Below are 144,179 nucleotides of genomic sequence, written 5' to 3'. Positions count from 1 at the left end.
GCGAATATATAAGAAATGAGGCCAGAATGACAAGTCAAGGGCAGATCAAGAAGAATGTGACAAACTCTGCTAAAAACCCTTCAAAGGGGGAATTTTCAATGCATTGGGTAAGGGATTTGGCTAGATTATAGCTGAGAGGTCGGAATGAATCAAATCTTCAAAGACGTGCCAAGTTAAATGCAGTTTCCCCATTCTGACACTCAAGACTGTACAACACGGCTGTCTACCCCCTAGTCTTTTCTCACTTGCTAGTCTTTCTCTCTCTCTCTCTCTCTCTCTCTCTCTTTCTCTCTCTCTCTCTTTTGAGTCAGGGTCTCACTGTGTTGCCCAGGCTGGAGTGCAGTCGTGTGATCATGGCTCACTGCAGCCTCGACACCATCCTCCAGCCTCAGCCTCCTGAGTAGCTGGAACTACAGGCACACAACACCACACCTGGCTAATTCATTTTGCATTTTTTATAGAGACGGGTTTTCACCATGTTGCCTAGACTGATCTCAAACTCCTGCTCAAGCCTCCCACCCACCTTGGCCTCTCAAAGTGCTGGGATTACAGGCATGAGCCACCGCACCCAGCCTCACTTGCTAGTCTTTTACAACAACACTGGCTGTTCTATGATGTTGCTTATGCTTTGTCCTCACTCTAGGACCACTCCAAACTTGGTTTCGGTTCTTAACATTCCAACATGGCATGAGAAAAATCAACATGTGAAATCCAGGAGTGGTAAGTAGATCTATAATAGGTTGAGGAAACAGACAGAATAAACTATTCTTCAACATACAAAAAGTTAATCATGGTGAGTTCAAATAGTTGTTCCTTTAGTATACTCGAGTGTCGGTTTATAAAATTATCTTTGGTAGATGATATTATACATGCATGACTCTGGTATCCTGTAGTATCCTAAAAAAAACATGTCTAACGCCAAACTAATTTTCCCCTACCATTAACCACCCCAAACCATGTAAAGCACTATGAACTGCTTTACAAAGTTCCTGAACTAGGGGAAGAAACATAAAGCATAAAATGCAAGGAACTGCTGCCAATCAAAGGCAAATCTAAAATAAAGATAGTCATCTTTTCTGAATGGGAAAAAAAAAAAAGAAGAAAGTCATATTCTATTTACTAACATTCATTTTACACATCACTCTTTAGAAATGGATTTCTTGCAAAAGAAAGATGCATTTAAATTATTCACCAATAATGCCATCATTCAATCAACATTTACTGGGTGCACCCAGGTGCCAGGCAATACAGTATACAGCAGGGACAGGGCCATAAGCAGGTGGACTTTCAGAGCTTAGTCTTTGCTGGGGAAATAGTACCACAGCAGAGAATACAATAGGCTCTAACATCAGCCTTGGCAGCCTGTAAGGGTCAAAGAAAGCCATTCCAGATTGGATGGAACGAAATAATGAAATTATAGCTGGGGGTGAGGGGAGCATCAGCAGTCCAGGCTTTAGTCCTGATTTTGCCAACAAGTTACTATATTGTATTCAGGCATGACACTCCCAACTGTAGCTCATTGCAGCCTCAACCTGCAGCCTGGGTGGTCTAGGCTGCAGTGAGCTACGATCGGATATGTCATGCCCAAATATGATTATCGTAACTTATTGGCCTCTATATTTTTGGCCTTGATTTCTCCATCTGTAATGTGAGGTCGTGGATTAGGTGATTCTAAAGTCCCTTTAATTCAATATGAATCAAAACTGAGAATAATTATTAGAGGCTTGGTTTCGAACAATTGGAAGACTAGAGAATTATGCAAGTAACTAACTGTGATCACTGGAGTGTGGGAGGGGGTAATATTGTTCTTGAAGTGATTCTGTACTTCTGCATTAGGGAACATGAGCATGAGGATTCTCTTCAAGAAGCAGCACTGCTTATAGCCAGGATGTGGTGCAGCTTCCCAGTGGCTGAGGTGATGGTTTGGCGGACAGTAACAAGATAGACAATTTAGAAATGAAGAAACTGAAGCATCGCAAAGTTAAGCACTTGAGATGATACCACAGATCCACTGTAAAGTGCACAAATAATTTGCATGAGGTTGTTAATTACATTATTCTCTAATTAGTCTCCACCTATTCTCCAAACAGTGATTTCTAAAGATAAGAACGCACATGTATTCAAGACTGTGCTCATCACTTCCCACTCTGGTATTAGATCATCTATTTGTTTGGTCTGTTTATTGTCTGCCTCTCTCTCTAGAGTATAATTCCACGTGGGCAAGAGCTTCGTCTCATCTTGTTGTATCTCTCCAGTGCCTTGGAACTGTGCTGATGCAAAATAGGCACTTAATAAATATTGTTGATTTGATGGAAGGGATGCTTAAAAACTACTCTAAGAGAAACAATATATTTCTCAACTCTGAAGGAAAATTTCATGGAACACTTGAAGCTAGAGAAAAATACAGAATAATTTATAAGCAAGAATCAAATTATTTAACATAGATTTGTGCTCTAAAGTTGAAGAAATCAAGTAAATTGATCAGTAAATGCTATAGCAATTGAGAAACTTCAAAAATATGGAACTTGAATTAGACTCTGAAAGGTAGAAGTTTTGGGTTTGGAATAAGAGAGATGGGAAAGCAGTGAATGAAGCCAATGAAAATGGCACATGAGACCAGACAGATTTAAGAAGAGTTCCTTTTGGGGAATAAAATGGCAAGTAAAGTTGTAAGAGCAGGTGAATCACAGCTTTTGGAAGATCCTCCAAGAAAAAGGAAAGATTCAGACTTGATGTGATAGAGACAGGAAGCCCAGAAATAGCAAGATTAAAATCTTGCCTCCAACATTAGACTGCAGCAACCCTCCTTTTCCCTGGGTCCTCAACCAACAATGCCCAAAGCGGGTCATGCAGTAGCTGTTTAATTAGTACTTGCTGATTAATAGAATTCCAATTAAAGACCTGGCTCTTCCATCAACGCTTTATTACTTACAGACAGACCCCACTGGAAAGGGGCAATGGCACAATTTTATTTCCCATCCATCTTTTGTTCTCTTTTTCCTGTCTGCTACTGTTTAGAGTCCAGGAAAAAAAAAAAATGTATTACCAACTAAGTCACTGCCTCATTAGGAAGCAGGGTCTGATCTGAAACCAATTTTTCAGAACAATGACTTGTTAAGTGCTGAGAAATGCAGTGTTTAGTCATGGAGAAAATAAAGACAGCTTTACCGTGCAATTTGGTTTTTTTCTATACTAAAAGATGAGAATTTTAACAAGTGGAGAGAACCAGTCCATTATCAAGTCCCTCCTCCTTCAAAGAGGGAAACAGAACATGCTTTTTAGTGCACAAACAGAAAAGGCTTCTTCTCCCTCACTCCCCATATTTTCTTGCTTAAAATTCAGAATGAATGTCAGCCTTGCAAGAAGGTGAGGAAGCTCAGAAAAGAGGATGTGTAGAACCCAGAACAAATCTCCTTGTGAAGGATAGATTGGGTGAGCATTGTCAGGTGACAGTGTATGGTGAACAGTCTTCCGTGGTTATCAGTGATGACTGAAGGGCAATGAGGTCTGGATACTGAGAGAAGAAGTTATGAAATTTCCAGAGTAGGAAGTCACCTGCAAATATCAAAGTGACATGGACCAAAGGTGATGCTAGTTTTATTTTAAAAGTATCTCAGAATAAGTCAGTGGGAATAATGTCCAACCTATCATTTATATGGTCTCTGAAAGATAAATGGATAGAAAATGAAAACTATTTGACTCTATCCATTAAGAAGCCCACTGAAGGAAGAAGAGAGGCAGAATACTAATGCAACAATGTCATTTTGGCATAAAATAGAAGATACTCCAAGATATTCTTCCTATAGCCTAGAACGCACAGTTCAGTGTTCATTTCCTCTATAGATTAATTGCTTTCTCTCTGCTCCTGGTCACATATTTTAACTGTAACTTCAACAAATTAGTCAGTAAATTTGCACCATCTATCACAAGGACATAAGTTCAGAGAATAGAAGTAGCTCTATTCATGTTTATCTTCACTTTTGGAAGAAACATCTAAAACATAGTTTCTACTGATGGTTAGTCTACCATATCAGATTCTTATTTAAAAATACCATGTAAAACAAAGCAGGCAGAGAACATCCCCTCCCTGCCACTGGGCAGGTTTTCCAGAGTCTCAAGCAGTTGCTCTTCCCTTGTCCTGAGAAGTTCCATCCTGGTCTTGTTGAAGAAGATCGTGGAAATGGAGGTTTTGAGGGGTACATGCCTAACAACTGCACATTTGTCATTCCCTCCTCTTCTCTTCCCTTCTAGCTCCCAGAGTATATGAGTGTAGATCTACTTTTAATATGGAGATACACAGATTAGCCCTTCATTATTAGATGTACTACGCTTATACTTTAAATGTATATATGTTAATTTCATCTCCCATCTACTCTAACTTGCATACTCTTTGGGGTGAGGGATTAGCTTCACTTTTGTGTCTCCCAAAATGCCTATAAAAAATGTTCGGCTATGGGCAGAGCAAGATGGCCGAATAGGAACAGCTCCAGTCTCCAGCTCCCAGCACCAGCGACACAGAAGACGGGTGATTTCTGCATTTTCAACTGAGGTACCAGGTTCATCTCACTGGGGAGTGCCGGACAATCGGTGCTGGTCAGCTGCTGCAGCCCAACCAGCGAGAGCTGAAGCAGGGCGAGGCATCGCCTCACCTGGGAAGTGCAAGGGGGAAGGGAATCCCTTTTCCTAGCCAGGGGAACTGAGACACACAACACCTGGAAAATCGGGTAACTCCCACCCCAATACTGCGCTTTACCAAGGGTATTAGCAAATGGCACACCAGGAGATTATATCCCACACCTGGCCGGGAGGGTCCCACGCCCGCGGAGCCTCCCTCATTGCTAGCACAGCAGTCTGCGATCTAACAGCAAGGCAGCAGCGAGGCTGGGGGAGGGGGAGGGGCACCCGCCATTGCCGAGGCTTAAGTAGGTAAACAAAGCCGCTGGGAAGCTCGAACTGGGTGGAGCCCACAGCAGCTCAAGGAGGCCTGCCTGTCCTTGTAGACTCCACCTCTGGAGTCCGGGGTGGCACAGCTAAACAAAAATAAAAAAACAGCAGCAGAAACCTCTGCAGACGCAAACGACCCAGTCTGACAGCTTTGAAGAGAGCAGTGGATCTCCCAGCACGGAGGTTGAGATCTGAGAACGGACAGACTGACTGCTCAAGTGGGTCCCTGACCCCTGAGGAGCCTAACTGGGAGACATCCCCCACTAGGGGCAGACCGACACCCCACACCTTACACAGCGGGGTACACCCCTGAGACAAAGCTTCCAAAGCAAGAATCAGACAGGAACACTCGCTGTTCAGCAATATTCTATCTTCTGCAGCCTCTGCTGCTTATACCCAAGCAAACAGGGTCTGGAGTGGACCTCAAGCAATCTCCAACAGACCTACAGCTGAGGGTCCTGACTGTTAGAAGGAAAACAGGAAGGACACCCACACCAAAACCCCATCAGTACGTCACCATCATCAAAGACCAAAGGCAGATACAACCACAAAGATGGGGAAAAAGCAGGGCAGAAAAGCTGGAAATTCAAAAAATAAGAGCGCATCTCCCCCTCCAAAGGAACGCGGCTCATCGCCAGCAATGCATCAAAGCTGGACGGAGAATGACTTTGACAAGTTGAGAGAAGAAGGCTTCAGTCCATCAAACTTCTCAGAGCTAAAGGAGGAATTACATACCCAGCACAAAGAAACTAAAAATTTTGAAAAAAGAATGGAAGAATGGATAACTAGAATAATCAATGCAGAGAAGGCCATAAACGAACTGACAGAGATAAAAACCATGACACGAGAAATATGTGACAAATGCACGAGCTTCAGTAACTGACTCGATCAACTGGAAGAAAGAGTATCAGCGATTGAGGATCAAATGAATGAAATGAAGTGAGAAGAGAAGTCTAAAGAAAAAAGAGGAAAAAGAAATAAACAAAGCCTTCAAGAAGTATGGGATTATGTGAAAAGACCAAATGTACGTCTGATTGGGGTGCCTGAAAGTGAGGGGGAAAATGGAACCAAGTTGGAAAACACTCTTCAGGATATCATCCAGGAGAACTTCCCCAACCTAGTAAGGCAGGCCAATATTCAAATTCAGGAAATACAGAGAACGCCACAAAGATACTCCTCGAGAAGAGCAACTCCAAGACACATAATTGTCAGATTCACCAAAGTTGAAATGAAGGAAAACTGTTAAGGGCAGCCAGAGAGAAGGTCGGGTTACCCACAAAGGGACGCCCATCAGACTAACAGCAGATCTCTCAGCAGAAACTCTACAAGCCAGAAGAGAGTAGGGGCCAATATTCAACATTCTTAAAGAAAAGAATTTTCAACCCAGAGTTTCATATCCAGCCAAACTAAGTTTCATAAGTGAAGGAGAAATAAAATCTTTTACAGATAAGCAAATGCTTAGAGATTTTGTCACCACCAGGCCTGCCTTACAAGTGACTCTGAAGGAAGCCCTAAACATGGAAAGGAACAACCGGTACCAGCCATTGCAAAAACATGCCAAAATGTAAAGACCATCGATGCTAGGAAGAAACTGCATCAACTAACGAGCAAAATAACCAGTTAATTTCATAATGACAGGATCAAGTTCACACATAACAATATTAACCTTAAATGTAAATGTACTAAACAGTCCAATTAAAAGACACAGACTAGCAAACTGGATAAAGAGTCAAGACGCATCAGTCTGCTGTATTCAGGAGACCCATCTCACATGCAGAGACACACATAGGCTCAAAATAAAGGGATGGAGGAAGATCTACCAAGCAAATGGAAAACAAAAAAAAAGCAGGGGTTGCAATCCTAGTCTCTGATAAAACAGACTTTAAACCATCAAAGATCAAAAGAGACAAAGAAGGCCATTACATAATGGTAAAGGGATCAATTCAACAGGAAGAGCTAACTATCCTAAATATATATGCACCCAATACAGGAGCACACAGATTCATAAAGCAAGTCCTTAGAGACTTACAAAGAGACTTAGACTCCCATACAATAATAATGGGAGACTTCAACAATCCACTGTCAACATTAGACAGATGAATGAGACAGAAAGTTAACAAGGATATCCAGGACTTGAACTCATCTCTGCACAAAGCGGACCTAATAGACATCTACAGAACTCTCCACCCCAAATCAACAGAATATACATTCTTCTCAGCACCACGTCGCACTTATTCCAAAATTGACCACATAATTGGAAGTAAAGCACTCCTCAGCAAATGTACAAGAACAGAAATTATAACAAACTGTCTCCCAGACCACAGTGCAATCAAACTAGAACTCAGGACTAAGAAACTCAATCAAAATCGCTCAACTACATGGAAACTGAACAACCTGCTCCTGAATGACTACTGGGTATGTAACTAAATGAAGGCAGAAATAAAGATGTTCTTTGAAACCAATGAGAACAAAGATACAACATACCAGAATCTCTGGGACACATTTAAAGCAGTGTGTAGAGGGAAATTTATAGCACTAAATGCCCACAAGAGAAAGCAGGAAAGATCTAAAATTCACACTCTAACATCACAATTAAAAGAACTAGAGAAGCAAGAGCAAACACATTCAAAAGCTAGCAGAAGGCAAGAAATAACTAAGATCAGAGCAGAACTGAAGGAGATAGAGACACAAAAAATCCTCCAAAAAATCAATGAATCCAGGAGTTGGTTTTATGAAAAGATCAACAAAATTGATAGACCACTAGCAAGACTAGTAAAGAAGAAAAGAGAGAAGAATCAAATAGACGCAATAAAAAATGATAAAGGGGATATCACCACCGACCCCACAGAAATACAAACTACCATCAGAGAATACTATAAACACCTCTACGCAAATCAACTAGAAAATCTAGAAGAAATGGATAATTTCCTGGACACTTACACTCTTCCAAGACTAAACCAGGAAGAAGTTGAATCCCTGAATAGACCAATAACAGGCTCTGAAATTGAGGCAATAATTAATAGCCTACCAACCAAAAAAAGTCCAGGACCAGACGGATTCACAGCTGAATTCTACGAGAGGTACAAGGAGGAGCTGGTACCATTCCTTCTGAAACTATTCCAATCAATAGAAAAAGAGGGAATTCTCCCTAACTCATTTTATGAGGCCAACATCATCCTGATACCAAAGCCTGGCAGAGACACAACAAAAAAAGAGAATTTTAGACCAATATCCCTGATGAACATCGATGCAAAAATCCTCAATAAAATACTGGCAAACTGAATCCAGCAGCACATCAAAAAGCTTATCCACCATGATCAAGTGGGCTTCATCCCTGGGATGCAAGGCTGGTTCAACATACGCAAATCAATAAACGTAATCCAGCATATAAACGGGACCAAAGACAAAAACCACATGATTATCTCAATAGATGCAGAAAAGGCCTTTGACAAAATTCAACAGCCCTTCATGCTAAAAACTGTCAATAAATTCGGTATTGATGGAACGTATCTCAAAATAATAAGAGCTATTTATGACAAACCCACAGCCAATATCATACTCAATGGGCAAAAACTGGAAGCATTCCCTTTGAAAATCGGCACAAGACAAGGATGCCCTCTCTCACCACTCCTATTCAACATAGTGTTGGAAGTTCTGGCTAGGGCAATCGGGCAAGAGAAAGAAATAAAGGGTATTCAGTCAGGAAAAGAAGAAGTCAAATTGTCCCTGTTTGCAGAAGGCATGATTGTATATTTAGAAAACCCCATCATCTCAGCCCAAAATCTCCTTAAGCTGATAAGCAACTTCAGCAAAGTCTCAGGATACAAAATTAATGTGCAAAAATCACAAGCATTCTTATACACCAGTAATAGACAGAGAGCCAAATCATGAATGAACTTCCATTCACAATTGCTTCAAAGAGAGTAAAATACCTAGGAATCCAACTTACAAGGGATGTAAAGGACCTCAAGGAGAACTACAAACCACTGCTCAGTGAAATCAAAGAGGACACTAACAAATGGAAGAACATACCATGCTCATGGATAGGAAGAATCAATATCATGAAAATGGCCATACTGCCCAAGGTAATTTATAGATTCAATGTCATCCCTATCAAGCTACCAATGAGTTTCTTCATAGAATTGGAAAAAACTGCTTTAAAGTTCATATGGAACCAAAAAAGAGCCCGCATTGCCAAGACAATCCTAAGTCAAAAGAACAAAGCTGGAGGCATCACGCTACCTGACTTCAAACTATACTACAAGGCTACAGTAACCAAAACAGCATGGTACTGGTACCAAAACAGAGATATAGACCAATGGAACAGAACAGAGTCCTCAGAAATAATACCACACATCTACAGCCATCTGATCTTTGACAAACCTGAGAAAAACAAGAAATGGGGAAAGAATTCCCTATTTAATAAATGGTACTGGAAAAATTGGCTAGCCATAAGTAGAAAGCTGAAACTGGATCCCTTCCTTACTCCTTATATGAAAATTAATTCAAGATGGATTAGAGACTTAAATGTTAGACCTAATACCATAAAAACCCTAGAAGAAAACCTAGGCAATACCATTCAGGACACAGGCATGGACAAGGACTTCATGTCTAAAACACCAAAAGCAATGGCAACAAAAGCCAAAATTGACAAATGGGATCTAATTAAACTAAAGAGCTTCTGCATAGCAAAAGAAACTACCATCAGAGTGAACAGGCAACCTACAGAATGGGAGAAAATTTTTGCAATCTACTCGTCTGACAAAGGGCTAATATCCAGAACCTACAAAGAACTCAAACAAATTTACAAGAAAAAAACAAACAACCCCATCAAAAAGTGGGCAAGGGATATGAACAGACATTTCTCAAAAGAAGACATGCATACAGCCAACAGACACATGAAAAAATGCTCGTCATCACTGGCTATCAGAAAAATGCAAATCAAAACAACAATGAGATACCATCTCACACCAGTTAGAATAGCAATCATTAAACAGTCAGGAAACAATAGGTGCTGGAGAGGATGTGGAGAAATAGGAACACTTTTACACTGTTGGTGGGATTGTAAACTAGTTCAACCATTATGGAAAACAGTATGGCGATTCCTCAAGGATCTAGAACTAGAAGTACCATATGACCCAGCCATCCCATTACTGGGTATATACCCAAAGGATTATAAATCATGCTGCTATAAAGACACATGCACCCGTATGTTAATTGCAGCACTATTCACAATAGCAAAGACTTGGAATCAACCCAAATGTCCATCTGTGACAGACTGGATTAAGAAAATGTGGCACATATACACCATGGAATATTAAGCAGCCATAAAAAAGGATGAGTTTGTGTCCTTTGCAGGGACATGGATGCAGCTGGAAACCATCATTCTCAGCAAACTATCAAAAGGACAGAAAACCAAACATCGCATGTTCTCACTCATAGGTGGGAACTGAACAATGAGATCACTTGGACTCGGGAAGAGGAACATCACACACTGGGGCCTATTATGGGGAGGGGAGAGGCGGGAGGGATTGCATTGGGAGTTATACCTGATGTAAAGGACGAGTTGATGGGTGCTGACGAATTGATGGGTGCAGCATACCAACATGGCACAAGTATACATATGTAACAAACCTGCACGTTATGCACATGTACCCTAGAACTTAAAGTATAATAACAATAAAAAAAAAATGTTGGGGCAACACAGGAGGATTACTTGAGCCCAGAAGTTTGAGATCAGCCTGGACAATATAGTAAGACCCCATCTCTAAAAAATTAATAAGTAAAAAGGAATGTTGGGAACACACTGTGGCAAACAGTTTGGCAGTTCCACAAACAATTAAACATACAGTGACCATATGACCCAGTGATCTAATCTTATACCCAAGAGAACTGAAAACATACATAAACATACGAAAAACTTATACACAAATGTTCAGAAAAGCATTATTTATAATAGCCAAGAAGTGGAAACAGCCCAAATGTCTGTCAACTGATGAATGGATAAACCAAATATGGTATATTCACACAATGGAATATTATTCAACCCCAAAAAGAATGAAGTACTGATACATGCTACCATGGATGAACCTTGAAAACATTATGCTCAATGAGAGAAGCCAGACAGTCGTGCGCAGTGGCTCCCACGTGTAATCCCAACACTTTGGGAGACTGAGGTGGGCGGATCACCTGAGGTCAGAAGTTCAAGACCAGCCTGGCCAACATGGTGAAACCCCATCTCTACTAAAAATACAAAAAATTAGCCAGGTGTGGTGGTGGGCACCTGTAATCCCAGCTATTCAGGAGGCAGAGGCAGGAAAATTGCTTGAACCTGGGAGGCAGAGGTTGCAGTCAGCTGAGATCTTGCCACTGCACTCCAGCCTAGGTGACAGAGGGACAATCTGTCTCAAAAAAAAGAAAAAAGAAGAAAGAAAGAAGCCAGACATAAAAGGCCATATATTGTATGATTCCATGTACATAAAATGTCCATAATGGGCAAATCCATAGAGACTGAAAGTCAATTACTGGTCACCAGAAATGGGGGTGGAGGAACAGAGGGTCGCCACTAATGGGTACAGGATTTCTTTCGGGGGTATGAAAATGTTCCGAAATTAGATAGCGGTGATGTTTGCACAACTTTGTGACTATACTAAAAACCACTGAGTCATACACTTAAAATATGAAAATTTTATGGTTTGTGAATTGTATCTCAATTTTTTTAACTTTGGGCACATAGAAAAATAAGTGAAAGTGAAGATTCCAAAGATAATTTAGGGGAAAAAAACCCAGAAACTATGCCTACCTGTCTTTGGTACAATCATTCCTTCCTGTCACCACATTGTGAGCTAGAGGCCTTATCTACTCCTGGACTCTTACCTGAGAGAGGATGTGTAGCAGCCATGAAAACACACTGCTCAAGTCCCCTGCTGCAGGGGAATCACTGACTGATGGCCCCAGCTGCTACTCCTTTGGATTTGCCACCACATTTGTGCCAGGCTTCCATGGGCTGCTCTCAACCAATGGCTGGCCACAGCAGGGGTACTAATGCCAGCTTATTCTAGCAAGATACAGAGTCCTCCAACAGGCAACTTTAGCTTGAGGACTCCCCATCCATCTGGCAACACCAAGAAGTTTAGTGATGATTCTTCTCTGCAGGCCAGAGCTCATGATCGGAAAGGCAATCAGAGCTGGGCTCCTTAATATTCATGTATATCATGGGGCCCAAAAATATAGAGGCTTGTGGCAGGGAAAGGGCCTTAACACGCAGAGTTTAGAGACGGTGAATAGAGCATGTAACATTCCTAGGGCAAAACAGATGAACAGCCATCAGGGTGCTATGTAACATCTACAAGCAACACACAGACACACACACACACACACATACACATAAAATGGAAGAATGGAGGTTGAGGGTGATCACAAAAAACAAAACAAAACAAAACAAAAAAACTTGCTTTAACTCACTCTGTTTCCAGCCCAAGGCAACTTTTAGATCTGGAACCCACTGCCTAAAGGAGGTGAGGTGGCCAAGTCCCTTAACAGCACAGCAAGTTATACTATAATGATTCTCCCAGTTCTTCTTCCAAGGATCTAGAACCATTTACTCATGTGATTATATAGAAAAAACAGAGAAATTTCCAGACTTTTTGAGAACGATTGGACACAGAATCTGAGCTAACATGGATACCTAGAAACCCAAAGCCTCATCACGGGTCTCCCATTATTACCTTATGTGGAGGCCATAAATAGAGTCTGGGTTATGGTCCAGTTCACAGGGATCCTCAGTCCACGGGCCCACCTGGTGGTCATTTCCCCACTGCATGTATAATTGGTATGGATGTCCTTGGTAAATGATGTAAGCCCCACATTGGGTCCTTGGCTTGTGGAGTAAGAGCTATCATAGTGGCGATAGCCAAGTAGGAACTCTGAAACTGAACCCCTACAAGCCAAGATAGTAAATCAAAAATGATATCACTGCCTTCTGATCAATGGTGAAAAAAAAAACCTAGCAACAACCTGATATCACTTGGAGGTGGGGGGTGGAGATTAGTGCCATTATTAAAGACCTAAAGGATGCAAGGCCTATCATATTTCCACCCATTTCACCAATCTGTCCCTTGTAGCAATTGGATGGAACCACAAGCTCAATCAAGTAGCAGTCCCAACTGTAGCTGCCATGCTGGACACAGAATTAATACTGCAGCAGACTAATAAGGCCTCATGTATAGGATATGCGGCCAATGATTTGGCTAATGCATTCTTTTCCATTCTGCATTCACATGGGAGCAACGACAATAGTCATTTACACAAAAGGTGGCTAACAAGCTGGAGCCATGGTAAAATACATGTGCTGCAGGGATGGAAGATAATCCTTATCAAACTTCAGAGACCTGCCACTTCAGTGAAGCTTTTAAAGGTCCAATGGTCAGGGACATGCCAGAATATCCCTTCCAAAGTAAAAGACAAATTGCTGTATCTTGCATTCCCTACCACAAAGAAGGAAACACAGTTCCTGATAGACCTCCTTGGGTTCTAGAGGCAACACATTCCACACCTAGGAATACTCCTCCTGCCCATACCAGGTGACATGGAAGGCCAGCAACTTTGAATGGTGCCCAGAGCAGGAAAAGGCTACCAGGTCCAGCGGACCTGTTGTGCCACTTGGGCCATAAAATCCAGCAGATCCTATGGCTTAGGGAATGTTAGTGGTGGGAAAAAAAGACGTACCATGGAGGCTGTGGCAAGCCCCAGTGTGAGAATCTCAATGCGGGCCCCTGGGATTCTGGAGCAAGGCCATGCCATCTGCAATGGAGAATTTTATGCCTTTAGAAAAACAGTCCCTGGTATGTTACTGGGTCCTGATAGAGACAGAATGCTTGACCCTCGGGTAATCAAGTGACCATACATCTGCAACTATTCATTCAGAGTTGAATTCTGTTGATTCTGCCAAGTTATAAAGTGGGACAGGCCCAGCAGTAGATCATTATGAAAGGGAAATGGTACATCTGCAATTGAGCCAGCATGAGCAGGTAGCCCAGCCTCCACATCACCGACCACAGCTGCACCGGTACCTCTCTCCCAGCTTACACCTATGGCCATATGGGGGGTGCTACACAACCAACTGTAGGAGCAGGAAAAGGGCCAAGTTTGGCCTACAAACCTGTGTGGTACATGAATTATATACCAGCTTTTTACATGTTGGGCACAAGCTGTATGTGGATACCAGCTGAATTACACAAGTGGACAGTGGTTGCATTACAGCCACATTCAGAATTGGCCTTGAAAGACAGTGAAGAGGGAATCTTTTCCCAACGGGTAGAGTTATGGGCATCACACTGGTCATCCACTTTGCACAGATGGAGATGTAGCATGAAGTGAGACTATTTAAAGATTCCTGAGCTGCAGCCAATGGCCTGGCCACCTACACAGGGGCCTGGAGGGAGACATGTGGTAGTGCTTCCCGGGACTTCCTTGCTTCATTATAACTGTAAACAGATGTGGATAGCAACACTAGCTGGGGGAGGGGATGATTGCCAAGGGCTCAGATCCCTGGAGATGAAGGTTTGGGTCAAAATACCAGTAAGTTAGCACAACCTGCCAAGGTGGTGGCTGAAGATGAAGGAAATTTAGAATGGATGGTGGAGGAGGGAGAGGATGAATACCAGTTGTGACCCTGACTGGTTACCCTAACTGTAACAATGAGTCCTGTAGTTCATCCCACTAACCTCTTCTAAGTTTCCCTCAGGAAGAGAGGCTGATGGGAATTGTGGACAAGCTGTTCCCTGAACCTGTGTAGAGAAGTGCAAGGGGTGAACAGTGGACGGTGGTAGCCATGAAAATGGACAGCTCAGATCTCCTGCAGGGCATGCAATAGACTGACAGTCCAGCCAATGATTAGGCACAGTGGAGTATTAAGGTAGGCTCATTCCAGCAAGACACAGGACTCCTCCAATGTGGAACTGGTTTAAGGACACTCCATTGGCCTGGCTAAACCTCTTTTGGAGTTGTGCTGCAGTCCAAGACTCTTCTTACCCAATCCTGCTTCCTTCCCTTCCTCCCTGTACAGATGTCGGACCTGCATCCTGGTCTTTGCCTTCTCCAGCTCCCTCCCCCAAGAAATCCCTTCATGTTTTATCTTATCTAGAAGTCTGTTTCTTGGTGAACTTGTTACAGCAGAGGCTGCATTTTAGTTGGGCTCTGTGGGTGGAGAATAGTTCTGTGAACAAGGTGCTTTTGGGTGCATAGAATTTTTGTCATTACCCACTCTGCCCCAAATAGGTGTCTTTATTACCTCTTGCCAGGAGTTGAGGAGTGATTGAGTGGAATGTACTCACTATCATCTAAAACACTAAAAATGATGCATGAGGTAAATTTTGAAACTGCATTTTATCAATTTGCTTTATCTACTCAATTTCTACTGAATAGATATGAGAAGCGCCAAAACCTGCACATTTCCTTACACACACTGTCAGGAGTGCTGGGATTTGGAGACCACTGAGGGGTTCCTGGTTTTGTGGGATTCAGTAGACTTGAATGCCACATTGGTGATTTGGTACCTAACTAGAAAAATAGACAGGCCCCCTTATTGCTGCAGGAGAATGCCAAGTTTCCCACCAGAGCCAACAAGTGAGCAACACCCTCTCATCCTTGCTAAACCAGCCAATGAAGCAAGCGTTGATGGGAAAGCCAGGGCTAGGCAGCATATTTTTAACACTCTCACATATCTCCTTCCTGGGACTGCTCTGTTCACATCTAGAGGGGTCTCCATATATGTGAATGAGTGATAGCAACTTAATTTGGTGTCTCCCTCAAGGGTTTAACACTTTGAGATTTCCAGTGAAATGAAATTTTTAAGAACAGGGGTTCTCCCACCAACTATGACGCGAACAGGCATCTACTGTGTACCGGAAACAGTATTAGGTAGGCTGAAGATTTAAAATCAGAGATCTCTGAGTATGCCCCTAGTTGAAAAAAATATAAAAATAAATAAAAAATAAAATCAGGCCTCTCAGCCGGAACCGCCATCTTCCAGTGATTCGCCAAAATGACGAACACAAAGGGAAAGAGGAGAGGCACCCGATATATGTTCTCTAGGCCTTTTAGAAAACATGGAGTTGTTCCTTTGGCCACGTATATGCGAATCTATAAGAAAGGTGATATTGTAGATATCAAGGGAATGGGTACTGTTCAAAAAGGAATGCCCCACAAGAGTTACCACGGCAAAACTGGGAGAGTCTACAACGTTACCCAGCATGCTGTTGGCATTGTAAACAAACAAGTTAAGGGCAAGATTCTTGCCAAGAGAATTAATGTGCGTATTGAGCACATTAAGCACTCTAAGAGCCGAAATAGCTTCCTGAAACGCGTGAAGGAAAATGATCAGAAAAAGAAAGAAGCCAAAGAGAAAGGTACCTGGGTTCAACTGAAGCGCCAGCCTGCTCCACCCAGAGAAGCACACTTTGTGAGAACCAATGGGAAGGAGCCTGAGCTGCTGGAACCTATTCCCTATGAATTCATGGCATAATAGGTGTTAAAAAATAAATAAATAAAAGACCTCTGGGCTGAAAAAATAAAATAAAATAAAATAAAATCAGAGATTACTTTCAAATATGTTGTCTAATGGCTAATGAGGTCATCCAAAACAACAGAAGGCAGCAGGGCAGAGATTGCCATTTCATTGTACAGAGAGGGAAAAAAGGCTCAAAGGTAAAGTGATTTGCTCAAAATCAAAGTTCAAGTCTTGCTTTCCTCACTTCCTTACTAGCTTGCCTAAGCTTAAAGAGCATATAGTCTTTTGGTTAACTAGTACTCTTGACTACCAAGACAATCACATCTATTTCATCAACCAAGGAAGATGAGGTCACATCAGGAGATGTCACATTCAAGATTTTTAAAAATCATGACTAGTGATTGTATTGGACGCTGTGATGCACCACCCTGACCTTCCTTCAGAAATGGAAGAGTCACTCCCAGCTACTAGAAGTGCTACTAACAGAAGGCCCTTAGCTGTCAGCCTTTACAGGAATCACCCTGGGAAGACAACAACATTGCCAAGGTCATGATCCTTTACCAGGGCAGCCTGCATCCAATGACTCATTGCCATGGGGGTTTAAAGGCTAGGTCCTCTTACCCCAACTAGGGACAAGCACCAAGGATCACCTTATCCCAAATTCTGAACTCCCCATAAGGTCAGCTGAGGCCTCCACTGAGACTGCATTACAGCTCAACTTCTTCCCTTCTCCTCCAGTTTTTGATCCCAAGAGCAATTCCTAATAAATCTCCTGCATGCTGATCTTCCATTGACTCTTAGATAATTCCAGTAGTCTAAAAAGCAGATACTACATTAGAATATTGGAAGGGGATCACCCAGCTGGTAATGAGGATCCCATCACAGGTGGTAGGTGGCCCAAGATAGCAGGGCAATAGTTTAAACTTTTACCTGTGGTGGGACACATTGGGATGGTACCATTGGGACTGTTACCATTGGTATGGTATACTGATGGGAAGGAAGGCACTGGCTGGCATGACATATCATGCATTGGAGAAATACAGGCAAAAAAGTAACAATAAGGACAATGAAAATGGGTAGCTATTGCTAATACACAATCAACACTGTGGCAAAAGATAATGGAAAGCTAATAGTGATTAATCATCAATTAAAAGCTAAATGTGAAAGCCAGATGCCCCCTTTCATAGCATTTGAAGAGGCTCTGATCACCTGTGATGAGAGGACAGGAAGAGCCAAGGGTTAGACTGAGGACTTAAGAGCAGTTGAGTTCCAAAGATTAAACTGTCAACCAAGGTAGGTTTGCTATGCCAAGGACAGGGCCCTGCTTAGGAAAGAATGGGACCATTACCCATGGGATGAAGACCTCTGGGTTGATCCACTTTAAAATGTTGAGTCTCTACACTTCCCTGAACTTTCTGATCATGAAGAAGCAGGCCACTCCTGCTGATTAGGGGCTGGCACTCCCCTCTTGCTCAAAGATGATGCAAAAGCTTCTTCCCAGGAAAATAACATATGCCCCCATGGCTGGCCCTCATCTTCCTCCTGGTCACTAGTCCAATAATGAGCCACAACATAATCAAGCGATGCAATAGCAAACAATAAAGACTAAATGCTCCTTCAGTCCAGGCAACCTGGTAGGGAATTGAGAAAAGCAGGACCTGACTTGCAGCCTGCGAGGGAGGAAGGAGACTACAACCCAGGGCCTGGCCAGCACACAGCAGTGGGAGTGAGGAGAGGACACATGGGACTGGATCCTCAGGGTGAGCAAAGAGGGCAAACATAAGGTTGAATAACGAAGAGTTTATAGTTTTGGGAATGCTCTCCTGGGATCCATAATATAATCTGGCAAAGATCCCAGGAGACGGTGTGAACACGTTACTAGGATGGCTCCTAGAAACACAGAAAAGGCAGTGGGCCATGCTACGTGAAGTAGAAATACAAGAAGTGTTCCTGGCAAATGATGGAGGAAAGGATCAAAAGGATAGAAGGTAGGGTGCTAGATGGATACTATAAAAGGCTGGAAAACCCATCAGAGGATACACCACTTACCAAAGTAATAACATACACCAGCTTTATGAGGAGGTTTAATGGTGGCTGTCTTCTATGGGCCAGGGCTGATGGTAGAGATGCCATTATAGGACTGGACTCATTGATAGCAACTAGGATGAGGATGACAGTACCCTCCCTCCTGCATCTTGTGGTAATGCTTAATTGTCAGAGGGCAGATGGATGTCATTATCACAGTGAGAGGCAAGGTTGGAGGGGTAGCCAGGGGGGCTGAGACACAGAGTTATGGAGACGATTAATAGAACACAGCCCAGCACTTTGGGAGGATCATTTGAGCCCAGGAATTTAAGATCACAGTGAGCTAAGATTGTACCACTGCACTCTTGTCTGGGCAACAGAGTGAGACCTTATCTCAGGAAAAAAAAAAAAAAAAGAAGAAGAAGAAAAAGAAGAAGAAAGAAAAAAGAATACAGGATCTCTAAAAACAAAATAAGTGGGATGCCAACAAGGATATTACTCAAATTGTAAAACCAAAATAAATCAAGGATGGATACTGAGGAGGCTGAGGTCCCTAAGAAAATGTCAAGGTCATGGCCTCTTTCCAGGGCAGCCTTTATCCAATGACTCATTGACACGGGGTTTAAAGCCTAAGCCCTCTTGTTAGCTCAGCTGTGAGACATTTGGGTTGACCCACTTGAAAATGTTGACCATATTTCCCTGAACCTTCTGATTGTGCAGGAGTGGCCCACTCCTGCCAACTGGGGGCTAGTATTGCATGCTTGCTTGAAGATAATGCAGCACCTTCTGAACCTGGACCAGTTTTTAGACCCAAGTAATTGCCTAAAGGAGATGCCAGACTCCCAAATGGAAGAATCCTGGAATGCCATGGCAAATGTACATGGTAGTGTTTCCCTATGTTTCCTCCACAAATGGGCCTACCATCATTTACTTGGGTAACCATACACTAAGGAAAGGGGACCGCATAAAAGGACCCTAGTGGACACAGGGTCCAAGTCCAGCTTAATGTCCAGAGTCCTAAAACAGCACCATCCCCCAGTGGATCATATGGAGTTTAGGTAAAAACTGGAGTCCTAGCCCAAGTCCTGGTCACAGAAATGTCAAGTAGGTCTGCAACCCATACAGTGATCATCTCTCTCATTTTCTGATGTGTAACTGGAAGGACACACTTAGTATTTGGTAAAACCACCACACTGGTACCTTGGCCCATAAGGTAAAAGCTTTCATAGTGGAAAGGGCAACTGAAAACCTGTGAAACTGCCCCCCACTCCTTGGCTTACAAGCAAGCCAAGATAGGAAATGCAAAGCAATATTGTATTCAGGGGAAATGGAAAAATTAGTGCATCCTGAATGAAAGGATGCAGAGATAGTGGTTTCCATCATGTCTTCATTTAATTCATCAGTCTGGCGCCTGGAGAAAATGAGACAAATTCTGGGCAATGAAAGTAGACTACTGCAAATTTAACCAAGTAGTAACCACAGTTGCAGCTGCTGTGTCAGATATGCTATCTTGGGTAGAACAGACCTAGATGGCCTCAGGTATGTGGTATGATCTGATCACTGTATTCTCTCTCTTTCAGAAAAGATTATCAGGAACAGTTTACATTCACTTAGAAGAAACAACAGTGTACATTTATAGTCTTGTCCCATAGCTATATTAACTCTCCTACTCTTCGGAGAGATCTGGTCTGGCTGAAAATCCCACAGAATATCATACTGATTTTCTACATAGATGATGATTATGCCATCTACATGGACAGCAAGTAGCTAGCACATTAAGGGACTTGTTAAGGTAAGTATACTTTCCAGAGAGTGGGAGATAAACCCTGCAAACAGTTGGGATCTCCCACATCAATAAAATCAGTGATCTGGTGCATGCCAGGAAATCCCCTCCAAAGTTAAGGACAAATTATTGCATTCCACTAAAAAGAAGGAAACACAGTGCCCGTTAGGCCTCTTCAGATTCCAAAGGCAGCATATTTCACACCAGGAAACACTACTCTAACCCATGTACTGAGTTACATGAAAAGCTGCCTGCTTAGAGTGGGATTCAGAGCAGGAAAGGTGAGTCCTGGTGGCAATAGGAGTGGCCCTTCCACCTAGTCCATACATCACAGCAGGCCCCGGGGTATTCGCGGTATCAATAGTGAGAAAAGACATGAGGATTTTCTTGAAAGCCCCAGTGGGAAAATTACACTAGAAAACTCTAAAGTTCACCAGGCATGGTAGTTCACACCTGTAATCCCAACATTTTGAGAGGTTGAGACGGGCGGATCACTTAAGCCCAGAAGTTCCAGACTAGCTTGGGCAACATGGCAAAACTCTGTCTCTACAAAAAATACAAAAATAAATTAGCCAGGCAAGGTGGTGCACTCCTGTAGTCCCAGCTACTTGGGAGGCTGAAGTGGGAGGATGAGGCTGCCATGAGCCATAATTGAGCCACAGCACTCCAGCCTGGGTGAGAGAGCAAGACCTTGTCTCAAAAACCAACAACAACAACAATAACAAAAACCCCAGAGTTCTGAAGCAAGGCCATACGATCTGCAGCAGAGAAGCATACACCTTTCAAAAATCAGCACCGGGTGTGGTAGAAATGGAGTGCCCAATAATGGGACACCACATGACCATGCATCTAGAACAACCCGTTATGAACTGGGTCCTATAAGGCCCATCAAATTATAAGGTTGGCAGGCCCAAAGCAATGTGCTGAAAGATGGAAGTGGTACATCCAAGAATGAGCACAAGCAGGACCAGACGTTACAAGCAAGCTGCATGAGCAGGTATCACAGACCCCCATGTCATACAACACCATTGCATCAGTACCTGTCCCTGTGCTCTATGATTTCATATGGGGGACAGGGGAAGTATGTTATGGTGAATTGATGAATGGGCCAAGCTTGGTTTTCAGATGGGTCAATTTAAGATATGAGTGCAAATCAGAAAGGGAGTATATTTCCATCTGTCTCAGAGGTGGATTTGAAATAGTGATATGGAAAGAGAAATGACCTGAGGTTAGAATATATATCAATTTGTGGCAGTGTAAAATGGCTTGGCCAGATTGTCAGGGAACAAGAAGGAGAAAGAATGGTATATCAGGGACAAGAAATCTAAGTCTATAACTTATGCGAGTGGACACAAAGTATATAGACAGTTGTGTTGCATGTTCATGCCTACCACAGAGCATCCACCAGGAAGAGGAACTAAGTCTCAGGGTATATAGTTCAGCTGACAGCCAGTTGACATCAGTCACCCCAGTGCTGGCACATGGGTACACATGAACAGAGAACTATAATGACAGCAATGTTCGTTACACCTGGGTCCAACAACACAGGGTCCCATTTACTGAGGCTGATCTAGCTGCTGCCACTGCCAGTGACAAAGATCATCCTTGAGTGCAGAATATAGCTTTATCCCTTAAGTAGACCCACTGGCCACTTGGTGGCACAAGCATGGTGACAGTACTTGGTGGCAAGTCACATTGGCTACCTTCCACCTAACATAGGTAACAATTCATTTAGACAAAAATGACCCTGCTTACCACCACTTCCACCGACCCACTAGGAGAATTTGTACTTCCCATTCCCACAATTCTGGGCTCTGTCAGTTAGAGGTACTGATTCCAAAAGCAGGATGCTCACTCTAGGGGATGCAGTGAGAGTCCCACTGAACTGTAAGCTACAGTGGCAGGGGAGGTGGTGAGGTGGGGAACTTTGGACACCCAGGAGATTCACTTGGGCACCTCTTGGTATTGCCTTGTTCTATTTTGGTGGTGAATGCAGAGGTGTGGCAGCCATAGCCGGAGAAGGGCATGGTTGACAGAAGCTCAGACCCCTCAAAGATTGTGGTCATGGCTAGGTCATCCCCCTGGCAAAGATGTTGGCTGAAGGTAAGGGGAGTCTGGATGGGGAAGAGTAGGCGAAGACAATGAGTGTCACTTAAAACCCCAGAACTAGCTGCAGCAGCAAAGGCTGTGGTTCATCCCACTAACCTTCGTCTTTCTTGTTGTTTTTTGTTTGTTTGTTTGTTTGTTTGTTTTTTGAGACGGAGTCTCACTCTGTCGTCCAGGCTGGAGTGCAGTGACGCAATCTTCACTCACTGTAACCTCTGCCTCCTGGGTTCAAGCGATTCTCCTGCCTTAGCCTCCTGAGTAGCTTGGGACTACAGGTGCGCGCCTCTACGCCCAGCTAATTTTTTTTATTTTTAATAGAGACAGGATTTCACCATATTGACCAAGCTGGTCTTGAACTCCTGACCTCAGGTTTTCCGCCCACCTCTTCCTCCCAAAGTGCTGGGATTACAGGCATGAGCCACCGAGCCAGGGCTTTTGAATGAAGATACTCCTGAAAGATATCAGAATAACTTATCACACATCAGTTTCTTGTGGCATGATCAGTTGATATTCAATCTTGGATGGTGCTGTTACTTAGAAATGAGGGAGAATCATCACTGGGGCACTGGATACTAGATGGAACTCAGCACTTAACAGATTGGGGATAGATGAATAAAAGTGAACTTGCTGGAAATGCATTTAAATGTTACCAGCTTCCACTATTTTGCATTGGAAGACCAGCTCTGTGCCCAAAACAATGCTGTGCCAAATAAAAGTTCCCAGCAAATGATAGTAACCCCAAATTTTGCCTGATAGAAGTACACAATTTGTGATATTATTTTTAAGGAAAAACAACAAGCCCATTATAACAGAGCCACCATATTAACATAACTGATTCTATATTAAATTTAATTTCCTAAGAAGTGTGCAAGATCTTTTTGAGGCCATGTGATTGTTATCTGCTGCTCTTATTTTATTTGCTCCCAATGATCTCCTCTTCAGGGCCCCTAGCTGAATGGGCCTGGATGCTAAAAGCATTACTCAGTGTCTCTGGTCAGGGGGCCTCTCCTAATTCCTGGCATGCTCTGCCTAAGAAAGAAGACACATGCATCACACACACCTCAGTTCCAGGACTCCTGCTTTCCTTCAGCACCTATTCCCATATATGGAGAGAAAAGGGGATGCAATGTAAAGAATTCTGAACCAGAAGTAGATCGGCTTTGAAGTCTCAGCCTAACATTTACAAACTGGATTCTCAGGCAAACCACTTTACCTATACTTCCCCTAAAATACGACTACTACCTGTCTTACCCAGTCATATTCTCTGAGGACCAAGTGAGATAATATATGTGAAAGTACTTTGTAAACTGGGATGCATTCATACTCAGGTAAATTTTATTTTAATCACCTCTGAGTGTACCTCTCCTTCCCCTCTTCATCTCACCTTTCAAGGCTTACCATCCTCTTTGAGATTTCTCTAATTACTTTATCCCTTAAAGTCCTTTTTCTCCAGCTTCCCTGTGGGTTTCTCCTACATATCCAATAAATTCCACACATTTCTGCACTTTACAAAACATCTTATTCTATTCCCTGTTTCACATATATTAGTCTTCTCTGCAATTTGAATACAGGCGCATTATAAACAAAGACCACGTTATATTCTAAAACTTCTCTTCTTTCACTGGATACATGATAGGTTCCCAATAAATAGGAACTTGACAAGCTGATTCTAAAATATATAAGAAAGGGGCCAGGCACGGTGGCTCACACCTGTAATCCCAGCACTTTAGGGGGCCGAGGCAAGCAGATCACTTGAGGTCAGGAGTTCAAGGCCAGCCTGGCCAACATGGTGAGACACGTCTCTATTAAAAATACAAAAATTAGCCGGGTATGGTGGCGTGCTCCTGTAATCCCAGCTACTTGGAAGGTTGTGGCAGGAGAATCACACGCACTCCAGCCTGGGTGACTGAGCAAGATTCTGTCTCAAAAAATAAATTAATAAAATAAAATAAAATATATATGGAAGAGCAAAGGCCAAAGGCTAGCCAAGATACTCCTGAAAGATAATAATAATAAGGTGAGGAGACTTGCTCACCAGATACCAAGACTTAGAAAGTTGTAGTAATTAAGGTAATGTTTATTGACACACAGACAAAGTGACCACTGGAAGAGAATAAAGACAATCTGAAGCAGTAGCATGCATATATAGAAATATAAGGTATCTCTGCCTGGCGTGGTGGCTCAGGCCTGTAATCCCAGCACTTTGGGAGGCCAAGACGGGCAGATCACTTGAGTCTGGGAGTTTGAGACCGGCCTGGGCAACCTGGTGAAATCCTGTACCTAGAAAAAATATAAAAATTAGCCAGGTGTGGTGGTGTGTGCCTGTAATCCCAGATACTCGGGAGGCTGAGGTGGGAGGATTGCTTGAGCTCAGGAAGTCAAGGCTGAAGTGAGTGATGATCATGCCAGTGCACTTCAGCCTGGGTAACAGAGTCAGACCCTGCCAGAAAAGAAAAGAAGAGAAAGAGAGGGAAAAAAAAGAAAAGAAAAAGAAAAAGAAATGTAAAGTATCTCAAAAATAACATTATATAGGGGAAAGATGAACTAGAAATGGCACTGAGACAACTGGTTACCTATATGGAAAAAATTAAACTGGATTTCTGTCCCAAACCATGTATAAAAATCAATTCCAGATGGACTAAAAATTTAACTGGGAAAGGCACACTTAAATATTTAGAAGAGATTATCTTTATGACTTTAGAGTACAGAAAAGTTTCCTAAAAAAGATGGAATAAACACTAACATTAAAAAAAGAAAGAAAGAAGGCTGAACGCAGTGGCACATGCTGGTAGTCCCAAAGCTTTGGGAGGCCAAGGCAGGAGAATTATTTGATCCCAGAAATTCAAGATCAGCCTGGGCAACACAGTGAGGCCCCCAGCTCTACCAAAAAAAAAAAAAAATTTAAATTAGCTAGGCACAGTGAGGCATACCTGTAGACACAGTTACTTGGGAGGCTGAGGTGGGAGGATCACTTGAGCCCAGAAGGTCAAGGCTGCAGTGAACCATGATTGCACCACTGCACTCCAGTCTGGGTTACAAAGCAAGATCCTGTCTAAAAAAAAATTTAAAAGCCTGAAAATTTTTACTACGTTAAAATAAATAACCTCTGTTCATCAAGATATCATAAAGAAAGTGAAAAGGCAAGCCATAAACCGGAAGTATTTTCAACGCATCTAAGTAACAAAGATTTTATATCCAGGACATATAAACAATAATAAGAAAAAGACTGCTCAACGGCCTTGACAAGATCTTCAGAGGAGAGAGAGTTTTGGAATTTTGAGTCCTGCCAATTTACAGGGGTTGTCAGGAGGGGCTTGCCACAAATACGGGCCTTCCCCAGATCTAGCCTAACAAAGCCTAAAAGTAATTCTACACAAATTAAAAGCGATCAGTCAGTAATTGAACTGCCTGCTAGAACAAAAATCATCACTCTTTGGAGGAAGAAAATAAAACTCAAGGTCTCCACAATGTATTAAATATCAACACCAATTTCCAGCATGCAATTTAAGACTATTATACATGGAAAAAAAAAAAAAAAAACTGAAAAATGTGACCTTGAGATGGCACAGGTATATATGATTTAGCAAACAACTTTAAGCAGCTATAAGTATGATCAGGACTTAAAGAAGCATATGGCATTAATAAGCAAAAAGATAGGGATGATAAGCAGTACAAAGAACATTTATCTTATTTTATTTTTTATTTTTTGAGACAGGGTCTGTCTCTGTCACCCAGGCTGGAGGTAGTGCTATGATCATAGCCCACTGCAACCTCAAACTCCTAGGCTCAAGCAATCCTTCCACATCAGTCTCCCTAATAGCTGGGACTACATGCTCATGTCATCATGCCTAGCTAGTTCTTTTTTTTTTTTTTTGAGACGGAGTCTCGCTCTGTCGCCCAGGCTGGAGTGCAGTGGCCGGAGCTCAGCTCACTGCAAGCTCCGCCTCCTGGGTTTACGCCATTTTCCTGCCTCAGCCTCCCAAGTAGCTGGGACTACAGGCGCCCGCCACCTCACCCGGCTAGTTTTTTTGTATTTTTTTAGTAGAGACGGGGTTTCACCGGGTTAGCCAGGATGGTCTCGATCTCCTGACCTGGTGATCCACCCATCTCAGCCTCCCAAAGTGCTGGGATTATAGGCTTGAGCCACTGCACCCGGCCTAGCTAGTTCTTTTTAATTTTTTGTAGACATGTGTCTTGCTATGTTTCCCAGGCTGCTCCCAAACTCCTAGCCTCTAGTGATCCTCCTGCCTCAGCCTCCCAAAGTGCTGGAATTACAAGCATAAGCCACCATGCTTAGCAACCCCCCAAAAAATTTTTAAACATCCAAGTGGAAATTGTAGAATTGAAAAGAACAATAACTGAAATGAAAAATTTACAGTATGGGCTTGACAGAAGAAAGGGTTAGCAAATTTGAGACAGGGCAATAAAAAGTATCCAATCTTAAAAAGAGAAAGAACAAAGTTCAAGAAAAATTTGAGACCTCCTGGGCAACAGAATGAGACGGCATCTCAAAAAAAGAAAGAGAGAGGGAAGGAAGGAGGACGGAAGGAAGGAAGGAGGGAAGGAAGGAAGGAGGGAAGGAAGGAAGGAAGGAAGGAAGGAAGGAAGGAAGGAAGGAAGGAGAAAGTGAACTGGACCTCAGAAATTTATAAAAATTACCAGTCTCACATACATTAAAAGGAGTCCCAGAAGGAGGATGAAAGTGGAACAGATAGTTATACGAGGAAGGAATGGCCAAAAGTTTTCCAAATTTAAATGTGAAACTTGACTTACAGATAAATAAAGATAGGCCAAATTAAAAAAAAAAACTCACACACACTTGGGCGCACCATTGGTACATCTTTACCTGAAGACAAAGAGAAAAATTTGAAAGCCCACAGTGAAAAAACAAAGAGAGAGAGAGAGAGATTACATACAGGAAACAATGAAATGAATAACAGCTGACTTCTCCTTACAAACAATGAGGGCTATAAGACATTGGAATGATATATTTAGAGTGCTGAAAGAAAAAAACAAGCTGACATCCCATAATTCTGTATCTAACAAAACAGGGATGAATAAAGACATTTTCAGATAAACAAAAGCCAAGAGAATCTGGCACCAGCAGACCTGCTTTACAAGAAATGCTAAAGGATATTCTTCAGGATAAAGAAAAATAATACCAGATGGAAATCTGGAACTACAGAAAAAAAAAAAAATGAAGAGTGCCAGAATTGGTAAATAAGAGGGTAAATTTTAAAAACTTTTTTATCTTCTAATTCCTTTCAATGACAACTGACTGCTTAAAGAAAAAAATAATATTGTAAGGTGGCGTTTATCAAGTATATAGAAATAAAAGATGTTACTATAATAGCACAACAAATGGGGTGGCAGGTTAATGGAATTGTACCATTTTAAGGTTATTGGATGTGGAGAGTATCAGGTGGCACACCTGAAGTGTGAAGTGGTACAATATTCACTATAAATACTTTGATAGGCTAAGAATGTATAGTATTAGTCCTGGAACAACCATTAAAATAAATAATAGAAAGAATTATAACTGAAAGGGGAGAAAGAAGACAACCAAATGAACAAAGAATGGAATAGATGGGGTTGATACTCATCCAGTAGCACAACTTTGAAATACTGAGTGTGAAAAATCTGCCATATTGTTTAACATGTTTTAAAAATATTTTGAGCTTTATCTCTGGGAACAGAGATTTCACAGAAAAAGAAACATGAACAGTGAATAAATATAGCAAGTGAGTGAATGATTTTTTTTTGAGACAGGGTCTGACTCTGTTGCTCAGGATGTAGTGCAGTGATAAGAACACGGTTCAGTGCAGCCTTGATCTCCCCAGCTCAAGCAAGCCTCCCACCTCAGCCTCCTAGGAGTAGCTGAGACCACAGGAACATGCCACCATGCCCAGCTAATTTTTTAATTTTCTGTAGAGATGGGATCTCACTATGATGTTGCCTAGGCTGGTCTCAAGAAATCCTCTTGCCTCGGCCTCCCAAAGTGCTGAGATTACAGGCTTGAGCCACCACACCCAGCCAGTAAATGAAATTTAATACCATGATAATATGCCAGTGGTTTGATATACCGTTTTAAACCCACCGGGTTAGCCAAAATTAAGAGGTCTGATAACACCAAGTGTTAGCAAAGATATGAACCAAAGAGAACTCTTTCATATATCTGGAAGAACTGGAAATTGGTACAACGAATTTTAGAAAATAATTAGACATTATCTTGTTAGGGCTGAAAATGTACATAACTTACAATCCAGCCAGAGTCCTACCAGAAAATCTGCAAACACCTAAGTATTGTGACATAGGGTAATGAGTGAAGGAAACTGATATGATGAAACACCTGAAAAACCAAGCAGGTTAATGAAGCAATGGAAACATTAGCAGCAGCAGGCAGCTACTACAACCCTTAGGCTAGGCAGGAGGCAGCCAACACTAGCCTGCTCCCAAATCCAGCTCACTGCTAGTTTTTGGAAATAAAGTTTTATTGGAACACAGATACACCCACTTACAGAGTTGAGTGCGACAGAGGCTGTATGACCTGTAAAGACTAAAGTATTTTGCTCTCTGCTCCTTTACAGGAAAAGCTTGATGACCCCTAGGCTAGCAAGACAAAGGAAGCAATGTTATAGAAATGCATGGACAATAATCACCTGGCAGAAGCTAGAACCACAGTGGACCTGTCCAGAACCGAGAGCCAGGAAGACACTCAGCCACTGCTACTTCCAAAAAGACTGTTCAAGACACAGAGGGGAACAAATACCTGGCTTCTTTCACTCCAATCTCCCTTTCTGGTGCCTCCCACACACCAGCCCGACTGACATAAAACTCTGAAACACATAGCCTATGGGGATCCACCTCCTGTAATACAAAGCAGAGCAACAGAAGGGCAAGAACTGGATCTGAGAGTAAATCAAACCAAGAACTGCCAAATACCTTAGAAAAACCCTCACATGTCTGGACTAGGAGACATAGAAAGAATCTTCTAGCAGCATTGTTACTAACAGAAAAAAAAAAAACAGAAGCAACCAGCAAGGTGTGGTGGCTTACGCCTATAATCCCAGCACTGTGGGAGGCCAAGGGGGGAGGAATGCCCAAGTCCAGGAGTTCAAGACCAGCCTGGGCAAAATAATGAGACCCTGTCTCTATAAAAAAAATTAAAAAGTAGCCAGGCATGATGGCATGTACCTGTAGTCCCAGCTACCAGGGAGGCTAAGATGAGAGGATCACCTGAGCCCAGGAGGTTGAGGCTGCAGTGAACCAAGATCGTGCTACTGTACTCCAGCCTGAGTGACACAATGAGACCCTGTCTCATAAAACACACACACACACACACACACACACACACACACAGAAACAACCGAAGTTTCCAGCAACTGGAGAATGATTAAAAATACTGTGGAATGGCAGGGCATGGCGGCTCACACCTGTAATCCCAGCACTTTGGGAGGCCCAGGCAGGTGGATCACCTGAGGTCAGGAGTTCAAGACCAGCCTGACCAATACAGAGGAAAAAACCCCGTCTCTACTAAAAATACAAAATTAGCCAGACATGGTGGCACATGCCTGTAATCCCAGCTACCTGGGAGGCTGAGGCAGGAGAATCACATGAACCTGGGAGGTGAAGGTTGCAGTGAGCCAAGATCACGCCATTGTACTCCAGCCAGGGCAACAAGAGCAAAACTCCCTCTCAAAAAAAAAAAAATATATATATATATGTATATATATATATATATATATATATATATATAGTGGAATATTCACTTAATGGAGTACTGCATAACAGTGAGAATAAATGGACTATAACTCTACATAAAATAACATTTGACTGTAATATAATGCTAAGCTTAAAAAATCAAACTACCAAAAATGTACTATATTATATTTATCTGAAGTTCAAAAATGCAAAACTAAATAATACATTGTTTTGTGATCCACACTTATGTAATACATCTATAAAGAAAATTTATCTCTGAGAGGTCTGAGAAAAAAAAAGAAAAAAACAAATCTATTTAAAAAGTAAGGAAATGACAAATACAAAATTCACGATAGTGTCTCAATGGAGTGGGTAGAGAGAACGCAGAGAGATGAAATTAAGGAGAAACGTAAAGGTAGCTTTGACAGTATTGGTGATGTGGCTGGGCGTGGTGGCTCAAGCCTGTAATCCCAGCACTTTGGGAGGCCGAGACGGGCGGATCACGAGGTCAGGAGATCGAGACCATCCTGGCTAACATAGTGAAACCCCGTCTCTACTAAAAAATACAAAAAACTAGCCGGGCGAGGTGGCGGGCGCCTGTAGTCCCAGCTACTCGGGAGGCTGAGGCAGGAGAATGTTGTGAACCTGGGAGGCGGAGCTTGCAGTGAGCCACTGCACTCCAGCCTGGGCGACACAGCGAGACTCCGTCTCAAAAAAAAAAAAAAAACAAGACAGTATTGGTGATGTTTTGTTTTTAAGTTGGATATTTACTTCTCTGGTATTCATTTTATTATTAACCTTTATAACTTACATATGTTTATATATTTATTCATAAATATATATGTGTTCTAAGGGTTAATTATATATATGTGTGTATCAAATATTTTATAATAATTATTTTATTTATTTTTCTCTTTTTTAAAAATTGAGACAGGGTCTTGCTCTGTCACTCAGGCTGGAGTGTGCAGTAGCTTGAACACGGCTCACTGCAGCCTCGAACTCCTGGACTCAAGCAATCCTCTCACCTCAGCTCCTGAGTAGCTGGGACTATAGGCACATACCACCATGCCCAGCTAATTTTTTAAATTTTTTTGGTAGAGCTGGGGTCTCACCATGTTGCCCAGGCTGGTCCCAAACTCCTGGGCTCAAGCCATCCTCCTGCCTTGGCCTCCCAAAGTGTTAGGATTACAGGTATGAGCCACTCCATCTGACCAATAATTATTTTAAAAGAAAAGAAAACCATGTTTCCTAACTAGACCTTATTTCTGTCTTTCCCTTAGGTATTTCAAGGTCCCTGAAAAGGAGAATTGCTCTTTTAGATTGGAAAACACAAACAGAAAACTCTATCCCAAGAAGACCCTCATTACCACACCACCTCAGGCTGGTCCCAATCATAATTATAATTATAGACAAAATCTGTTTTGAGAAAATCACTCTCCCTTAGGAGATGATACATAGAAAGGCACAGATACACTATGGAAGCAGAAGAGAGGACAGAAAGACACAAAAGATAGAAAGATACAGAAGTATTGCTAGGGAAGGCCACCACGTACTATCCTCTGCTAGAGAGACTCGAAGAGCCTGCAATCTAGCTGTGGAAATGACAAGGTACAAAACTATGTGCCATGAGAGCTTAGAGAGTGAGTTCTGTAAGACAGAGGTGATGGGAGAGATCAGGACTGACTGGGAAGGTGAAGGAAGGTGTCATAAAAGGAGAGGAGGCCGGGCGCGGTGGCTCAAGCCTGTAATCCCAGCACTTTGGGAGGCCGAGACGGGTGGATCACGAGGTCAGGAGATCGAGACCATCCTGGTCTACACGGTGAAACCCCGTCTCTACTAAAAAATACAAAAAACTAGCCGGGCGAGGTGGCGGGCGCCTGTAGTCCCAGCTACTCGGGAGGCTGAGGCAGGAGAATGGCGTAAACCCAGGAGGCGGAGCTTGCAGTGAGCCGAGATCGCGCCACTGCACTCCAGCCTGGGCGACAGAGCTAGACTCCGTCTCAAAAAAAAAAAAAAAAAAAAAGGAGAGGAAATTCCTTTCTTGACTGGCGCTTCATATCCCTGAATCCGTCAGTAACTCACTAGATGATCCTGAGCAGACCAATATGTATCTATACTTCAGGTTCCACTCGGTAGAGAGAGACAAGAGTCCACCCACTTTCAAGTGATGTTTGGAGGAAATGATTGGTGACATGGAAAATTAAGAAAACCCTTTATTGATATGTTTTTTTAAAGAGATACACCAAACACCAACACCTTGTGACCTTGTTCTCTAAATTCATGGGAATCAGCAAAGCAACCCTAGGCTTTGCTAGAGCACAGCAGCTTTTGTGCGATGTGAGGCATCCTGCCAAGGCTCCCAGGTTGGTCCCTGCCCCTGGCATATTGATGGCAGTAAGGATGACAGGGAGAGTGTGCTTTTAGATCAGGATTCAAGGTATAACAGAGTACCTTGCACATACTGACTGATTAAATGCTTAACGAATGAATGAATGATCTCCAGCCAGCAACACAGTGTTCCGTGCATCCTTTAATACAAATTGCATGGGAGTGCAACACACCCAGATATATTAAAACCATAAGTAATATCTAATAACTTAATTGATATATTTAATAGCTCAACATAAACATATGCAAAATGTACAGCAAATGTTCATATAAAGTATCTTGGGTCAGGCACAGTGGCTCACACCTGTAATCCCAACACTTTGGGAGGCCGACGTGAGTGGATCACTTGAGGTCAAGAGTTCGAGACCAGCATGGCCAATATGGTGAAACCCCGTCTCTACTAAAAATACAAAAAATTAGCCGAACGTGGTGGCACACACCTGTAATCCCAGCTACTTGGGAGGCTGAGGCAGGAGAATCACTTGAGCTCAGGAAGCAGAGGTTGCAGTGAGCCAAGACTGCGCCACTGCACTCCAGCCTGGGTGTCAGAGTGAGACTCGATCTCAAAAAAAGAAAAAAAAAAGTGTCTTCTTGAAAACAGTGTATTTAATGTCTCATGAGTAATATTAATGTTCTCTTTCTGTTTTTTTTTTTAATTAGGTGAAGGTCTAATTAATCTTTCAATGCCAAATTTCAGGGATAACTCAGCAAAAAGTTCACCAAAACAGCCTTCTTTGTGTGATTTAAGGGACCTTGGAAACCTGGGTCATAGTGAAGGAATGCACTTCATGCACTGGGCCACTTCTCTGATGTTACCAGTTGCTTAGGATGTGACACTCTGACCCCATTGTGAAGTCAAACCCGAGCATTTCACTTTCCTGAGATGGCAGATGGCTCAAGGACTTAGATTTAACAAATGCAAGAGCACAAGGGATTGGAGTCTGATATAACATCACATGAGGATTTCCAGTAACCCTGGGGAAACATTGAGCTCTTTCTTCTCCAGATCAGCACATCTACTTTGTCACTCCACAGCTGACAATACAATTTGTATCTGAAAAACACGGGAGGGAAAATAAGTGATGCAAATTTCTCCTCATTCATCTGTTACATAAAGTTCAGATTTCATGGCTGAGAACTGAGGTTCTATTTAAAGATCCTCAAATCTGACAGTTGAGAAAGTAGCTCTCCTTTACATGACTTGTCTTAATCGCTAAGGTACCGCAAACACAGGCTGCTCAAGAGACCTGCCTGATGCACACATCCTTTACCACTAGTAGAGACCTGAAGAAGACTGTAGTCGATTATGTTTCTTCCCCCTTACCAGTCCCCACCAGTGGGCTATAGGGGCTGCACATTTCAAATACATTGTTTTCATTGTGGTAAAATATATATAACATAAAATTTACCATTTTATCGTGTTAAATCACTTAGTGGCATCAATTGCAGTCACAATGTTGTATAATCATCACCACCATTTCCAAAATCTTTCATCATCTCAAACTGAAACTCTGTAACCATTAAGCAGTAACAGCCCATACTCCCTTCTCTGTGTTCGAACCACTGCTCCACTGTCTGTGGATTTGACTACTTTAGGGACTCATAAAAGTGGAACCAAGGCCGGGCACAGTGGCTCATGCCTGTAATCCCAGCACTTTGGGAGGCCAAGGTGGGCAGATCACCTGAGCTCAGGAGTTCAAGATCAGCCTAGGCAACATGGTGAGACACCATCTCTACTTTTAGAGGTGTGTATGGTGGCACACATCTGTAGTCCCAGCTACTCAGGAGGCTGAAGTGGGGGAATCACTTGAGCCCGGGAGGTCAAAGCTGCAGTGAGCCATGATTGCACCACTGCACTCCAGCCTGGATGACAGAGTGAGACCCTGCCTCAAAAAACAAACAAACAAACAAAAAGCGGAATCACAATATATGTCCTTTTGTGTATCACTTATTTCACTTAGCATATCTTCAAGGTTCATCCACGTTGTAGCATATGTCAGCATTTCCCTCCTTTTTAAGGCTCATTGATATTCTATGGTATGTACGTAACAGATTTTATTTATCCATTCATCCATTACTAGTGACAGGTTTTCTACCTTTTGGCTATTATGAATAATGCTGTGAACATTAGTGTAAAAATATCTATTCAAGTCCCTAGTCTTAATTCTTTTGGATATATAACCAGAAGTGGAATTGCTGGATCATTTGGTAATTCTATGTTTAATTTATTGAGAAATTGCCATACTATTTTCCCTCATTAGGTTTTGATTTGCATTTCCCAAATGACTATGATGTTGAGCATGTTTTCATGAGTTTATTGGGCATTTGTATAACTTCTTTGGAGAAATGTCTATTCAAGTACTTTGCCTGTTTTTAACTGGGCTTTTTAATGTGTTGTAGGAGTTCCTAATATTCTGGATACTAACCCCTTATCAATCAGAGATATGATTTGCAAACATTTTATTCCATTTTGTAGGTCATGTCACTCTCTTGATGGTATCCTTCATCCTTTGTCATTTTTTAGTTTGTTTGTTTGTTTGTTTTAGATATGGGCACTATATTTCTCAGGTTGGACTTGAAGTCCTGGGTTCAAGCAATCCTCCTGCCTCAGCCTCCTGACTAGTTGGGACTACAAGTGCACACCACCATGCCCAGGTTGTCCTTGGTCCTTTGAAGGACAAAAGTTTTTAAATTTAATAAAGTCCAAGTTATCTTTTTCTTTTGTCACCTGTGCTTTTGATGTCATATTTAAGAAACTGTTGCCTGGCCAGGCGCGGTGGCTCAAGCCTGTAATCCCAGCACTTTGGGAGGCCGAGATGGGCGGATCACGAGGTCAGGAGATCGAGACCATCCTGGCTAACACGGTGAAACCCCGTCTCTACTAAAAAATACAAAAAACTAGCCGGGCGAGGTGGCAGGCGCCTGTAGTCCCAGCTACTCGGGAGGCTGAGGCAGGAGAATGGTGTAAACCCGGGAGGCGGAGCTTGCAGTGAGCTGAGATCCGGCCACTGCACTCCAGCCTGGGCCGCAGAGCAAGACTCTGTCTCAAAAAAAAAAAAAAAAAAAAGAACTGTTGCCTAATCTAAGGTCATGAAGATTTATCCCTATGTTTTCTTCTAAGAGCTTTATAATTTATTTCTGAAATTTAGGTCTTTGATCCATTTCGAGTTATTTTTGGTGTATGGTGTTTAGTAAGGGTCCAACTTCACTTTCTTGCATTTGGCCCATTTGGCCTAGTAAAGTAAAACTATCAAGTTTTACTTTATGTGTTTTGAAGCTAAGTTGTTTGTTTCATGCACATTTAGAATTGCTATGTATAGTTGGGGATAGAGGCTTTTATCATTATGTAATGTCCCTCTTTGTCCCTAGTAACTTTCTTTGCTCTGAAGGTTATGTTGTCTAATACTGATATAGCCATTCTTACTTTTTGTTGTAGTTGTTATTAATCCTCTTACTTTCAACCTACGTTGTTGTGTTTGAAGTTAGTTTCTTGTACACAGAATATAGTTAGATCATTTAGAAACTATACTCTGTCAATCTCTGCCTTTTAATTGTTGTACTTGGACCACTTACATTTAAAATAATTATTGATACTTTGAGGCTTAAGTCTGTCATTTTATTACTTGTTTTCTGTTTGTTCCCTCTCTTTGTTTTCTTTCCTTCTTTCTTTCTTTCCTTTCTTTCCTTCTTGTTTTTTGAGACAGGGTTTCATTCTGTCATCCAGGTTGGAGTGCAATGGTGCAATCATAGCTCACCACAGTCTTTACCTCCTGGGCTCAAGCAATCCTCCCTCCTCCCACCTCAGCTTTTTCCTGAGTAGCTGGGATTACAGGTGTGTGCCACTGTGCCCAGCTAACTTCCAAATTATTTGTAGAGACAGGGTCTCACTATGTTGCCCAGGCCGGTCTCAAACTTCTGGACTCAAGTAGTCCCCCTGCCTTGGCCTCCCAAAGTACAGGCATGAGCCACTGTGCCTAGCTTCCTCTGTTTCCTGTTACTCTGTTTCTTTACTCTTGCTTCTTGTGGGTCACATGAACAATTTTTAGAGTTTCATCTTTATTTATTTATAATGTTTTTAGTACATTGCTTTGTAAACCTTCTTATTGGTGGCTGTGTCATTTATCACAGTCTTCTGGTGTTGACATTTTCGAATCAAGTGAAATACAGAAAACTTACTTTCATTTAGGTCTCCTTCCCCTCACTGTTTTAAAATTTAAATATTTCCTCTAGATATACTGAGTGCCATATCATATGGTGTTAAACTTGCTTTATTATGTTGACATCTATTTTCACTCATTTTGTTGTTCTTCTATCCTTTCTGATGTCTGAGCCTTCTGTTATTAATTTTATTGTAGAGCTCCCTTTAGCCACTCTTTAAGGGTAGATCCGCTAGCAACAAATTATCTTAGTTTTCCCTTGTTTGAGAATGTCTTTATTCCTGAAGGATAATATCTTCAAATATGGAATTTGGGGTTCATGATTCTTTTCTTTCAGCACTCGAAAACCGTTGTGCCACTTCCCCGTAATCCCCATGGTTTCAGGTGAGAAAACTGCTGTCATTTAAATCAGTGTTCTCACACACACTGGGGCCTGTCAGGGGCTGGAGGGCAAGGAGAGGGAGAGCATTAGGACAAATACCCAATGCATGAGGGGCTTAAAACCTAGATTGTGCAGGTTGATAGGTGCAGCAAACCACCATAGCACATGTATACCTATTAACAAACCTGCACGTTCTGCACATGTATCCTAGAACTTAAAGTAAAATTTAAAAAATTACATAAATAAATCTGTGTTCTCTGTTGGAAATGTGTCATTTCTTTTTGGCTGTTAATTTAATGTGTTTTTTATTTTTTAGTTTTTAGAAGTTTAATTATGTGTCTTGGTGTAGGTTTCTTTGTGCTTATCTTATTGGGGTTTATTCATCAAATTTTGGACATTTGTAGCCATTATTCCTCCCAAATACTCTTTCAGCACTATTCTCTTTCTCCTCTCCTTATGGAACTCTGGTGATACACATGTTTCTTCTTTTGTTATTGTCCCACAGATCTCTAAGGCTCTGTTTTTGTTTGTTTGCTTGTTTGTTTTGGAGATGGAGTCTTGCTCTGTCGCCCAGTCTGAAGTACAGTGGCACCATCTCAACTTATTACAACCTCCACCTCCCGGGTTCAAACAATTCTCCTGCCTCAGCCTCCCAAGTAGCTAGGATTACAGGCGTCCGCCACCACACCCAGCTAAATTTTGTACTTTAGTAGAGATGGGGTTTCACCATGTTGGCCAGACTGGTCTCGAACTCCTGACTTTAGGTGATCTTCCCACTTCGGCCTCCCAAAGTGCTGGGATTACAGGTGTGAGCCATTGCACCTGGTCCATTTTTTTTTTTTTCAGCTATTTTCTTTCTGTTGCTCAGACAGAGTAAATTCTATTGATCCATCTTCAAATTTACTGATTCTGTCCTCAGTTTCCAGCAAGTTTTTTATTTCAATTATTGGATTTTCAATTTCATAATTTCCATTTGTCTCTTTTTATAACTTTTATTTCTTTACTGTTATTTTCTATTTTGCACTTGTTTCAAGAGAATTTGTAATTGATTGTTGAAGCATTTTTTTGATGGCTACTTTAAAATCCTTGTCAAATAATTCCAACATCTGATTCATCTTGTCATCGGCATCAGTTGTCTTTCCTCATTCAAACTGTGGTTTTCCTGGTTCCTGGTAGAATTAATTATTTGTTTTTATCACTGGACATTATGATTATTATGCTAGAAGACTCTAGATTATATTTAAATATTCTATTTTAGCAGACTGTCACTCTGCTTAGATTTAGGCTATAAGTTCTGGCCTACTTTGTGGGCTTTGTTGTTCCAATGACAGTTGATTTTTGAGAGCCCTTGCAATGTTATTCTGGTCTGTTTTGTTCTTCTGGTGCTGATAGGGTTCCTGCTCTTTCCTGCTGATGCCATCTGCAGGGGCTGAAGGTGCTTCTTTTAGCCACCTGCTAGTGCTTGGTGGTTTTCTGGCAGTAGGAGTTGTAGCAAAAGCCACTAGGCTTGGGTCTCCTTATGCCAGTGGGTAGAGAGCAGGGTGACACAAGGATTCACCGTCTCTGCCACTGTGGACAGATCAGACTGCCTGCCAATGCCCTGGTTGTGGAGCAATGTCTTGGATGGCTTGGGATTTTGCTGCCACCACCATTGCCAACAGATTGTACTGTCTACTGGCCTGTGGTGTGAAACAGGGGTTTTAGTTCCCCACTAGGTCTCTGTTGAGCTTCCCCTCTCCTGGTTCTTTGGCCAGAGAGAGCAGGCTTTCCTTAGGTTCTTATGTCTATGCCTGTGGGTAGTTCCAGACTACAGGCCTCTGGCATCCAGGCCAGGGGCATATGCAAGACAAAAAGAAAACCCAGAAAACTCAGCATGTTGTCGTTTCCTCATATCCTGGGGTTTCCTACTACTCTGTCATCTTTCTAGCTTTCAGAGACCTTTTATAATTGTCTGTCCCAATATTTCCAAGAGGTTTTGTTGTATTTAGAGGGGAAAAGTAGTGAAAAGTAAAAGTAAGTCTATTCCATCTTGTTTCAGAACCAGCAGCGCAAATCAATTTTAATAAATTAGTATTATCAAGACATCATCTCTCAATTATGTAAAGAACTTATAGGGCCAAGTGTGGTGACCCACACCTGTAATCCCAGCACTTTGGGAGACCCAAACAGGAAGATCGCTTGAGCCCAGGAGTTCAAGACCAGCCTGGGCAACATGCCTGGCTTAAAATTTTAATGTAACCATATATAGAAGAGTCTAGTAAATCTTTGAAATTTTCACATGATTTTGACAGGGTTTTATCACATATGTAGACAATATATAAAATGTAAAATAAAACTTAAAATTCAGTCTTATTCATTAATAAGACAATAGATATTGACAGATTTTATGTGTTTTTTAACTTTAAAGGTAGGTTCTCTTATCTGAGAGAAAGGAGACATTATGGAGAGCCTCGAAAGACAGAAAACAGGAACAAGTTAGTTTAACATATTAAAAAATTCATCTTTATGAAATAAAGTATCTGCTGTACCTTCTGCCAGTGAACCCCAGAGGTCTGACTACATAGGAGTAAAGATACACAAGGTAAAAATCAAACTGAATTCCAAATGACTGCCCTAAATTCCAAAGCTGCAAGGCTATTTCAAAGAAATGGTAGAAGTCTTCCTGCTTTCTCACAGAGAAAGTGTATATCCAGCCCCTAAGAAGTCCTGGATGGCCTGGAGCTGTCATAATGACTGCTGACCATGTTATACGAAAGATATGGCTGGGAAATGGTGGTGGAGATTGGGGGGAGATCCTTGGAGAAGATGACAAGGAGGAAGAAATAAGGAGACCAGTAATTGATCTTCTGCAGGCTGACCCCATCTGCTAAAGTTAGTATGCCTGAGTGATGAAAAGGACTGACTCACCAGGAGAATGATAAATAGCAACAATCACAGGCATTTGCAGAGTATTGATTTCCTTGAGACTTCCACAGGTTCTTGTATGAATAATTTCATTTATAACCAAATAGTTCCTATCATGAGTATGAAGAATCTCCTGTATGAGTCTGTGGTATCCCTTACATTTCATAGAAGAAGAAACTGAAGAGAGAAGGGATATGGCTTCCTGATGACCACATGGGACTTACACCAAACATGTGGGCTCTGGAAGATGCTAGAACCATGGTTCCAGACTACATGGATGATCCATAGTTAAGTCACTGGGTACTTCCAATCGACATGCAAATCTAATTAAGTCTAAATAATTATGGTTAATATAATTTTTGCTAATACAATTTTATATCTGAAGGCAAATGTCAAAATAGTTTTGAAAGAAATAATATGTAATATAAAATGTTAATTTAATAATGATAAAAAATTGAGCATTTCTATATTGTTCACTAAATGCCAGACACTATTCTAAGGGCTTTACATATATTTCCTCACTTAATCCTCACAACCACCCTTCAATGAAGGTATTATTATTAACTCCATCCTTCAAAGGACAAAACTGAGGCAGAGAAGTTAATTACCAAGGTCACACCATTGATAAGGGAAGGAGCTGAGATTCAAACCTGGGCAGTCTGCTGCCAGAATCTTAACCACCATTCTACGCTGCCTCTCAGTACTATTACTAATGATAATCCAAAGTGAGATTCCTGGAGTATATCTACAAAATTGAGAATGCCAGGGCTCAGGTGTGGTGGCTCACACCTGTAATCCCAGCACTTTGGGAGGCTGAAGCAGGAGGATCACTTGAGGCCAAGAGTGTGAGACCAGCCTGGGCAACATAGCGAGACCTCATCTCTACAAAAAATATAAAAAATTAGCTGGTGTTGTGGCACATGCCTGTAGTCCTAGCTGTTTGGGAGGCTGCAGCAGAAGGATTGTTTGAGCCCAAGAGTTCGAGGTTGCAGTGAGCTGTGATCAGGCCATATTGCACGAGCTAGACTCTGTCAAGAAAGAAAGAGAGTAAGAGAGAGAGGGAGAGAGAGAAAGAAAGAAAGAGAGAGAGGAACAAGAGAAGTAAAACATGCAATTTTTTAAATTTTATTCGAAAGAAAATTGATTTCACATTTGAATTTGAAGAAAAATACATTCAGATTTTAGAGACTTAAAAAAATGAGGGAAGGTCAGGTGCAGTGGCTCACACCTGTAATCCCAGCACTTTGGGAGGCCAAGACAGGTAGATCACGAGGTCAAGAGATCAAGACCATCCTGGCCAACATGGTGAAACCCCGTTTCTACTAAAAATACAAAAATTAGCTGGGCGTGGTGGCGCATGCCTGTAGTCCCAGCTTACTCAGAAGGCTGAGGCAGGAGAATAGTTTGAACCCAGGAGGCGGAGGTTGCAGTGAACTGAGATCCCGCCACTACACTCCAGCCTGGCGACAGAGCAAGATTCCATCTCAAAAAAAAAAAAGAGGAAATTTTGGGGGCGATCAATGGTAATGTATATCTTAATAGAAGTTTGAGTTATGTGGGTGTATGCGTTGTCAAAACTCAGTGAGTATACATTTCAAATAAGTTTATTTCATTTTATGTAAGTTTTATATCAAAAGAAAACAACAGGCCAGACAGGGTGGCTCATACCTGTAATCCCAGCACTTTGGGAGGCCAAGGCAGGAGGATCGCTTGAGCTCAGGAGCTTGAGACTAGCCTGGGCAACATAGCAAAACTGCATCTCTACAAAATATACAAAAATTAGCCAGGTGTGGTGGTGCACACCTGTGGTCCCAGCTACTTGGGAGGCTGAGGTGGGTAGATCACTTGAGCCCAGGAGGTAGATGCTGCAGTTAGCCATGATAGCTCTACTGCACTTCAGCCTAGGCAAAAGCAAAACCCTGTCTCAAAAAAAGAAAAGAAAAGAAAAGAAAAACTCAATATTGAACTCTAGTTAATGGTATTAGAGTACAGAAGTAATGAGGGGGAGGTATACAAATATCTGTCATTTACTTTTAAATGCATCCAAAAATAAGATGGATTAATAGGTGGATGGAGGGATGGATAGATGGCCACATATGGGATATGGAGAAAAGCAAATACAGTAATATATTAATGATAAAAGTCTTGGTAAACATTTTTGTAATCACTACCCAGGTCAAGAAATAGAGTTTAGCCAGCCACCCGAGAAACTCTACCATGTACACCATACTAACCACAGCCTTTCCCAGCCCTCCAACAGCACATTGATCACTTTTTTTATGCTACTTTGTTGTTTTATCACGCAAGTGTGCATTTCATTTGCTCCCTTTTTTTAACTTGGTATATCCCCATCAGTCTCTTTCTTTCCCTCACAATGTATGTATTGAAGGACAGAGGCTGTATTATATGCAGAGTTTCCTGCAATCTGGGCTTCGATGACTGCATACACATGGCGCAGTTCAGCATGTTCCTCTATCCTCTGTATTTCCTGAAAATTGGCAGCTAAATCCAAAGGATTGATGAGTCTTAGATTCCATTCCTTTGGCAAAATTAAATGGTGGTGTTTCTTTCATTAAGAGGTATATCATGCCTGCTTTTCACTTTTTTTTTTTTTTTGGTGTCAGCTCACTGCTGGGACTACAGGCATGCGCCACCACGCCCAGCTAATTTTTGTATTTTTAGTAGAAACGGGGTTTCACCATGTTGGCCAGGATGGTCTTGATCTCTTGACCTCGTGATCTACCTGTCTTGGCCTCCCAAAGTGCTGGGATTGCCTAGCTTCACTGATCCATTTGGGACAGTTAGGATGGTGTCATTCTAATTCTATCCTACTGTTTTTATTTTTTAGCTGGAATAATTTTACAAAGAGATGCTTCCCCTCATCTACTATTTGAATACCCAGTTGTACAGTTCATAAAGAAAAGGCAAGGTAAATTGTTGGTGCTTTGTTTTTATTTACACCATTTCCACAATAATGAATTGTTTATCTGTCATCTTCAGAATGCAATCAATTCATTTTCTTTTTAAAGATTATTACGGGCCAGACAAGGTGGCTCATGTCTGCAATCCCAGCACTTTGGGAGGACAAGACGGGCAGATCACTTGAGGCCAGGAGTTCAAGACTAGCCTGGCCAATATGGTGAAACTCAGTCTCTACTAATAATACAAAAATTAGCCGAGCATTGTGGCATACGCCTGTAATTCCAGCTACTCGGGAGGCTGAGGCAGGAGAAGTGCTTCAACCCGGGAGGCAGAGGTTGCAATGAGCCAAGGTCGTGCCATTGCACTCCAGTCGGGGAAACAAGAGCAAAACTCCATCTCAAAAATGAATAAATAAGAAAAATTTAAAAAATAAAATAAAGATTATTATGAACTCATGGATTTTAAAATATTTAAACATTATCCTTATTAAGGCAGAAATTGTTTCCTTTTTAACCTGTGAGAGGTTCTTCAAAATGGCCCCTGATATGCCAGGTGCAGAGCTCACACCAGTAGGCCCAGCACTTTGGGAGGCCAAAGAGTTTGAGCCCAGAGTTTGAGACCAGCCTGGGCAACATAGCGAGACCCTCTCTCTTCAAAAAAATTTTAAGAATCTTCTGCGCACAACAGTAGTAGTCTTTGATAACTTCTCTACTGTGTGGTAGGTCAAGATATTCCCATTCATCTTGTACATTTCCTATTCCAGATTTGGAATCAGCCATTTCTCCAAGCAGCCCAGGTTTGCTTTAGCGGAACATGGTATTTCAAGACCATAATCTAGGCATTATGGCTGCTTGCCCATTGTTACTAGGCACTTCCATACCAAGAATCCTGGTTCTCAAGGACCCAGAGGATGACAGGATTGAAATATCCCATCCTTTGTGCTAACCTATAAGGATCATGAGGGAATTTCAGAATAACAATAACAATAATACCACCACATATTTTGACTAAATGGTTTAAAATATTTTTCTCAGGCTAACTTCATTCTCTCCCCCTTTTTAATGGTCATGCTAGATCTATGTGGACAGGCTATAAAACCTTTATATACGGCCGGGCGCGGTGGCTCAAGCCTGTAATCCCAGCACTTTGGGAGGCCGAGATGGGCGGATCACAAGGTCAGGAGATCGAGACCATCCTGGCTAACACGGTGAAACCCCGTCTCTACTAAAAAATACAAAAAACTAGCCGGGCGAGGTGGCGGGCGCCTGTAGTCCCAGCTACTCAGGAGGCTGAGGCAGGAGAATGGCGTAAACCCGGGAGGCGGAGCTTGCAGTGAGCTGAGATCCGGCCACTGCACTCCAGCCTGGGCGACAGAGCGAGACTCCGTCTCAAAAAAAAAAAAAAAAAAAAAACCTTTATATACAATAATTTCCTCTTTAAACTCTCATTTAGTCCTAGTTCTATAAGCAACCATGTATTTCATGCTCACCACTTCTTGTGTCGATGTTTCTCCAATTGTTTTGGTGGCCTTGATCTCGAGTAGATGCTTTAATAGAAGCCCGTGAGAACAAGAGGTCCAGAGTTCTTGCATGTTGATCACAGTTTGTGTCAATCTTACTGGATAGAAGGTCTTTCCCTCACACTTGATATCCTTGGGTATCTTAAGTATGTTATCCCATTTTATTTTGGCATAAATCTATTCTGTCAAAAAGTCTGATAATAATTTAATTTTCTTTTCTTCATAAGTCACATGCCATTTGTGCCTAAATGCTTACACAAATTTTTTGAAAGCCAAACAGATTGCTAAAAAAGAGAAATGTTTATTTTCCTTTAAAGTCCAACAATTTTTCTAGAATATGTCCTAAAATACTTTCTAGAATAGCCCTGGGTCAATATGTTTACGTACATGGTGTGCTTTTTCAATCTGTATTTCAAAATACTTCAGGAAATATTTCAGGAAAGTATTTTTTCTTTTTCTTTCTTTTTTTTTTTCTTTTTGAGACAGGGTCTGGCTCTGTTACTCAGGCTGGAATGCAATGGTGCAATCTCAGCTCACTGCAGCCTCGACCTCCCAGGCTCAAGCCATCCTCCCACCTCAGCCTCCTGAGTAGCTGGGACTACAGGCACACACCACAACACCCAGGTAATTTTTTTTTAATGTTTAAATTTTTTGTAGAGACAGGGTCTCACTATGTTGCCCAAGCTGGTCTCAAACTCCTGGGCTCAAGTGATGCACTCGCCTCGTGCCTCAGCCTCCCAGAGTGCCGGGATTACAGGTGTGAGCTATTGCCCCGGCCAGGCAAATTTTCTTGACTTTCAGTTCTAGTACACATTCTGTTCCCTTTCTTTGGTCTTCTTTCGCTTCCGGGACTCTATCCATATTCCAGATCTTTCTGATCTGTATCTGTCACTTTTCTTCAATGTTTTTTGTCATTTCTTTGAACTTATACTTCTTTTTGCCTTCTCTTGTGTCTATTTGCTCTAGAGTTTCTTCTGGTTTGGTTGTCATTTTTAAAATGATTTTTTTTTCTTTTCATTTCTACTTATTTCTTGAATTCTGTCACCCTATTTGTAAGTTTTTTCTAATTCTGATGAATAATGCTGTTTCATGTCTTTTACCATTTTCTTAACGTCTTTTAGTTCTTTTCAGATAGTATGTCACTGTATTTAACTGTTCTTTTTCAATATGTCTTTCTGGGTTGCTTTCATTGTCTATACTCCCTTAATTTTTGCATAAAAATACTGAGACCCAGTGTTACTCATCCAAGTTCACTTTTCAAAGTATGAAAAACAATGTAATTTTAAACATAAATTTGCATTCTAATGTTTCCTTTGTTGAAAGGTGGCAGAAGCAATTCCCAAAACCAACCAGTCAACATTAGACTACGAACTTCCAAAGATAGGCCACCTTGCTCCAGAGACTGGAAGTTTCTTTCAGGTAACTGCTTTTCCTTTTATATCTCAAAAGCAAATAAACTATCAATTTAGTCAGAAGACACTGCACCAAACAACACTCTCTCAAAAAGTCGTAATGAGTCTTATTTCGTTTCTTCTGTAGTGTCAGTTCAGCTTCTGCTTTTGAGATTCTCCCTACAGAAAAGAAACATCTCTGACTCCTTTGTGTAAATCAAAGACAGAGATCAATGACATATTGAATTAATATGAAAGAGCATTTTAAATGCAGACACCATCCAACACTATCACTGAGCATAAAACTTTGTCTTCATTGAAATATTTGATCAATTGTTTGATGTCAAGCAGTATTTTTTTAATTAGATACTTGTCCCTCCTCACATAAAAGGACTGATTACTCTCTTTTACAGAAGAATGAATTTAATAGTTTCCTACCAATAAAACAGAACTTTGCCCTCAAAATGTTTTAACCATTTGAACTTTAAAAAGCAAGTTCACAGTTCTTTAAGAGACTAACACAGAAAGCTAAAGTAATTATCCATAAAATCTGGAGATGAGATTGTAAAACTCCTCTGTAGATCCTGTCTGGAGTCACAGCTTAACCAGAAAAAAAATTTATCACAATTTAAGCACTTTTGTGATAATTGTATATAGTTCATAGAACAAGTGAGACGTTTAAGTTTTCTCTGCTTAAAAGGTCATTTAAGCTGAGCATAATGGTGCACACCTGTAGTCTGAGCTACTTGGGAGGCTAGGGTGGAAGAATCTCTTGAGCCTCAGGAGTTCAAGACTTCAGTGAGCTATGATTGCACCACTGCACTCCAGACTGGGTGACAGAGCAAGACCCTGTCTCTAAAATAATTAATTAATTAATTAAATCAAAGTCTTAATGTACCATGAAGACCACTATCCTGCCTGAAACCCTTCCATGGCCCCCTTTGTCTTACAGAATGAAAGTCAAGTTGCTTGAATGTCCCATCCCTTGGTGACCTGACACTTAGCCTCATCTCTGTCAAACATTCATTTAACAAAGATGACTTGCCCTCAGCCCAAAAAGATGAGATCAGAGGGCTGGAGATCCCTCACATGTGCCACAATCTCTCACACGTCCATGCCTTGGTACACGGTTCCCTCCATGGACCTGCCCTTCCACCACTCCTAATTGTAAATGCCCAGGCCAAAGGCAGTTCATCTGGTGGCCTCTGAGGAGGTGGCTGGGGGTGGGATACTGGCTGGAAAGAAGTACAAAGGAACTTTCTGTGTTGACGAAAATGACTATGATTTATATCTCTATTGAGATGGTGTCAGTATGGATGTATACATTTGTCAAAATTGAGCTATATCACAATCTGTGCGTTTTATTTAAATTTTTTAAAATGTTAGGCAACAAGATAAAAGTCAATTCAAAAGCATCATTTTCGCTGGGTGCAGTGACTCACAACTGTAATCCCAGCAATTTGGGAGGCCAAGGTGGCGGATCACCTGAGGTCAGGAGTTCAAGACCAACCTGGCCAACATGGCAAAACCCCATGTCTAGTAAAAATACAAAAATCAGATGGGCATAGTGGCAGGTGCCTATAATCCCAGTCACTCAGGAGGTTGAGGCAGGAGAAGTGCTTGAATCCAGGAAGCAGAGGTTGCAGTGAGCCAAGATCACACCACTGTCCTCCAGTCTGGGCAACAGAGCGAGACTCCATCTCAAAAAAAAAAAAAATTATTTTTCATTAGAAGCTCTCCCCACCTCTAACTCGGGCTGATTTGGATATCCCCTCTGTGCTCCCATAACACTTTATGAATACTTCTATACCAAGACTTAGAAATGTATCTTACTGTACATACATAACTATTGAATTTATTTGTCTACCTCACCAGACTATAAACTTTAGAGAGGAAATGGTTTGGATGAGTGTCCCTGCCCAAATCTCATGTCAATTTTAATTCCCAGTGTTGGAGGTGATTGGATCAGGTGGATTTTCCTCTTGGTGCTGTTCTCGTGATAGTGAGTTCTCATGAGATCTGGTCATTTAAAAGTGTGCAGCACCTCCCCTTCCTGCTTTCTCTTTCTCCTGTTCTAGCCATGTGAAGTGTTGACTTCCCCTTTGCCTTCTACCATGATTGTAAGTTTCCTGAGAGCTCCCCAAAAGCCAAGCATCATGCTTCCTATACAGCCTGCAGAACCATGAGCCAAGTAAACCTCTTTTCTTTACAAATTACCCAGTCTCAGGTATTTCCTTATAGTAGTGCAAAAACGGACTGATACAAAGAGCAAAGACCAGGTCTTCGTTTCATTTCTCCAACACCTACCATTTTTGTGACATCTTCAGTACCATGAAAATCATGCAGTAAACATCTATTAAACTAACCAAAATGAAATTTAATGATAGGAAAAAGACGGTGGTGGTGACAAGGGGAAGGCAGGAAGGTTTCTGAGGTTGTCACAACCCATAAAAATGATAACACAGGCTGGGCGCGGTGGCTCATGCCCGTAATCCCAGCACTTTGGGAGGCTGAGGCAGGCAGATCACTTGAGGTCAGGAATTCAAGACTAGCCTGGCCAACATGGTGAAACTCCATCCCTACTAAAAATACAAAAATTAGCCAGGTGTGGTGGCGGGTGCCTGTACTCCCAGCTACTCGGCAGGCTGAAGCAGAAGAATAGCTTGAACCCGGGAGGCAGAAGTTGCAGTGAGCTGAAATCGTGCCACTACACTCCAGCCTGGGCGACAGATCGAGACTCTGTCTCAAAAACCAAAAAAAAAAAAAAAAATGACAACACAGTAAAATGTAATTATCATCTACAACTGGAATCGGCTTACAAACTACTCCCTCCCTTTGGCTACCATCTTTCATCCCTAGACACACATATATGAGCTCTTACCATCACCTTCTTTACTGCTCCTTTTAAAGAGTTTATACCAAGATTTACGTTTGGGACTGCAGGAGAACACTCTCCCAGTGTGAAGTGAGAACTGTCTCTTTATTCTCCTCTCACTCCAATAGAGGGTTCTGAACAGAGGCATTTAGAAGCCATTCCCACAGTGAACGTATGTCCCATAAATGATCAGCACGAACGATGGCAAATCGATTTTCTAGGAAAGGTTTTCCTTGCTTCTTGTTTAGGAAATTCAACTCTAATCTCTTCAAAACACATGTCTAAGTGAGCTTTATCATCCCTATAATTAACTTAATTTAGATAAATATTAGTCTCCAGAAATTTTACATTATAAACTTGGCTATGGTTGAACACTCCAGGAAGGCCCTAATGTGCTACAGAAATCAATGAAATGTTAACAAGCATTGACAGCTTAGCAGGTGCTACAGAGGAGAGTAGAATCCAAAAAAGGATTGCGCTACCCAGGCATCTCTGTCCCTTCAAGGTTATCATCTTGCCACTCATCCACCTACATTAACCGACCTAGAGGCACAGCTGGAGCCTGAGTTAATTGTGAAATTCCTCCCCATAGTAAACCTTTCCCCAGAGGTGCCACTCAGCACCTCTGCCCATGAACCTCTGTCGAGAAAGAACTAAAACTCATTTATTTAGTGGTGAAACTGACTGAGACAGACTCATGTTCTCCCTCATGAGCAATTCCAAAATCCCCAAACTGAATACCAAAAAAGTGGGTTTTTTTGTTTTGTTTTGTTTTGAGCACGTTTTCGCCCTGTCACTCAGGCTGGTGTGCAGTGGTACAATCACAGCTCACTGCAGACTTTACCTCCTGGGCTCAGGTGATCCTCCCACCTCAGCCTACCGAGTAGCTAGGACTATGAGAACATGCCAACACATCTGGTTGATTTTTTTTTTTTTTTTTTTTTTAGAGATGAGGTTTCACCATGTTGCCCAGGCTGGTCTTGAACTCCTGGACTCAAGTGATCCTCCCACCTCCACCTTCCAAAGTGCTGGGATTACAGGCATGACCCACTGTGCCCAGTCTAGAAAACATTTTGAAGTTTGACACAGACTCATTTGGTAGCACACCTTGGACTGAATTGACATGAGACTATTTGTAGTCTTTATTCCATTTAGTGGAAAAATTCATCACTGTCTGATTACAGAAAGCTACCCCAGACCATGTTGGCAGTATGGTATAAGATATACTAAATGCTATGTATCACCTTTCTAAAATTCAAAAACATCTTAATGCTAAAATACATTTAGCATGGAATATTTTAGATCTAGTATTGTGAGCCTGAGCCCACTAGAATGCCAGTTGGGTCAGTTTGTCATGAGTACCCACCACGGCATCTCTGGGTCCAGGTGGAAAGGGCAAGCACCGTGGTAGTTTCTGGGGGTCTGGCACCAGTGGCAGAGCAGGGAGTGGGGTACGCCTGCCTGGTAGTGCTACTCCTGACTCAGAGCATCACCTCTTCCAGGGGGTTTATATTCCAGCAGCCCCAAAACATAGGAGGCACAGGTGAGACACGGCCTTGCTGTTGAAATCCATTGTTAGGAGACGGTGAGGATAACTGGGCCCTGATGCAGAGCTCTGACCTATGCAGCTGTCCCTGGAAACAAAACCTTTTTGAATCCATGGCCATGGCTTGGTGTCATCTCAAAAGCAGCAGGCCAAGTCAGTGAACTCTGGTACCCAGTTAATTACACCAATTTGTTGATATCATACATACCTATCTGGAGGTTGAACTGAATTATGAACTTGGTATTGAAGTATAACAAACATGCAGAACAGTGCACATTGTGTAAGTGTACCACAAGACGAATTTTCACAAATCAAATCAAACACACCCCTATAACCAGCATCCAGATCCAAAAATAGAATATCCTTAGCACTGCAGAAACCTTCCTCACGTTTCCTTACAAATTATTGTTATCTGCATCCCCTGACCAAGGGCAACCATAATCTTGACTTCTAAGAGTCTAGTTTTTGCAGCTTGATTTTTTAAATGAAATTCATTTCATTTAAATGAATTTTTTTGCCATTCGGTAGATACGATTTTAGTGAAGGCCAGATTTCCTTACTACCTTCTGAAAGTGAGACTATGAACTAGCTGGGCAGGAGGTGAGGTATAACAACCACATAAAATTCAACAAGCGTATGCCCAAACCCCAACCTGGAGATGCCTCAAAATCAAACCCTGACAGAATATAAAAAAGAAACAAAGCTTGCTTGCAATAAAGAACTCAGAAGGCTGTGTGTGGTGGCTTGCACCTGTAATCCAAACACTTTGGGAGGCCAAGGCAGGAGGATGACTTGAGCCCAGGATTTCGAGACAAGCCTAGGGAACATAGTGAGACTCCATCACTACAAAAAAATTTTCAAAATTAGTCAGGTGTGGTGGCACATGCCTGTAGTCTCAGCTACTTGGGAGGCTGAGGCAGGAAGATCACTTAAGTCCAGGCGTTTGAGGCTGAAGTAAGCTAAGATTGTGCTACTGCACTGCAGCCTGGGCAAGAGAGCAAGACCCCATCTCTTAAAAAAAAAACAGAACACAGAAACTTAATTTAAATTAGATGATTCAAATATATGTATCACTTAAAGCTGGTAAAATACCATTTTTTATTGAGATAAAATTTTCACCATTCTAACCATTTTGAAATGTATAATTCAGTGGTAAATTCATGGAGTTATGCAACCATCACCACTGTCTAACTGCAGAACATTTCCATTACACCAAGAATAAACCCTATACCTGTTAGCACTCACTCCCAATTCCTCCCTCCTTCCATCTCCCAGCAATCACTAATCTACTTTGTGTCTCTGGATTTCCCTATTCTGGATATTTCCTACAAATGTAATCATACAGTATGTGGCCCTTTCTGTCTGACTTCTCTAGCTTAGCATAATGTTTTCAGGGTTCATTCATGCTCTAGTATGCATCAGTACTTCGTTTCTTTTTATGGCTAAATAATATTCCACTGTGTGCCACATTTTGTTTGTCCATTCATCAGCTGGTGGCCATTTGGGCTGTTTCCTTCTTTTTTTTTTTTTTTTTTTGAGACGGAGTCTCGCTCTGTCGCCCAGGCTGGAGTGCAGGGGCCAGATCTCAGCTCACTGCAAGCTCCGCCTCCCGGGTTCACGCCATTCTCCTGCCTCAGCCTCCCGAGTAGCTGGGACTACAGGCGCCCGCCACCTCGCCCGGCTAGTTTTTTTTGTACTTTTTAGTAGAGACAGGGTTTCACCGTGTTAGCCAGGATGGTCTCGATCTCCCGACCTTGTGATCCGCCCGCCTCGGCCTCCCAAAGTGCTGGGATTACAGGCTTGAGCCACCGCGCCCGGCTGTTTCCTTCTTTTGACTATTGTGAGTAATGCTGCTATGAGCATTCATGAGTAATGCTGTTATGAGTAATGCTGCTATGAGCATTCATGCACAAGTTCTTGTGTGAATGTATGTTTTCGGTTGTCTTGAGTAGATACTTAGGAATGGAATTTCTGGGTTATAAGGTAACTTTAACCTTTTAAGGAACTGCCAGACTGTTTCCTAAAGTGGCTGAGGATTTTGTCTTCCCACCAGCAATGTTATGAGTGTTCTAATTTCTCGACATCCTTGTTAACACTTATTTTCTGGTGTTTCTTTTTTTTTTTAATTATAGCCATCCCAGTGGGTGTGAAGTGGTATCTCACTGTGGTTTTATTTCCCTAATGACTAATGATGTTGAGCATCCTTTTATGTTCTTATTGGTCATTTGTATATCTGCTTTGGAGAAATGTCTGTTCAGATTCCTTGCCCATTTTTAAATGCAATTGTCTTTTTATTCTTTTATGAGTTGTTTAAATATATTTTTGATACCAGATCCTGATCAGAGATAAGATTTATAAATATTTTATTTACAAATGGTTTCTCCCATTCTGTGAGTTATCTTCTCTATTTTCTTTTCTTTTCTTTTTTTTTTTTTTGAGACAGAGTCCCCAGGCTGCAGTGCAGTGGTGGTATGATCACGACTCACTGCAGCCTCGACCTCCCGGGCTCAAGTGATCCTCCCACCTCAGCCTTCTGAGTAGCTGGGATTATAGGCACACCACCATGCCCAGCTAATTTTTAAATTTAAAAAAAATTTTTTGCAGAGATGAGGTCTCACTAAGTTACCCACATTGGTTTCAAACTCCTGGCCTCACGTGATCCTCCCACCTCAGGATCCCAAAGTGTTGGGATTACAGGGATGAGCCACCATGCCCAGCTTTCCTGCTTTCTTGATAGTCCTTTAATGCACAGAAGTTTTTTATTTTGATAAAGTTTAATTGACCTGTTTTTTCTTTTGTTGCTTATGCCTTTGGTGTCATATTTAAGGAACTGTTGCCTATTCCAATGTCATGAAGATACATACCTATGTTTCCTGCGAAGAGTTTTATAGTTTTGTAAAATGGCATTTTTATTAAATCATGTTTTGATTTATTTAAGATGACTATCATGCCAAAGCTCCCTTGTTACAAAGGTCACAAAACTATAAAGAAAATACAAAAAATATATTTTAGTCTTATCTTCTATCGTATGATGGTGTAGAATGTAGTCACTGGAGTTAAATCATGGATTTGACTTCCAGGACTTCCAGGCACCATGTCTAAGTAGCTTCTTTGGAGAATCTGTGTATCCTGAGAATGAGTATTCCAAATTTTATGTGCATTCTATATATATATCTATTACAAAGATACATATAAATATAGATATATTGTTATACCATTAAAAACTTTTTTTTTTTTTTGAGACAGGGTCTGGCTCTGTCGCCCAGGCTGGAATGCAGTGGCGCGATCTCAGCTTACTGTAACCTCTGCCTCCCAGGCTCAAGTCATCCTTCCAACTCAGCCTCCCAAGTAGCTGGGACTACAAGCATATGCCACCACACCTGGCTAATTTTTGTAATTTTTGTAGATAATTTTTGTATTTTTTGTAGAGACAGGATTTCACCATGTTGCCCAAGCTGGTCTTGAGCTCCTGAACTCAAGCGATCCACCCACCTCAGCCTCCCAAAGTGCTGGGATTACAGGTATGAGCCACTGCGCCCAGCTGGAAATGTCCATTTTTCCGTCTCTTGGGTGACACTCTGGCTAGTTGTTCACCAGCACTGAGCTTTTTGAGAACTAAGCAATTAACTTCTCCAGTATATTTAATTGAAATTTTTTCTTACTATTCCCTTGCTTACTGGGAAGGCACCACAATAGTATATTGTAAAGAGTAAGAATTAGGAAACCTGAGTTTTGGCTCTGACTCTGCCACTAACTGTGTGGCCCTGGAGATTTGTCTCATTTCACTGGCCCTTCGTGTCCTCTTTGAGGGAGGAAGAAAGGAAGGAAGGGAGGGGAAAAGGAGGGAGGGAAAGGAATGCCCTTCCAATTCTGGCAGTATGGTTGTTTGGGACTACATTTAGAAATGTCTTTTCATCTCTATTTGTAGCAAGCAGAATTGTTCCAGCCAGTTTTCGGGCTATTTGTGTGTGCTAACCTTTGTGGTAGCACTTCTCTCACATTTGGCTTTTGGAAGTAATTCCTAGCCCCAATAACAATCTTCTTTTCCTTGTTTGGCATCTCTACCCAAAAGCCAAACATTGATACATCTGAAGGGAAGGCAGGCTGTGGGCCAGGCTCACAGATAGACATAAATGTTGGCTCCCCAAGTATGCTGTGGGAGATCAAAGGGGAAGATGTGCTGACTAAATGTCCCATGAGAATCCCTGTGAGCCCATAACTTGGAGGAACTATGTGGTCCCTGACCAGCCTAAGTTTTGGAAAGGAATCAGAAGGCTCCTCCCATTTCACAGGGTAACCAGCTGGCCAGCTCACATCAAGCAGAAGGCAACCAAAATAATGCTTTAAAATTTCTGCTCCTGCCACTTGCCTTGGGGGTGGGGAAAATTTAGACAGTTCATTCACTCATTCAGTGAATATATATTGACAGCCTATAATGTGCCACTATTCTAGGCACCAGCAATACAGCAGGGAACAAAATAAAGCTCCCATGAAGCTGATACTCTCATGGGAAAGACAGACAACAGACAAGCAAGTAGCTATACATACATGTGTGTATACATGTGTGCATACATGTATGCACATGTGCATGTATATATCTATGTATGTATGTGTTAGATGGTAAGCACTTTAGGAAAAGGTAAAACAGAGAAAGTGGCATAAGGAATGTGGGGGGAAGAAGTCAGGTGTGCATTGCTATTGTAAATGGGGTTGTCAGAGTAGGCTTCATAGATTAGGTGGCATATAAACACAAAACTGGAAGACGAGAGGTGAGACCTGGAGGAAGAACATTCTAGGCAGAAAGAACAGTAAGTGCAACGGTCTTGGGCTGAGAACACGTGTGTCATCTATAAGGAATAGCAAGGAGTCCAGCGTGGCTGAATCCGAGACATCAAGGCAGAGAGCAGAGGAGGTGAGTGTGACAGAGTGAGAAGAGGGTACATCATGTAGGGCTTTAGGACTTGGGCTTTTATTCTCAGCAACAAGGGGATCCATTGAAGGATGTCAAGCAGAAGAGAGACATGATCTGACTTATGTTTCAAAATGATCTCTTTGAAGGGAGCGCCCACACACAGTTAGTAGGATGTAAATTAATTCAGCCCCTGTGGAAAGCAGTTTGGAGAGTTCTCAAACAACTAACAACAGAACGACCATTTGACCTTGCAATCCCATTACTGGATATATATCCAAAGGAAAATAGATTGTTCTACCAAAAAGACACATGTTCTGCTTAGTTCTGGGGAATATTTTTTAAAAGATATGCACTTGTATGTTCACTGCCATGCTATTCACAATAGCAAAAACATGGAATCAACCCAGGTGCCCATCAACAGTGGATTGGGTAAAGAAAATGTGGTGCATATACTCTATAGAATACTATGCAGCCATTAAAAGGAACAAAAGCATGTCCTTTCCATTAATGTGGATGCAGCTGGAGACCATTTTTCTATGCAAACCAACCCTGAAACACGAAACCAAATATTACATGTTCTCACATATAAGTGGGAGCTAAGCCCTGGGTACATGCAGACATAAAGACAAGAACCATAGACACTGGGGACTTCAAAAGGTGGGAGGGAGGGAGAGAGGGGGACAAGGGCTGAAAAACTTCCTTTTGGGTACTACGTTGACTATATGGATGACAGGATCAGTAGAAGCCCAAACCTCAGCATCACACAATACACGCTTGTAAGAAATCTGTATATGGGCCAGGCGTGGTGGCTCAAGCCTGTAATCCCAGCACTTTGGGAGGCCAAGGCAGGTGGATCACGAGGTCCAGAGATTGACACCATCCTGGCTAAGCCAGTGAAACTCCGTCTCTACTAAAAATACAAAAAAATTAGCCGTGCATGGTGGCTGGTGCCTGTAGTCCCAGCTACTCGGGAGGCTAAGGCAGGAGGATGGCATGAACCTGGGAGGCAGAGCTTGCGGTGAGCTGAGATCATGTGACTGCACTCCAGCCTGGGCGACAGAGCAAGACTCTATCTCAAAAAAAAAAAAAAAAAGAAAAGAAAAAAGAAAAGAAAAGAAACCTGCATATGTACCCTCAAATCTAAAATAAAAATTACACAGTGGCTCACGCCTGTAATCCCAGCACTTTGGGAGGCCAAGGCAGGAAGATCACTTGAGGCCAGCAGTTCCAGCCCTACCTGGGCAACAAGTGAGACCTCATATCTAAAAAAAATAAAAATTAAATTAAAGTTAAATGGAATGACTACAAATGAAAAAACAAAAATAAAGTGATCTCTTGAGCTGCTCAGAATACTCTGTTACGGGATGGTAGCATGGATACCAATGAGGAGTTTATTGCAATTACCCAAACAAGAGCTAAAGGGGCTTAGACAAGGGGGTAGCTGTGACAATGGGAAGCGGTCAGATTCTGCATATATTTTGAAGGGAGGGCCAACAGGATTTGCTGATATATGCAACATAGGGGGTGGGAAAAACTGAGGAGTAAAGCATGACTACAAAACGTTTAGTCTGAGCAATAGAGGGAAGCCTATGGGATGAGCAAGTTGAAGGACAGGAAGGTGTGGTGACTCAGGAGTCCAGCTTTGGTCGTGTTGATTTTTTATTGCATATTAGACATCCAAGAGGAGATGAATAGATAGCTCTGGAATTCAGGAAAAAAGGTCCAAATTTAGGAGTTGAGGCCATATATGTGTATGGGGTTTAAGCCCCTGAGACTGGAAGAGGGCACCTGGAGAGTGAGTGTGAAGAGGAGCAGAGATGCCCCAGCCTTGGGGCATTAAGATAGCAGGAAGGGGCCGGGCGCGGTGGCTCAAGCCTGTAATCCCAGCACTTTGGGAGGCCGAGACGGGCGGATCACGAGGTCAGGAGATCGAGACCATCCTGGCTAACACTGTGAAACCCCGTCTCTACTAAAAATACAAAAAACTAGCCGGGCGAGGTGGCGGCGCCTGTAATCCCAGCTACTCGGGAGGCTGAGGCAGGAGAATGGCGTAAACCCGGGAGGCGGAGCTTACAGTGAGCTGAGATCTGGCCACTGCACTCCAGCCTGGGTGACAGAGCGAGACTCCGTCTCAAAAAAAAAAAAAAAAAAAGATAGAAAGATAGCAGGAAGGGCCAGGCGCAGTGTCCCTTGCCTGTAATCCCAGCACTTGGGAGGCTGAGGTGGGTGGATCACTTGAGGCCAGGAGTTCAAGACCAACCTGGCCAATGTGGTAATACCCCATCTCTACTAAAAATACAAAAAAATTAGCCGGGTTTGGTGGCACGCACCTGCAATCCCAGCTACTCAGGAGGCTGAGGCAGGAGAATCACTTGAACCCAGGAGGTGGAGGTTGCAGTGAGCCGAGATTGCACCAATCACTCCAGCCTGGGTGACACAGCAAGACTCTGTCTCAATAAAAAACAAAGCTGACAGAGAGAATGGGAGGAGAGGACCTGAAGAGAGACAGCACAGTACAGAATCCTCGTTAGAGAACCCAGTGAATGAAAGAAAGCAAAGAGACAAAGAAGGTAGGGTCAACAGAGGGTTTTCTGAAAATGTAAATGAGAAAGGCAAGAATTAGGGAAGGCCTGAATGTGAAGAGAGAATGGTCCAGTGGAAAGGGGAGAAAACAGGGAGAGGGGGCAGTTGCTGGGGCAATGCTCTCCAGCGGTGCCAGCATGAAGCAGTTACCTGCAAATAAATCCAGCAACATGGTTTCACAGGATGGCATGCCAGGGACACAGATTTCTTAGGAGAGGAAAACTGTCACTTGGTTTGCTCTATTTAAGGGACCAGAGAATGAATGCGGGATGCTTCCTCATCCTTGGGCAGCATCTTCCTGTAAACACTCTCCTATGATCAGGCCTTAAATCAGCTACGATTATTCTTCATTAATAACAGTCCCACCTAACAACTACACAGCACCCTCTTCCCAAGAGTCTTTCAATTTTTTTAATTATTTTTAGTTTTTCAAGAGGAAATAACAGAGAAAACAAAACAGCCCATAATCCTGCTATACAGATATATAAATATATAAATAATATATAATATTAATATATATTTCAATGTATATTATATATTACATAAATATATAAGCATATTTTTATATAGTATATATTTATATACATTTCATTTTTTTTTTTATTTTGTGTGTGTGTTTGTGGTAGGGTCTCACTCTGTTGCCCAGGCTGGAGTGCAGTGAAACATTCTTGGCTCACTGCAACCTCCACCTCCCAGGCTCAAGCAATTCTCGTGCCTCAGCCTCCTGAGTAGCTGGAATTACACGTTCACACCACCATGCCCAGCTAATTTTTCTTTTTTCATAGAGACAGGGTTTCACCATGTTGGCCAGGCTGGTCTCCAACTCCTGGACTCAGGAGATCTGCCTGTCTCAGCCTCCCAAAGTGCTGAGATTACAGGCGTGAGCCACCACACCCAGCTTAAATATTTTTTCAAGACATGATCTTACTGTGTTGCCCAGGTTGGAGTGCAGTGTCACCATCACAGCTCACTGCAGCCTCAAACTCCTGGGCTCCTCCCACCTCAGCCTCCCAAGTAGCTGGGACTACAGGCAGAACCCATAGCACTGGCCCCCTGTTAATATTTGTAATAGAAATAATAAAATGAAGAGTAAAGCCTCCCTCCGCCATCCTAGTCTATTCCGTAAAGATAACCACAGCTCTTTATTTTTCTAGGAAAAAAATGCATACATAACCTATATGTTTGAGTAAAAATTCATACACAAACTCTATCATGCTATAAATTACTACTCTGCACCTTAGTCTTAATATATCTTGGCAATCTTTATCTACATATTTATTTTAATGACCACGGTGCACGTTTTAAAAAGCGCTTTGCCAGGCCGTGCAGGTGGCTCACGCCTGTAATCCTAGCACTTTGGGAGGCTGAGGCAGGCAGATGACCTGAGGTCAGGAGTTTGAAACCAGCCTGACCAACATGGTGAAATCCCGTCTCTACTAAAAATACAAAAATTAGTCGGCGTGGTGGTGAGCACCTGTACTCCCAGCTACTCGGGAGGCTGAGGCAGGAGAATCACTTGAACCCGGGAAGCAGAGGTTGCGGTGAGCCAAGATCATGCCACTGCACTCCAGACTGGGCGACAGAGCGAAATTCCAAAAAAAAAAAAGCACTTTGCCATTTATCACATCTTAGTCTCATCGAAACACATTGAGAAAAGAATTCTTTATTTTGCAGATAACAAAATTGACCCAGAGTGACATTAAGTGACCTGTCCAAGGTCTCCCGGGAGTTGGAAGCTGAGGCAATGGTAGATGCCGGGTTCCTGTCACTCCCTGTACCACAGCGCCTCCCAGTGGCATCCAGGTGACATTTTTCACCCACAGCACTACTGGTGCCATCCAACACACCCTCTTCCTCCACATAGTCCACCAGGTCTGAGGAAAATTTTCATCTGCATTATTAAGACCATCCCATAGTCAAAGGCAATATGTCTCTTTTTTTTTTTTTTTAAGATGGAGTCTCGCTCTGTCGCCTAGGCTCGAGTGCAGTGGTGTGATCCCAGCTCACTGCAACCTCTGCCTCCTGGGTTCAAGCAATTCTCCTGCCTCAGATTCCCGAGTAGCTGGGACTACAGGCGCGTGCCACCATTCCAGTTAATTTTTGCATTTTCAGTAGAGACAGCGTTTCACCATGTTGGCCAGGATGGTCTCAAACACCTGACCTCAAGTGGTCGACCTGCATTGGCCTCCTAAAGTGTTGGGATTACAGGCATGAGCCACTGCGCCAGGCCCCAGTGTGTCTCTTTTTTATAGACTTTCTTTATTCATGAAATAATTTTTATAGCCATTGCATTGGAATTTAAAATTCTAAATAGAAAGTTAAGTTGTATATCTTATAATATCTAATATTCTAAGCCTTTCAGAGTGGAAAGAGAAGATATGGATGCCAGGATAAGTTACTTTTGATCAATTTTTTTTTTTTAGTCCAATGTACAGAGTATGTTCAAATGTCTGTGGTTCTTAACTTTTTGGTGAGACACAGATCCTTTTGTTGAGAATCTGATAAAAGCTACCAATCATCTCCAGTGACAAAAGCACAGACACCCAAAATCTTGCCTTCAATACCAAGGCGTTCATTAGAACTTCTAAGGACCATCCACAGGCCCCAGGTTAAAAAGCATTGCAATAATGATTTAGTCCCCTGATTTTGCTGTACCAAGTATATCTACATTACCAGCAGTGTCACAACATGCTTTTAATTCATTCTTACTTTTAACATATATGCCAAATTTCAGCTAAGTTGACTATTTGTGGATATATCAGTGTAAGTTCAATTAGCACAGACTATCTGAAAACCCTGAAATATTTTCTTTCAGTTATTTCCATTGAAAAGGCTGATCAACAAAAAGACATTTAAATTAAGATTTGGCTTATATTATACAATGATACTTGACATTCATCTTATTTACACTGAAAACAAAACCAAACAAAAGGGAAGTCCAGACTTGGATATGGTGGAGAGTGGTGGAGGGGGATACAGGATTCATCTCATCAACTAATCACTTCTTTCAGAAATATAATCAACCTTAGGAGCAGACAAAATTTACCCTGTGGCTTTGGGGTGGGCAAAAAAACACTCCCTATAGAAAACCCTTTACCGTCTTTCAAATCCTCCATTCTAATTAGGGTGTCCTTTTCCAAGGTGCCTTAAGATTCATGTTCTGGCCAGATACAGTGGCTCACGCCTATAATCCCAGCACTTTGGGAGGTCAACACAGGCGGATCACTTGAGGCCAGGAGTTCAAGACCCACCTGGCCAACATGGCAAAATCCCATCTCTACTAAAAATACAAAAATTAGCCAGGCATGGTGGTGGGTGTCTGTAATCCCAGCTACTTGGGAGGCTGAGGTGGGAGGATCACTTGAACTCAGGAGGTGGAGGTTGCAGTGAGCCGAGATGGCACCACTGCACTCCAGCCTGGACTTCAAGAGTGAGACTCTGTCTCAAAAAAAAAGCCTCTTCCTTCCTAAGAAGGCTGATTTCCTCATCAAAAGGGAGTCTGCAAATAGCATCATCATTAAGTAACAGCAAAGTACTGTATGAATGTTTTTCTTCACATAATTAAAACAGCCTTTAATTTCCCTTTTCCCCAGGTGATGATTCCATTTTCTGGTCCAAAGTCCGCTCTGAACAAGAGTTTAGTCAGCTGCCTAAAACATTAAAAGGCTATTTTCAAACATTTCCAAAAGCTGACCCGTTTTCTGCACCATTTAATGACAAGGCGAAGAAAAGAGGGAAAGAAGATAGAAACCATAACATCATTTTCTCACCTCTAAGACCTTCTCTTCCCCGTCCCCAACACCAACGCTAACCTCATCACTCAGAGAATAAACACCTTCTTCAGCAATGAGCCCCCCTCTCTGCTGAGTCACTGAATGTTAGAGCAAGAAGCAGAGAATGGAAGCCCTTGCAGACTTGCAAGATGGCGACCCTGCCGTGCATTAAGAGCCTAGTTATGTAGTTGAAGCAAATTCACAGAAGTTCCCGCCTTCCAGTGTTAGGAGTAGATGTTAGCAAGTTTAAGGGAGGGGTTTTTTTCCTTGTTTTTTTGTTTTTTGAGATGGAGTCTTGCTCTGTCTCCAGGCTAGAGTGCAGTGGTGTGATCTCGGCTCACTGCAACCACCGCCTCCCAGGTTCAAGCGACTCTCCTGCCTCAGCCTCCCAAGTAGCTGGGAGTACAGGCGTGCACCACACGCCCAGCTAATTTTTGTATTTTTGGTAGAGACAAAGTTTCACCATGTTGGTCGGGATGGTCTCGATCTCTTGACCTCATGATCCGTCCACCTGGACCTCTAAGTGCTGGGATTACAGGCGTGAGCCACCGCCTGGCCAAGGGGAGGGTTTCTTTGTTTGTTTGGGAAGTTTTGTTTTCGGGGTTTTTTGGTTTTTGGTTTTTGGTGTGTTTTTTGGGGTTTTCTTTTCTTTTCTTTTCTTTTTTCTTTTTCTTTTTTTTTGCCTTGGTTCTGTTTCTCTGACTAGAATTACTTGTCACTTGTTTTTGTTATTCTTTCAACAGAAACCCTGGAGCATAGGGACACAGGACTTATACCTGTGTACCTGATGCACTCTGAAATTACATTTAGCTTTTAAAGATATGTTATTTGCTTGCTAGAGGGCCTTTCTTTGCTTTCTAGACTTAGAACAAGTTCCAAAATCAGATTCAGGTTCTCCCCCTTAGTGGCCTTAATTATAGAAAGCCATCTCTCCCTCTCTCCTGGTAGACAGTGGGCTTAACTAGCAAGTATCCCTCATCTGATTGCACTGCTGTAGGCTTTTTGAAAGTCATTCATTAAAATATACATAAGAAAAATTCCTGTAGCTCTGAGCTGGACCAGCTCAGTGAAAAACTTCTGATTACCTAGCAATATGCACTTGTCCTTGGCTATCAAATGTCGTCACTTGTTAACATATATGCCTGGACTCAGCACTTTTCAGTCCTAAATTCTGTTGTCCTTTACTTCTTTTGACAGCTAGCATGTGTTTAAGGGATCTAGAGGGTTGTGGATGGCAATGTACTGGGAAATGTGAACTGTGGTGCTACTATCCATTTCCCAGACAAGTGTGAGGGGTCTCCAGGTGGCCACCAGCGAAAGGTCAGGCTTGAGTTTCCAGGAAGGCTGACCCAAATTCCAGAGCCAAGCATTTGAGCGGAGTTACCACATTCTTAATGCATGCTGCCAGGAGTCGTGCTGGCTGTCGCCTACTTATAAAACGAATCTATCATTTATGGCCTGTGAAGAGGGAAGAGAATACTGTTCTTGACTGAGCTCTTTACTAAGTGGAAGGCCCACGTTCTTCTCAACGTGGGCAAATTTCTCAATTTCTGTAAGCCTTGGAGGAAGGTAATATCAACCCTATTTTTTCAGATGAGAAAACAGATCCAGACAAGTTAAATGACTTCTTCCAAGGGGCCAGCCATCAGATGGGAAAACCAAGATTATTTGACTTTCTGATTTAGAATACTCAGATGCTTAGGTGTCTTAAAGCTTTCAGTGAAACACTGCTTTAACATACCACAACAAATAGGAAAAAAGAAAAAGTTCTGCTCAAAACATAGTCCAAAAGAGTGTAACCTCAAAGAGAATTCATATGATTTTCTCTGAAACAAAAATAACAAAAAAATTGGCCAAGTGCAGTGGTTCACACCTGTAATCCCAGCTTCTCAGAAGGCTGAAGTGAGAGGATCACTTGAGCCCAGGAGTTCAAGACCAGCCTGGGCAACATGGCAAGACCCCATCTCTAGAAAAAAAAAAAAATTAAAAATCAGCCAGGTGTGGTGATGTGTGCCTGTAGATCCAGCTACTTGGGGGGCTGAGACAGGATCACTTGAGCCTAGCAGTTGGAGGTTACAGTGAGCCATGACCACACCACTGAACACACAAGCTTGGGTGACAGAATGAGACCCTGTCTCTTAAAAAAACAAAGAAGCCGGGCGCGGCGGCTCACGCCTGTAATCGCAGCACTTTGGGAGGCTGAGGCGGGCAGATCACCTGAGGTCAGGAGTTCAAGACCAGCCTGGCCAACATGATGAAACCTGTCTCTGCTAAAACCACAAAAATTAGCCGGGCGTGGTGGCACACGCCCATAATCCCAGCTGCTCTGGAGGCTGAGGCAGAGAGAATTGCTTGAGCCTGGGAAACGGAGGTTGCAGTGAGCTGAGGTCATGCCACTGCACTCCAGCCTGGCCGACAGAGTGAGACTTTCTCTCAAAAAGAAAAAAAAAAAAAAAAAATGAAAGAAAAACAACTGGACGTGGCATCTTCTCCTCTCCTCTCAGGCTATCCTAACCCTACCCATTCACTAAGGCTCAGTTGCATTACTGCCTTTTCCATAATAGCTTCTCTGAGCACTCTTCATCCGGACACCCAGCCCTAGATATCAGGACCATGTACTGTTTTATATTGCTAGTTCCTCTCTCTTCTAACTTCTCTTTCCAACTGCTAATTACCTGCTGAAAATTTTTTGTTTGTTTGTTTGAGATAGGGTCTCGCTCTGTTGCCTGGGCTGGAGTGCGGTGGCACAATCATGGCTCACTGTATGCTCGAACTCATAGTCCCAAGCAATCCTCCCACATTAGCATCCCCAACTGCTGGGATTACAAGCATATGCCACCACAGAAATTTTAATGAGAAGATAATGGTAAGAGGAAGAAAAAAAAGAAAAATCATGGACATTCCACAGATTGGAATCCAGATATGTTCCTAAGATATCCAGAATTAACTCTATTCCAGAGGAAGCATCTTGACTTGGTTGCACCCCACCTGCAGAGGAGGCAAAGCCAAAAACAGACTTCCAAAGTCCAGTTCTGTGGGAGTGAATGCACTGAGTTACTCAGCACTGAGGAGGCAGGAGATAAGGAAACCTGTGGCTAGCTCCAAAGCAGGCCAGCTCCAGTCACAAAATTAAGAGTTAGGTCAATCACAAGGATCTTTCAAAAATAATTCCCAGAGTTCTTATGCTATCTAATAAAATTTTATGGACACTAGAATTTTTATGGATTTCTCCTTTCTTGCTTCACAGCTCAGTTTTATTATCTTGCTAGCACAAAACTATCTTTCATGCTTTGGTGAAACATCCACTATAGAAGCCACTAGTAGGGTAAATCAGGTAAAATACGTAACACCTGGGAATGGCCCTCTAGCCCACCATGAGTTCATTAGCATTTGTTTATGGGTCTTGCTAAATGATTTCTTGGAAGCCAAAGGGTTAAGATCCCAGATGAGTCCATGGACAGTGAGGAAGAACAAGCTTGTGGGATGAATGCTGTGGCGGTAAGTGCTGGCTCCACCTCTGTGCACACAGGCTCTGTCATTTTGTATATCGAAGTGCCGATTTTTCCCTCAATAAAACAAGGGTAATGATCTTTGCTCTGTCCCGGATTGAGTTAAAGGAGATAATATATATGGACATTCTACATAATGGGTTAATATGGCAGGGAATATACTGAAGATCAAAGTACCAAAAGCACGGTGCTTGGTTCATCGTGGCAGAGCTCTGATACAGTTTATCAGTGTTCTTATCCTGGAACTGTAGGCCCAAGATTGTTTTGTCTATTCAAAATTGAACTACCTAATGTGTTAATCATGTAAACTTTGGCCTCTTTATTATTTTCCACACTTCTATAAGTACTTTTCCAAAGAACCACAATGATTTCTAATAAATCTACCATGGATGTGATAAAAAATTGAAATGCATAAATGTTTATTGGAAGAAACACTACTGAGTCCTCAAAAGTGTATTGACTATGTTTTTGGTTTAAAGTTAAAAACATTGGCCAGGCACGGTGGCTCACACCTGTAATCCCAGCACTTTGGGAGGCCAAGGCAGATGGATCACCTGAGGTCGGGAGTTCGAGACCAGCCTGGCCAAAATGGTGAAACCCCGTCTCTACTAAAAATGTAGCTGGGCATGGTGGTGTGCCCCTGTAATCCCAGCCGAGGTGGGAGAATTGCTTGAACCCAGAAGGCAGAGGCTGCAGTGAGCCAAGATTGCTGCACTCCAGCCTGGGCAACAGAGTGAGACCCTGTTTCAAAAAAATAAAGTATTTTAGTGCACCATACACACATCTGATGGTGACGGCTTTAAATAAAACTGATTCAGGCAGGGCAGTGGTGTCTCATACCTGTAATCACTTTGGGAGGCCAAGGCGGGAGGATCATTTGAGGCCAGGAGTTCGAGACCAGCCTGGGCAACAGAGTGACACCCCGACTCTACAAAAAAATTAAAAAATAAGCCAGGCATGGTGGTGCGCGCCTGTGGTCCCAGTTACTTGGGAGGCTTGGGTGAGAGGATCACTGGAGCCCAGGAGGTTGACGCTGCAGTGAACCATGATCATACTACTGCACTCCAGCCTAAGTGACAGAGCGAGACCCTGTCTCTAAAATAAATAAATAAATAAAACCAGATTATAAAATGAAGTAGAAATTGATAGGAAAGCCAAGTCTGTGTTTTCCCCCTTAGCTTTTAACATTTTATTTTCTCCTCATCTGCATCTTAGAGGACAGGTGACCACAAAGGAGAAGTGATGAAGAGGCAGTCACAATGACCACATCTCGAGATCATGCAGTCAGCAGTTCACTTTGCTCACTCAGTTCTACAAAGTGAGTAAGTCTAATGGACGTGGGCCTGGTATGGCCTGAAGAGTTGTGACCCCACCAAATTCATATGTTGAAACTTAATCCTCAGTGCCGTGGCGTTGGGATGGTGGACATCTGGAAGGTGATTAGGTCATGAGGGTTCCACCTTGATGAATGGGATTAATGCTTTTCTGAAAGAGACTTGCGCCAGGCGCAGTGGCTCACGCCTGTAATCCCAACACTTTGGAAGGCCGAGGCTGGTGGATCACCTGAAGTCAGGAGTTTGAGACCAGCCTGGCCAACACAGTGAAACCTCATCTCTACTAAAAATACAAAAATTAGCTGGGTGTTGTGGTGGGTGCCTGTAATCTCATCTACTCAAGAGGCTGAGGCAGGAGAATTGCTTGAACCCGGGAGGCAGAGGTTGCAGTGAGCTGAGATAGTGCCATTGTTTCCAGCCTGGGCGACAAGAGAGAAACTCCATTTCAGAAAAAATAAGTAAGTAAAATAAAAGAGACTTGGAGGAGCCTGTTTGCCTTTCTGTTACGTGAAGATACGACAAGAAGGTGCTACCTGTGAAGCAGAGAGCCCTCACCAGACACTGACTCTACTGGCACCATGATCTTGGTGCCAGCCTTCAGAACTGTGAACTATTCATTTATGCTGTTTATAATAGTCTAAGGTATTTTGTTATAGCAACTCAGATGGACTAAGACAGGGCCTAACTCATATTTTTAGAAAAGGTCAGTCCTCTTTTGTTTCACAATGTTAACATGTTGACCCTCCACCAGACCTAAGGATAATGTAAACTCATTGGCTTTGCCTCTGAAATCTATTTTGCATGACTAGCCTCTGGTTCGAAAGGACAAAATGAAAAGACTGCTCTTTTTTTATGGTCAGTGATACCCTTTATGGATACCTTTTAAAAAGATCATTTGACCCACATCAGAAAAGATCTATGCTATTCTAACTTTCAAACTCAGTTGCTCACCTGGAAGAGGATTGCATAAAAATTAATTTATTAATTAAAAATCAGTTGACTTCTTTGAGGGGGAGAAAAGACTCCTTGCTCATTCTGAGAAGGCACAGCAAAATATGACATTACGATTACCTGTCCTCGGCTGGGCACAATGGCTCACGCCTGTAATTCCAGCACTTTGGGAGGCCGAGGCGAGTGGATCATGAGGTCAGGAGATGGAGACCATCCTGGCTAACATAGTGAAACCCCGTCTCTACTGAAAATACAAAAAGTTAGCTGGGTGTGGTGGCGGGCGCCTGTAGTCCCAGCTACTCAGGAGGCTGAGGCAGGAGAATGATGTGAACCTGGGAGGTGGAGCTTGCAGTGAGCCGAGATTGCGCCACTGCACTCCAGCCTGGGCAACAGAGCGAGACTCCATCTCAAAAACAAAAACAAACAAACAAAAAAAGATTACCTGTCAGTTTGGCCTGGCACAGTGGCTCACCCCTGTAATCCCAGCACTTTGGGAGGCCAAGGAGGGCAGATCACAAGGTCAAGAGATCAAGACCATCCTGGCCACCATGGTGAAACCCCGTCTCTACTAAAAATACAAAAATTAGCTGGGCATGGTATCCCAGTTACTCTGGAGGCTAAGGCAAGAGAATTGCTTGAACCCGGGAGGTGGAGGTGCAGTGAGCTAGGATCACACCACTGCACTCCAGCCTGGGAGACAGAGCAAGACTCCGTCTCAAAAAAAACAAAAAAAAAATAAAGATTGCCTGTCAGTTTGATGCAGCTGACATATTTCTAACAATTACAAGCTACAAGGCACTGTTTCCTTCGTGTGCCTTTCAACAGATCTGTTGGCTGTTTTCTATAGATGATGTATGTCAATACTCAGGGATTCACTAACTAAAGAGTTTAGAAATTCTATTCACATATATTCCATTAGTATAAACTGTGGTTGGGCATTTTTTCCTCCCAAGCTTAGTTTTCAGTAAATTACTTAAATGCAGGAATTTGTAGAAAGCAGAAAATGCCGATACGGTCGGTAACGTTTCACCTGAGCAATCGTACTTCCATTACCTTTACTAAACTAGAAGTCAGTCTCGCTCAAAAACAGATAAATGGAAAGTTTGAAATTGTGTATGTTCTCCTGTGTTTCATTATTGAAGAATGAAAGGCCATCAGTGGAAAACAATAATAGGAAAGGGATCACTAGATAAGAAAACGAAAACCTTTCTAAATGAAAACATCCATTTAAGTCACCAATACTTAAGAAACACACAATTTGCAGCCATTTACAATTTAAAAGCCCCAATTTCCTCCCAACATCCCTTAAAACTAAGTTACATCTATCACCAAACGTCTCACTTGGACTATTTTCCAGCATTAAATATTACACAAATACATGTGCTTTAACATACTCTTAAGAGAACAAAAACAAAGAAGTATCTGAGAGGTCAAAGGAACATTAAAAAATGACTTTTCAAAACCAGAGGTAACTCTTTTAAGAAGTAATGTTGGCAGCTTATGGTACTAGAAGATTTCATACAAAAATAACCATATCGTATTTCTCATGCAATTTTACCCAGGAAGACATTTGATTGTATGAGATTTTGATGCCATATCTTCTTATTTCACTTTTTTTTTTTTTTTGCTTCTACTTATCAGTGATCCAAAGAAAATAAAATTACAAATATACAGAACATACATAATGAGATTCTATTTGGTTCACATTTTAACATTACCTTTCTACATCATCTGCCTCTGGATTTTCAATAAGACATCTTTTGGTTTGTAAATCTTCATCTTTGCCAAAAGACAGTTTCTAGAGGTTCAGAAAGTTGTCACACTAATACAGTCACAAAATGAAGCAGCATGGAGTAGCTTAGGAGGACACGGGAGAGTGGGTGTTTTATTACATTTCTGTCCCAGATCATTGTTTCTAGGAGGTAATTCATAAATTTTTAATTCTTCTAGTGTTCTTGAGCAATGTAAAAAGGACCACTCCTGAACCAGTTCAACCTCTTTTATCATAGTAGTGGCAACAGTTTTATTATGAAAGAAAAATTGGTTATTCTATTATCTTGATGCTTATTTAATAGCTAAGCATAATTTATGCCCTTCTCTTTAGATAATAAACATTAAGATCTCCTTCAAGGACCACTACAGGTAATATTCCTTAAATTCAAGGCTGCAGGCAACATACAAATGAGTGAATGGTTTTTCATATTGCGACAGTTACTCTTCACTAAATTATAGCATTTCAGTAATTCACAGTGATTTTCAATATATCTTATTTAACATTAATTTCTATAAGTGCAATTGAGTGGGAAAAGACACAATGTTTTCAACACTTGAGCCCTCAAGATAAATGAATTTAAGTTTACCAAAAGTAACATAAATGTAGTCCAATATCTGGACTGTGTTCATTATTCCACAAATCTTATAATGAGTGGTTTACACAAGTAAGACTCCTAGTGAATCCTGTATCAGTTTTGCCCCAATTAGAGCACATGTTGGAGACCTAAATTAAGACAGCATGCAATTGAAAAACTAGGAAGCAACTGAACCCTTTAACTATGTAACACTGCGGTTTTACCTCAAAGTGGGAGGACACAATGAAGATCAATAATTCATTCCTATGGGTGTTTCTGTGCAAATTTGATCCGTAGGAGTTCAACAGCTTATCAGCATGTCCTGGTTGTCGAACAATCAAATTTCAGATCTAAGGGAACTAAAACTTATCAAATGAGGCCGGGCACGGTGGCTCACGCCTGTAATCCCAGCACTTTGGGAGGCCGAGGTGGGTGGATCACCTGAGGTCAGGAGTTCAAGACCAGCCTGGCAAACATGGTGAAACCCTGTCTCTACTAAAAATATAAAAACTAGCCAGACGTGGTGGTGGGTGCCTGTAATCCCACCTACTTGGGAGACTGAGGCAGGAGAATTGCTTGGACCCAGGAGATGCAGGTTTCAGTGAGCCAACACGGTGCCACTGCACTCCAGCCTCAGCAACAGAGTGAGACTCCGTCTCAAAAAAAAAAAAACTTATTAAATGTATATGTAAAAATCATTATGAACCAGGCATGTTGGCACACACCTGTATTTCTAGCTACTTGGGAGTCTGAAGCAGGAGGATCACTTGAGCCCAGGAGTTGGAGGCTGCAATGCACTATGATCACACCTGTGAATCACCACTGCATTCCAGCCTGGGCAACATAGCAAGACCCCCATCTCTAAAAAGAATTATTACTATCATTACTGTGTTAACTTTGCCAGATAAATAAATATTTGTGAATGAATAATGGTAATATAAGATTAGAAGCACCCTAGAACTGCAACTGGGAAGATACAGAAAGCATCCAGGAACAGAAAGAGTCTATAGGTTCTGTTGGTACTTCAGAAACAATAAAGAAGCTTGCAGTGTTCAGAATTGAAAAAGTGGACAGATACCTTTAATCAAACTCTTCTTATTTTGTTGGTTAAAGAAATACTTGTATTTTAGTATGCCTGAGGGGAAAAGAAAGGCAGGATTAAAGGAACTCTAAGCATATTTGTGGAACTCTCATGGAAAAGTGCATTTTAAATGACAACCTCCCATTTGGGCTAGGCAGATTACTTCATGATGCAATTGCGAAATCAATTGCCTAATGGTATAGACAAAAACATTTTTGGTCTTTAGCCACTTTGTGACTCTGCAAATCTGTGCCTCTAACTGATTGTAAATGCAGAGCTATGCCTGGAGTTCTTTTAAAATCTTGACTTATTGTCAAAGCACTAAGCAGTGTGTTCTGATAAATCATGTGCTTAAGTTTAATTCTATTTCTGAAGGCTGAAGTTTTATTGCTGACTTCCTAAACAATCCAGAGCCGTGTAATTAACTGAGATAGGTTTCACTGAGGTAACAGAGACCCCAAAGTTCATCATCTCTTAAAGTCAACAGGCTCTGCTTCTCATTCACATAACAGTCTGAGAAGGATAGTCTGGTCATTGGGCAACACTCCTCAGTGTGGTGCTTCAAGGTCCAAGCTCTTTCCAGTCCTGGCTCTGCCATTCCTTACGGTCTCACCATTGCTGCACCCAGTCAACAGAAAGGGGATAAGAAAGTGTGGAGGGGCAACATGCTCCTTCAAGCCTGGGCCTGCAGATGGCACACACAGCTTTTCCACTACTATTCCGCTGACCAGAATTGGGTCATAGAGCCATGCCTAATGCAAAGGCGCTTGGGAAATGAAGCCTAGCTGTGTGCCCAATACAATGGGAAAGGATCAAAGGATTGTTGGTGAACCTAAAAGAGCTCTGCCACCACGACAAATCAGCTCATATCCTCCTACCTCTGAACTCCTTCATCTGCAAATGGGCAACAATTTATGTACATCCAATATCTGTTTTGAGAGCTTGTGAATATGTATACCTAGGAAGTACTTTGAGCTTCATGGGTAAGTAGTGTATCAGTTGACTATATTGCTGTTGTTTATTCCACTGCTGTGCTATTGCTATTTGAAACATTACATTGGGTTAAGTAACAGTAAAAAAAATAATACTTTCTACCCACCAACATGATAAAAACACTATGTTACATACAGTCTTGTCTGGTAATAAAGGGATGAACTAAAGGCTGTCTAGTCCCACCTTCTTATAGTCTAGGTGCATTACTCCAAATGGAACAGTTATTTCTTCCTCTCTAGTTGAAAGCATTTCTGCTCCAGAACTGACAGACTAGCCTAGTTCACATTTCAGAAGTGTAATTCTAGAGAACATCAAGCACCTTTAAAAATACTTTCATAAAGTATCATTTTAAAATACAAAGTTCTGAGACCTTTCTGAGAAACCAAAAGAAAGCATTACTGTCCCAAATATCTGGTAAGGACCTGGAAATGAATTTTACAGTAAGTCTACATTTTTTTGGATCAATCATGACAAATAAATATCAGTGGTGAAACAGCAGCACAAGGATAACAAGTTTCACTCACGTGTAGCCAGTGTAATTTAAGAGCCTGCCAGGCAGCATAGTAGCAAGATATGTGATCCACCTCGAAGCCAAGGCTAGAAGGTGCTAATCCTAACTCAGCAGATGAATCATTACATGACCTTGAGAAAATTAGTTAGCTTTAGTTTCCTGGCCCAAAAAGGCGAACAGGAATAAGCAGATACTTCCAGAATTAATTTTAAAAATCAGAGAGAGAGAGAGAGAGAGGAAAGGGAAAGAGTGGGGAGAAGGAGAGGTAAAGGAGGGCAGAGAAGAGGGGAAATGTGGGGAGAGAAGAAGAGAATTGAAATGGAGAAACTTGTAAGATTGAAAAGGTGCTGAAGATTGTTCTAGGCTACACTAAAAACATTATGTTTGCTTCAGGAAGCATTAAGCCTCAGAATGAGAATATATTAATACAAGTAAATCAGGCATTATTATTTAATTAGCACTCATGAGAAACAAATGCTTTGTTAGAGGTGGAGTTCAAACCACCATCCCTTCTGTAAGATTTATGTGATAGATGAAGAGAGAGCACCCTAACATTCCAATTAATTCAAGAGATATGTATGTTAGGTCTTGCCTCTGCCAGGCACTGGGAATATGATGGTCAAAGAGACAGACATGATTCCTACCTTCATCAAATGAATGAGACAGACCACACATAAATAACTACAACTTGCAGATAAGTGCTATGAAGAAAGTGAAGGAAATGAGTCATAAGGATATCTAAGAAATAACAGAAAGAAGAATGTTTCAGAAAAGGGGAACAGCAAGGACAAAGGACCTGAGACAAGACTGATTTGACATCGTTAAACGAAGTGTATGGGAGGCCATTATTTTGGACTAGCCTCCTGCACTAGGCCCCAGCAGACCAGACAAAACCATAATGGAGTCACTTGTGCTAAGTGACATAATCCAGCTGAACTCTGAAAAGGCCCCATTTTCCAAAAACAGGAGAGTCACAGCAACCAATCAGAAGGGCCCTAGTTTATCTGAGCTGGCATAAGGAAATTTCTCTGTTCTAACCCTATAAGGAAAGTAACTTTGAAGTGACCAATCTGCTTTTTGTTTCCTGTTTCTGCTTTCTTCAGCCCTTCTCTGCCTGTAAAGCCAAGCTCCTCTGATCAGCTCATTGGAATAATGATTATATTTTATATACCCAATGCAAGAATGACAAATGTCCCAGCACTTTGGGAGGCCGAGACGGGCGGATCACGAGGTCAGGAGATCGAGACCATCCTGGCTAACACGGTGAAACCCCGTCTCTACTAAAAATACAAAAAAAACTAGCCGGGCGAGGTGGCGGGCGCCTGTAGTCCCAGCTACTCGGGAGGCTGAGGCAGGAGAATGGCGTAAACCCGGGAGGCGGAGCTTGCAGTGAGCTGAGATCTGGCCACTGCACTCCAGTCCGGGCGACAGAGCGAGACTCCGCCTCAAAAAAAAAAAACAAAAACAAAAACAAAAAACAAAAAAACAAAAACAAAAACAAAAACAAAACAAGAATGACAAATGAAAGCCAATTAGATCTTTAAACTAAATTTGTTGTAATTTTTTTCTTCTGTAATATATAGAACAGCAAGGTGGCCAGTGGGCTAGTGTGAAATAATTAAGAGGACAATTCTCAGAAAACGGAAATAGAAAGACAGCAGGAGGGCAGACCAAACAGTATCTCCTGGACCCGCTAAAGGCTTTGGATTTTACACTGGAGAAATGGAAAGCCTGCGACTAATTGAAAAAGTTACACAGCTGGTAGGTTAGGAACTGAAGGACTGATTTCCCGACTTGATTTCCAGTGCCTTTCCCTTAGGTCCCATGATGTAAAGTGGCAAGTTTGATTTTTTTTTTTTTTATCACAAAGACACTCCAAGTGGGGGAGAGGAGGGATTGGATTGATTGGGTTTTAGGTTTTCTTTCTTTTTTTTTTTTTTTTTTTTTTGAGACAGAGTCTCACTCTGTAAGCCCAGGCTGGAGTGCAGTGGAGCGATTTCAGCTCACTGCAAGCTCCGCCTCCCAGGTTCACGCCATTCTCCTGCCTCAGCCTCCCGAGTAGCTGGGACTACAGGCGCCGGCCACCACGTCCAGCTAATTTTTTGTGTTTTTAGAAGAGACGGGGTTTCACCGTGTTAGCCAGGATAGTCTCGATCTCCTGACCTCATGATTCGCCCACCTCGGCCTCCCCAAGTGTTGGGATTACAGGCGTGAGCCACTGCGCCCGGCCCATTTTTTTAAATTATTTTTAATTTTTAAAAAAATAGGCCAGGTGGGGCATGGTGGCTCACACCTGTAATCCCAGCACTTTGTGAGGCCAAGGCAGGTGGATCATCTGAGGTCGGGAGTTCAAGACCAGCCTGACCAACATAGAGAAACCCTGTCTCCACTAAAAATACAAAATTAGCCAGGCATGGTGGCGCATGCCTGTAATCCCAGCTACTCAGGAGGCTGAAGCAGGAGAATCGCTTGAACCTGGAAGCAGAGGTTGCTGTGAGCTGAGATCATGCCATTGCACTCCAGCCTGGGCAACAAGAGTGAAACTCCATCTCAAAAAACAAAAAAAAAGGCCAAGCATGGTGGTATGCACCTGTACGCCCAGCTACTTGGGAGGCTGAGGCAGGAGGAATGCTTGTGCCCAGGAGTTTGAGGACAGCCTCAACTCCTGGGAAATATAGCAAGCAAATATACCTATATTGGGAAATATAGCAAGACCCAATTTCTTACACACACACACACACAAGTTGACATACATGGAACACACCTCAAAAGTTGAAACCACCATTGCAAAGTTTCTGACACTGACAAAAGTCTAGCATGGCTGACCCCATCTTCCTTCCAGCCTCACAGGCTGGCTGTTCTCGCTCATTTCTGGGCACAGACCAAGGTAACCATGACAGCAATTTAGTTTATAGTTTAACTTGGAAGCAGGCATGATAATAATCTCTCCCTAAAACCAACCCCCTCCTTGTGCAGGGACTGAAGCCACCTTTGTAAAACTAATGAAAGGCCATGAGACTAGAATTAGGGGAGGGACCTGAATTCTGCTAAAATGCAGGCATAGTTTCTATAATCCCTTACTGCTCAGGAGTCAGGTGGCCAGAGGTCAGAAGATTTGTGACTTCCTCCATTGCTTCTATAGATAACATCACTGTCATAGACCCTAAGATTGGTCTTTTGAGATATTTTTTCAGACTTTGCATTCTGGCAACTGAGTGACCCCATCTGGACCCATGACTCACGACTCAACTGGTCCTGTGGCCCCCACTCAGAGGCAGACTCAGTGCATGAGGACAGTTTTCCACACCTCTATGATTCCATCACCAACCAATCAGTAGCATTCCCTAGCCCACTACCCACCAAATTATCCGTAAAAACCCTAACCTCTGAGTTCTCAGGAAGACTAATTTGAATAATAACTCTAAGCCTTCCATTTGGCTAGCTCTGCATTTATAAAATTCTTTCTCGGCCAGGCGTGGTGGCTCACGCCTGTAATCCCAGAACTTTGGGAAGCCCAGGAGGGCAGATCAAGAGGTCAGGAGTTTGAGACCAGCCTGGCCAATATGGTGAAACCATGTCTCTACTAAAAATACAAAAATTACTTGGGTGTGGTGGCACGCGCCTGTAGTCCCAGCTACCCAGGAGGCTGAGGCAAAAGAATCGCCTGAACCCGGGAGGTGGAGGTTGCAGTGAGCCCAGATCATGCAACTGCACTCCAGCCTGGGCAAAAGAGCGAGACTCCATCTCAAAAAAAAAAAAAAAAACACCTCTTTCTTTACTGTAATACCATGATCTCAGTAAATTGGTTTTGTCTGTGCAGCAGGCAGGAAGAACACATTGGGCGATTACAAAGTGACTATAGGTTACTGTGTGTAGAATAGAGCCTCTTTCCCACCTCTGTCACTCAGCTTCCTCCCCTCCTTCATATAAGTCTTGTGTGTGGCCTTGAAGTAGTTGGGTTTCAAGAGGACATTCAATCACGAATATTTATTGAGAGTCTATTCTATGCCAGGAGCTCAGCTAGGTACTGGGGACCTAGTAAGACTAACATGCCATCTCTGCCCTCTCAGAGTCTATTGTGTAAAGACACAAGAAAGGTCTTAAGGTTTGATTCACAAATACAAGGCAAAATTAGGCCTCACGACAAATGAAGATGAATTTCAAGTTCAAAATATTCCCATTATCTTTAATATGTCTTAAGAGCTATATGGGGCATCACAGCATGTTTAGGGGCATGCAAATATGTGTTTTGGAGTGATTTTCCTTTTTTGTTCTTTTTGTTTTTGTTTGTTTTGAGACGGAGTCAAATATGTGTTTCGGAGTGATTCTTTTTTTGATTTTGTTTGTTTGTTTGTTTGTTTTGAGATGGAGTCTCACTCTGTCGCCCATGCTGGAGTGCAGTGGTGCAACCTCGGCTCACTGCAAGCTCCACCTCCTGGGTTCATGCCATTCTCCTGCCTCAGCCTCCCGAGTAGCTGGGACTACAGGCGCCCACCACCATGCCCGGCTAATTTTTTGTATTTTTAGCAGAGATGGGTTTTCACCATGTTAGCCAGGATGTTCTCGATCTCCTGACCTTGTGATCTGCCCGCCTCAGACTCCCAAAGTGCTGGGATTACAGGCATGAGCCATCGCACCTGGCCCGGAGTGATTTTCTATTCCAAATATGAAAACTCCCTAAAGGCCGGGTGCGGTGGCTCAAGCCTGTAATCCCAGCACTTTGGGAGGCCGAGACGGGCGGATCACGAGGTCAGGAGATCGAGACCATCCTGGCTAACATGGTGAAACCCCGTCTCTACTAAAAAATACAAAAAACTAGCCGGGCGTGGTGGTGGGCGCCTGTAGTCCCAGCTACTCAGGAGGCTGAGGCAGGAGAATGGCGTGAACCTGGGAGGAGGAGCTTGCAGTGAGCTGAGATCCGGCCACTGCACTCCAGCCTGGGTGACAGCGAGACTCCATCTCAAAAAAAAAAAAAAAAAAAAAGAAAACTCCCTAAAATAACTTGGTGTTCTTTACTAGCCTAGCCTGCTCAATCAAAAATAGTAAATTAAAATGAAATGTCTTAGATTATTTTAGGAAATCTATGTAAGAAAAAAACTAAATTCAGTTTTAAGTGTGCTTTTTGAATTTTGTACCAGATGAATGTATGTTTTTAAACATTAAAGTGCAGATTTTTAAAAATTAGGGTGCAGATTTTTAAAACAGATTGAAGGTAGGTAGAGAGGAACAGGGCTCTTACCTGCAGCCACTGGAAGGAAGGAAGGCATCTGGGTTGTGTAGGAAAGGATTCCAGGGTAGAACATAGGAGTCCCTAGATTCTAATACTGGATACTCCGTGACTAGTGTGGAATTTTGAGCCAGTGATTTCTCCCCACAGGTTTCAATTAAATCATCTGTCAAATGAGGATGACCACATCTTCTCTACCTCACCACTGAGCTGTGAAATGAACCAGAGGCCTTACCTTTTTCCCCTGAACTCCCAGTCATCCCTGGAACACCAATTTGAACATCATCTCCTTCAGGAAGCCCTCCTAGACTTTCCCAGGCAGTTAGCAGCTCTGTCCTCTGGATTTCAAAGAGAAATGTCTCTAGCATCATCCCTGTTTCCTTGCACTGTCCTACTTTCTTTTTTCCCCCAGAGCCAGGAATGTCTTAAACAGAGTGAGATGCTCCCAGGGCCACCAGCTCACAATTAGGAGTTCAATAAATACTGACTTAAGAGTGAACGAACGATCCCTGTGTCTTTGTCCACATTTGTACATGCTTACATGATTCTGCAAAGAATCTAAATTTCTCTTTACATTAACAAACGAGGGGGCTGGGCATGGTGGCTCATGCCTGTAATCTCAGCATTTTTGTTAACCAGGACAGCCCTGATGAAATAACTGGGAAAGTTCCTTTTTGGGGGGTGGGGTGGGGGTGGGGGTGGGGGGATGGAGTCTCACTGTCGCCCAGGCTGGAGTGCAGTGGCATGATCTCGGCTCACTGCAAGCTCTGCCTCCTGGGTTCATGCCATTCTCCTGCCTCAGCCTCCCGAGTAGCTGGGACTACAGGCGCCTGCCACCACGCCTGGCTAATTTTTTATATGTTTAGTAGAGACAGGGTTTCACCATGTTAGCCAGGATGGTCTCCATCTCCTGACCTCATGACTCACCCACCTCGGACTCCCAAAGTGCTGGGATTACAGGTGTGAGCCACCGCGCCCAGCCTGCTTTTTCTTGTTTTTCTTTGGCCCCTTTATCTATAGGTACTGCTGCTTAAAGAAACCAGATGGCGCCAGAGCTTCTTGACTCCTGACCAGATGCCAGAGGAAGATAAGACGCCACAAAACCAGCGCAAAAGGGGACAGGCAAACCCTAGGTGCCTTTAGATCATGAACATCTCATTATAATGCTAAAATTCCCTTCCCTAAAAGAAAATCTCTGCCATTTTGTGTACATATAATGTATGAAGATGCATGTTTATGAATTGAGCCTGCGTGTCTAGAGTCCCACCCTGCACATACTAACATTCCTTTCCTGCCCCATAGGAATAAAGGCAATAAACTTCTTGCCTTTTATTCTTCAAGAAAAGATGCTTTCAGTGGAACAGCGCACCTTCTCCATTCCCTGGCAAATGAATAAAACCTGACTGCCTTTTTCAATGGGATGTTCTTTGTTTGTGACTGATATACAGTGGGGAAAAAACTCATTTTATCAGTGACACTTTGGGAGACCCAGGCCAGAGGATTGGTTGAGGCCAGGAGTTTGAGACCAGCCTGGGCAACAGAGCCAGACCCCATCTCTACAAAAAAAAAAAAAAAAAATTAAATTAGCCAGGTGTGCTGACACACAATTCAGGTTGTTCCACCTTTCTGGACAGAACCAATATACATCTTAAATGTATTTGATGTCTCATGTTTCCCAAAAATGTATAAAACCAGGCTGTGCCCCAACCACCTTGGGCACATGTTCTCAGGATCTCCTGAGAGCTGTGTCAAGGGCTATGGTCACTCATAGTTGGATCAGAATAAATTTCTTCAACTATTTTACAGAGTTTGACTCTTCTCAGCGACACAATCACAAAAAACAGTGTTCTTGGGATGTAAAATAATAGGCAATACAAATATTCAGTGTTATTTTCTTGAAAATATGGTTTTATCTTACAAAAATTTTCAATTCTGTTGGGGATGTCAATTTTTTTTTTCTTTCCAGACGTGGTCTTGCTATGTTGCTCAGGCTGGTCTTGAACTCCTGACCTCAAGTGATCCCCACCTCAGCCTACCAAATAGCTGGGACTTACAGGTACATGCCACCATGCCCCACTTTTTTTTTCTAGATGGAATTTCTCCCTCTGTTGCCCAAGCTCTGGAGTGTAGTGATGCAATCTTGCCTCACTGCAACCTCCGCCTCAGCTTCCTGAGTAGCTGGGATTACAGGCATGTGCCACCATGCCCGGCTAATTTTTGTATTTTTAGTATAGATGGGGTTTCACCATGTTGGCCAGGCTGGTCTCCAACTTCTGACCTCAAGGTATCTACCTTCCTCAGCCTCCCAGAGTGTTGGGATTACAGGCGTGAGCCAACACACCCGGCTATCATGCCCTTTTTGTTGTTGTTGTTGTTGTTAAGTCTTGCTCTGTCGCCCAGGCTGGAGTGCAATGGCGCCATCTTGGCTCACTGCAACCTCCGCCTCCCAGGTTCAAGCAATTCTCCTGTCTCAGCCTCCCAAGTAGCTGGGACTATATAGGTGTGCACCACCACGCCCGGCTAATTTTTGTATTTTCAGTAGAGATGGGGTTTCATCATATTGGCCAGGCAGGTCTTGAACTCCTGACCTCAGGCGATCTGCCCACCTCAGCCTCCCAATGTGCTGGGATTACAGGCATAAGTCACCACACCCGGCATCCATGCCCTTTTTAATGAAAGAAATGTTGCTTTTTAAGAAGTCTGGCGCGGATAGAACTCCCTATAGTCTCCATGATTTGTTTTACTTGTTAGCTAGTACCTGACTCTTTCAAATGCTTTAAAATGCTCAACAGATATTTACCAAAGGAATGAGTGATCCGCTTAATGCTTTAAATGAAGCAAGACAAATTAAACCCTTCATGGACTCTTCCCAGAACTGGACAAAAATATTTATGTGAGTCAGTCGCGGTGGCTCACGCCTGTAATCCCAGCACTTTGGGAGGCCGAGGAGGGCAGATCACCTGAGGTCAGGAGTTCAAAATCAGCCTGGCCAATGTGGTGAAACCTCATCTCTACTAAAAAAAATACAAAAATTAGCTGGGCGTGGTGGCGGGCGCCTGTAATCCCAGCTACTCAAGAGGCTGACGCAAGAGAATCGCTTAAACCCGGGAGGCAGAGATTGCAGTGAGCTGAGATCGCGCCACTGCACTCCAGTCTGGGCAACAGAGCAAAACTCCATTTCAAAAAAAGAAAAAAAGAAAAGAGCACTTTGGGAGGCTGAAGTGGGCGGATCACCTGAGGTCAGGAGTTCAAGCCCTGCCTGGCCAACGTCATGAAACCCCATTTCTACTAAAAAAAAAAAAAAAAAAAAAAAAGAAAGAAAGAAAAAACTAGCCAGGTGTGGTGGCGGGCCTGTAATCCCAGCTAAATGGGAGGCTGAGGCAGGAGAATCGCCTGAAACCTGGAGGCAGAAGTTGTAGTGAGCTTGAGATTCGCCACTGCACTCCTGCCTGGGCCACAGAGCAAGACCCCGTTTCAAAAAGAAAAAAAGAAAAGGGCCGGGCGCGGTGGCTCAAGCCCGTAATCTCAGGCCGAGGCGGGTGGATCATCTGAGGTCAGGAGTTCGAGACTAGCCTGGCCAACATGGCGAAATCCCGTCTCTACTAAAAACAAAAATTATCAGGACATGGTGGTGCGCCCCTGTAATCCCAGCTACTCGGGACGCTGAGACAGAAGAATCGCTTGAATCTTGGAGGCGGAGGTTGCAGTGAGTCGAGATCGCGCCACTGCATTCCAGCCTGGGAGCTAAGAGCGAAACTCCGTCTCAAAAAAAAAAAAAAAAGAAAGAAAGAAGGAAAGAAATACAGAAAAAGAAAAAAAATCCACTTGTACCTTCTGCTAATCAGTGTATATTCAGGACAACTTGAATCTATGCTCCTGGGTTGCAATCCTCAAGCTTGGCCCAAATAAACTCTGTTTGCATTAACTTTGCCCTATCTTTCTTTTAGGTCGATATATCCATACCTAAGATCTAGGGTAATTTTCTAGGCTTCTCGCCTCTCCCCTTCTTCCATGCTTTTCTGTGCTTTCTAAACGGGCCCAGTAGAGTCCCGCATTTCCACATTCCACAGAGGTGTTTCCCTTCTGTGGCCCCGGGCCCTGCCAGACAGCGAACTGCGAGGCCGACACTTCGGCGGTCTCCTGCCTTTGCCTGGAAAGAGCTCGGCAAGCGAGCTAGAGGTTAGATCCCAGGACCCAGTCGTTTTAGCTCAGGGAAAGGAAGCGCCGGGGCGCCAGCCTGCAAGCTCCACTGCGCCGCCGTGGACACCGCCCCACGTCGTAGGGCCGTGGACTCTAACAACGCCGGAACCCGGCGCCCGGTGCGTGCGCGTGGCGGACCAGAATGGCTAACGTACCGCCCTGCTGCGAGGCCCACGTAGAGGCGGAAGTTCAGGGGACTGACGCAGATGGGGGAACCTTGCCTCGATAGCACTTTCCTGTCCGCGACTCCGCCCCCGCCAGAGGGGCTAGGCTCCGGGATTCAAGATGGAGGCGCTGAGTCGAGCTGGTCAGGAGATGAGCTTGGCGGCCCTGAAGCAACACGACCCCTACATCACCAGCATCGCAGACCTCACGGGCCAGGTTGCTCTGTACACCTTCTGCCCCAAGGCCAACCAGTGGGTGAGTGCCGCCTGGCTCTAAGGACGGCCGCCCGGCCGCTGCGGTCTCTTAAAGGGGCCGCGCGGGTTGCTGTGGGGTGGGGGGCACAGCAAGAGGCTAGGGAGGTGAAGACGGGGCCAGGGACTGGCGAGCCAGAGCCTGAGGGGTGTCGGGTCCACCTGGGATTGGGGGATAGGAGTGAGAGAAGTGGCCCGAGACGTCCCAAGGAAAAGCCAGTGGAGGGGAGGATTGGAGCAGGATCAGTCCCTTGGCGTCGGGTCTGGGGACGTGGGCGACCTACCGCCTTTGCAGATACATTGGGAGTTATGAGACCGGTGGGGTCAAAAGGGTGCCTGAAAGCTTGTGCTTGAGGCTTTGCGGATTATTAGATAAATTACATGTACATTGTCTATAAAATAAACACTCCTCCTCTCCCCCGGCAGACGTAAATGAGAGCCCGGTTCGCAGAGGTCATTTGGATATAAAGCTTAAAATCCAATTAGTTTCGATTCTTGGAAGGGGGAGTGCGGTGGGTCCGGCTTTAATCAAACTACACAGTTTCGAAAAAGATTTCAAGGCACTTAGAAAAAGGGCTTCCATGTTCACTGGATCCCCGAAGACCTTTGTACAAACAAGAGAGACCCTGTAAATGTGTTTTGTTCCGCCTATGATGCTGGTGATGTCATCTCTGAATGTTCCCCTCAGACTCAGTACTTTCTGGCTTTCGTGCACTGGAAAGGGTCCGAAAAGTTACATTCAGTCTGTTCACTGATTCTCGTTAGCCCCTGCTTGAAGCTTTGTTAGTTGTTTAAAAACAACTAGCATAATTTCCCACTTTCTTGTAATTGACCCTTCCTAATTAACTCATTCGGTTACGGGCTTTACACTTAGAAAATAATATGTAAATGTTTGTTGGATTGAATTCACTAATGACTGGAGTTCACATTTCAATAAGATATGAAATCCTTAAACTAACAACTCTGGAAGATGACTGTAGTATGTCGTTTACCCTATAATACGGATGCGTAGATTATTTTTATTAGTAGTTTATCGAAAATCATTTGGCATTTATGAACAGTTAATTCAGATGAAGAGAGTTTTTATAATCACGTTGTTTATCTTTGCCTCCTGGAAGAGAAGGAGGTATGGGAAGCCACAAGGAATAAAATTGTAGATTGTTTTTTAAATGTAGCTATTTTAGACATTGCCTTAGTTTGAAATTTTATGAATCTTTTTTCTTTTCTTGGCATATATATAAATTTGTGAAATATGGATTGCAGACAAAGGGTGAAGACGGGGCTAGGACTTTTTACTAAAGAGTTTTTCTAGTTTTTCACAAAGGCTTTCAATATTTTAAAATTTTACATTGTGGAGTTCTGTTTTAAATATGAAATACAAGCTATAATAACCTGAATTGAAAAATAAGCTGCTACCATTTATTTGGATCCTGGCATATAGAGCATAACAAAAATCTTTTCTCTCTTTGTTGTTATTTTACAGTGAGTTGTAACTTTGCATGTTGTTTTCTGGTGGGCAAGTTTTCTTTTACTGTAAGACAGTTGATTACCAATTTCTTATAGTAATAACCTAACATTTTAAAGGTAAGAAAAAGCCTCTGAATCCTTAGGAAGGAAAATAATGATATTTAAGCTAGGATGGTACTTCTGGAAGAAGTCAAGATGATCAATTTTCTAAATTTTTTAATCCCAACACATTCAATATATGACTAACATTTAAAATGTTAATAATGTGTTGATTACAGTAAAGTATTTAGGTCCATTGTAGGCTGTAAATTGCAGACTAATAAGCTTATTTATTTTTTAAAAAACATTGAACTGTATTTAAAACCTAAATACTCTTGTCACAGAAAATGACCTATGGTAAAGGCCTCTAATAATTACACTGAGGCAGGGTATACTTTCAGTATTCATGATTCTTCAAGTTCTAAAGATGACAAGCTGGTTTTGTTTGGTAGGAATTCTTAACCACAAATTTTGCTAGTTGTGAAAATATATGAAAACTCCCCAGTGATGAAACAAAGTATCCTATAAAAAAAATTTCATTCCTTTCCTTTTTTAAAATTAACTTGGATAAACTTTAAAAGAGAAGAAATTGCAGTATACAGGACTTTAGCCTTGAAGTTAATTAATCTGGCTAAAACATTTTAGCTATAAAAAGTGAAGGTTTATTCTATGATTTTCTCCTTTACTAATTAAAAAAGAAAAATGCTGCAGATACAGATATGTTGCTGGATTAAACATTGCATATGCTTATGTATGCATCAGCACTGAAAGCATACATTAGAAATGGTAACCACAATTTGTGGAATGAGAGGGAGACTTTATCTGTTCGAAAGTGGTTAATTTTATAATAAATGAAATAAAACAAGTTGATCTTAAACGTGAAGCATTACTTCTCCATTGGGACTATTTGGGGTCTGATTATGGGGGAAAAAAACTAATGGACTCATTGTCTTTCATAGGAGAAAACTGATATAGAAGGGACCTTATTTGTATATCGAAGGTAAGTTTTTAAAATATGTGTATTTGTTTTTAACAGTCTGATGGTGAACAATGTCAAACGGTTCAATTCTGTTGTACATTTGTCTTTGGAACCTTCCTGCTAGTCTCCTTCAAGTTTTCATCTTTCCCTAGCTGTGAAATCTTAACCAGGTTCTTTCTTTTCTCTGAGGCTTTCTGTGATTCAGAATAAACTGAACTAGAATTTATATTAACAGTCTAAGAAAGCAATTTCAAAATAATAATGATTGAGTCTAAAACAGATACCTGCCTCTCTCTCCCTACCCCCATATTAGAAAGAAAAAAAAAAGATATATATTTGGGGAAAAGACAATACATAGACTAGCTCTGTAAAATAATGTTATTGAGAGGTCGATCCCTCTGTTGTTTCATTACTACATGGGTGATTGTCTTTTATGACTGGTTCTGTCCTCTTTCCCAACCCCCAGAAGTTCTAGATTTTGGTTTTTTTTGTTTTTTTTTTTTTTTGAGACGGAGTCTCGCTCTGTCGCCCAGGCTGGAGTGCAGTGCCCAGATCTCAGTTCACTGCAAGCTCCGCCTCCTGGGTTTTATGCCATTCTCCTGCCTCAGCCTCCCGAGTAGCTGGGACTACAGGCGCCCACCACCTCGCCCGGCTAGTTTTTTTATTTTTTAGTAGAGACGGGGTTTCACGGTGTTAGCCAGGATGGTCTCGATCTCCTGACCTCGTGATCCGCCCGTCTCGGCCTCCCAAAGTGTTGGGATTACAGGCTTGAGCCACCGCGCCTGGCCTAGATTTTGTACAGTATCTTGTTTGAGAGTTCTTTAGAAAGCTTGGATTATTCATAATGGCATATTTTTTATTTTTAACTTATTCAAAAATTCATTATCTTTAAGATTGGTTTGCAAATTGCAACTTTTTTGTTAGGCAGCTTTTGGGGCCTAAAGACAACTGACAGTATATGATAGTCATGGGGTGCTTGTTTTCCTGGATTCCTCTAAGGTCTTACACTGACAGGGGCAGGTTCCTTCCCTTGTTTTCTAAAGCTTGAGTCAACAGGAGTTATTACTGATATCTGGTCTTTTCCCTTTTTTTTTGTATTGAGTTGCTTTTTAAGGATTGCCTTTCTCCATTGATGCCAATTTAAGATAATTTGTCAAATACTCTTTTAAATTTTGATACAAAGCCTTGAGGTCTTATCTAAATGCACTCTTTTTTTTTCTTCTTTTAAGTGTAGTTCTTTGATATTTGTACACCAAGCTCTTCTTTCTTAGACACTTTGTTTGTTCGCTGCTATTCATCTTTCTCCTTTTAAAAAGAAAGGGATCGGCCAGGCGTGGTGGCTCACGCCTGTAATCCCAGCACTTTGGGAGGCTGAGACGGGCGGATCACGAGGTCAGGAGATCGAGACCATCCTAGCTAACACGGTGAAACCCCGTCTCTACTAAAAATACAAAAAAATTAGCTGGGCGTGATGGTGGGTGCCTATAGTCCCAGCTACTTGGGAGGCTGAGGCAGGAGAATAGCGTGAACCCAGGAGGTAGAGCTTACAGTGAGCCGAGGTCAAACCACTGCACTCCAGCCTGGGCGACAGAGTGAGACTCTCATAAAATAAATAAACAGATAAATAAATAGGAGGGATCTTTACCCTCACTCCCTTCATTACTCTTCATTAGCAATATAAATCTCTAGAAACTCTGTTGTTAGAACCTTAGTTTCTATTTGGAAAAAGTACTTTACTGGCTTTATTGTTATACAGAGGCACTGATGGTAGAAAGTAGGAGATTTAGTGTGTGGTGGCTGGATTTAATACAATTCACAGAGTCTAATATGGTTTTGATTCTAATTAAATGAGACGCAAGAAACTGTGTTTGGAAAATGTGAGACTATTTTGTGTACCTTGGATAAAAGTATTCCAGGATGTCAGACTATCACTTTGCAGAGATTACTTCGTATAGTAGAAGCTTGGATTTGGAGTCAAAAAACCTGAAACTGAATCCTAATTACATTGTTTGTAACTCATTATTTGTGTGACCTCAGGCACAGGCCTTAATCATTCAAAGCTTGTCTTCTAGTCTGTAGAATAGTGTTCTGTTAACACCCCATGTATATTGTAGAGAAACAAATGAAAAACTATGAAATGTTAGGTACATGTGAAGAGTAAGGGATCATATACCAAATCCCTCTAATACAGGAACCAAGGATGTTTCCTATTGTAGGATTCAAGGCATTTTCTGTCTAACTCAGGAGCACTATGTAAAGATCTATTTGGTGCAAGAAAAAACATTATTGTAATGATGGGCAGCCATTATAGCCAATCCAATTGAATGATATTTCATTCAGCAACTGTGTGTCTATCTTGGGATGTATGTGTGAAAAAAGTAAGACAGAAGCTCCATTTGCAGGGGGCTTACATCCTAGTGGGGGGAGGACAATAAATATTAAAAATAAGTGGTATGGATAAAAGAGGAAGGTTAGAGGTATTGAGCTTGGGAACATTAAAAAGGGTAGTTCAAGTAGGCCTCATGAAAAAGGTGACATCTGAACAAAGGCTTGCAGGAGATGAGATAGCTGTGCAGCTTCTGGGGCAGTAATCCAGGAAGAAGTCTTTAGGTAGAAGCACACGTGCAGAGAGAGTGGCAAGGAGCCCAGTGCGGCTGGAGAGGAGGAGATGGGGAAGAGCCATAGGAAATGAAGTCAGGGGGAATACATCAGGTGGGGCCTTGGTGGCCTCAGTAAGGACTTTGACCTTTACTCTGAGAGACTGTCTTTGGAGACTTCTCATCAGAGGAAGAGTATGATCTGACTTAAATGTTTTGTTTACAGGTGTAAGTGCTGATAATATTGTATGTTCTAATGTACTCTTTTCTGAAATGAAAATAAAGCCCATAGTAGATAACATTTCTACAGATTAAATGGTAACTGCATATTTTTTTTCTTCTATTAAATCTAAGGTCAGCTTCCCCTTACCATGGTTTTACCATTGTGAATCGACTAAATATGCACAATCTAGTTGAACCAGTGAATAAAGATTTGGAATTTCAGCTCCATGAACCATTTCTTCTGTATAGAAATGCAAGCTGTGAGTATATCTGTTTTATTATAGTTATTACATTTAAAATTGAGTGACTTTAGTTTCTATCAATCCATTATTTAGGAAGCTTCAAATTACAAAACAAAATATGGACTATACTTTATGATTATAAATGAGTCTGTTAGAAAGATCAAACATTTTAAACTGGGCTCTGAGACCAGACTTGGTGTCTCACGCCTGTAATCCCCGCACTTTGGGAGACCGAGGAGGGCGCCCAGGCCAACGTGGTGAAACCCCATCTCTACTAAAAATACAGAAAAAAATTAGCCGGACTTGGTGGTGGGCGCCTGTAATCTCTTGAACCTGGCAGGTAGAAGTTGCAGTGAGCCGAGATCGTGCCATTGCACTCCAGCCTGGGCAACAGAGTGAGACTCTGTCTCAAAAAAAGTAAATAAATAAACTGGGCTCTGAAACTGGAAACATTCTTTTGTATATAATTTAGTTTACTATTTCATTTACTAGCACTACATTTATGTTGTTGGTTTATTAAAATAAGATTTATGCCTTTGTTTTTTTGCGGCTGTGGACTATCAGCTGCCCACATCCCTGAGCAGCAGAACTTAGTTTGGGACACACAGGATGGGAGCAGATACAGATAATTCTTTCCACAAAGAAAGTATTATTTTTGCCCAGAATAGTGGTGGTGGGGTTTTTTTTAAAGATATTTATTACTTTTTCTACTTTATTTTGTCTGAATATGTTTCTAAGTAGGGTTTTTCTATCTGTTTATTTAATTGATTGTCTACTGGTTACCAGCACTGAGCCAAGAGCTATGGTGCTTTAATGTTAACGATACAGTAACCTATGTGCTGTAGGCAGGCAGTTAAGTCAACTGAGACTCAGAGATGCAAAACTATTACTCTGTTGGAGAGTTAGGATTATAACTCTTCTGCTTTTTAGTCGAGGGTTCTTTCAGGCATTTTTACAGCCTCTAATAATAATTGGATGCAGTCAGCAAAGCTAGATTAGCCCTTCCAAGAAACTACAGTACTAAAAAGTATACTTGATTCCAGTATGTTGATATGGATATTGAAGGTATGGGTGTTTGAGGACAGTTTGTTCTACATTGACTATAGGGATATCAAAACTGGTTATGGTAACGATTGTGCTCTAATTATCATCTAAGGATATAGTTGGAGAAATGTTGCTTCTAACTTAAAAAGTAAAAGTTAATGTGTTTGAATTTCACTTGGCTGAGAAGTAATTGGTCTTGGGGGATGTCTTCGGTATAAAATAGAAAAAGGTTACTAGAAATTATATACCTCTTAATTCCCTGAATGAGAAGTAACAAGGCCTATTTTAAAGCTAGAAACCCCCAAGTTCTTTTCCGTAGCACACTTTTAAGTATAAGTGAAACAGTTTCTGTCTTTTGACTTCTCAGTAAACTGTTTGTCCAGGTAATTACCTCTCAGATTTTAAATTCTGTGGACATATTAGACATGCTTTGTAATACCTGTAAGTTCAGATGGATTTATTTAAACTAATGTTAACAGTATAATTATTTCAGATTGCTCTTTTCTTTGGACTGAATATTCCATTAAAGGGAAAATTCAGCTGGGCACAGTGGCTCACGCCTGTAATCCCAGGACTTTGGGAGACCGAGGCAAGTAGATTGCTTGAGCCCAGAAGTTCGAGACCAGCCTGGAAAACATGTCAAAACCCCATCTCCACAAAAAAATAGAAAAATTAGCCAGGTGTGGTGGCACACACTTGTAGTCCCAGCTACCCAGGAGGTCGAGGTGGGAGAGTCGCTTGAACCCAGGAGGTCATCGAGGCTGCAGTGAGCTGTGATCGCGCCACTGCACTCCAGCCTGGGCAACGGAGCAAGACCCTGTCTCAAAAAATGAAAAGAGGGTGGGAGAAATTCTCCAAAGAAATACAGATCCAATTGTTTTTTAAGTGAAATAGGCTTAATTCTTTTCTTTACTACCTGGAAACTTAATCTAGCCATCACTCCTAAGTGGTTTGATTATTAAAGTAGTCAGTAGGGAAAGTTATCTGGACCCATTTACCATTTAGCATAAACCTGAGATGAATTGTATTTTTTTCACAAGTCCTGTGAAATTGAAAGTGTGACATAACACAAATATAATTGAACCGTGAGTAACTAGAAGCTAACTAATCAGAGCTTCAGTCGTCTGGAATTATTTTTACAGTTCATGTGTGTAAGAAATGAAGGCAGATTATAAGAAAACAAGCTAATACTAGGTTTTATTTTCTAAAGGCCAAGCAGATATCCAGAGAATAACCTGGGGTCAGCCTTAAAATGTCAGTATTTTGTAACTTTAACTCCACTGTAGTATCATAGGTTGAATTGTTTTAATGAGACCTAAAATCATCAGGAGTATTTATTATGTTAGCTAGAACATTCTTAGGGAGAAAGTAAACTCATGCATTTTACTTTAGAAAATTCTCAACTGATTGAAACAAAAGTTTTCTTAGTTGAACAGAAAACTCACTTAACCAGGTCATTTCATTAGGGAAATTATTTAAAGGAATAGCTTTATTGGAGAGAAGTGATAAGACAACAGAAAATGATTTTGTGCATGTTAAGGCCTCTCTTGAGTGTGTGTTTTACCTACCTAGTCTTAAAAGTGGAAAATAGTCTTGTCAGGTCAGCAAGCTTTAATTAAGTTGTTTAGGGATTTGTTCTTTAAATAAAAAGTTAGTATCTGATTATGCATACAGGTAATTATACCTGATTCTGTAACTGCTCTTCTGCCATTCTCTTGGGAAATACCACCAAGACACCTGACCCATTTAACTCAAGTTACACCTTCATGTCCAACTTCCTTCATTCAAATTAATTTTTGGAGTTAATGTACTAGAACAGTGAACCATAACTTTTTTTTCGGTTCTAAGTTGTTTTTTTATTTTTATGAGTTTTTCTTTATAAAACATGCCAGCCTACACCCACCCTACCCCTCAAGAAAAAGATGAAATCTTACAGAGAAAGTTCTTACATTCACTAAGGGCTTAGGCTTGGTGATTCTCTTAAATCTTTGTGGGGAAGTGGTGGTGGTGGTGCTGGTGGTGGTGGTGCTGGTGGTGGTGGTGGTGGTTTTCAAAAGACAAGGTCTCACTGTGTTGCCCAGGCTGGTCTTGAATTCCTGGGTTCAAGCAGTCCTCCCACCTCGGTCTCCCAAAGTGCTGGCATGAGCCACCGTGTCCAACCTCTTGAATCTTTTGGGAACAGTGTATTTTTATTCTGTGCAAGGGCCTTTGGCAGCCACAAGACTGCAGTGGGACTACAATGAAGAATGGGGAGGTTATAAGTTCTGGAGTTATTGAGTAACAATGATATTTCTAGCACCTTATTTCTGATCCTCAGCTTACAGGTTGAGAAAACAAGAGGCTCAGAGTTGTTTAGGAACCTGCTCAAGATTCGCAAAGGTAATAAGTGACAGATGCAGAATTCAAGAGTAGGTCTTTCGGGCTTCAAGGCCAATGTTCTTTCCAGTCTACTGTAACAATAAAATTACTTCATCAGTCCATATTCTAGAGCAGTGCTATCCACTAAAACTTTGCAATCAGGGAATTTGACAGTTCTCTGTCAGCACTGTCTAATAGTAGCCTGAAATGTGGCTAGTGCAAATGAAGAACACTTCTTTTTAGTTTATTTAATTTAATTTATTTGAATTTACATGGCTGTATGTGCTGGCACCTGCTGTACTGGACAGTGGGAGTCTAAAGCATGAGTTAATGTGCCGACATACTCTTTGTTGTGCCATACCTGAATCAAACAACTACTTGGGAAGCTTTGGATTAGATTTTTATGCCTCCTATTTAGTCATTCCTTTTCGAAACTTACAAATGATTTCTAGATACAAAAGCTGCAGAATATTTCCCTGAGGGTGGCTTTGCCATGGCAACACTCTTTTGGCATGGAATTTAGTTTGCAGATAAGAATTCTATTCCGGGCTTTGCCGTTTTACTGACTACAACCTTGGCTAAATCATTTAAACCACTGATTTGACCTATTTATCTTAAAAGGCCATCATGAAAGTAAGGTATTTTGTTAGGTATTTACAAATACCAAATATCATAGACTGTGTCTCCATCCTAGACTCAACAAATGATCTTATTAATGAAAGAATCCTAGGGACATCAGTGTCATCCAGGTTCTCTTTTCTTTTGTTTGTTTTTTTTTGAGATGGAGTCTCGCTCTGTCGCCCAGACTGGAGTGCAGTGGCGTGATCTCAGCTCACTGCAACCTCTGCCTCCTGAGTTCAAGCAATTTTTCTGCCTCAGCCTCCCGAGTAGCTGGGACTACAGGCATGCACCACCACACCCAGCTAATTTTTGTATTTTTAGTGGAGATAGGGTTTCACCATATTGGCCAGGCTGGTCTCAAACACCTGACCTCATGATCCACCTGCCTCGGCCTCCCAAAGTGCTGGGATTACAGGCGTGAGCCACCATGCCCAGCCTATCTCTTTTTTTTCTTTTTTTTTTTTTGAGACAGAGTCTTGCTCTGTCGCCCAGGCTGGAGTGCTTATGATGCAGGCCTGTGATATGCTTCTTCCTATCCCTTCCGATAGTACCGTGCACGAGCTGCAGGCTCTTTGTGTCTCTTTACAAGTATTGTTTTCAAATGTTACAGGGGTCATTACTAGAAAGCCTGAGGTACACATTGGAAAAATATATATATTAAAAATGAGAAGTCTTGGCCAGGTGTGGTGGCTCACGCCTGTAATCCCAGCACTTTGGGAGGCTGAGGCGGGTGGATAACCTGAAGTCAGGAGTTCAAGACCAGCCTGGCCAAGATGGCAAAACCCCCATCTCTACTAAAAATACAAAAAAATTAGCCGGATGTGGTGGTGTGCACCTGTAGTCCCAGCTACTCAGGAGGCTAGGCAGGAGAATCGCTTGAACCCAGGCAGTGAAGGTTGCAGTGAGCCTAGATGGCCCCACTGCACTCCAGCCTAGGAGACAGAGCAAGACTCCGTCTCAATTAAAAAAATAAAAAACAAATAAATCTGGGCTTTGGGTTAGAAGGAAGATGTCTACCTGAAAAATAACCATGGGTCTTCCTTCATTTAAGGTTCAAGTTGTACCATTCATTTGGTGTCATTTCTTACCCAGGTCAAGAAATTAACATAAAATTAATCATCAGCTGGTGATTACTCTAGGGCATCTGGCAGAAGCAAATGTAGATCCCTTCTGGCAAGATACATTCTTAGCCCAGGTTGCCCAGGAATATCAGACATGTCTCATGGTCTAGAATTACTAAATATACAAGGAAATACTTTGCAGTGAATGAAAGGTGGCATACAACAAACAGCAGGATTATACAACCCTTCCCAAAGGCTTTAGTTCATGGAAGCTAGAGACTCTAATAGATGTAAATACCAAATACAGATTATAAAATAGAGTAAAAGAAAGAACAGCAAATGTGAAAAAAGAATAAAGGCCCTGCGCGGTGGCTCACGCCTGAAATCCCAGCATTTTGGGAGGCCGAGGTGGGTGGATCACCTGAGGTGAAGAGTTCGAGACCAGCCTGCCCAACATGGTGAAACCCCGTCTCTACTAAAAATACAAAAAATTATCCTGGCGTAGTGGCAGATGCCTGTAATCCCAGCTACTCGGGAGAAACTGAGTCAGGAGAATCGTTTGAACCCAGGAGGTGGAGGTTTCAGTGAGCCAAGATCACGCCACTGCACTCTAGCCTGGGCAACAAGAGTGAAACTCTGTCTCAAAAAGAGAAGAATAAAATGCTGCCAGGCACAGTGGCTCACACTTCTAATTCCACTACTTTGGGAGGCCAAGGCAGGCAGATTACTTGAGCCCAGGAGTTCCAGACCAGCATGAGCAACATGGCGAAACCCCGTCTCTATAAAAAATACAAAAAATTAGCCAGGCGGACCTGGGAGGCTGAGGTGGGAGAATCACCTGAGCCCAGGAGGTTGAGGCTGCAGTGAGCCATGATCATGCCACTGCACTCCAGCCTGGTTGATAGAGTGAGACCCTGTCTCAAACAGTAAAAGAGTAAAAAAGAATAAATGCTGTAAAAAAAAAAAAAAGGAAGATTTGAAAAATAGCTGAGTAGAACTAATAGAAATTAAAATTTTAATTAAAAGACACTCTCTACTTGGATTCGACAGTTAATTGGTAATAGCTGAAAAGAAAATTGGTGAGCTAGAAGAGATATCTGAGGAAATCCAGAATGTATCCAAAACAAAGGACGAAATGGAAATGGACAGAGTGATTAGCATTATAAATCTAACATTTGATGGATAAGAATTTCAGAATGATAAAGCAGATTTGTAGAGAGGCAATATTTGAAGAGTTAGGCCGGGCGCGGTGGCTCAAGCCTGTAATCCTAGCACTTTGGGAGGCCGAGACGGGCGGATCGCGAGGTCAGGAGATCGAGACCATCCTGGCTAACACGGTGAAACCCCGTCTCTACTAAAAACTACAAAAAAACTAGCCGGGCGAGGTGGCGGCGCCTGTAGTCCCAGCTACCTGGGAGGCTGAGGCAGGAGAATGGCGTGAACCCGGGAGGCGGAGCTTGCAGTGAGCTGAGATCCGGCCACAGCACTCCAGCCTGGGTGACAGAGCGAGACTCCGTCTCAAAAAAAAAAAAAAAAAAAAAAAAAAATTTGAAGAGTTGATATCAGACTGGGAATTTTCCAGAATCCATAAAAGACATAAATCTCAGATTTAAACAATAGAATGGGCTCCAAGCATAAAACATAGAAATATAGCCGGACGCTGTGGCTCACACCTGTAATCCCAGCACTTTGGGAGGCTTAGGCAGGCAGATCACTTGAGGTCACGAGTTCGAGACCAGTCTGGCCAACATGGTGAAACCCCATCTCTACTAAAAATACAAAAATTAGCTGAGCCTGGTGGCGGGCACCTGTAATTCCTGCTACTCGGGAGCCTGAGGCAGGAGAATCGCTTGAACCCAGGAGGTGGAGGTTGCAGTGAGCCAAGATCATGCCACTGCACTGCAGCCTAGGTAACAGAGTGAGACTCTGTCTCAAAAAACTATATATGTATGTATATATATGTATACACACACACACACACACCCAGACACATTCTGATATCAAAGACAGAGAAGCAACCAAAGGTTGCTCAAGATTAAGTGTTTACAAAGGAACACCAGTTAGACTGACAGCATATTCCCTAGTTGCAGCTACTGGTTTAGCAGACAGAAGAACAATATATTCAGAGGACTGAAGAAAAAAACAACCAATAATTCAGTAATCCAAGAGAACAAAATATACTTTTCAGCAAAAACAACAGCAGTTGTCTCCCCAGATTCTTGCCGGCTCCCCAGATTCTTGCCGTAGCCACATGTGTCTATTGAGCATTTGCAGCGTGTAACTGGTAAAAACAGACAGAACTGGTTTTTCTTTTTCTTACAGCTAGATGCTCTACAGTATAACCTGATTAACTGAGAATATTAAGGTACGGGTTTGTGGTACCATCAAGCTCTATGAAATAGGTTCTGGCTTTTAATGATTTTATTTTGCAAAAAGCAGTAACAAACTAAAAGCTGTTCAAACCTAAGCATTCCAAGATTGTGATTATGGCAGATAAATTGATTAATAAGGTTTTGTATATTCAAAAGATTCCACTGCAGAACATAAATAGGATATCTTAACTTTCAAACCAATAAAAACCAGGAAGTGGGAAAAAAGTAAATAGAAACCATGGGAAAATGAAAGCCCAGAATAAAATGGCAGAAATCAATCAATTTAGAACAAATGTTAAGTGAACTAAACTTGCCAGTTAAAAGACTCAGATTGGATAAACATGTAGAATTTGCCTACATACTGTTTTAATATTTTTAATTATTTTTCTTTCTTTCTTTCTTTATTTTTTTTTTTTTTGAGACGGAGTCTTGCTCTGTCGCCCGGTCTGGAGTGCAGTGGCCGGATCTCAGCTCACTGCAAGCTCCGCCTCCCGGGTTTACGCCATTCTCCTGCCTCAGCCTCCCGAGTAGCTGGGACCACAGGCGCCCGCCACCTCGCCCGGCTAGTTTTTCGTATTTTTAGTAGAGACGGGGTTTCACCGTGTTAGCCAGGATGGTCTCAATCTCCTGACCTCGTGATCCGCCCGTCTCGGCCTCCCAAAGTGCTGGGATTACAGGCTTGAGCCACCGCGCCCGGCCTCTTTATTTATTTTTTAGAGACAGGTCTCGCTGTGACACCCAACCTGCAGTGCAGTAACACACCATTATGGCTCTGCAGCCTCAGCCTCTGAGGCTTGAGTGATCCTTACATTTCAGCCTCCCAAGTGGCTGGGACCACAGGTGCATGCCACCACTCACAGCTAATACGTTTTTATTTTTTGTAGAGACAAGGTCTCTATATTGTCCAGGCTGGTCTCAAACTCCTGGGCTCAAGTAGTCCTCCTGTCTTGGCCTCCCAAAGTGCTGGATTACAGATGTGAGCCACCACACTTGGCCCTGTATGCTGTTTTCAGGAAACTTTAAAAACCCTTAAGATCCTGGAAAGGTTGAAAGTAAGCAATAGAATGAGATTTATCAGGCAGCTATCAAGCAAAAAAGGCTGGTGTCTGTGTGAGTCATACATGGTAAACTGTAAAGCAAAAAGCATCATTAGGGGTAAAAGTTACCACATAATGATGAAAGGAATAAGTGACCTAGAAGATAAAATAATTTTGAATGATACATACTTAGTGTATGTCAGAATTGCAAATTGAATGTTAAAAATCCATAATTATAGTGACAGATTTTAATAAGCCACTTTAGTAATTGACAGATAAAGCAGATGATTTTTTTTTTAGAGATGAGGTCTTGCTTTATTGCCCAGGCTGGTCTCAACCTCCTGGCCACAAATGATCCTCCCACCCTGGCCTCCCAAAGTGCTAGGATTACAGGTGTGAGCCACCACATCTGGCCACAGACAATAAAGTTACTGGATAGTTGAACAATACAGTTAACAAACCTGATACGATGGACATATAAAAAACCCTGCTGGCCAGATACAGTGGCTCACGCCTATAATCCCAGTACTTTGGGAGCCCGAGGAAGGTGGATCACGAGGTCAGGAGTTCAAGACCAGCCTGGCCAAGATGGTGAAAACCTGTCTCTACTAAAACTACAAAAAAAAAAAAAAAAATAGCCAGACGTGTTGCAGGCGCCTGTAATCCCAGCTACTCAGGAGGCTGAGGCAGAGAATTGCTTAAACCCGGGAGGCAGAGGTTGCAGTGAGCCAAGATCACACTACTGCACTCCAGCCTGGGCAACAGAGTGAGACTCTGTCTCAAAAAAAAAAAAAAAAAAAAAAAAAACCCTGCTACTCTCAGTGATGAAAATTTTGTCCAGTTCTGCTACTGACATTAACTGATGATAAAGTGTGTCTGAGAAGAAAAAAGAAAAAAAAAACCTACTTCTAGCAATTAGAGATTGAGTTTTTTTCGAGTATATATTAGAGGTTTATAAAAATTGCCAAATATAGGCCATTCATCCAAAGAATTTAGGGAGGAAAACAGGGAAATCTGAGTAAAGTTGAAGGAAAATAAGGAGTAGAAATTAATTGCAAAAAGTAGAAATTTCAATAGAATAGAGCAGATCAACAAAACAAAAAATTCCACTATAACATGATTGAGCAACAATCATTAAAAAAACAAGGGGAGGTACAATATGCAGTATTAGAAATAAAAATATAAATATGGTCCAACTAACGGCAGAGAACACGCATTTTTAAAAACAAGCCACTGTGAAGAGCTTTTGCCTATAGATTTAAAACTTGGATGAAAGACAGTTTCCTAGGAAAACATAGTTTAACAAAGATTACTTAGGAATAAATAGATTTGAAAGGGCTCATAAATAAAATAATTGGGCCAATAGACTAAAAATCTCTCTCATCACTTCTAAAGAAAATGCTGAGAGGAATGTTCTATTCAGTAAATGGTACTAGGACTGTTAGTTCTCCATGTGGAAACCAGCCTCTGAAAAGGCAGCTACAGAGTTCGTACACTTCTGGTCTAATCTTCAAGGGAAACTTGTCTCCAAAGTCCGCTCTTCTGTGGTGAGGAAATCACGCTTCTGTGATTCACTATTCCCTCAGCAAGGTGGTGAGCCTATTATACATACCTGCTATAAGCAACATACCTCACTATTAGATTGGTCCAAAAGTAATTGTGGTTTTTGCAATTAAAGTAATATCAAGGACCACAAATATTTTACACCAACCCAATACATACCTGCTACAAGCAGCACACCTCACTGAGTAATACTTCTCTTAGAAGATGTTTTTCCTCAAGACCAGTATCAGAGGTGTTTTGATTTTCACTGTGGACACCTCTTAGGAATAAAGTAGTAATGGGGAATCTTTTTTAAATATCTATATGCTTACCTATCACTTAATTACAAAATGCCCCAAGAATATTCTGTAAAGTGTGTTCTAAGGAATTTTTTTTTTTTTTTTTTTTTTTTTGAGACAGAGTCTCGCTCTGTTGCCCAGGCTGGAGTGCTGTGGCCGGATCTCAGCTCACTGCAAGCTCCGCCTCCCGAGTTCAAGCCATTCTCCTGCCTCAGCCTCCTGAGTAGCTGGGACTACAGGCGCCGCCACCTCGCCCGGCTAGTTTTTTGTGTATGTTAGTAGAGACGGGGTTTCACCATGTTAGCCAGGATGGTCTCGATCTCCTGACCTCGTGATCCGCCCGTCTCAGCCTCCCAAAGTGCTGGGATTACAGGCTTGAGCCACCGCGCCCGGCCAGGAATTTTTTAAGAATCTAAACCTGGCATGTGAATCAATAACAAAGTACAGTCATGAGTCACTAAACAACGGGAATATGTCCTAAGAGATGTCATTAGGCAGTTTTGTTGTATGAACATCATAGACCGTACTTACACAAACATAAATGACGTAGCCTACACACCTAGAATATATGGTATTGCTTTGAGGCTACAAACCTGTATAGCATGTTATTGTACTGAATGTGAGAGGCAGTTGTAGCACATTGGTAAGAATTCGTACATCTAAAAACATCTTAAGAGAAAACGTACAGTGAAAATGTGGTATTATAATCTTAAGAAACCACTGTTATGTATGTGGTCTGTCACTGACCAAAGCAGCATTTGTGGCGCATGACTTGTAAAAGCAAACAGAACTGATTTTTCTCTTTCTTACAGCTAGAGTCTACAGTATAACCTGGCTAATTGAAAGTATTAATAATATAGGTTTGCAGTACCATCAAGCTCTATAAAATTGGTTCTGGCATTTAATGATTTTCTTTGGCAAAAACTATTTCAATATTGCATTTTAGGCCAGGCACAGTGGCTCATACCTATAATCCTAGCACTTTGGGAGGCTGAGCCAGGCAGATCACAAGGTCAGGAGTTTGAGACCAGCCTAACCAACAAGGTAAAACCCCATTGCTACTAAAAACACAAAAATTAGCCAGGCATGGTGGCACACGCCTGCGATTCCAGCTACTCAGGAGGCTGAGGCAGGAGAATCACTTGAACCTGGGAGGCGGAGGTTGCAGTTAGCCAAGATCACACCATTGTACTCCAGCCTGGGCAACAGAGCGAGACTCCATCTCAAAAAAAAAAAAATTGCATATATATATACTCCATCTCAAAAAAAAATGTATATATATATATATAATATATATATATATATAGCGTTTTACCTGGTTTTTAACCAAGGTAATTATTTAACTTAGATACATACCTTAATTCAGTGACATTTATTGAATATGTCATTTGCCAAGCACTTTACCAGCTGCTATATCATATAGATTAAAACTACTGTGCACTTTTAAAGAGTTTTATTATTTTTTTTAGTTCTTAGGCTCTATTGTATTTTCTTAGAAAATATAAGCTGAAGTTACTAAGGACGTTAGAACTTTCTGTGTCAAAACTCTACCTTCTTGGTAAGGGTCAAGATTCTTTTTTTTTTTTTTTTTTTTTCTGAGACAGGGTCTCACTCTGTTGCCCAGGCTGTAGTGTTCAAACGATCCTCCTTCCTCAGCCCCTGCCCTGAGTAGCTAGGACTATAGGTGTGAGCTACCACACCAGCTAAATATTTTTCTTTTAAATAGAGATAGGGTCTCTACAAATTTTTTGTGGTGATAGGGTCTTGCTGTGTTGACCAACCTGGTCTCCAACTCCTGGCCTCAAGCGATCATCCCACCTCAGCCTCCCAAAGTGCTCGGATTACACTAGCCACTGCACCCAGCTGGGTCAGGATTCTTAATGAAATGTGCTACTACATTAAGCCCAAAGCTATGCACGTTTATTCTTAAAACAACCCCCTGTAGATTAATGATAAAAATTAAGGATTTAAGGTCTGTGATTTGAGAGTTATTGGTTGTAAATTTGAATGACTGGGCTAGTAATAGTGACAATCTCATCTACCAGAGAGACAGTAAGGGTATGTACATATTTTTTCTTGGTCATTTTCAGCGGCAGTACTCATCCATTGTTTGGAAAGAGTATATAGTCTTGATGTTCTCTTCTCAGACCTTATTCTCGCCATAGACCAGTGTGTAATGGTAGTTTTAACCAAAAACAATGATAATTTTACTTTATGTGCATGTTAGATATGGCATCTCTTTACTGGAAGCTAATCATTTATAAGGACAACTTTTTCATGTTTCCTCCACCCTAAGGCGTGTATCTCCCACTTAATGCCACTTTTTGTATTTTTTAATGTTTTCTGTAAAACCAAAAGCAGTTTTGGGAAAATGGACAAAGCCCTTTTCAGTTTTTCAAAAGAACACAAATATTTCCCGAATTTTATTTTACCTTGACAGGTTTAAACAATTACAAGTTTGTGGTTTGTATGAAACACTTTCAAAGTGATCCTGTGTGAGTAATATCTAATCTGAAATTTTCTTAAAAAGGTGTTAATGTCATATAGCTACTAGTCTAGTATGTTGCTCTTTAGCCTGCTTAACCAAAAAAGACAATTATCTCGTAAGTATAATTTAAAATGTCAACAATTATTGCTATTTAATATTTTTAAGAACTTACCTCCAAAAGCCAGAGAGAAGTACCCCTTCGTTTCTGCTTCACTTATCACTTTTCCTTTATATCGGGCATCAATCTCTTGATATATAGTGTTTTTAAGTAAAATTAAATCACTAGAAAAAGTAGGAAGGTTCGTTTCCATAGTGTTGAAAATGCCGCTGCCAAATGGAAAGTTTTAGTAAAAGAAATGCTGTAGTGTGTGCTTTTTTTGTCTCTCTGCTTGTCCTTTCTCAGTTCAAGGGTAAGACTCAAAACAGTAGAGATGGTAGGTGGCTGTTGGCATTTAGAGCAAATCTTCAGACTTTTAAAGCACAGTGCAAGAAATTTCCTTACAAGATAAGTTTATAGTTTGTCCAGTCCAAAAATGTGAGTTCTCCCTCCAGACTGAAAGAGGAATTCGTAAACAACAAGAAAATTTCCGTGCTTCATTCTTTGATATCTTTGAATTCAGTGCAGTTCTTCTTTCTTAGCTTGAAGAAAGGCAGTCTTCCACCATCAGCTGCGGCAGTGCTGTGGTTGGTATGATTCTGTAATCAGTGAAGGAGAAAGGGTCTGTGGCAACTGCATTAGTCTGGCCTTCTGGACCAAGATAAGGAAAGAGCCTTGCTGTTGCCACATTTGTAGACTGAAGCGGTAAAAACACCACAAAAACACAGAGGGACTTAAGACTCGGTGGCTGAGTCTGACTCAGTGACACTGTTAGTTCACATGTTTTAAAAATACATATATTACTTTCTGGCTCATTGTAGGCGCTGCTTAGTATTCTGCTAGAGCATTTACCAGGTGCCTTCTTGGTATCTTCGTAAATCCATTGAACATTTCAGAATTTCCAAAGAAGATGCTTTTCATTATGATTCATTAATTACTGACTTTTTCCCCCTCAGGTAGTGTTGTTAGATAAAAGCACTTTTCATCTTTTTTTTAATTGTGGTGTTATCTTAATTGTAAAGATTGGTAAAGTTAACCATGCCTGTATCATTTATCTCTTTTAGATAATTATATTAAGTATTCAATACTTTGAATGTTATTTATTTTGAGAACTCACAAAGGGAATCATTTTTTGTACCTAAGTGACAGAAATATGTTAACTGTAATATGTAGGTTTTCACCTTCTGTTTACACACTGAAGTTATCTGTGTATGTAAAAATTGAAACAGAGTAACCACTAGTCTTAAGAAGAGAGAAGCTCCTCTGGAGTGTGCAGAATAAACCTTGAGACTGGGCCCTTCGGGTTCAGTGCCCTGGAGGATCCAGGCAGGTCTGAGTCACTTACAAAGTCACTGCTTCCAGGCATGCTCAGCTTTTGCTTTTCTTTCCTTTTCTTTCTTTTTTTTTTTTTCTGAGACAGAGTTTTGCTCTTGTCGCCCAGGCTGGAGTACAGTGGTGCAATCTCAGCTCACTGCAACCTCTGCCACCCAGGTTCAAGTGATTCTCCTTCCTCAGCCTCCTGAGCTGGGATTACAGGCACACGCCACCATGCCCGGCTAATTTTTGTATTTTTAGTAGAAACAGAGTTTCACTGTGTTGGCCAGACTCGTCTTGAACTCCTGACCTCAGGTGATCCACCTGCCTCAGCTTCTCAAAGTGCTGGGATTACAGGCATGAGCCACCACGCCCGGCCTTTGTTTTTTTTTTGTTTGTTTGTTTGGTTTTTTTTTTTTTTTTTTTTTGAGGTGGAATTTTGCTCTGTTGCCCAGGCTGGAGTGTGCTCGTGCAGTCTCAGCTCACTGCGACGTCTGCCTCCCAGGCTCAAGTGATTCTTCTGCCTCAGCCTCCACAGTAGCTGGGATTACAGGCACATGCCACCATGCCTAACTACTTTTTTTGTATTTTTAGTAGAGATGGGGTTTTACTATGTTGGCCAGGCTGGTCTTAAACTCCTGACCTCAAGTGCTCCACCCGCCTCGGCCTCCCAAAGTGCTGGGATTACAAGCGTGAGCCACCACACCTACCAGCTTTTTCTTTTTAATAAAAGGAAAGCACAGACTAAGCATTTGCTACCAACGTTTTAAAATTACCATATTTTATACATCCATACCTAGATTGCTGATTTTTCTTGTGACAAAATGACATGTGTGGCCACACAGCACTTGGATTCCTGCAAGTACTACAGTCAGCCAGAGTTGTAGGTAAGGCAGGTTCATCACTGATCCCACCACACTCTGAGGTCTCTTATAGTCCGTATTTGTGCTTACAACCCTGCTGTGGATATCAATTAGTAAATTGGTAGAAAAATGTGTAGGAGCGTAAAAGTGAGGGAAAGGAGAGAAAAGAAGTTTCCCCCCTATTTTACACCCCGTCTGACCCATTTCCCAGATCCCTAACTGTAGATTTTTGGAAGCCTAGGAAATGGGAATTCAACTCCATGGAGGTCAAGGGTCATGCTTCTCCCTGCCTTTGTCTTTCCCTTATCATACATAAAAATGATATTTGTGTGGGATACTAGAACGACTAGACTGCCAGTGCAGGGGTTGGACATGTCCAACATTTGGCAGAACCATAATCATTTACACCAACATTCCCCCACCTTTTTGGCACCAGGGACCAGTTTTATGGAAGACTGTTTTTCAATGGATGGGGATTGGGGAATTGTTTCAGGATGATTCAGACACATTAGATTTATTTTGCACTTTATTTCTGTTAGTATTGTAATATATAATGAAATAATTATGCAACTCAACATCATGTAGAATCAGTGGGAGCCCCGAGCTTGTTTTCCTGCATCTAAACAGCGGTCCAATCCGGGGGTGATGGAAGACAATGACAGATCATCAGGCGTTAGATTCTCATAAGGAACCACAGTCTAGATCTCTCACATACGCAGTTCACAGTAGGGCTGGAGCTCCTATGAGAATCTAATGCCGCAGCTGATCTGACAGGAGGCAGAGCTCGGGCAGTAATGCTCTGTTGTCTGCCACTTACCTCCTGCGGTGCAGCCTGGTTCCTGACAGACCACGGACCAGTACCAATCCGTGACCCTGAGGTTGGGGACCCCTGATTTACACCACACACTTTAGAAGCTGTACTTTAAGGAGTTGTGGGTACTGTGTGGCAATAGTGATAGAAATCCTAAAAGCAAAGGCAAAACCCTAGTGCAATTCACTGTTTTACTTAGGGTTGCCCATTGTTTAAGAATAAAGCTTTTGCAAGTGGGAGTAATTAGTTGTGATATTGTTGGGTTTATTTTCCTAATTCCTAAAGAAGTTCAATGGTCATTTCATGTGTCTGAATTCTATATTGAGATTATAATGTTAATGGGATAGTGGAAGAAGTATTTTGAGTTAATATATTCAGATTTGATTTAATTTAGACAGAGGCACCAAATTTTTAAATGATGAAGATCTTGAAGAGTAGCATTTTTAAATTACCTGTCCTGAGTCTTTTAATCGTTGTTGAATTATTCAATAAGTACATATTACAATTTAAATTTTAGAAATCAGACTCTTTCTCTACCATATTAGTGTTCGGTAGTGGTCTGAAATGAGTGGGTTTTTTGGCCAAAAGGGTTAAGCTGCAAAGATAATCGAATCACATTTTCCAGCGTTACTTGCAGATATACAGCATCTCATCTACCTAAGTGTTTGTAACATGCCAAAATCTGTTATGATCTCACGTCACTCAGTCTTAGGCTCCATATCCTTTTTCGTGTGTGTGTGTGTGTGTGTGTGTGTGTGTGTGTGTTTTCTGCTCCTCTGCCTTGGAGCCTTACTCCCCTTCTCTCTCTTTCCTAACCCTTTGATGTTCCTGGAGAGCCTCCATGCTTCTTCTTGTCTTAAAGGAAACGATCTGCCGAGGGAGAGGTATTTGCTTTTTCACTTGCCAGGGCTGACTTGTTTATATACCTATTCCATTTTTGTATATAAAAAGTGTATTTGTCTATACCCAAAGCCCGTTTTCTTGTTTTTGTTTCCTGGTGTAAGAGATCTTTGTCATTATTATCTTTAGAAATTGTGTAACTTTTCTTCTCCTTATTTATTTTCTCAAGCACAGAGTTTCAGGAAAAAGAAATTTTATGACTCTTAACATCACTCCCAAAAAGCTTTTTATCAAACCCCCTTTTTGCTTCGCACCATACTGAGAAAATCTCCAGCCTCCTCAGATCCTTTTAGAAAGTAGGTTAGATCTAAATAATGAATCACAAAGACAACATATGTAAGAGAGTGATTCCCAGCTCTGTTTTTGTGACATTTCACAGCATCTCTAGAAGTCTCAAGGGATTTTACAAAGATACCAAATTAATTTGACTTTTCTTGATCTTGTGTGAGCCATGTACCTCTCTCAAGATGAGAAACAGTGAAATATTATATGAAATCATAATAGGTTGGTATATCTTTAAACAGGTCTAAGGAAATAGAAAACTTACTCAAAACTCCAGTTATTAAAATTTCTCAATACAAAATAGTTCAAATACCTTTAATTTTTGTAATAAGTTGTTTTTGTTTTTGTTCACATTTTCGAAAGAATGGGACCTTCATTTGAAAAGCAAAGGAAACATTTAATGTTTGATATTCTTAGATGGATTTTGATATTTTTTGTGGAAGGCAATGAAATGTTCTATCACACCTCCTAACTTTTTCTTCTTTTTTTTTTTAATTAAAAAAATTTTTTTAAATAAACAAGGTCCCACTGTGTTACCCAGGTTGGTCTTGAACTGCTAGGCTCAAGTGAACCTCCCGCCTCAGCCTCTCAAAGTGTTAGGATTAGAGATGTGAGCCACCGCACCCAGCCAGCTTTTCAATGTCTTGTCTATCTTATGCAACATGACTGACTTAGGATAGCTGTTAGCAGTCACAGTGTGTGGTAGGTATCCATTAACTAAGTAGTTTCTTTCATCTTGAGAAAGGCCATTTGTAAAACAGTGTGCCATCATTTGCCATAGCAAAAGGCAATACTATGTTGCCAAAAACCTAAATTCTCTGTGGCATAGTTAATCAGAGAAATTTATCTCAGCAAGTGAATTGTTGGCAGAATGTGTTGGGCCTTAGAGTGTAAGTCTTCTTGAGGGAAGAATGTTTACCTTTGGTTTGAAGAGGAGGTCCTCTGCAGTTTTAGCTATCTGGTGAACTTGTCTGTCTTTCCTCATGAGTGATAGTGACAGGCTCCGTGGCAGCTCCCTGGGCTTTCTTGCCAGTTGCATGCACTGACGGTTTGATATGTTGGCAGACAGAGCTGATTCTTGGATGCGTGTCTGAACCTCTACAGGTCTGCTTTTGGCAGAATCGAGTGTGACTCTTATCCCTTACCCATTAAGCTATCATTATGGCTTTCTTATCTTTATTTCTTCTGCAAACATGCCTTTGAAAGTGTTTGGCTCTTTTTAGGCAGTTTGATAATATACAAAAGCAGAAGGCATGTGCCTTATTTCTAAATTATATTGTATTTCTTCAAAGGAAAAGGGCATCTTAAATGAAGGATTTTCAAAATAAGTTGACAGCTTTGATGGACTTATTGTGATTATTGATAAGAAGTTCTTTCCTAAAAGTTAAATTTAGAAGCACTTGTGAAAACACACTTAATTGCTTCTGTTTAGCACAGAAAAAATTGTGTGTTCCTCTCTAAGCGTGATGTGTTGCATATCATAAACTTTTTTTTTTTTTTTTTTGAGACGGAGTCTTGTCCTGTCACCCAGACTGGAGTGCAGTGGTGCGATCTCAGCTCACTGCAGCCTCCACCTCCTGGGTTTAAGCGATTCTCCTTCCTTAGCCTCCTGAGTAGCTGGGATTATAGACATGCATCACCACGCCCAGCTACTTTTTGTATTTTTAGTAGAGACAGGGTTTCACCATGTTGGCCAGGCTGGTCTCGAACTCCTCACTTCAGGTGATCCACCCACCCCAGCCTCCCAAAGTTCTGGGATTACAGGCGTGAGCCACTGCACACGGCCACATGTCATAAATTTTTCTTATCACTGTGTATTGTTTTAGTATGTCCAGATTAATATAGCTTATTGGAGGAAAACAAATTTTTGTATTTGGACTTCGGTGTTTGGGTTGTTCATTAGCCAGGCTTGGAAGAGGCATATTTCAAGAAAGGTGGTCATGTATAATTGCCATATATGGAGTCTTTTTAAAGCCCTGATCTGATTTACTGTAGTTGGAGCAAGCCTTAGCTGCTAAGATCATAACTAAGACCCTGCAGTAGATAATGCTTATTAATTATCTCTGTAACAAGGCTGCTTCTGTGCTCCTTCCATTGAGATGTTAAAGCTGAGTGAATGTATTGACTTACCGTCATGTAAAACATTCCAAAATTACTTGTTATTCATTGGAGTTTGATTCTGTCTGGAGCACTCACAGTGCTTTGACATTCTGTGAACAAAAGAGGCACTGTGAAAATGGATTCCAAACATGGGAAACTCTTCCCAGCTGGCTGAAGGCTCAGAGACTAGCAAGCCTGGACTTCCTTCAGGTAGTGCGGCCACCTGTGGGACACATGGCCATACACGGGCTCTATAGATTAGAGCAGTTTTGGTGTAATTAGAGGTTTTTCCCTGCCTGAGAAGCCCTTTGTAAACAGGGTAGGATTTTTTCTTGTTCATGATCTTCAATCATTAAAATGAAGCCGTTCACTTGCTCTGTGTATCAATCATGTTTTAATTAACTCTGCAGTAACAGTGGACTCAAAATTATATTTCTACGAAGAAGGGAACTTTTATATATATAATTATATACATAATTACATTATATACATAATTACATTATATACATAATTATATATATAACATATATATGTTTTTTTTGTTGTTTTTTTTTTTTTTTGAGACAAAGTTTCACTCTTGTTGCCCAGGCTGGAGTACAATGGCACGATCTCGGCTCACTGCAACCTCCACGTCCCGGTTCAGGAGAGTCTACTGCCTTAACCTCCCGAATAGCTAGAATTACAGGCATCCACAATGCCTGGCTAATTCTTTGTATTTTTAGTAGAGACAGGTTTCACCATGTTGGCCAGGGTGGTCTCGAACTCCTGACTTCAGGTGATCCACCCGCCTTGGCCTTCCAGGGTGCTGGGATTGCAGGCATGAGCCACTGCGCCCAGCCAAGAAGGAAACTTTTAAAGTTATGATTTGCTGTGAAGTCTTTTGTGGAATAATGGCCTTAATTTAGGGTGAAACAAATAATTGATCATTAAAATAACTTTTAATAGCAGTGGTTTTCTAAATCGATATATACTGATAATATATTTATAGAATTCAAATAATAGTTATAAAAATGATTTTTTGATTTATTTAAAATCTCTTGTGCTAGCACTTCTGTTTCCTATATTCTATAGCACCCTCTTAATGTGCCTTTTAATTTAATTATGTATTCTTTTATGTGTCACTTTAATCATCAAGCATAACTAAGCTCACTAACTTTGTTTCTATAAAAAAATGTAATGTTATTTCAATGCAATGAGATGTAAGCAATGAAAATGTAGTAACAAGATAACTGGTCTAGGATTGAGAAGACACAAGTTTGTTTTTTGGGTTTGTTTTTTTGAGGCGGAGTCTCGCTCTGTCGCCCGGACTGGAGTGCAGTGGCCGGATCTCAGCTCACTGCAAGCTCCGCCTCCCGGGTTCACGCCATTCTCCTGCCTCAGCCTCCCGAGTAGCTGGGACTACAGGCGCCCGCCACTTCGCCCGGCTAGTTTTTGTATTTTTAGTAGAGATGGGGTTTCACCGTGTTAGCCAGTATGGTCTCGATCTCCTGACCTCGTGATCCGCCCGTCTCGGCCTCCCAAAGTGCTGGGATTACAGGCTTGAGCCACCGCGCCCGGCCTTGGGTTTGTTTTGAGACAGAGTTTCGCTCTTGTTGCCCAGGCTGGAGTGTAGTGGTGCAATCTCAGTTCACTGCAGCCTCCGCCTCCCGGGTTCAAGCAATTCTCCTGTCTCCGCTTCCCGAGTAGCTGGGATTACAGGCATGTGCCACCATGCCCAGCTAATTTTGTATTTTTAGTAGAGACGGGGTTTCACCATAGTGGCCAGCTGGTCTCGAACTCCTGACCTCAGGTGATTTGCCCGTCTTGGCCTCCCAAAGTGCTGGGATTATAGGCATGAGCCACCACGCCTGGCCTGACCCAAGTTTTACTTACAGCTCTGAGACTGACTTTTTTCTCTCATTTGTTAATAAGTTACTTAGTCTCTCCGTTAACCCGTATTCCCATCCATAAAAATGCAAAATGAAACTTCCAATTAAACCGAGTAGCATAGACTTCTCTCTGCCTGCCACTTACAACTATAAAACCTGGAAATGACACAACAGACAATCTGGAGAACTGTGAAAGGTAGAAGGAGGACGATCTGGTCAGGAACCCAGAACTGGTGGAACAGCAGCAGGAAAGTGTCTTACAAACCCCTACCCAACATAAGAAGGGGGCCTGGGCCTGGTGTTTCTTGACCTTCAGCCTAGCAACAGAAGGTGGCCCGGGTAGGCTCATTCCTCTCCTAGACTGAACAAGAGTCCTGCCGGCAATACTAGGCCAGCCCAGCAAAACTGGCAAGGATTGGAAGCCCCACTAATGATAATTGGCCACCAGGTGACTTCTGCGTCTCCCTTCCATGAGATCCTTCCAAGAGGATCTCATTACAACCAGCTTGGAATGGACAGCAGTCTTCTATGACTTCTGTAGTTTCATTTATATAATGTAATACTCTTGAAATTACAACATTGTAGAAATAGAGAACAGGTTCCTATTTGCCAAGAGTCAGGGACAGGAGAGGAGCCAGAGCAAGGTGGATGTGGGCTCTAAAAGGGCACCAGGGATCCTGGTGGCCATGGAAATTTCTGTATCTGGACTGATGTCAGTATCCTGGCTGTAATAGTATACCATAGTTTTGTAAAATGTTACCATTGGAGGAAACAATTGAGATCTGTCTGTTCTTTACAATTGCATGTGAAGGTGCAATTATTTCAGAATAAAAAGTTGTAATGTTTCTTTTAAAAAGGCATGATGATACCTGCCATTTCTGTGCTAGGGAATCATTGTAAGTATTTAAGGAGGTGCAAAGTGTGCTGAGCTGTGAGTGTCATCATATGGGCACACGTGGTAGCAATGGGTCTTATCCATCCATGTGTCTGTTTCAGCATGTATGTTCAGTATTTCTACTCTACCTTATCCAAAGAGCATTTATAGTAGCTTTTATATATTATAATCTTTAATAAAGTTCATTTATCTTGCAGTAAATGTTTTTAGGGCTTTCTTTGAACTGAGCACCATATTGGAAATAAAAAGAGTGGGATAAGAAGTGCCATAGACTGAGTTCAGTCCGTTTCACATGTAAACAGTCAGTCATAGGATGGATATAGAGCTGGCATTTGTTTTGAAAGCTTTTTGTTGTAACAATTTTAGTATCTTTTTTTTTTTTTTTTAATGGAGTCTCACTCTGTTGCCCAGGCTGGAGTGCAGTGGCATGATCTCGACTCACTGCAACCTCTGCCTCCCGGGCCCAAGCGATTCTCCTGCCTCAGCCTCCCGAGTAGCTGGGATTACAGGCACGCCACCACAGCCGGCTGATTTTTGTATTTTTAGTAGGAATGCGTTTCATCATGTTGGCCAGGCTGGTCTTGAACTCCTGACCTCAAGTGATCTGCCCGCCTCGGCCTCCCAAAGTGTTGGGATTACAGGTGTGAACCACCACACCCGGCAACAATTTTAATATCAATTTAGAATGCATCTTAGAATCAATATGATTCTTAGTTTAATTGGAAGCCTTTTTCTTGAAAGCTTGATAGTACATAACTAATGGTTGCATCTTACGCTTTGTAACGTCTTAGGTTCACTGAGATCTGGTGATAATGTCTAAAACTATTTTGTGTAATTTTTATCTGAATGTTTTACCTGTCCTGATTTTGTTAAACAGCATTTGGGGAGGAGATACTTGTTTTCTTTAGATTGACTATTAACAATTTGAGGGTCTGATGGTATATTTAGTGACATTCCATGTTGATAATATATTATTTACATATACCCAAATATTGAAACCTCATTTCCTCTTATCTTTTTTTCCCTTTGTTTTTCAAGTGTCGATATATAGTATCTGGTTTTATGACAAGAATGACTGTCACCGCATAGCAAAACTCATGGCTGAGTAAGTATATTACTCCATAAATTTAACTGATGGTATGTGAGAAATGAAGAATAATCCCCTTCCACTTCTCTTTGTAAGTCTACCAACTCGTGTATTTCCCCAATTTCTTTTTACTGCCAAAAACTTGGAAAAGGCCAAAAAGCTTTAAAATATATATAATTATCATCTTACTCCTCCCAGTGTGCATTTCAGTTTCTTTTCAGTCTTCTTTTTGTGTATTTTAAGTAGATATGTGTGATTGTTTTTTACAAAAATAGGATCATACTGTATATACTGCTTTTCTTATGAACAGCATTTTTCCGAGGCATTAAATCTTTCTCTGTAGTATTTGTGACAGCTGCATTGTATCCAGCTCTATAGACAGATCATTATTTAACCAGAACCTTACTGTTGGACCTGTAGGTTAGGGCTGCCAAACTGCCTGGCTCCAGAGGATATCTGCATCAGGTGTACAGCCTGACCATATACAGTGGCTCTGATTTAGGTTCTGTCCAGATTTCTACTGTAACAAGTGATACCATATGTGATAGCCTGATAGAGAACTCTCACACACGTCTGTGTTTAGTTCTTTTAAGTGAACTTGTGTTTGACACAGACTCTGGGCTTAGCAGGCCCCAGTCCACTCATGGGTTGTGTTCCAGAAGATTTTTTGTAACTCAGAACCTTGAAATTTAGAAAATTATTTTCCTTGAGTTAATGTTCTAAAGGACAGTTCATTGTCCTCTCTCAAGCTAGCCTGTAGAAGCCAGCCCTTGTGTGACCTGTCCATATTGCTGGACTGCCATTCTGGATTCTGGAAGCCCACGACATGGGGCTGCAGGGTGCCTGAGGGACTACAGAGCTCTGGGCAAAATGCTATAATAGGTAGACGGTGTGCTCTGGTGCACTTCTGCTTTTTTTCAGTTTTTGCCTGAATCTTCTCAGAAATGTGGACCTCTCTCCCTGCTCCGCCATCCCTATCTGTCAAATTAAAATTCCCTTTGCTCTCTTGCAGTTTTCAATCTACACGTTTTAAAGAAAATCTTAAATTTTTTAGCAGTCTAATCTTATTTTATTTTTATTTTATTTTACTTTATTTGGTTTTTTTTTTTTTTAGACAGAGTCTCGCTTTGTCACGCAGGCTGGAGTGCAGTGGCGCAGTCACAGCTCAGTGCAGCCTCAAACTCCTGGGATCAAGTGATCCTTCCATCTCAGCCTCCCAAGTAGCTGGGACTACAGGCATGCACCACCACTATCAGCTAATTTTTTGGGATGTGGGTAGAGACAGGGTCTCACTATGTTGCCCAAACTGGTCTTAAAGTCTTAGGCTCAAGCAATCCTCCAAGGTACTGGGATTATAGGCGTGAGCCGCCGTGCCAAGCCAACAGCCTAATTTTAAACTCATGAAAGTATATATAAGTAATTAACCCAGAACCTCAGTTCAGGGTATATTTACATTGTAAAGAAGGCAGACATAGCTAAGGCCAGGTTATGATCTAAGACTACCAACATGCCCTGATCGGAAGTTATCAGCCCCCTGCTTTGTTGCCTGTTCTGGCTGAGAGCTTGCAGGGCAGGCCCATGTTTATTACTTGTGTATACCCGGAGGGCATCGTTAATTTTTTTTTCTTTTGAGATGGGATGTTGCCATATTGCCCAGGCTAGTCTCAAACTCCTGGGCTTAAGGGATCCTCCTGCCTCAGCCTCCCAAGTAATTGAGACTATAAACACAAGCCACCATACCCAGCTAAAACCATTTTTCAACAAAGCCATTTATTTGATGATCACTCGTTTTAGCTTTGAAAGTGACAGCAAAGGCAGCTTACTTGTGGTTACTTAGACACAGGGTTGGGCCGGGCACGGTGGCTCACGCCTGTAATCCCAGCACTTTGGGAGGCTGAGGCAGGCGGATCACGAGGTCAGGAGATCGAGACCATCCTGGCTAACACGGTGAAACCCCGTCTCTACTAAAAATACAAAAATTAGCCGGGCGCGGTGGCGGGCGCCTGTAGTCCCAGTTATTCAGGAGGCTGAGGCCGGAGAATGGCGTGAACCTGGGAGGCGGAGCTTGCAATGATCCAAGATTGCGCCACTGTACTCCAGCCTGGGCAACAGAGCAAGATTCCATCTCAAAAAACAAACAAACAAACAAAAAGAAGACACGGGGTTGGCCGGGCGCGGTGGCTCATGCCTGTAATCCTAGCACTTTGGTAGGCTGAGGCGGGCGGATCACTGAGGTTGGGAGTTCGAGACCAGCCTGATCAACATGGAGAAACCCCATCTCTACTAAAAACACAAAATTAGCCGGGTGTGGTGGTGCATGCCTGTAATCCCAGCTACTCAGGAGGCTGAGGCAGGAGAATCACTTGAACCCAGGAGGTGGAGGTTGCAGTGAGCCAGGATCACACCACTGCACTCCAGCCTGGGCAACAAGAGTGAAACTTTGTCTCAAAAAAACAAAAACAACAACAATAGCAGCAAAAGAAGACACAGGGTTGTTGATTCATGGTTATCTAGAAATCCAGAATTTTTTCTAAACTTTGGAATACATTAATATATAAACACTTTCTCCTACAGAATGAGCATTTGGGCCCTGAGTGAAACGATCTGGGTCTTTTAGCTCTAACAACTATTGAAAGAAAACCATTTATCTATCAGGGCAAGTGTTACCCCTAATGCAAGATTTCAAATGGTAAATGAAGCTGAAGACTGAAGGCCTTTCTAAAAATATTTTATTGAACCCAGAAATAGGATGAGGAGTAGAAAAGGGAAGCTGGAAGGGAAAAGAAGAGCATTGGGACTTCTTTCACCAGAATTGCCCAAAAAGGGACAATTGCTTAAATTTTCAGCTTGTTTGACTAGAATCAGGTGTGTTACTAAAAGTGCTTTGAGCCTGGGCACAGTGGCTCGTGCCTGTAGTCCCAGCACTTTGGGAGGTGAAGGCAGGAAGGATTGCTTGAGGCCAGGAGTTCAAGACCATCCTGGCCTGAGAATAGCAAGACTCATCTCTGTTAATAATTTTTTAAAAAAAAGGAAGAAGAAAAGAAAGTGATTAGAGAGGCCAGGCGCAGTGGTGTGTACCTGTCATTTCAGCTGTAACACTTATGAGGCTCAGGTGGGCAGATCACTTGGGCCCCAGGAGTTCAAGATCAACCTGGGCAACATAAGTGAGATCCCATCTCAAAAAAAAAAAAATATATAGTGATTCGAGAATACCATGGTGAAACTGTTGATAATGAGTTTTAAGTGTCTGGCCTATTTATGGCTGAAGAGAATACTGTATGTTACCCTTAACTTTGTGATAAATGCCTTTCTGGTCACCAAAACTAAAGAAGACTATATCTGTCTTTGTTCTAAATCTGCCTGCATAAGCCTGTTTGTTACATTTTTTTATTGTCGTTTGCTACATATTTGACAATATCACCTCTACTAACCCAAAATACTAGTATAGTTCTTATTAGTATATTGTACATATAAATAAATGTGTCCATCAGTGCCCATTCTTTTAAATACAATTCTTCCCATCACTGTTGACAGCCACAATATAATAAAGATCCTCCAAGTAAAAAACTGATTTACTCCAAACAATGTTTATAAAAATGAGAAACTATGTAGGAAAATGAGTGAACTTCTAGACCTATATCATCTAAATTTGGATATTCTCTGGTCAGTGGTGGCAGAGTTGAAAACCCACTAAACTTAGAAGATGTTGACTCTCCTAAAGAGGAAATCCAGTCTGCCAGAAACTCTTTTTTTTTTTTTAAGACAGAGGCTTGCTCTGTCACCCAGGAGTGCAGTGGTGTGATCTCGGTTCACTGCAGCCTCTGCCCCGCCGGGTTCAAGCAGTTCTCCTGCCTCAGCCTCCCGAGTAGCTGGGATTACGAGCGCCTGCCACCGCACCCAGCTAATTTTTGTATTTTTAGTAGAGATGGGGTTTCAACATCTTGGCCAGGCTGACCTTGAACTCCTGACCTCATGATCTACCCACCTTGGCCTCCCAAAGTGCTGGGATTACAGGCATGAGCCACCACACCCGGCCTCAGAAACTCTTTTTAACAATAAAATGTTGTTTGAATGTTTGGCCACATAGACTATGTAAACTTTGGAGAACTCATGGAAGTAAGCTTTATTCCTGATCTTACAGACATCTTAGGGGTAGGTTTTGGTGTTTGAAAGGAAAGGAGAACGGCATGGGTGCTATTCATAAAGTTTGGTTAGAAGAGGCCTTAGAGTCCAAGCCTCATTTATGTGAGAGTCCCTTCCATACCACCCCTGACAGCTTCTGCTTTCAGCAGTGGTGAGCTTTATAAAATTACCTGTTCTGGCTGGGCACAGTGGCTCATGCCTGTAATCCCAGCACTTTGGGAGGCTGAGGTGGTCGGATCACTTGAGATCAGGAGTTCAAGACCAGCCTGGTCAACATGGCGAAACCCTGCCTTTACTAAAAACACGAAAATTAGCCGGACATGGTAGTGCACACCTGTAATCCCAGCTACTAGGGAGGCTTTGGCATGAGAAAAGAAAAGAAATATTCTTCTTTTAAACCAAAATAATCACAGAATCACAGATCCTAGTCTGGGTCAGGGAAAAGTTAAATACCAGCATGGCCAAGTCAGGCAACATGTCAGGAAGTAGGTGGAAAACAGGCTGTGTGACAGATCCTTTATGAAGATGGATTCGGGCTGATGTGACCTATATCTGAGCATTAAATAAACAGTTCATATTTGGTCTTATTCTCATATCCCATACCAGTCTTTCAGTCTACCATGAAATTCATGATTCTACATTTGTTTTAAAAGTAATAGTCTTATGAAGAGCTATAAAAATCTAGATAGAGAAACTATCTAGATAAGGTAACTAACCTTAAAGCCACATTTTCCAAACAGGAATTCTGCCTCAGAGGAAAATTCTATAATCAAATAAAATTTGAGAATATCTGTAGGCCTGCCCTTGGAGAATCACAATAAATTTTTGCGTGCTTAAAAATCAACTGGCCAGGTGTGGTGGCTCATGTCTATAATCCCGGCACTTTGGGAAGCTGAGGTGGGAGGATTGCTTGAGGCCAGGAGTTTGAGACCAGCCTGGGCAACATGATGAGACCTTGTTTGTACAATAAAAAAATAAGTAAAACAAACAGAAATTCCGTGGGTGGGTTGTGGGTAGTTCATGCCTTTAATCCCAGTATTTTGGGAGGCTGAGGCAGGAAGGTCACTTGAGACTAGGAGTTTTGAGACCAGCCTGGGCAACATATCAAACCCCATCTCTACAAAAATAATAATAAAACTCAAGCACACCAACATGGCACAAGTATACATATGTAACAAACCTGCACGTTATGCACATGTACCCTAGAACTTAAAGTATAATAAAAAAAAAAAAAATTAAAAAAAACTCAAGGATTCTGTTTTTTCTTTTTTTTTTTTAAGTCGGTTTAATATTGTTTAACCCAGTATTTTTAAATAAAAAAGCCATCTCTGTCCACCTCTTCCCCACACTGTAATGAGAGCTCCTGTGGAGGCTGGGTTTTTCGGTTTTTAAAACAGGGTTTCACTGTATTGCCCAGGCTGGTCTCAAACTCCTGGGCTCAAGTGATCTTCCTGCCTCGGTCTCACAAAGTGCTAGGATAATAGGCATGAGCACTGTGCCTGGCCTAAATGAATCTTTAAAAAAAAAAAAAAAAGCTGCTTTATTAAAATTTATTATTCAGGCTTGAAAGCTTGAAGAAAAATATAGGAAATAATAAAATATGTATGTGCTTACCACCCAGCTTTCAGTTCCTAACATTTTGCTGTAATTGTTTCAGATCTTTCTATACAAGGGAGAAGGGGATGTTCTTAAAAACTGGAAACCCACTTAGTGTGTGGTTTTTTTGTTTGTTTGTTTGTTTGTCTGTTTGTCTGTTTGTTTGTTTTTGAGTCAGGGTCTCCCTCTGTCACCCAGGCTGGAGTGCAGTGGCGTGATCTCAGCTCATCGCAACCTCTACCTCCCAGACTCAAGCAGTCCTCCCACCTCAGCCTCCCAAATAGCTGGGGCTACAGGCGTGTACCACTACGCCCAGCTAATTTTTGTATTTTTTGTAGAGATGGGGTTTTGCCAAGTTGCCCAGGCTAAGTTGGTGGTTTTTTAAAGGGAGAATAGGGGAAACCTTTTATTTGCTTATAGTGTTATCATTAACTTTTAAGGATTCACCAGGACCTCTATTTTCAAGAAATGACTTTGTCCTTACTAGCCCAGTGTCAATCCAAACTTTCCACAGAGGATTTGTTCAACTATGCAGCCTTCCTGTGTCTTGGTGGCATTGTCCATTTTCAGATTTACTTTAGCAATTAGTTTGACTGATTTTGAAATACTTCAAGGGAAAAAGGGAGATACCTTAGTGGAGTTTTTAATGCATCTCTGCCAGCTCTAGGAAGGAATTCTGTATTTTTATCCTTCTGAAGGGTAAATATTGGCACTATTAATGAGACGGTGAAATGGTAAGTCATATATTCCTGAAATGAGGTAACTGAGGTTCTGTGTTATATATTGCAAGAATAATGTCATTGGCTGGGCGCAGTGGCTCATGACTATGATCCCAGCACTTGGGGAGGCCGAGGGCAGATCATGAGGTCAGGAGATCGAGACCATCCTGGCTAACACAGTGAAACCCTGTCTCTACTAAAAACACAAAAAATTAGCCGGGCGTGGTGGCGGGTACCTATAGTCCCAGCTACTCAGGAGGCTGAAGCAGGGGAATGACGTGAAGCCAGGAGGCGGAGTTTGCAGTGAGCCGAGATTGCACCACTGCACTCCAGCCTGGGTAACAGTGCGAGACTCCATCTCAAAAAAAAAAAAAAAGAATAATGTCATCATGTGACACTCTTAGTGTGTCCTTGGAAGATGAACACCAAAAGAAACCTTGGGTCAGATTTTAAGAGGCCTTTCTAAAACCTTGTTCTCCTCTAGTGTGGTAGAAGAGGAGACACGGCGATCCCAGCAAGCTGCTCTGGATAAACAGAGTCCCAGCCAGGCCAATGGCTGCAGCGACCACAGGCCCATCGACATCCTGGAGATGCTGAGCAGAGCCAAGGATGAGTATGAGAGGGTAAGGCTCTCTGAGTACTTGGGTGCTGACCAAGGAAGACCAAAAGGAGAGGAGGAGGTCTGCAGGAGACTATTTTACTAGGGAAGCTGGCCTCCAGGACCAGCAGAAATATAAGTTCAAAAAGAAAGCATGTTAACATGCTCCTGTAATCAGTCCCAGCTACTTGGCAGGCTGAGGAAGGAAGATCACTTGACCCCGGGAGTCAGAGGCTGCAGTGAGCTATGGTTGTGACACTGCACTCCAGTCTGGGCAACAGTGAGACCCTGTGTCTCTTTTTAAAGGTGTGTCTTACAATTTTAAATCTAAAACATAAGGAAAGAACTCACTTACCCCAGAGTACTTGTTTTTGGCAGGAAAATTTACAACGCTTTTTTCTACTCCTATAAGATTACTATGGGAGAAGATGGTCTTGGAGTGCAGAAGTTAGCTCGCAGCAGCTAGTTCTGGTAAAGCTTCGTGCCTCTTTACCACTGCCGTTTCTGTTAGGATCCTCAGTGGTCCTAGGAATTTGTGTAGGTTTTAAAAGTATTCTGATAGTTTGTACCACATAATACTAAAAAGTATGCTCATGGTCTGTAATTGGTGGTAGATGCACAACCTTCATTAAGCTTCATTTGAAATTTTACCCAAATGAGAGGCTTTTCTGAAATTCACTGTTTTCTTTCTCTTCTGTTTTGCATTTTAGTTTATAAATTAGCTGATAAAATTCTCTCCCAAAAGTTGAATAAAATGGCAGTTGTGGTACATTAGTTAATTTATTCAATACCTGCTTATGAACCATCTACTATGTGCAAGCAGTGGGCATTTCATGGTTATGAAACTCTCCTGGAATTTTACTTGGCACCTCAAAGCCCCCACACTTCGCTGGAGTGAGACAAACTCTCTACTGCTGAAGTTTCTTTTAGCGGAATTATACTGTCACCTTACTCTTCACTAAATATTGAATTAAGTGCTTTCCTTTCATGCCTGTTTCATCCTCACCAGAACTTCAAGGAACAACATGTGAAAAAGCACTGTTTCGCATACAGTTCTGCTGTAATACTAGCTACTAAATTATTAATTGATGATCCTGAAAAAAGCTTCAAATTGGCAAAACGAGTTAAGGTACTGTTGAAAAGATAAAACTAGAGTGAGAGAGAATAGACCTAGTTGCCAGGAGTGGAAGGAGGTCATGATTGCAATAGGACAGCACAAGGGAAATTTTTTTGGATGATTGGAACTGTTTTGTATCCTGATTATGCCTATAGGAACAGAAGTAGAACGGTACACCCCTTAAAAATTAATTTCACCATATGTTAGCTTTTACTTAAAATTAAAATCAGGCCGGGCACGGTGACTCACGCCCCCCATAATCCCAGCACTTTAGGAGGCCGAGGTGGACAGATCACAAGGTCAGGAGTTTGAGACCAGCCTGGCCAACGTGGTGAAACCCTGTCTCTACTGAAAATACAAAAAAAAAAAAACAGCTGGGCGTGGTGGCTCACACCTGTAATCCCAGCTACTTGGGAGGCTGAGGCAGGAGAATTGCTTGAACCCAGGAGGCAGAGGTTGTAGCGAGCCAAGATTGCGCCATTGCAGTCCAGCCTGGGCAACAGAGCAAGACTCCGTCTCGGAGAAACAAATAAAGATTTAAAGAATATGTGATAAAGTAATACCATTATCTTTTTCTTAAAAAGGTGATAAAAATAACAGTTGTGGCCAACACTGTTGTCTCAAATTAGGTGCTCATTGTTCTAGAAATTTTATTGCATGTTACTTACATTGGAGTATAGAGCAAACATTTCGAGGTTAGTTTTTCTTCTTTTTAAAAAGTATCATTTCTGATAACCTCAAATGCTGTTTTGTGAGCCAAATAATAGCAATTTTTTTCACATGATATATATTTTTTCTTTTAACTTTTTAAAGAATCAGATGGGCGACTCAAATATCTCCAGCCCTGGGTTACAGCCAAGCACTCAGCTCTCCAATCTGGGAAGCACCGAGACTCTAGAAGAAACGCCCTCTGGGTCACAAGATAAGGTTTGTACAGCTAAAGCTCTAGCTTTATCCTAAGTAACAAAGAGTAACGTTTGGTAAGGGTTCTAATGAGTGCAAGTTTTATTTTTCACTTGTGTCAAGGTTCATACGTGCAGCAACATAATGACATCCTCCTGGGTCATTATGATCCGAGTAACTGTTTAATCTGGATTTTGTAGTAGCCTGCTACCTGGTTTCCCATCTTTTGCCCCCTGGTTGCTTCTTATCTATTCTTAACCCAACAGCCAGAGTAATCCTTGTAAAACATAACTCAGGTCGTGGCATTCCTCTGCTTAAAACCCTCCAGCAGTGTCCCAGCTCACTCAAATAATAGCCAGGATCATGACAGTGGACCACGAGGCCCTACCTTATCTGGCCCCTCTACCCCAGGCCTCATCTGTCACTGTGCATTGCTCACCTGGCTCCAGTCCCGTTGGCTCTCTTGCCTTTTCCCAAATGTACCAGATATGTTCCCGCCTCGGGACAGGCCTTTGCACTTGTTGTTCCCTTGGCCTGTAATACTTTCCTCCCAGATAGGGCTTGCTCCCTTTCCTCCTTCAAGCCTCATGTGTCCTCCATAAGTCAGGCCTTCTCTGACTACCCTATTTAAAATAACCCTTGGCCAGGCGCAGTGGCTCACACCTGTAACACCAGCACTTTGGAAGGTTAAGACAGGCAGATCACTTGAGCCCAGGAGTTTGAAACCAGCCTGGCCAATTGACAAAACTCTGTCTCTACTAAAAATACAAAAATTAGCTGGGTGTGGTGGCACATGCCTGTAATCCCAGCTACTCAGGAGGCTGTAGCACCAGAATGGCTTGAACCCAGGAGGCAGAAGTTGCAGTGAGCTTAGATTGTACCAGTGCCTTCCAGTCTGGGCAACAGAGTAAGACTCTGTCTGTCTCAAGGAAGAAAAAATAGTAATACCCCTTGGACAGGCACAGTGGCTCTTGTCTATAATCTCAGCACTTTGGGAGGTCAAGGCAGGAGGATCCCTTGAGCCCAGGAGTTAGAGACCAGTCTGGGCAGCATAGTGAGACCCCTTCTCTAGAAACAGATTTTAAAATTAGCCAGATGTGATGTCATGCATCTGTGGTCCCAGCTAATTGGGAGGCTGAGGTAAGAGCCTCGCTTGAGCCCAGGGGGTTTGAGATTGCTATGAGCCTTGATCACACCACTGCACTCCAGCCTGGGTAGCAGAGCAAAGCGCTGTCTCAAAAATTTAATTTAACTTAATTTAATTTGATTTAAAAATAAAATAAAACTGCCGGGCGCAGTGGCTCACGCCTGTAATTCCAGCACTTCAGGAGGCCAAGGCAGGCGGATCACCTGAGGTCAGGAGTTCGAGACCAGCCTGGCCAACATGGCGAAACCCCATCTCTACTAAAAATACAAAATTAGCCCGTGTTAACAGACACCGGTAATTGCAGCTATTCAGGAGGCTGAGGTAGGAGAATCGCTTGAACCCGGGAGCTGGAGGTCACAGTGAGCTGTGATTGCACTACTGCACTCCAGCCTAGGCGACAGAGCGAGACTCCAGCTCCAAAATAAATAAGTAAATAAATAAAATAAAACAACCCTTCCTCACCTCCATCCTCTTGCTGTACTTTATTTTCTCACTAAGGTTTCTAACCAGCTAACGTGGTTTCTGTTTTTGTTTTTTGTCTGTCTCCTGCCCACCAAAATATAAGCGCCATGTAAAGCAGTTTTGGTTTTTTATTTTGTTTTTAAGCTGTCTCTTAATAGGAAAGAAGGGCAGTTTTATGAGCCTTGTTCATTGCTGTGTCCTTAGCATGTAGCGCTGTAAATATTTGTTGAATTAATTCTCTTTATAACTCATAGTCTGATAAAAGAACAGATACCAAATAAAATCCATAGTTTTTTACGTAGATTTTTTGTTTTGAGATAATTACAGATTTATATGCAGTTGTAAGAAATAATGCAGAAAGAGCCTATGTACCCATTACCCATTTTCCCACTGATAACATTTTGCAAAATATAGTGTGATATCATAACCAGGTTATTGACACAATCCACACATCTTGTTCAGATTTCCCTTGTTATTTGTGTGTATATTCAGTTTTGTGTAATTTTATCTCGTGTATAGCTTTGTATATCCACTACCACAGTCAAGATGCTAAATATTTTCATCACCACAAGGATGTTTTATGTTGCCCTTTCATAAACACACTGACTTCCCTTTCATACCCTCTTCTGCCTCTGCCTCTACCTCTGCCTCCCCGATCCCACCATCATTTAGCCCTAGCAACTATTAATCTATTTTCCAGTTCTATAAAGTCATTTCAAGAATATAATATAGGCTGGGCACAGTGACTCATGCCTGTAATCCCAGCACTTTGGGAGGCCGAGGCGGGCGGATCACGAGGTCAGGAGATCAAGACCATCCTGGCTAACACGGTGAAACCCCGTCTCTACTAAAAATACAAAAAATTAGCTGGGTCTAGTGGCGGGGGGCCTGTAGTCCCAGCTACTCAGGAGGCTGAGGCAGGAGAATGGCGTGCACCCGGGAGGCAGAGCTTGCAGTGAGCTGAGATCACACAACTGCACTCCAGCCTAGGCGACAGAGCGAGACTCCGTCTCAAAAAAAAAAAAAGAATATTATATAAATGGAATCATATATATGACCTCTTGAGATTGTCTTTCTTCACTCAGAGTAATTCCTGAACGTTTCACTGAAGTTGTTACATGTATCAAGTTTGTTACCTTTTATTACTGAGAGTATTACAAATTTGTTTAACTATTTTTGGCAACTAGCTTAACTGAAGAACATCTAGATTGTTTTCAATTTTGGGTTATTGCAAATAAAGCTCCTATGAACATTTATGTACAGGTTTTTGTGTGAACATAAATTTTCATTTCTCTGGGATAAATGCCCAGGAGTACAAGCGTCAGGTCATTTGGTATTGCATGTTTTAGTTTAATAGGAAACTGCCTTGGGAGGCCAAGGCGGGTGGATCACCTGAGGTCAGGAATTCGAGACCAGCCTGACCAACATGGTGAAATCCCATCTCTACTAAAAATACAAAAATTAGACAGGCATGGTGGTGGTGGTGTCTGTAATCACAGCCACTCAAGAGGCTGAGGCATGAGAATCGTTTAAACCTGGGAGGCAAAGGTTGCAGTGAGCTGAGGTCATGCCATTGCACTCCAGCCTAGGCAACAAGGGCAAAACCCTGTTTCAAAAAAAAAGGCCGGGCGCAGTGGCTCATACCTGTAATCCCAGCACTTTGGGAGGCCGAGGCAGGCAGATCATGAGGTCAGGAGATCGAGACCATCCTGGCTAACACGGTGAAACTCTGTCTCTACTAAAAATACAAAAAAATTAGCCGGATGTGGTGGTGGGTGCCTGTAGTCCCAGCTACTCGGGAGGCTGAGGCAGGAGAATGGTGTGAACCCAGAAGGTGGAGCTTGCAGTGAGCTGAGATCACGCCATTGCACTCCAGCCTGGGCGACAGAGCGAGACTCTGTCTCAAAAAAGAAAGAAAGAAAGAAAGAAACCACCAAACTGTTTTCTAGAAAGTCTGTACAGTTTTACATTCACATCAGCAATGTATCCAAAATGTTTTTAGATACTTAGATGATAATTAATTTAAACCAAATTTTGTATTCTACCTTGCCATGCCCCATTTTTACTGTATCTGGATTTAGGATCATCATCCAGGAGTGTGCAGTGGGCTTACTACTACCCCTTTCTAAATCATGAATCACTTCATCTTCCTTTTGTGAATCATGAGGTTAAGAATTCTTGTACTGCCTAAAGCAGATTTGTTGTGAGACCCTAAGGAAGAAATGGACCAGAAAAAAATGCCTTAAGAATTGTAAGGTCAGGCATGGTGACTCACACCTGTAATCCCAGGGCTTTGGGAAGCGGAGGCAGGCAGATCCCTTGAGTCCAGGAGTTTGAGACCAGCCTGGCAAATATGGTGAAACCCCGTCTCTACTAAAAATACAAAAATTAGCTGGGTGTGGTGGCGCACGCCTGTAATCACAGCTACTCAGGAGGCTAAAGTGGGAGGATCACTTGAAACCAGGAGGTGGAGGTTACAATGAGCCAAGATTGCACCACTGCACTCCAGCCTGGGCAACTGAGGGAGACCCTCTTTCAAAAACCCAACAACAAAAAAAAGAATCAGGCAGGCACGGTGACTCATGCCTGTAATCCCAGCACTTTGGGAGGCCAAGGCAAGTGGATCACCCAAGGTCAGGAGTTCAAGACCAGCCTGACCAACATGGTGAAACCCCATCTCTACTAAATAGAAAAGAAATTAGCCAGGCGTGGTGGCACATGCCTGTAATCCTAGCTACTTGGGAGGCTGAGGCAGGAGAATCGCTTGAACCCAGGAGGCAGAGGTTGCAGTAAGCCAAGATTGTGCCATTGCACTCCAGCCTGGGCAACGAGTGAAACTCCATCTCAAAAAAAAAAAAAAAAAAAATTGTAAAGCACTGCCCATTGAAAGTTGAAAAATGAGTATGACAATCCATAGATGCTCAGCCTTTCAACAATAGCACTGAGTCTGTAGACATACAGAACTCAAGAGGTACAGATAATGCTGATGTGTTATTCTGTGATTTTTGATATACTTTTAAAACTTCACTTTTGGTCAGGTGTGGAGGCTCACGCCTGTAATCCCATCTGTTTGCACTTTGCACTTTGGGAAGTCAAAACAGGCAGATCATGAGGTCAGGAGTTTGAGACCAGCCTGGCCAACATGGTGAAACTCCATCTCTACTAAAAATACAAAAATTAGCTGGGTGTGGTGGCATACACAGTTTACTCCCAGATTATGCCTCCCAGGTTCAAGCGATTCTCATGCCTCAGCCTCCTAAGTAGCTGGGATTACAGGCATGCACCACTACACCCAGCTAATTTTTGTATTTTTAGTAGAGACAAGTTTAGCCATGTTGCCCAGGCTGGTCTCGAACTTCTTCTGACCTCAGGTAATGTGCATGCTGTAATCCCAGCTACTCAGGAAACTGAGGTAGGAGAATTGCTTGAACCCAGGAGGGGGAGATTGCAGTGAGCCAGGATTGTGCCACCGCACTCCGGTCTGGGCGACAAAGCAAGACTCTGTCTCAGGGTGGGGGGAAGACTCCACTTTTTAGGTTATAGTGACAAAATTTTATGAAATACTGAGATCTGGATATTGTCAGAAGCCATGCGATTGACTAAAATTAGCTTAAATTTATCGTCAGCCACTACACGCAGATACTACATTTGTTTAGTAACACTGCCATCTAGTGCTGAGGAGCCAGTACTGCTATCAAGCCTTGATAGTATTACATTCCATTTCAGTAGCATAATTCACTTATTCAATTTTTCTTGGGATTGTTTCTGTAGCGTATTTTGTTTTTGTTTGCTTCCTATGTTCAAGAATAATGCCTGTCTTACAGTGTGCCCACTGCAGTGACCAGTAGCTCCAAACAGAAGTGTAAAATTCTCTAAACATCAATTCTCTGGGATGAGGAATGAACCATATTAAACCTGATGCGGAATATGATAATTTTGTCCTGCGCTGTACATGCTGTTGCTTGTTGAATGCCGTTTCCCGAACTAAACGATCAGACTAACACTTGATCTACATGAAGTATTAAAAAACTCAGAATCCTAACTTCAAGCATATTCAAGCATGAGGAAAGAGTAACATTTTACCTTTTCTGTGGATGATGGAAGGTTAATTCATGAATAAATAAGCCCAGCTACTAGAGGAGGGCAACCAGTTTTTCTTATCAGAAACAGAAAAGAATGCAGAGACTGGGAAGCTTTTGGGGATTTGTGTGAAGAGGAATGTTCTGCTCACCTAGGCTCCTATGACAAATTCAACCAGTTAGGTACAATCATGTGTCATTTAACAATGAGAATACTGTCTTGAGAAATGTGTCATTAGGCAATTTCATTTCCGAACATCATAGAGTGTATTTGTACTTTCACAAACCAAGAAACCAAGATGGCATTGCCTATTAACACCTAGGCTCGATGAGATAGCCTATGGCTCCTGGGCTACAGACCTGTACAGCACGTTAGTGTACTGCATATTATAGGCACTTGTAACACACTGGTATTTGTATATTTAGCCTTAGAAAAGGTTTAGTAAAAACACAATATTCTTATGGGATCACTGTTGTATATGCAGTCCATCACTGACCAAAACATGATTTGTGCCAAATGATAGTATTTCCAAATGTTGATGCATTTTGATCTGTAGCCACCTCAGTTATTCAAACCTTAGCAGCACCTGTTTTCCAGAGGTAAGTATCACCATCCAGGTGATTAGGTTACCTATAATCTGCTGGATTGACATCTCTGTATGGTGGCACACTGGTTAAGAATGTAGACTGTATTGTTAGAACTAAGTTGGAGTCTGGTTCTGTTGTTGTATTTGGGCATCATCTATAAAGTGGCAATAATAATAGACCTACTCTAGCAGATGAATAGAGTAATACATGTAAAGTGCTTAGCATAGTGAGCATTCTGTGTATGATGATTCATTATTGCCATCACAGATTCATTTATTCCCTCTTATGTGAGGAAACCTCCAAAACTGTAATGCTTTACCATACACCCTATTCTAGAGAAAGTCAGAGAATCTGTCTGGCCTGGCAGTAGTTATAGGGAGGCAGCATAGAGAATCTGGAAACTTTTTTTTTTTTTGAGGCGGAGTCTCGCTGTGTCATCCAGACTGGAGTGCAGTGGCTGGATCTCGGCTCACTGCAAACTCCGCCTCCCGGGTTCACGCCATTCTCCTGCCTCAACCTCCCGAGTAGCTGGGACTACAGGCGCCCGCCACCTCTTCCGGCTAGTTTTTTGTATTTTTTAGTAGAGATGGGGTTTCACTGTGTTAGCCAGGATGGTCTCGATCTCCTGACCTTGTGATCCGCCTGTCTCGGCCTCCCAAAGTGCTTGGATTACAGGCTTGAGCCACCGCGCCCGGCAATCTGGAAACTTTCTGCTCCTTTTAAAGTCAGGGTTCAGGGTTCTGCCATATGGTGGTTTCATATTTTAATATAAAGTAGGTATGTTTGTGTTTGTTTGTTTGTATAGATGATGTCTCACTCTGTTGCCCAGGCTCAAATGCAGTGGCGTGAGCATAGCTCACTGTAACCTCAAAATTCCTGGGCTTAAACGGTCCTCCTGCCTCAGCCTCCCAAGCAGCCAGGACCACAGGTGCACACCACCTTGTGCAGCTACTTTTTAAATTTTTTGTAGAGGCAGGGGCTCAGTGTGTTGACCAGGCTGATCTTAAACTCCTAGCTTCAAACAGTGCTTCCGCCTAGGCCTGCCAAAGTGCTGAGATTATAGGCAGGAGGCACTCTGCCTGACTTAAAGTAGATTTCTGGCTGTTCAAAGTTAATTTATGTTTCACTAGACAAGTAAAAGTTGCTGTCTGGATTATGCCTCAGGTGTATTTTGTGATGAGGTTTCTCCATGATTGTTTCTTTTCTTAAATTTCTGCAACATAGACCCAGTCTGATCTCTGTTTTCCAAAGTAGTTTAAATATTGGTTTGTGTGTCTACATACACATTCTATAATAGATGGAGTAGTTATGATCCATTTACTTTGCATTAATAAGAATTCGTGTTGTTGGCCAGGCACGTTGGCTGTAAGCCCAGCACTTTGGGGGCCGAGACGGACCAATCACCTGAGGTTAGGAGTTCAGGAACAGCCTGGCTAACATGGTGATACGCCATCTCTACTAAAAATACAAAAATTAACCGAGTGTCGTGGTGCGTGACTGCAGTCCCAGCTACTCGGGAGGCTGAGGCAGGAGGATTGCTTGAACCCAGGAGGTGGAGGTTGCAGTGAACCAAGATCACACCACTGCACTCCAGCCTGTGTGACAGTGAGACTCCATCTCAAAAATTAAAAAAAAAAAAAAAAAAGAATTAGTGTTGTTTTCCAGTACTTTTTTGCTAAGAAACTTGACCCATTTGTTTTCTAAACATAAAATGTATATAAAAAGGAATTAGCCCAATTCAAAACTGGGTAAAAGATTTTAATAGGAATCTCCATATAAGATATACAGATGGCCAATAAGCACATGAAAAGATGCTCCACATCATTAGTCAATAGGGACGTGCAAATTCAAACCACATTGAGGTATCACTTCATACCCATTAGGATGGCTAGTATCATTAAAACAGAACATCACAAGTGTTGGAGAGTATGTGGAAAATACTCCATATACTCTGTTACCTCATATACTACTGTATACTGGCCACCCTGCTGGATTGCCGGTGATAATGTGAAATAGTTCAGGCACTAGGGAAAAAACAGTTGGGTGGTTCCTCAAAAAGTTAAACTTAGAATTACTATATGACCCAGCACTTCTGCTCCTGGGTATATACCCAAAAGAATTGAAAACAGGCATTCAGATACTTCCACACCAGTGTTTACAGCAGCAGTATTTGCACTAGCTAGAAGGTGGAAACATCTCAAGAACTCCAGTGTCCGTTAGTGGAAGCATGGGTAAATAAGTGTCATATATACATGCAATGGAACATTATTCGGCCATAAAAATGAAATTCTGATACATGTTAGAACATGTGAACCTTAAAAACAACAATGTGAATGTACTGAATGCCACTGAATTTTACACTTAAATATGGTTAAAATGGTAAGTTTTATGTATATTTTAATACAGTTTTTTAAAATAGGGAGATAAATGTCTGTTGTGCTGTCGGTAGACATTTATGATGCCAGGAATTCACAAGTGACTAAGAATGTTCAGTGTAGTAAATGGAACTGGTGCACATGTCTGCAGCTATATGGCCTGGACAGAGAAGTCTGTCCCAGGGGAGAATTTGTTGTCTATTTTGACCTAGATGGAATGGGTTTGAAATATTACCAGGGAGTTTTAAACAAACAGCTGTGTCCTTGATGATTCTTTGCATCGGGAGTGACCAGGAGGTTTATAATGGCCTAGCCTTGGTCATCTTACCAGGTGTTTTGTTGTTGTTGTCTTGCATTGTGGGGTATAATATTCTAGGAGCATTTAATGAATTTTTGTTTGGTACTCCATGCTTGCTATTAAGACCACATGGTGGGCTGGGCGTGGTGGCTCACGCCTGTAATCCCAGCACTTTGGGAGGCCGAGGCATGCAGATCACCTGAGGTCAGAAGAAGTTCGAGACCAGCCTGGGCAACATGGTTAAACCCGTCTCTACTAAAAATACAAAAATTAGCTGGATGTGGTGGTGCATGCCTGTAATCCCAGCTACTCAGGAGGCTGAGGCATGAGAATTGCTTGAACCTGGGAGGCGAGGTTACAGTGAGCCGAGGTCACGCCTCTACACTCCAGCCTGGGCGATAGGGCAAGACTACGTCTCAAAAAAGAAAGACCACACGGTGTTTATGTGATTACAGTTTAAGCCAACTTCAATTTAATGCTTTTTGGGCACCAGACATTATATTGAGAATTTAATTTTCACAACAGTGCTCTGAGATCATTGTCAGAATGTCCTCGCTTTTCAGATAAGGAACTAAATTAGAAAGATTGTGCTGGGCTCAATGGCTTACTACAAAAAATGTAAAAATAAACTGAGCATGGTGGCATGCACCTGTGGTCCCAGCTACATGAAAGGATTGTTTGAGTCTGGGAGGTTGAGGCTGCATAAGCTGTGATCACACCACTGCATTCCAGTCTGACTGAATGAGACCCTGTCTCAAAAAAAGAGAAAGAAAAAGAAAGATTATGTCATTTTCCCAGTTAACAGCTGAGGTGTCTTTTTTTTTTTTAGACCCTAAACTCTACATTTTTTTCAGAAGTAAAAATATGAAGAAATTGAACCATATAAGATCTTTAGTATTTTTTTGTATCCACAGTTTAAAATTAGATATTGATGCTGCCTTATATTTGAAGTGAGATTGGTGAAATTTCTTTATTGAATATTTTCTAAGGTGAAATGGTTTGGTATGAAGCTACAACTTTTTTTCAACTGTGGGAGGTTCTTGCCTCTTCCGCCACAACAGTTACTTTTTACTGACTACATTTTTTCAGACCTGCCCTGTCCCTCTCACCTAGCAGATGATGCTGTCCTCATACCAGGGAGAGAAGACAGAATGGCACTCCCTTAACTTTCTGTCCTTCACATGCAAACTTGTGTGCATGCTCATCCCTGCTGGCCCTCTTTCCCTGTTGTCTGACATGAGCCCCTCCTGACACGGGATCTCTTGCCTTAAGCTCCCTCTCTCCTCAAACTGACTTACCCCTACTCCCTGAAAGAACTTTGGGAGAGAGCACTGTTGAGTGTCTGCTATGTACTGATGGGATCTGTGGTCCTGGGTAGCGGTGCCATTACTTGGGTAGGCAAGTCCAAGAGCAAGAAAGGCAAGGATTAGGAATACATGAGAAAGAGAACCCCTGCCTTGGCAAACTTGCTCTCCATGTTGTTTGGAGTGCTGACATTAAATACGCACTGGGTTCCATACATGTCAGCCTCTACCAGCCCTCCCTACTTTATAGAGGCCTGAGACTCAGAGAAGTGGACAGCACTCCTCAGGCCACACAGCTGGAAAGGAGCAGAGCCAGGCAGCAGTGGTTGGCTCCAGGCCCTGCCTCTGGGTGGTTGATAGGACATCACAGCTGTGTCGCTACAACCTCCTGAGGGGATGCCTTTGCTCCCTTGACTTGTATTACCATTTTTGTGTTTTAATAACACAAAATAACATTACCATTTTGTGTTCTAAGTCAGTACCTCCAGGTTCTAGAGGTCCCACAGAGACCTCCAGACATGTTCACAACTAACTTCAGCTTCCCCCTCTCCCTAACCCTAGGGACTCTTCCTGGGCTGGCCTGCCCAGGCAGTGATACCACCACCCAATACCCAGATACCAGGGTGTCCTCTTGGCTCCTTGCTCCTACCTGGCCAGCCACCACCTCCTTCCATTCCAGCTCCAGTTCTCATCCTCTTCTCTGCCAGTATCTTAGTCCAGACTCTCCTCAGTCTTACCCCTACAATTTGTCCTTTATGTGGCCAACCAAGTGCACCTCCTAAAATATAAAGCCTGATGGCTCATCCCCTGAACATGTCGCCATTGTCCTGTGGATAAAGTCCAGATCCTCTAACATGGCTCAGATACTCTGCAGTCTGCCCACTGCTTCTCTCTTTCCCTGTCACCCTCCCACCCAGCCTCTGACCCAGCTGTGCTGAAGCACGTGTGGCTGCCTCAGTGGCTGTGCTCCCCAGCCAGCTCACCACATCCCTCCCCAGTTTCACTCTTCCTAGCACCTTCCCTCCCACTCAACTCTGCAATTCTGCCTAGTGTGGGGTGCAGGGGGGGCTGGGAGGCGGGCCTTACCAGTTGTCCTGGCCTCTTTTTTTACGTCACAGTGACAGCACAATGCCTGGCACCTGATAAATTCAAGAATTTTTATCAAATGGATGAAACAAACATTTGCCTGGACAAAATTGGGTTTGTTTTCCTGTAGAAATGTGATCATACCATAGTTTTATCAATAGTATACTAATTTGCAGTGTACTTTGGGGCCTTACAGATTTTCTGAAGCCTTGAGAATCATGTTTCAATGAACTAATTTTTTCAGTATAAACAGATCTAAACAACGAATTCAGTCATTTTAGGCATAAAAAGTTGAGGCTGCCTGTGTTTTCAAAGTACTTAGATGTGTCTCCCACTAAAATGTAAGCTCTGTGGGAGCTGTTGTTCCTCCCTTACTGCGTCCCGTGAGCCCAGGTTAGAGCAAGACGTGGCACCCTGTGAGCACTCAGGAAATAAAGGTTATTGACTGTGGAAATACTGCTTACAAGCACAGGAAAGCACAAAAGGTTTTCCTTTGAGTGGTTACGGTGTCAGTAAGCCAACTTACTAAAATATATATACATTTTAAATTGTCAGGCTTAAATGCTTTGCTTTTTCTTAAGAATTCTGTGGCTTGGGAATAAGGAGGGGTAATGGCCCACTGTTAAATGGCTGGATTTGTTTTCTAATTTACGGAGGTCCAATGCCTAGCGTTTCATTGAGAATAGTGAAAGGTGGAATCACCTGATCAGCATTCGGTCCCTGTGTCTCCTCTAGTATCATTTCCCTATGTGTTGCTGACATGAGACAATTGGGCACAGTCAGCTTTGCCAAGAAAAAGAACAGTGAATTCTGATCCTGCCTCCCAGAGACCCTAAAAATTTGAATTATATTACCAATGCAAATTTCCGTCCACCAACCTGGGGACACTGGATGAACTTGGGCCTTAATCCTTAGTACATCTTCAGTTTTTTCCATTCCTTATTTTTATACGCCATCCATCCTTGATTCTGCACAATCTTTGACTTCTGGAAAAGAAGTTTGGTTATGCTGTTTTATAAAAGACCTCTTTCACTGGGTGGTTTCATTGTTTTTCAGTCTGCTCCATCTGGACACAAGCATCTGACGGTAGAAGAGTTATTTGGAACCTCTTTGCCAAAGGAACAGCCAGCAGTTGTGGGTCTGGATTCAGAAGAAGTGGAGAGGTTGCCAGGAGATGCCTCCCAGAAAGAGCCCAATTCATTCCTACCATTTCCCTTTGAGCAGTCAGGAGGAGCCCCTCAATCAGAAACCCTGGGTGTCCCTTCTGCTGCCCACCACTCAGTCCAGCCTGAAATCACCACCCCGGTGCTAATCACTCCAGCCTCCATCACACAGTCCAATGAAAAGCATGCCCCAACCTACACAATCCCGTTGAGTCCCGTTCTCAGTCCCACTCTGCCATCCGAAGCTCCTACTACACAGGTTCCCCCCAGCTTACCTCGAAACAGCACCATGATGCAGGCGGTGAAGACCACACCTAGACAGAGGTCTCCACTCCTGAATCAGCCAGTCCCTGAGCTAAGCCATGCCGGTCTGATTGCCAGCCAGAGCCCCTTCCGGGCCCCATTGAACGTGACGAACACAGCTGGCACATCCCTCCCAAGTGTTGATCTTCTCCAGAAACTCAGGTTGACCCCACAGCATGACCAAATACAGACACAACCACTTGGGAAAGGTGCAATGGTAGCCAGCTTTTCTCCAGCAGCTGGTCAGCTGGCCACACCTGAGAGCTTCATAGAGCCTCCCTCTAAGACAGCAGCAGCAAGAGCGGCAGCCTCAGCCTCCCTGAGCAACATGGTGCTTGCTCCCCTTCAGGTAATGGCAGGAGGGTGGGGGTGGGCATGGTGGGTAACTGTAACTGGATGGGATGAAACTACAGACCTTGGTTTTAACTGTCATGACACCGACAGTTTTGAAGAGTTGTCCCTTTAAAGTATGTCGGGCTAGGAGACAGCTGAGGTAAGAAGCCCTATCATGAACAACCAAGTAATTTATTTTCCTATCTGGATATGCACTTTAGCAGAGGTTGTATGTTTTGCTTTTGCCCAGCATTTCCAGGAGTCCTCATTTAACTCAGGACCAAATTATTCCAAAGCTTAACTCCCTTCCTATCTCCCACAGCACTCTCCTAGAGTGCCTACCTTGTGCCAAGTACCCTAGAGGTGCCATAAGAGCATCCTAGACTTGAAGGTATGAGGTCAAATCTGATTTTTTTCAACTGTCCACATTTACATCACCTTATCAAGAGGTGCCATGCTGCCTAGATCTCTCATCTCTATCTCTACAGACTCAACAGCAAAAATATGCCCAGGCTGAAGGACAGACATCACATGTTCTCACTTTATTTGAACTCATGGAGACAGAGAATAGAAGGATGGTTACCAGAGGCTAGGAAGGTAGGGGGAGGTGGGAATGGTGAATGCATTAAAAAAAAAATAGAATGAATAAGACCTAGTATTTAATAACACAGCAGGGTGATTATAGTCAATAATAATTTAAGTATATATTTTAAAATAATGAAAAGAGTATAATTAGATTGTAACACAAAGGAAAAATTCGTGAGGGGATGGATACTCCATTTTCCATGATGTGATTATTATGCATTGCATGCCTATATTAAAATATTTCAGCCGGGCGCGGTGGCTCAAGCCTGTAATCCCAGCACTTTGGGAGGCTGAGACGGGTGGATCACAAGGTCAGGAGATCGAGACCCTCCTGGCTAACCCGGTAAAACCCCGTCTCTACTAAAAAACACAAAAAACTAGCCGGGTGAGGTGGCGGGCGCCTGTAGTCCCAGCTACTTGGGAGGCTGAGGCAGGAGAATGGCATAAACCCGGGAGGCGGAGCTTGCAGTGAGCTGAGATCCAGCCACTGCACTTCAGCCTGGGCGACAGAGCGAAACTCTGTCTCAAAAAAAAAAAAAAAATTCATATACCTCATAAATATATACACCTATATACCCACAAAACTTAAAAATTATGTATATTCCTGGGCTGTCCCTGTCTCTTAGAAGGGATACAAGTCTCAGGCTTTTCTTTAAAGGTACCTGAAAGGCTCTGCACACACCCCTTCCCTCCGGAACTAAAGAAGAGAGGCTGTCGCAGAGCTCGCATGCAGTTGAATCGTTGGCTGCATAGTTGCAAGATTCTGTCAGACTCTTCCCTTGGGAATCTAGGAACTAGTTAATATCTGAACCATTTTCTATTACTAACCTAGATTTTCCACTGGGAAAGTCTTCTTCAATTAAGGAAGTCAATTGAAACTTCTTATATCCATCTATCTTCTCTTCATAAACATTTCAGTCTATGCAGCAGAACCAGGATCCTGAAGTATTTGTCCAGCCTAAGGTGTTATCCAGTGCCATCCCGGTAAGGACTTGTTTTTCTTTTTTTTTTTTTTTTAAGACTAGTCTGGTGCTATAGTGAGAAGGTAGAAAGAATAGAACAAGGAATTTGATCTGTAACTGACTATGAACAATCAGTTGAGCTAACTCACTACCTTTGGACCAGCCAGGACTCCCTCTTTCTAAAGGACACATTATGTATTTTTAAGTTCTTCTGCTGGATGTGAAGTAAAAGGTTGTCAGCTTAGTGAAAAGAGTTAGCTATGGAGCCCAGCCCATCTTAGATGTCTTTCCTAGGCCAGGCACCTCCCACCCCCGTCCTGGCAGAGTCCATTACTGTGGCCTCTGTGGATCTTGAGGCATCTGCATGGATATCTTCCCTGACTGTGTGTGTAGAGGGCAGGATGGGCCCTTACTCGGTATTTGTGAACGGGTGACTGCTAAGAGTGTGGTAACCTGGCTTATAAGTAGGAAATATTGCCCTGGAGGAGCTGTGATGTCACAGGTGGCAGAGCCACTATCCTGCTACAGTCCTCTCATTTCCCATTGCTCTGAGAACAAAGCCTCCCAGGCCTGTGTGTTCTGTCCCGTTTGTCCTCCCTTGCTTCGTTTTTTGTTGCCCCTACTCTCCATCACCCACTAACCTTGCAATGCACACAGGGTTTTCTTAGCTCCCTAAAGTCATTTCTGTTTTCCTTTGAGCCTTTGTACCCTCCTTGAGTCTTGGAGTTTAAATGGGAACCAGCTTCTGACTGGTCTTATATCTTGGAGTTTAAATGGGAGCCAGCTCCTGACTGTTCTTGGAAACGAGCCTCTTTTCCGTGTGTCTTGTCCTTCTGCATGGTGATCTGTCTGCAGGAGCTCTCAGCCTGCTTTTGTACCAAAAATAAAGGGTAAATAGCTCAGATGCCAAAAACCATACCCTTGAAACTGTGGCCAGCTCTGCGCTCTTTGTAAATGAGGAAGTGACATGTAAGAGAAAGAAATGTAGATCTCTGTTGATTGTATTAGATCTGAGAATACTGAAAATACTGATGATTACTGGTTTAACATATTCAGATAATTAGCTAGAATTAGTCTAGAAGCACATCTAAATGGAGGAGAGAGGTAGATGTTAGCTTTATTTTTAAGACATTTTCTCACTGCTTTCTATAATGGTATAAAAAAATAGATTGAACATAACTGGATTTGGATTTCTTTTTGTTTTTGTTTTGGAAACGGAGTCTTGCTTTGCTGCCCAGAGTGCAGCTCACTGCAACCTCCACCTTCTAGGTTCAAATGATTCTTCTGCTTCAGCGTCCCAGGTAGCTGGAATTACAGGCACCCATCACCACACTCTACTATGTTTTTGTCTTTTTAGTAGAGACGGGGTTTCACCATGTTGGCCAGGCTGGTCTTGAACTCCTGACCTCAAGTGATCCTCCCAGATAGGCCTCCCAAAGTGCTAGGATTACAGGCATTAGCCACTGCTCCTGGTCATAACTGGATTTTTAAATTCTTTTTTATTGCATTGTGATTTATATACACTGAAATGCAGATTTTTAGAGTCCAGGCATGGTGGTTCACACCTGTAATCCCAGCACTTTGGGAGGCCTAGGTGGAAGGATCACTTAAGCCCAGGAGTTCAAGACCAGCCTGGGCAACATAGTGAGACCTCGTCTCTTACCAAAAAATCAAAAATGAGGGGAGGATTGCTTGAGCCCAGGAAGTTGAAGCTGCAGTGAGTGGTGACTGCACCACTGCACTCCCACCTGGGTGACAGAGTGAGACCCTGCCTTAAAAAAAAAAAAAAAAAGCGTATTTTTTATTTCTTTTTTTTTTGGAGACAGAGTCTTGCTCTGTCACCCAGGCTAGAGTGCAATAGGTGCGGTCTTGGCTCACTGCAACCTCCACCTCCTGGGTTCAAGCGATTCTCATGCCTCAGCCTCCCAAGTAGCTGGGATTACAGGCATAGGCCACCATGCCTGGCTAATTTTTGTATTTTTAGTACAGATGGGGTTTCACCATGTTGGCCAGGCTGGTCTCGAACCCCACCTCGGCCTCCCAAAGTGCTGGGATTACAGGCATGAGCCACTGCGCCCAGCCAAACAATACAGATTTTTAAATGAGTTTTTGACACATGTATTATCCCTTGGGCAACCCAATCAAATGTAACATTCTGTCACTCCAGAAAGTTCCCGCATGTCCTCTTCCAGTCATTTCCCCAACTCCCCTCCCAAAAAGCCTTTACATTTTGAATTTATCATAGGATTTTTCTTACTGTGCATTCTATACTGTTATTTCTCTTACCTTCTGTGGCAGTTGGACTTGGCTTCCCGTGATGATTCTAGGACGTTCTTATATAAATGGGCTCGTCATCCTTTAGCTAACGGAAGTTTATAACCAGATGCTAGATGTTCAAATGCTCCTACTGAATGTTTACCTGAGCCCAAAATAATCTGTCTCTGGGCTTCACTCTTCTGCTGCTTGTGCCTGTTTCCACATGGTCCCTATTCTGGGCCTGGCTACTGGCTTCTGCACTTTGGTACAAAATGACCATTGTTCCTCTCCAGGTTGCAGGCGCCCCACTGGTTACTGCAACGACCACTGCAGTGTCTTCAGTCCTGCTGGCCCCAAGTGTTTTCCAGCAGACAGTTACAAGGTCTTCAGATCTTGAGAGGAAAGCCAGCTCTCCTTCTCCTCTAACTATTGGAACGCCAGAAAGTCAGAGAAAGCCTTCCATTATTCTCAGCAAGTCTCAGCTCCAGGATACATTAATACATCTCATAAAGGTATGTAGGATACCAATTTTATGTTTGATTTTTCATTACTTAATAAAATAAATTGTATACATTCCTCCTACAGAATCAGTTCATAAAGTAAATTCAAAAGACTAGCTGGAGGCCGGGCAAAGTGGCTCACACCTGTAATCCTAGCACTTTGGGAGACCGGGGCGGGCAAAAAAAAAAAAACAGACTGGGAGTACTGTTTCTCTTTTTTCAAGCACACCGTCCTGGTGGAGAAATATCTGCGCGAACTCAATATATTAATCATGATTGTCTCTGGATAGTGGGATTATCAGTTATACAAATCATTTATACAATTTTTTTTCCTAAACTGTTACCAAGGAAGTAAAATCTGTTGAGGTAAATGTGGCATTCGTATCCTTAACCTTTCCCATCTCTTCTAGAATGATTCCAGCTTCCTCAGTACACTTCATGAAGTCTACTTGCAGGTGCTGACCAAGAACAAAGACAACAACAACCTATGACTGGAGCAGAGTAAGTCTAAAGGCAGAGTGCTAACCTCAGAGACAAATAGGCTTCATCATGGAAACTTCTGAGCAGAACATCGAGTTTGAGAATCCTGAAATTGAGCCTATGAGAAAGAGACTCATTTCTTAAGAATGTTTTCCAAGTGACATTCTCAGTGGTAATGGAGGTTTCACTGTGAAGCATCACCAGCAGACCTTTGTTTTGACAAAAAAAAAAAAAAAAAAAATCATTGTGTTAAGTTATATGGGTGTTTTCATCAGCTAGGAACAAGGCTGTGGAATAAGGAATCTGATTCTCAGCTCGCTTTCACTTTCAAGGACTTACAGAGGAGTAGTCACCAGCCTCACAGCAGAAGTTCAGCCTGGCCCCCACCGCTTGCCCCAGCCTACCCCATAGAAACAGGCTTTGGGCTGACAGTCAAGTTCTAAACAGAGTAGAAGGCAGCTCTGCAACGTAGCTTCGAGCTTTTAGGACCAGAATTTAAGGCGGCAAATTGGGAATTATTTCCTCAAGTGAAATATATTTTATATGAATGCCCCGTTTGGGCCTTAAAAGTTGTGAAATTTCTTAATAGCGTTTCGTTTTTAAGTGCCCCAGTCCTGCCCCGCAGCAGGCCCCCAGTGCAGCATTACCGTTTGAATAGGGCGCTGTCAGGCTCTGACACAGGCATGTCACACCTTTGAAGGAAGGCTGGGACTGGGAACGCCCACATCCTATCAGATCTTCATTTTAGGTTGAACTCTCCAGTGGTTCTGAAAATGCTAAGTTTGTGTGTGAAGCACAGCCTTATTTTCCTTTTCTGTCATTGTTGATTGTTTTCCTTAACACTTTGACAAAAGGACCTGTGGACCAATCTGACAAAGCCATCCTGGTTCCTTTCCTTGAGTGTACTGAGAATAGTTTTAAAGCTATGCAGAAAAGGGAGCTGTTATTCACACTGCCCTTATTTTGTTGTAGAACTATGGAGTTAAAAGAAAATGTGATTCCGAACTCTACCAATGTATTCCTAGGCTGTGAGTACTTTCCCAGCCCAAAGTGTGAAAATATGTAAAGAAGCTTTGTTATGCTGCTATTGATCTGCCATGATTTCTATTTATTCTTTTATAGCATGTAATGGTGTTTAGTAATATTTTAATGTAGATTTTGATTTATTTCAGCAATAGTAATTTTAAGATATTCTTTGAATGAAAGTGTCTTCGTTTCTATGATACAGGTCATTTTGTAGTATTTAACCAATTAAGATGCACTGCTTACTTTTTATGAGCACTATTTAATGATGGGGTAAAAACCCAATTGGCTCAACCAGCTAGCATAAGGATTAGCTGTGAATAATGCTGACAGATATGATGGTTCCTTGGGAACAATCATTTAAGCTTTAATGGTAACTCAATCATAAGTCCGTAGATTATTTTTTTCTAGCTGAAATTCTAGAAGATTACTTGTGAATTACATACTTGTTTTAGTTTGGTCTTAGTTTTTAGCATAAAGAATGATTGGCTTTTGTTGATCTAAACATGCTTCCTGGACAGGGTTTCTGCTTCTCATTTTAGTGTCTTCTATTGCTGTCTACCTAATTATGTGTGAATTGTGCAGAATTCAGGGAAGCTTATAAGTTTTCATGCTCAATTATGAATAGTTTGTTTTCACAGATAGTGTGTAAATTAAGCAACCAAAAATGAATTGCTTATGCATCATCTGGGAACGAGAAAGCTGTAGTAGGATACAGAGTGTTGCTGACACCGAGAGATGGTGTCCAGGGAGCCACGTGACTTCCATAAAGTGGACGCACCAGTAGGTGTGATTGCACCCCAAATGTGGTCGCAGTGGGCTTTGGTGAACAGACAAATCAAGGGATTCTTGAATTGAAATTATGCTTTTGAGTATGTAATATTGTGAGAGAGTTAAGAGAGAATATCCTAAAGAGAGTCTGTGATCATATTAATTTTCACCTTTAATGCTAGGAATGGATATGATAGACGGTAAAGAGAATCTATGATAAGGCTTCCTTAGTATGAAAGTAAACTTAAGTGCCCAAGTCATGAAGATTTGAAAAGGGTAAACCTGTTTCACCTCCCAAATTTGTATATTCAAAGCATTTACTTAAAATTCAGAAGCCAGAAGTTCATGTCATGATTACCAGGAAGTTCAGGCCAGAATGAATCTCTAGAGAAGCCAGGCCAAGCCTGGATAATTGCAGTTGGATGACCCTGGCCCGAAAGTCACAGTTCAGTTGCCTTATTCCTAGTTCAGGCTTACTATCTAGAACCTCATGCTAGCTTAGGTTGCATGTTTACATTGCTGCAGTGTCTTTACTGGAAGCTTAGTTGAATCGAAATGGACACCGAGATGGAGATGCTTCTGGCTAGATTTCGCAGAACCCCAGGAGACCTGCATTTAGACCACTCTATTTTTGTGCCCACCCCCACCCCTAGGATCTAAGTGTGGGCTCCAAGAGGAGCAGCCTGGAGCTTGGAGGAGAGGTGTGTCTGTGGCACCACTGGTGGGTGGTGCTGCTCTTCTTTTTGTTGTAGTTAATGTGTTGTCTTTTAATGGACTCTCACGCCTCCCAGACAGCCTTGTTCCCTTAAGGCAGAAGCTCTTCTTCATTGTGTCCCTCCCGGGATTCGAAAGGTGTGAGATTTGGGCCGGGCGCGGTGGCTCAAGCCTGTAATCCCAGCACTTTGGGAGGCCGAGACGGGCGGATCACAAGGTCAGGAGATCGAGACCATCCTGGCTAACACGGTGAAACCCCGTCTCTACTAAAAAAGACAAAAAAACTAGCCGGGCAAGATGGCGGGCGCCTGTAGTCCCAGCTACTCGGGAGGCTGAGGCAGGAGAATAGCGTGAACCCGTGAGGCGGAGCTTGCAGTGAGCTGAGATCCGGCCACTGCACTCCAGCCTGGGCGACAGAGCAAGACTCTGTCTCAAAAAAAAAAAAAAAAAGAAAGAAAGAAAAAGAGATTTGGCCTGCTTGACTTTGAATTCAAGTTTTGCAAGTGACTCTCAGTGTCAGAAGCATTTCATGCTGTCCACATGTGATATGTCCACAGCTCACCTTCAGAGGCTTAGATGTAGCCATCACAGAGAGTGGTATTTTATTAAGAACCCAAGCCTGACCAACATGGTGAAACCTTGTCTCTACTAAAAATACAAAAATTAGCTGGGCGTGGTGGCGCATGCCTGTAATCCCAGCTACTCAGGAGGCTGAGGCAGGAGAATCACTTGAACCCGGGAGGCAGAGGTTGCAGTGAGCCAAGTACGAGCGACTGCACTCCAGCCTGGGTGACAGAGTGAGACTCGATTTCAAAAACAAAGAAAAAGAAAAAAAAAAAAGAAGTCAAGCTGGGCCCCTATCTACAGGGGGACACACAAGCTTAGTTTAGTATATGTCTAACCAGATTTTGCATGTCAAGCATTTGTTCTTTTCCTGGCTTATGTTTTCTTGTAGAAATTATATAAACCCTATCATCCACTACTAGGTAAATTTTTAAACCATGCAGCTTTATTACTCTCCTCCCCCAAAGAATGTAGTTTGAAATTTTCTCGTTTCCATAGTAGAGGCCCTAACTGCCATTGTATTACTAATAATGCAACATGAAATTGAAGGTGCCTAACCACTCAAAAAACAAAATCAGCCATCATACTGTAACTCTGAGAGGAATGAGAGGTGGCACAGGCACGAGTGGGCTCAGCCCATGTGAGTGAGGAGAACTGAGGAATCACGGGGTGTGCATCCTGCATCCTGGCTGCACATTAGCTGCAGAGCACGTGTTTCTTTCTTGCCTCCCTTTGGTTTTCTTCAGTTGCGTTCAGCGTACCTTCTGGAACCACTAGTGCTCTCTGTTTTCAAGTCTCTAAAATGCTAAGATCCGAGCACAGTCAAGCAGCTTACACTAGGCTTTTTTACAGCTGTGCTTGAGAACATTTCCGAGTGGACCAGGGCCTCGAGGAGCCTGTTTTTCAGCAAATTCAGCAGATGTGTGCAGTGATTCCCTCCGTTTTGTATTTGACACCTTCATTTAAAATGCTAAGATGCAATATCATTCACTTCAAAGTGGGGAAAATGCAGAATTGTGTTTCCTTTTTATCCGTGTGATTCCTTAAGAAACATGTTTTTAAAATATGTGTTCTAAATGGTTTTTTATTCTGTATTACTGCTTTGGCCATGTGGCTCTCATGACTTTCATTGTACCAGATTCTCAGCTCCCTGAAATGTGGGGACGAGAAGCTCTGGAATTACAGCAAGGTTTTTGTTCCATGAGCGCAATACTGTATCATTAACATTTTTAATGGTACGGATTTTATACCATCTGTGTATGTTTGCAAATATTAAGTTATTACATGTTTTAAAATGAGCGTTTTTCATCCTAAATTTTATATGTTTGCAAATATATTTTTTTAATAAAATTTCAAAACCAAGTTTTAGCACCTTCTAAAATTTAATTGTGTTTTTATTTAATTTGTAGAAATAGGAACTTTTGAATGAGCTGCTGCACTTTTGCAGTGCTATACTGGTGAAATGGGATGAGGCAAAAAAACAGAACTGACAAAACTGTTACCAGCTCCTTATGTAGTTCATAAGCATGAGGATTAGGTGTTCACACACAGGTGTGAGATGTGCCATCCTGAAACATTGTTACAATGTCGGCATATTACCTGTCTGACACAGAAAGAAAAAAGAAAGAAAACTGTTATCTACTTGTTTCCAGCCTGTATTGTCAGGGTTCTCCAGAGAAACAGACCTGATAGAAGATAGAGGTACATACCATGTGATATTTCAGTCAACAATGGATCACATCTATGACAGTGGCCCCATGGAGTTATAACCCTATTTTTATCTGACCTTTTCTATTTTTAGATACACATATACTTATCCTTGTGTTATAGTTGCCTACGGTATTCAGTTCAGTCACGTGCTGTACAGGTTTGCAGCCTAGGAGCCATAGGCTGTACCATGCATGTAGCCTAGGTGTGTAGTAGGCTATACCATCTAGGTTTCAGTTACCCACAGTCAACCCAGGTCTGAAAATATTAAACACAAAATTCCCGAAGTAAACCATTTTAAGTTTGATGCTGTTCTGAGAAGCATGATGAGATCATTTGCCATCTCACCTGGGCTGCGAATCATCCTTTGCCCAGCAAATCCACGCTATATGTGCTGCCCGCCAGTTAACCACTTAGTAGCCATCTCAGTTATCAGACCAACTGTTGGGGTATTACAATGCTTGTGTTCAAGAAACCCTTATTTAATAATGGCCCCAAAGTGCAAGAGTAGTGATGTGGCAAGTCGGGTATGCCTCAGAGAGGCCATAAAGTGCTTCCTTTAAGTGAAAAGTTAAAGTTCTCAACCTTTTAAGGAAACAAAAGTCACATCTGGCTGGGCACAGTGGCTCACACCTGTAATCCCAGCACTTTGAGAGGCTGAGGCAGGTGGATCACCTGAGGTCGGTAGTTCAAGACCAGCCTGACCAACATGGAGAAACCTCGTCTCTATTAAAAATACAAAATTAGCCAGGTGTAGTGGCATATGCCTGTAATCCCAGCTACTGGGGAGACTGAGGTAGGAGAATTGCTTGAACCCGGGAGGCACAGGTTGCACTCCAGCCTGGGCAATAAGAGCAAAACTCCGTCTCAAAAAACACAAAAAAAAGAAAAGTCACATCTGAGGTTGCTGAGATAGACATAAAAATGAACTTTGCATCCATAAAATTATGAAGAAAAACTTTGCTCCAGTTTTGCCGTTGCTTTTTTTTTTTTTTTTTTTTGACACAGAGTATCTGTCGCCCAGGCTGGAGTGCAATGGCCTAATCTCGGCTCACTGCAACCTCTGCCTCCTGGGTTCAAGCAATTATCGTGCCTCAGCCTCCTGAGTAGCTGGGACTGCAGGCATGTGCTGCCCACCTGGCTAATTTTTGCATTTTTTGTAGAGATGGGGTTTTGCCATGTTGGCCAGGCTGGTCTTGAACTCCTGACCTCAAGTGATCTGCCTACCTCAGCCTCCCGAAGTGCTGGGATTTCAGGTGTGAACCACCATGCCTGGCCTGCTGTTGTACTTTAAACTGCAAGTTATAGCCATGGTGTGTGATAAGATGGAAGAGGTGACTGGGTGTGGTGGCTCACACATGTACTCCCAGCACTTTGGGAGGCCAAGGAGGGAGGATCGCTTAAGCCCAGGAGTTCAAGACTAGCCTGGGCAACAGAGTAAGACCCTATCTCAAAAAAAAATTAAAAATTAGTTGGGCATGGTGGCTTGTGCCTATAGTCCCAGCTATTCAGGAGGCTAAAGTGGGAAGATGGCTTTAGCCCAGGAGGTGGAGGCTGCAGTGAGCCATGATTGTGCCACTGCACTCCAGCCTGGGTGCTAGAGACCCTGTCTCAAAACAAAAGATGGAAAAAGCATTAAATTTGGTGGAAGACATGAACAGAAAATGTGTTCTGATTGACAGCAATATGTTGCACCAGAAAGCATTGAGCCTATCCAGAGACTTAAAATATACCTTTAAATGGGGACAACAAGCTATTTACTGCAAGAAAGGGATGGTTACACAGATTTCAGGAATACAGAAGGTCAACAGTAGCCTAATGCTGTATC

At 42.2% G+C, this 144,179-nt stretch overlaps 2 protein-coding genes and 3 non-coding genes across 5 annotated transcripts; all 5 read left to right on the top strand.

Moving 5' to 3' along the window:
* The first annotated feature begins 15,953 nt into the window (after nucleotides 1-15,953).
* LOC117083003 (60S ribosomal protein L21-like) lies at nucleotides 15,954-16,507 on the top strand. The gene has a single exon (XM_033210133.1). It carries the CDS (start codon nucleotides 15,989-15,991, stop codon nucleotides 16,466-16,468), a length of 480 nt encoding a protein of 159 aa, XP_033066024.1. The 5' UTR covers nucleotides 15,954-15,988; the 3' UTR covers nucleotides 16,469-16,507.
* Nucleotides 16,508-46,209: 29,702 nt separating this feature from the next.
* On the top strand, nucleotides 46,210-46,333 carry LOC117084701. Its single transcript, XR_004437606.1, has one exon. It is a non-coding gene; the product is annotated as a small nucleolar RNA SNORA26 (small nucleolar RNA).
* Nucleotides 46,334-81,749: 35,416 nt separating this feature from the next.
* DCP1A (decapping mRNA 1A) lies at nucleotides 81,750-137,819 on the top strand. Its single transcript, XM_033210132.1, has 10 exons — nucleotides 81,750-81,994; nucleotides 84,456-84,496; nucleotides 87,427-87,554; nucleotides 110,527-110,593; nucleotides 117,518-117,656; nucleotides 119,562-119,675; nucleotides 132,047-132,805; nucleotides 134,293-134,358; nucleotides 136,886-137,104; nucleotides 137,503-137,819. The coding sequence occupies exons 1-10, from the start codon at nucleotides 81,860-81,862 to the stop codon at nucleotides 137,581-137,583; spliced, it is 1,749 nt and encodes a 582-aa protein (XP_033066023.1). The 5' UTR covers nucleotides 81,750-81,859; the 3' UTR covers nucleotides 137,584-137,819.
* LOC117084685 lies at nucleotides 96,846-96,914 on the top strand. Its single transcript, XR_004437591.1, has one exon. It is a non-coding gene; the product is annotated as a small nucleolar RNA SNORD38 (small nucleolar RNA).
* A 4,330-nt stretch (nucleotides 137,820-142,149) lies between the features above and the next one.
* Nucleotides 142,150-142,253, top strand: LOC117084729. Its single transcript, XR_004437631.1, has one exon. It is a non-coding gene; the product is annotated as a small nucleolar RNA U13 (small nucleolar RNA).
* The last annotated feature ends 1,926 nt before the right edge of the window (nucleotides 142,254-144,179 follow it).

Source organism: Trachypithecus francoisi, unplaced genomic scaffold (assembly GCF_009764315.1).
Source record: "Trachypithecus francoisi isolate TF-2019V2 unplaced genomic scaffold, Tfra_2.0 Lachesis_group0, whole genome shotgun sequence".
Classification (NCBI taxonomy): Eukaryota; Metazoa; Chordata; class Mammalia; order Primates; family Cercopithecidae; genus Trachypithecus; species Trachypithecus francoisi.
Note: the sequence above shows the minus strand (reverse complement) of the source record. Positions and strands in the feature narration are given on the sequence as shown.

Coding starts and splice junctions, on each gene's coding strand:
- LOC117083003 (XM_033210133.1), top strand. CDS start 15,989: ATGACGAACACAAAGGGAAAGAGGAGAGGCACCCGATATATGTTCTCT.
- DCP1A (XM_033210132.1), top strand. CDS start 81,860: ATGGAGGCGCTGAGTCGAGCTGGTCAGGAGATGAGCTTGGCGGCCCTG. Junction 81,995..84,455: donor GCCCCAAGGCCAACCAGTGG/GTGAGTGCCGCC, acceptor TGTCTTTCATAG/GAGAAAACTGATATAGAAGG. Junction 119,676..132,046: donor CCTCTGGGTCACAAGATAAG/GTTTGTACAGCT, acceptor ATTGTTTTTCAG/TCTGCTCCATCTGGACACAA.